The sequence below is a fragment of the Lipophrys pholis genome, assembly GCF_963383615.2.
Source record: "Lipophrys pholis genome assembly, chromosome: 21".
Lineage (NCBI taxonomy): Eukaryota > Metazoa > Chordata > Actinopteri > Blenniiformes > Blenniidae > Lipophrys > Lipophrys pholis.
Genome location: NC_137649.1, coordinates 11,041,016 through 11,185,194, shown reverse-complemented (window position 1 = coordinate 11,185,194; position 144,179 = coordinate 11,041,016). Strand labels below are relative to the sequence as shown.

At 40.6% G+C, this 144,179-nt stretch overlaps 2 protein-coding genes, 1 long non-coding RNA gene and 1 pseudogene across 4 annotated transcripts; 2 read left to right on the top strand and 2 right to left on the bottom strand.

Annotated features, from left to right (window-relative positions):
• Positions 1 to 35,525: 35,525 nt before the first annotated feature.
• esr2a (estrogen receptor 2a) lies at positions 35,526 to 45,174 on the top strand (the record flags this gene model as incomplete). The annotated part of the gene is made up of 8 exons (XM_080491398.1): positions 35,526 to 35,917; positions 36,544 to 36,710; positions 37,980 to 38,096; positions 38,988 to 39,296; positions 40,629 to 40,767; positions 41,826 to 41,959; positions 43,099 to 43,282; positions 43,524 to 45,174. The coding sequence occupies 8 exons, from the start codon at positions 35,526 to 35,528 to the stop codon at positions 43,774 to 43,776; spliced, it is 1,695 nt and encodes a 564-aa protein (XP_080347524.1). The 3' UTR covers positions 43,777 to 45,174.
• A 2,780-nt stretch (positions 45,175 to 47,954) lies between these two features.
• On the bottom strand, positions 47,955 to 53,428 carry LOC308126581 (cytochrome P450 2K1-like; annotated as a pseudogene). The gene is made up of 9 exons: positions 53,421 to 53,428; positions 51,024 to 51,192; positions 50,771 to 50,933; positions 50,468 to 50,617; positions 50,238 to 50,356; positions 49,446 to 49,580; positions 49,357 to 49,360; positions 48,204 to 48,623; positions 47,955 to 48,139 (listed from the first exon to the last, which is right to left on the bottom strand). The product of its transcript is annotated as a cytochrome P450 2K1-like (transcript).
• A 628-nt stretch (positions 53,429 to 54,056) lies between these two features.
• syne2a (spectrin repeat containing, nuclear envelope 2a) lies at positions 54,057 to 132,328 on the bottom strand (the record flags this gene model as incomplete). Its single annotated transcript, XM_080491082.1, has 112 exons — positions 54,057 to 55,338; positions 55,498 to 55,586; positions 55,707 to 55,898; positions 56,563 to 56,691; positions 56,836 to 57,012; positions 57,162 to 57,364; positions 57,596 to 57,722; positions 57,815 to 57,930; positions 58,935 to 58,997; positions 59,928 to 60,213; positions 61,322 to 61,513; positions 61,833 to 61,970; positions 62,158 to 62,340; positions 62,689 to 62,839; positions 63,066 to 63,256; positions 63,584 to 63,746; positions 66,898 to 67,064; positions 68,005 to 68,163; positions 70,352 to 70,507; positions 71,167 to 71,268; positions 73,031 to 73,225; positions 73,383 to 73,614; positions 74,757 to 74,851; positions 75,258 to 75,405; positions 75,878 to 76,032; positions 76,121 to 76,234; positions 76,354 to 76,536; positions 77,518 to 77,701; positions 77,824 to 77,957; positions 78,220 to 78,390; positions 79,176 to 79,331; positions 79,434 to 79,589; positions 80,019 to 80,195; positions 80,409 to 80,558; positions 81,104 to 81,286; positions 82,448 to 82,580; positions 83,583 to 83,782; positions 85,206 to 85,340; positions 85,495 to 85,665; positions 85,921 to 86,103; positions 86,648 to 86,740; positions 86,931 to 87,128; positions 87,239 to 87,394; positions 87,599 to 87,679; positions 88,366 to 88,513; positions 88,602 to 88,705; positions 89,224 to 89,655; positions 90,398 to 90,460; positions 90,939 to 91,037; positions 91,817 to 91,930; positions 92,186 to 92,368; positions 92,645 to 92,767; positions 92,899 to 93,084; positions 93,305 to 93,442; positions 93,534 to 93,716; positions 94,006 to 94,137; positions 94,223 to 94,366; positions 94,547 to 94,697; positions 94,784 to 95,043; positions 95,231 to 95,431; positions 95,703 to 95,847; positions 95,935 to 96,269; positions 96,370 to 98,398; positions 98,501 to 98,742; positions 98,947 to 99,102; positions 99,858 to 100,016; positions 101,516 to 103,417; positions 103,498 to 103,668; positions 104,461 to 104,590; positions 105,104 to 105,240; positions 105,331 to 105,660; positions 105,837 to 106,001; positions 107,139 to 107,454; positions 107,561 to 107,739; positions 108,680 to 108,971; positions 110,652 to 110,759; positions 111,013 to 111,218; positions 111,662 to 111,865; positions 112,263 to 112,364; positions 112,442 to 112,609; positions 113,114 to 113,272; positions 113,390 to 113,540; positions 113,641 to 113,799; positions 114,048 to 114,961; positions 115,046 to 115,196; positions 115,350 to 115,510; positions 115,607 to 115,727; positions 115,812 to 115,927; positions 116,779 to 117,088; positions 117,866 to 118,032; positions 118,147 to 118,305; positions 118,624 to 118,758; positions 119,115 to 119,564; positions 119,919 to 120,077; positions 120,232 to 120,399; positions 120,556 to 120,651; positions 121,070 to 121,180; positions 121,291 to 121,490; positions 121,590 to 121,686; positions 122,333 to 122,486; positions 122,611 to 122,723; positions 122,812 to 122,976; positions 123,086 to 123,223; positions 123,317 to 123,430; positions 124,075 to 124,175; positions 124,354 to 124,553; positions 124,846 to 125,042; positions 125,126 to 125,218; positions 125,308 to 125,385; positions 125,477 to 125,572; positions 128,331 to 128,392; positions 132,256 to 132,328. 112 exons carry the CDS (start codon positions 132,326 to 132,328, stop codon positions 55,131 to 55,133), a joined length of 22,680 nt encoding a protein of 7,559 aa, XP_080347208.1. The 3' UTR covers positions 54,057 to 55,130.
• Positions 132,329 to 135,099: 2,771 nt separating this feature from the next.
• LOC308126043 lies at positions 135,100 to 137,874 on the top strand. The gene is made up of 4 exons (XR_013936415.1): positions 135,100 to 135,178; positions 135,764 to 135,887; positions 136,087 to 136,107; positions 136,678 to 137,874. It is a non-coding gene; the product is annotated as an uncharacterized lncRNA (long non-coding RNA).
• The last annotated feature ends 6,305 nt before the right edge of the window (positions 137,875 to 144,179 follow it).

Genomic DNA, 144,179 nt, shown 5'->3' with positions numbered 1-144,179 from the left:
GTGCATAAGTGTGCAATTCAGCATGATTTTTACTGGATATTAGTAAACCATGTGTTAGTGGTGAGGCTTAAACCATTATAACAAGATGAGGGAAGAAAACCCACTTCATTTGCAGCTATGTAAGGTCACGCTAGGACTCTGTGTTGGCAATGAGCAATGAGGGCACAGCTGGGAAAAGCGAAGAGATGGTTGTGTTGTTTGGCAAGATGCCCAAAGTGACAGCTGACTTAATAAGGAAGTCCTTTTATCAACGCAGACGAACATGTGGCTGATGTCGCACCAGCCTCTCTCTACCCCCTCTTGTCTCTTCATTATGCTGGTTCTGCCTAATGATCATTTTCATTTGGAGGTACCCTCCTAATTAACCTTCGATTTGTTGAATTTGTCCAATTCTGTCGTACATTTGTACGGACTTGGCTGTCCAATCAAAATATATTCTTGAATCATAGTTGTAGCTTCTGTATACTTTTCTGCTCATTTAAACCAGAAGTCATTCAGTCAATCTAGTGACTTATCAAGAAGAACAACCATACTGTAAGTCCACCATAATATGAATCCTGTGTTGAGCTACCATCAATTCAAAACCACTAGATTTTACAATTTATCACAAAATTCAGCAAATAATAAGGTTTTGAAAGCTGGAACCAGATTGACAAATTAAAATAGAATTATACAAGGACAATTACCTACAAGAAATCCTTCATTATTTCTTTAACACGTGCAGATTTGTCCATTCACTTTGCTCCCAGCATTTACACTATATTGCCAAAAGTATTTAGCTATCCAAATCATTGCGTTCACCACCTGTGCCGCAACTCAGCCACAAAGATGTGGGCCATTAAATCACAGAGCGAGGTCAGCAGATGCTGAGGCGCAGAGGTCGCCAACTTAGCGGCAGACCTCCAAAACTTCATGTGTCTTCCGATTAGCTCAAGAACAGTGCATAGAGAGCTTCATGGAGGATTTCCATGGCCGAGCAGCTGCATCCAAGCGAATGCCAGGAGAACGGTACTGCATTGTACCAAGTGTAAAGTTTAGTGAAGGGGGGGGGGAGTTATGGTGTAGACTTGTTTTTCTGGAGTTGGGCTGGGCCCCCTGAGTTCTAGTGAAAGGAACTCTGAACGCTTTGGCATACCAAGACATTTTGGACAATTTCATGCTCCCAAATTTGTAGGACAGTTTGGAGATGGCCCCTTCCTCTTCCAAACATGGCTGTTGCGCCAGTGCACACAAAGCAAGGTTCATAAAGACCTGGGTGGCCCTGCACGGATTCCTGACCTCATCCCGATAGATCACCTATTGGGGTGAATTAGAGTGGAGAATGTGAGCCAGGCCTTCTCATCCCACATCGGTGTCTGACCTAACAAATGCCCTTGTGGAAGAACGTTAGAAAATTCGGATAAACACTCTCCTACACCTTGTGGAAAGCTGTCTTGTTAGAGTGTAAGCTGTTATAATATGCTTTAATATGAAGCAACATCATATTAAATTATTTAGGACTGAAGATTTTTATGTTATGACAGGTGAGTGAATACTTTTGTCAATATAATGTATGTACTTCTATCTTTAAGAGAAGATTTAACTTTCTCTTCATATATAGTCCGTTTCTGAGGATCAAAACGCATTTTAAATCTTTGAACGCTGTTTAAAACGTCAACTTCCTGTATATACATTCACATAGTGTATCTGAAGTGAGAAGTGAGGTTTTTGGATTGTGCTGCTTCCTGACATCATCTGGACCGAGACCTGCTTTTCACACTGACTCAGTCTGACATGTTTGTCGCATGTCAAGGTGTTCAGAGATTTCAGTGTCAGCACTACAACATTTTCATGTCCTATTTAGGGCATTTTGGGGTCATGCAACATTCACAACACACATCATCATGAAAGATGTCAGTATTTACAAATGAGGAAACAAAGTCCTGTCGATGCTCTTTTTAGGCTTTGTTGTGGTTTCACAAGCTTCTCAAGGAGTTAGTTGCTTCGCCAATACTTATGTCATCAAGATAGGGAGCGCTGTGGTTTTTGAAAGTATTGTGCTGTCAGAACACATGGAAAAAGATGGAAACTGTGATGAAACCAAAAGCACTTTAACATGATTCTGTAAAGATAAAACCATCATTGTTTTTGTTTCTGTCTGTGTCTTTGGGAAAGAAACTGACTCCCAAATGGCTTTCATTGATGTGAGAATCCTGCATATCGCTAGTCTGCTTTGGTGCCTGATTTTGCGTGAATGAATAAAATGCACCATAAAAGTAAAGTAAATAAAGCAATAAATAATTTAACACTCAAAAAAAAAAAAAATGAATAAATAAATTTTATTCAGTAGCTTCAAAAAGACTGAGATCTTTCCCCAATGGCAACATAGAAACTCAGTTACTTCTCGCTCAGTTACATATACGCCTTAAAGAAGTTAAACAACTGTGGAATAACAAAATGTTCTTTCCAAAGCTGATTTTTCTCATCTTTCTGTTGGAGAATGAACCAAACACCAGTCGAGTCCACTCACCCACCCCCCCTGATTCCCTCTCCCCCTGTCTGACTGAGTTCCGGTTCCCATCTAACAGAAATGCTCGGCCACTGGAGATACTCAGAGAGTCAAAAAAAAACCTGTGTTTTTGTTCCTTACAACATTAAAGGCAGACAGTCGTGTCACAGTGTTGCTGTGTGCTACCTTCTTTGATAGGGAAATTGGATCTCGACTTGAGAAGGAAGTGTAATGCGGTTAAAGGCGTCGTGAAAAGCCAGCTGTAACAGGATTTCATCCTCTCTGGAGCTTCAGCTGACTGCTGCCGTGAGGCAAGCCATTAGAGAAAATCTGTGCGTGCGTGCGTGCGTGCGTGTGTGTGTGTGTGTGTGTGTGTGTGTGTGTGTGTGTGTGTGTGTGTGTGTGTGTGTGTGTGTGTGTGTGTGTGTGTGTGTGTGTGTGTGTGTGTGTGTGTGTGTGTGTGTGTGTGTGTGTTTCTCACCCAATTGTGGCTCAGTAAGAAGAGCGAGTCATCTTTCGGCTGGAAAGTTGCAAGTTTGAATCCCACGATCTCCACATGCTGAAATGTCCTTGATGTCCTCTCCACTGATCCCCGACGTCTGAACTCACACTCTTGGTGCTCATGCTCTGCCTCACACCAAGTGCTGCATTAAAGTTTAATGGTGGACTTCCTATATTGTTACTTTACAAAAATATCAATGGCTGATAAGCAACAAAACGCTGTGAACTTCTTGATATCCTGTGTGCAACTTCTTCTACTGTTATTTGTGCTCATTGTCTGGCAACATGATCTACCTCATCAATTTGTCTAAATGCTTTGCAGTCATTTTTACTGATCAGAGTAGTTTTAAGTATTTGTGTAAATAGAATGCATTTTGATCATTATTTCCTCCCAAAAAATAACAAGACAGCAAGAAAAATTTTGATTAATAAGATGGACTTTTTCAATAATCTTAACGTTGGGAAAGTTATTGGGACAGTCAGGGCTTCCACCTCGTGCTACAATGAGTGGAAGCAATCTATCTAACCAGGTATACAGATATAGATGGAGACGAGGTTAAAAGCATGTTATTCATAATGATATAGTGCGTCTGGTCAGATACCTGACCGGACATGGTACTGATATTAACGTAGCAAAAAGTGAAATTAAATGAAAAGTATGTACAACAAAAAGTGCAGGGTTATCTCGTACAATGGATTGCATCACCTCTTGTTTTTAGCTCGCATGTCGTTACCTGAACATGTTGTGCAGAGCAGCGCATTCTCATGTGCGACGGCGATTGTACACATGCATGTTTAATAGGGAGCATTTTCTTTTAAAATCGCTCGCCAAGGTCAGCAGCTTCACTGCGCTATGTGTGGAATGAATGAAGGCCTTCGCTTGCAGTGCCTTCAGCAGACTCCAGAGAGTCGCGCTCATTGTGTGGCAGCCGAACGGGAACAAAGACATTTCCACTGGAGGAACTTTGGGTTCCTGTCGATAAGGAGGGCAGTGTTGTGAGCCCGGGCCGTGTTTATATGCGTGTGTACAGTGGGGATCTGTGCTGCAGCGCTGGCTTTCCAGACAACAAGTGGTGGCTGTATAAATAGTCACCCTTGGAGAAACATCAAAGGAAGGGGGGGGGGGGGGGGGGGGAATTCCACCCGACGATTAAGAGTTCCAGCCTGACACGACATTTGTCTGTAGAACACTGCCTAAGTTGATTTAGTGAAAAGGATTTAAAGACAACAACATTCAAAACATAGATGCTCAATTTCATCCATCAGTTTGTGAATAACTCCATTACCTGCACAAGTAACAGAAATAGATAAAAACAATGAAATATGATAGAGGCAGATGCTTTTTAAATTTTTTTTATTTGTGCAACCAAAATGTCAAATACAGGGGTAAAGCTCTGTTAGTCAGGGGGGATGCTTGTTCCCAGAATACATCTTTTGAAAACAAAACCATGATGAAAAGAAATAATTGGAGGGAAAAACAATTAAAGAATTTATTAAAAACCACATTTTCACAAAAACAGTTGGTCAGTGTAATGGAGACAGGGATGAAAGTCATGGAATAAACTACACTTAATGTGACAGTTTATGAAAAACTAAGAGCTCCCGCACAATATAAACTCTTTGCCTTCAGGGGACCGCCCCTGCTTATCTTAACCTGAGTGCACAACTTTCAAACTAATCAGCAATCTGTTTTTTTCAACAATCCTTCCAGAAATACATACATTTGAATTTCGATGAATTCTTGTTCGGTGTATTGCCACCTACTTTTTTTTTTTTTTGCAACTGTACACCACGTCAGCAGGAGGTTTCAGCTCTGATGCATCCTCAGGGACGTGATTCATGCATTAGAAGCTGTTATTTAGAGTCTACTGACAAAAGACCAATTTCTTTCCTTTTGTTCACATAACCTCACTCAATGAGTTGTCAGAGTGGAAAAGATATGTGTTTAAATCGGTATGTTGCCAACATGGGCTTTCTTACCCTCCAGTCAGCTCTAATTGTAGACTTTCAAAGCCACACGAGTCTGAGAAGTTCCTAAATGGTTACTCTATACTACAGTAGGTCGGTCAGTCTTCGCTCTCTGTCGGGTAATGTACTATATGATGAATTGTGTTTTATACTAAATAAAAACGCTCTTCTGGCCTTTCTCCTCTGTCGAAATCAGTTAATTTCAAGAATCGATTTTAACGTCAGACAACAGCTTTCTGTGTATGTTGCATGAAACTGATTATGTAGATTAAAGGTTTATGTTTGAATAAATGATTCCACCCTGTTTTACATCAGTAAAAAGCGGGAAATCGAGTTTTCAGAGACATCAGCAGTTCCTCACCCGCACCACTGTGTTGTATCTCCCTGAAAGACATTCACACACTGTCTGCTGCCTTTCCTCTTTGCTTATCAGCGGCTAATTGCCAATAATGTCGAGGAGACAGCGTTGCATCTGAAGCGTTCATTCACTTATCCCAGTGCCGAGCTGCCAGCTTTGATGTGCCGTATTCCCACGGTTGGTTTACGGGACTTTCCAAACTTTGCCCGAGTTTCAAGATGGGACATTTTCAATTACAATCAGTGGCTTCGAATGCAAAGAACCAGACTGTCTGAAGATTATTTAATTAAGAATATCTTCGATAAACCATAGAGAGACAGACATGTAGTTAGATAATGAAACAGCTGCATGAGGCCTAGAAAGTTGAACCTTTTGATTTTCCATGACAGATATTGCTCAAATGATGGATGGTTGTACTTAATTCTATTCCAACTTTCCGCTGCAACACGATATACATCCACCACCTCACCGGTATGAAGATTTAAAGAACAGAAGATACTTTTGACACTTTGTACAAACAATCATGAGTACTAGAGTAAATATTATCCAATTATCAATGGACAAGATTGATCGAGTCTGGCCTTGCATTGCCTCCTATGTTGCCTTGTTGTATCTTCTGGGTGGCCCAGAGAGCTTACAGAAATGAATTAATGAACTGAAGGTTTACTGGTTCAAATCCCATCACTGTCACACCACCACTGTGGCTCCACAAGCAAAGGCCCTTGAGCATCAACTGGTAGGGTTGCTTTGTGAAGAGCATGCAGTGAAAAACCAAATCATACATAATGTGCTTTATCTGTGTTGGACGGGACCATCCAAAATGCTCTCTCGCATCTTTATGGGTTATTCTGCAAGATTCGTTGCTTCATTGACTCTAGATACATGCCTTCTTTATAATTTTCCCAATATATTCTAGGTGTTAATATTGCTATTAAAAGGTGAAGCTGCCATGTATAACTGATCCTTCCAATTTGATTAAAAAGAATAAAACATGAGCGAATTGGTCCTCACACTGGCTCATAATTGGTTGTTTTAATAAAGCAGGAAGAAGCAGGGTGTGAAGTGAAATTGACAGGATTTCAGTGACACCAAACCCACATCTGACACCTGATAACGAGACCGAGTGCGGCGCAGACACCAGCAGGCACTGGGCCAAAGATACTCCGTGACAACACATTCGTGACGAGAGCCGAGAGGTGGGAGACATGTGTGGAAAGAGAAAAGCCTCTTGTCTTCACATTACGGCCTATCGGAGGTTTCCTGTGTGTCAAAATGTGTGTCAGCAAGTCTGTCTGAATCTATGCTATTGGAAGTGTATTTCCATGTGCCGCATAGTGCACAAGCACTATCGTGGTTCTCACTCGGCTCCAGTAGGCCAAGCTCAATTCAGATGAAGATGTACTACAGTTTCTCTATAAAGAGATACAAGCTGAATCACAAAAAGCACATTACTTGGTGCTTAGACCGTGGTAGCATCCTCAGTAAATCATGTGCGGATGGTTTTATAGTGTTACCAATACTCTTTCCTTCAGTGGCTGTTTTGACCTGCGCTTATTGATTTTCTCCACAGAGGGAGTCAATGCAGTGCAGAGATGAGCAACACTGCTGCAGCAACGGAGGTCAGGAAGTTTACCAGCACACACACACACACACACACACACACACACACACACACACACACACACACACACACACGAGGAAGGAGAAGTCAAGCCAAGAAGAAAAGCCTCTCTTTGAAGTCATGTAGTTTTATTTAGAAACTGTGTTCTTGGAAGACTTATTTGAGATAGTATCAACGTTTTCAGACATGAGTAAATGTATGGAATCAAGTTGGAACTGTATTGAAAATGTTTTTGTGCGATCATAGAAACGTTGGTTGGGATTGTCTCTTTCAAATAAGCAATTTATTCGCGGCAGATGCATTACCACCATTTCAAACTACCACATAACATATTTTCAATAAATGAGGAGATGCAATTACATCATTACAATCATTACAATTTTCATTCAAACGCCACCAAAATACCAAGATCAGTGGGGCCAAAAAGGAACACATACAAGCAAATCATTAGGAAAAGGACACTTCTAAATATATTCGTAGTTGTATTGTCAGGGAAGTGATCTGAAGATTTATTTTGCTTTGTCTTGCATATGGGTCCTACCATAGACTGAGTTTGGGATGTCTTTTACTCAAGGTCAGCTGGGACGGGCTCCAGCCCCTTGTGACCCTCTAAAGTGGATTTAGGTGATGAATTGATGTTTTAAATGGCCTCTAAATTGACAAAGCAAGGTAATATTTACAATTTCGGGCTGTGCAGTATTATATTGTCAAGTCCTCTTGCTTCACTGTAGGAAGGCTCCTTCTCAGCTGTGGGCTTGTAGAGATTTTTGTGTGCCGTTTGCATGCTCTCCCTGTCGGTGGATGTGTTTTCTCCAGCTTCCTCTCACGAATAAAAGAAATGCTTGTGGGGTTACTGTAGGATCCACCCAATGTATTTACCCTGTGAAGGACATGCTGGGACTGGTTACACTCAACCCGAAGTAGAATCAAGTGAGTATAGAATATTGATGAACAGATGGGTGGTTATTTAATTCATCTCCTGTGATTCATACTCGCTATCTCCATGCAGGCGAGACTTATAGTCAAGACAGCACCTGGAGCATTTGATGTAGTGTTTCTGTTACTCTAAATGGGCTTTCTATTGAAACTACATCATTATCAGAGTGCAAGAGCAGGTTTGTGCACATGTTCGCTAAATGTTTTATGATTGCCATCAATTTTTTTATGAATTGATAATGACTGTTGCTGCAGACAGAGGAGGAAACAACAGTGGAGGAGACAGAAACCACTATCAACCTGCAGCCATGACACTAAGGAAAGTGTAATCGACATCCAGTCCCACTGTGTTAAAAGAGATTTCTTTTGAGACGTACAAGTACTGCAACTACACGTTCCGGTACTGACCCCTACTGTTGGATTACAGGTTGTACAACATTCAAAAATAAAGCTCGAATATATCACGTAAAGGAGAGGCTCATTTCCACGTGTTTCCTTTTTATTGGTTGGAAAAATCCTCCTTTCCTTCAGGAGATAAATGTAGACAATATTTTAATATACAGTGGAATTGATGCTTGAACAGGTAATGTACTGGTTTGATTCATCTCAATCTCTGAGCTGTATTTCTCTGCGACGAGGTTGAGACGTCACACAGACATACATTTTGTGTCTTTTCATCGAATATGAAGAATCATATGAATTAAAAGTGCAAATAAATATTTTACTGAAAAAGTGTAATTGGTTTCCCTCGCTTCATTAGAAAGAAGTAAAGTTACTTAAGTGAAAAAGAAACACTAACCTGGCAAAGCAATTCTTGCATTACTTCTAAATGTCAATCATCTATCAATTTGCACGTCGCTGCATTATTGTAGTGTTATAGTATTATAATTGAGTTGTGGTATGAATCTGAACAACAAATCACATGTTTAGCTCAATCACTCAGGTGGAGGAAGATGCTCTATTATATGTTTTGACATAAACCTATTCTTAAACTAATCAGGAGAACAGCTGAGGTAAAGTAGCAACAAGCAGACAGCAGATAAGTTGACATTTAGTTAAGGACTCAGGTAATGATAATGTTGTTCATTTAGTTCATAATAAAAGTCAACCTTTATTTAGAAAGTGCATGTTCAAACAGAAAAGTAACACAAAGTGACAATAAAGGAAGTTATAGCTTTCTCAAGAAAAAGAAAACAATGGAAAAAGGATTTCTTAAAACAGAGTTGAACTCTCTGAAACTAACCTGGACTCTCTGAACTAGACTTAGACATCTTAAACCAGACCAAGACTCTCTAACATAGACACAGAATCAGAATGTTCATCTAACATAACTTTAACATGTAAACCATTCCTGAGCTCTTTAAAAACATACTGAGACGATAAATTAACTTGTATTCTTAAAACCAGATCTGGATTTTTAATAAAGACATACAGTTTTTATGCATTTCTTTAACACTTCAAAACCAAACCTGCATTCCCTGGATTCTCTCGACTCAATAACTGGGTTCACTGGACAAATAGACAGATTCTTCAGACATGATCCAGACTTGTAACTGTTTTAAACATCTGGATTCATCAAATCCTGTCTAACATTTTTATCCTCCAAACTCTTTGTACTTGATTTAACCTCTTTAAACTACACTGGTACAAATCCAGACTCTTTAAACAGGCAAGACTCTATAGTTTACATTTTAATTACTCTTTGGAGAAAACTCCAAACTATTTGCAGTAGGAAGCCTTTTAATTCTCAACAGTTTTAGTGAAAACAGCTACGCAATATTTGCTCTACCAAATGGTTGAAAGGCATGTTAAAGGGTTAATGAGTGACTAAAGTAAATATAGCTGTTGTTCACCTGACAGGAAAAAACCCCTCATATAATCTTAGATATCACAGTTGACTTGGTTAACAGGCACGAAGAGAGACAGCAGCTTCCCAACTGGTTTGACTTGCGTCAAAAGTAAAATGCTCATCAAACAAACTTAATTAACTCACTTTATATTGTTTTTTTATCAACACTGATGCACACAAACTCCAATAAACAACTCCAAATAAGTTTACACAACAATAGGAATTTCAATCACAAATTTTCGGGTTTGCACAGTTTTTATTCATGAAAAAGTTCTGACTCACATTTTTATAAGTTATAAATACCCATCAATCAGGTAAGTTTGTGTGTATTTGTTAGGAGTAACAGGATGGCTTAATCATTACTAGTCCCCCCCACCCCCCCATTCAAAAGCATGGCAAAAAGCCTAAATAATGGAGTGTCTAACATTCCAGGCTTTTATTCCAGCACACAAAGAAAGTCTTTCTTGTAGCACAGCAATAAATCAGTGACCATAGTGAGGCAGTGACACTTCAATACTGTGTAAAAATGATGTTGCTGTCGTGGTCGCAGAAAGGTTAGTGACTCCAGTATCACGCATCTCTGACCCCTCCAGTGAATAGCTTTGTGAGAATTAGCACTAATCATGAAATCAAGCGTGAAATGAGGTTAACTGTTAACCAGCCGCAATAGCAGCCTGTCGGCAAACAAGTGCACATTTTTCAGTCTTTGTTTTCGGTTAAGAGTCCAGCAGCATACCAGTGTCCCCTGTAACAAATGTCTCCTACCGACACAAAAAGATCCGTTCAGCTTGAAATGAGCTGCTTGTGTCTACTTGGGATAAAATGAAGAATCCTGAAATATTAAAACTGTGTGTCCTTTACTCAGTAGAAATCTTATTTCATTAAAGTTCTACTTATAAGTGCGCCTGCATTTTAGGCATCACACAGTTGTAAACTGCATTTAGGCACATGTCTAGCAATGTGGGATTGTATTGCAAAAGAAACACACAAAAAAAGGTATTTTGTGATCTTTTTCAGTTCTCACATTTAAAAGGTATTCTGATTTCCTCCCAAAGATGTAGTTTTACTCTACCTCAGCCTACAGAAACTACTTCTCTATAGAGCTTTTGCACACTGGAATAGTGTACCACCACAAATAACATTGGCAAGTAGGACAGCAGTTTCTCAAAAGGAAATTAAAGAAAGCTGTTATAAAGAAATTATGTTATTTATTTTGATCTGTTTCATAGCTACAGTGTGGACTTTATCTTGTTTGCGTTGTTGTTCTGGTTTTGGTTGTGAATGTCTCTATACTGGCACTTTTTTTTTGAATATGTGTTGTACATTGTCGGGCTTTTGAATCTATTGTGTAGTGGATGTACTGTAGGACATTTATGAACCCCCAAGATGAATCACCAATACTGTGGCAACTAAGGGGATCCTAAAACTGCAACCAATGGACAATATTTGTTTTTCCATTTACAGGATTTACATAGTTGCAGGCTGGTCTTCACATGAGCGTAAACTGCACTCACGCTCACAAAGTCTATCCATCTAGCACTTCATTGTAAAGAAAAGGTTGTCTATTTAATTAGAATAAACTGGAAACAAGGTATTCTGGATTGTTATAGTAAAACACCACCTTATGTTTTCAAGATATGATTCCTATTTAATCTGCACTTCCTCTTTTTCATAGGTGGAAAATCATTAATTATACAGTTATGAAACTAAACTACGAACCTCCTCATGTATGAATCTCAAGAGCAAGTATTAAAAAATCGACATGAAATTAAACTTCATCTGTTTAACCAAACATCAGGCAGGAGACTTTCATACTTAAAGTTGTCAGTCATTAAAGCAGTTTCTGAATTGGTAAAAATTATTTGTAAATCTAACATATAAGGGTGAGTTTTGTGAACTACGGCTTGAGTAGCAGCAGATGTGAGCATCCTGTGAAGGCAGATATGAAAGAAATCTGTCATTTCCATCGGCCTCATCAGTTAATTATAATGTCATTAGTGTTTTTACACTTCACTGACTTCCTTCAGATTGCATCAACGTCTTGTGCGTGCATGTTCTACACAATAATACAAACATTGGGCTCAAATAATACAATTCCAGTTTATTTATTTACATCTCATCTGGTTTAGTTTTAAAAGTTTATTTTGATTCCTTTTGTTTCTGTTAAGAGAGAATGAAGATTTGCAAGCACCAGCATTTTAGTGGTTTTCAGTTTAACGTAATTGAAGCAAATGACCGCTAGGGCGCAGTGTTAGTTCGTTTAATAACTGGTTCATTTGCTGCTCAAAACGAACACTTTACTATAATCCATCCCACTCATCCGAAGGGCATGTTTTATCATTTCAAGATTGAAGATGTTTTTAATTACATTTCCTTTTTGAATGTCATATTCACTGTAAGGTGAAGCAGCCTTGAGTCATAGGGTTTGGTTCTGAGTTTTTGATTTAATCAGAATTGGCCTTCGTTACTGTACTTAACTAGATTTTCCAAGTATCTGTATTTCACTTGATGAGTTATTTGTTGTACTTCCTTTTTTTGTTACCCACCGCATGTGAACACAGATATCTGTTCTGAACATTTCCCTGGTTCTCTTCTTAAAACCGGCTTGTTGCTTGTTTTAACCTGAGTGAAGCGCTTCATGGTAACGATTATCAATACTGATGTATCACAAAATAATGACTTTAATAGGCGTAATAACTTCAAGACTATATGTTTCTGTAGGAGGAATAGGATTCATTCCAAACTGAAAGTTTAAGAGGGAATTCATGGGAACCTATAAAAAGTTCAGTCAGATTAATAATTTTTTATGATATCATTTAGTTTCTGGAATAGAATTATTGTGCAAGCTGAATCATGAGCTATGATTAAGCTGCTTTTATACTAAAAAATGATTACAATGTGTGTGCATAATATACATACATATCTGTATGTGTATGTTCAGCAACACTGATAATTCATTTATGTAAATTCAGTTATTACAGATAAAATCAAACACTTTCATTACAATGGGGTTTATTGGAAAAAACCCACTCCGTTTTACTACATTATCTATATGATTATATTCTGTGTATCTGCATAATTGAATACTGTATTCATATTAAAAATAGATACTCATTCCTTCATTCCAAACATGAAGAAAAATAATTCCCTTACCAAGAGATCTGTGAGTAAGGATTGAACAATTCTAGCATAAAAATAGAGTTCAAATGAAAGAGCCTCTGTGTGTGAGCCTCTTGGAAAACCAAAGTCAATAGGTTAAAAAAAGAAATCTGTCTTTTTGTCACACATTTACTGAAAAAACCTTTCAGAAACCTTCGACTGTGACAGATTCATTCACTTTGGTTCACTCCTCTCTCCAGAGGCAGTGAAAAGTCTGGGTCAGTGGCGCACGGTCCTTTGGATAAGCTGCAGTTATTGCTGTGTGTTCTTTCATACCATTTTCAGATGTTGGTTGTTTGAAGGTTTTTAAGTCAGAAGGTTTTGACTTTGACGACCAAGCAGAAAATGGGTGCTGAGTGCGGTTTGAACAGAGTTAAGCACATTCTGTGGTCTCAGATCCAAAGTTGGTACAATAAAAACCTCATATTGCATTTTTTTATTTTTTTTTAAATAACCCACTGGCACAATCTTTTATGTTTATGAAGCAAACATTTGCTCCTGTACTTAAGAGTGACCTATTATTTTATTTGAGTCTTGTTTTTGGCCACCTGGTGAAAATAACTCTGCTTTTCTCTCTGCACTCTGAAAAACCACAGATATCTGGCTGTAAAATGCTGCTCTGCACTGTGAGGTGCCTGTCTGCCATTTCATGCTGGTCTGGTAATGAGAATTTTCCTTTTCCCTTTTAAAAATATCTCCTTTATTGCATGGTCGAGATGGGAACGGGAGTGATGCGAACGACCGCAATAAACTGTAAAAACAATCGGCGAAAAATAAAAGAGCCTAACGTGTGTTCATTTTTAAACTTGTCAGTTTTACTTGAGGTTGGCTTTTTTACACTCTACATCATCTTGAGAGGTTAGAAACAGAAAATGTTGTTTTCTCACTTAATGCATTCAATACCAATACAAATGGAAAGTGGATTTCTTTTACATTGATTATATATGCTAGGAATTATAATATGGAGTTTCTGTTATCTTAATAGGCCTTTATTGTGACTTTTATGTTGGGCTTAGTAGATCCTTGAATAGTATCATCCATGTATTGTGTTGTGATTCATTCTCACTGCCTTAATGGTGTTTCTTTTGGCCCAAACACAAAACCAAATCATTAAAACACAAAATGCAGTCAAATAGGATTCAAGTAATTAAACAAAGAACCACAGTGTTTTTCCCACTTACTCTGTCCTTTTAGGTTCGTTGAAGCACATTTTCCCTAAATGATTCACTGAAACAAGTTAATTTAACAATTGTTTTGGAGGTGTTGGAGGTGCTGATTTCCCGTTTTTGAGAAAAAGTCTTTTGGCTCTGAGCATGCCCAGAAACAAGGTAGAACAACGAGAGATAGAGGGACCCCTGGACATCCACAGAGACATGAGTCTCTCTGAGAAGAGAGAGTACTGTGAAAAATAAACAAAAAAATTACCAGACAGTCCCAGAATAAAGACAATAATCTATCCTTTTGTGATTCACATTCATCACATGTCGTGAGTAGAGACGGATGCAATTTATGTAATTTCATCTCAGAATAATAGAAACAATACTAACTTTAAACTGAATTAATCTGTGTCTGCTATTAACTGAACAATCGTGAATACAAGGGTAATCTTCCATAATCTATCAGGCAGCACCACATTTCTCTTTCCCAAGCGTAGTTATGTTTTTCAAAGCAGGGGAGCAGAAGGTCTAAACTTCTTGACTTCAAGCTTGAGATTTTCTAGGGCTGCATGCAGTGTGGCATGTAATTAGAAACGTTTTAAATCATGGTTCCATTGCACTTGGATTATTATAATAATAATAATAATAATAATAATAATAATAATAATAATAATAATAATAATAATAATAATAATACTACTACTACTAATAATAATAATAATAATAATAATAATTATTATTATTATTATTATTATTATTATTATTATTATTGTTATCATCAATTTTATTGAATGGTGACTTTCATCCCGCCCTGTGCGAATCACAAGATTTTAAAACTTGCATTATTCTGGGCTGATATAAAGTATAGTGAATATTTTTATCGTTTAGCTGAAGGTCAGTCTTCCCTCTTGCACAATGTTGTAGGAATGATGGTCAGCCTTCGTAGTACAAAGTGCACCACAGTATACTTTGTGTCTATTTGACCTTGTGAGAATAAAAGAGAATATCGCTGAATACAATGTATGAAAATATCCGTATCTGAAGCTGCTTGCCCGCCTCTGTGTTGGAGGGCAAACATCGAGCCGGCTGTGGCGTTTAATCTGTCGAGAAGCAACAAACTGTGGATCAAAACAACATGAAATAGTCTCCAGCCCGGGATTCATCCTCGGTAGTGAAGACTGTTTGACTGATTTCCAAAGGGAAATTTAATCATACCATTAAATCCCTTCTAACTTGTTCTTACGGGGAAGCACTATTGCTCAGTTTTATGCATTCAAACAACAAGTGGTGCAGAAAATACATCCTTTATTCTGCGTCTGATTAGAACCAAGCGGAGGTTGTTTTCAGAATGATGTGATATCATGAGACTCTTTCATTTGAAATGGAATGAAGAAGCTGCACCGATGCTTTCCTGCTGGAGAGGAAAATATGCATTTTCAACCGAAAGACTTCATGAAGGTAAAGTACGTTTATATTCCTTGTGCTTTGCTTAGCGAACGGAATCATCTTTTGCACCGAAACCTAAAAACACTCAAACCCCCAAAAACATGTTTCTAAATAATGGCGTGGGCTTGTGGGGTTGCAAGCTTTTTTTTTTTTTCTCTCTCTCCCTTTTTTCAAATCTCAATTCTCCGGATGGTTTTAATTGCTTTTTGGAAAAGCAGCATTACTCCCACATCACAACATGTACTGAGAGAGAATGCGAGGCACGGAGCTCTCCAGCAATAAATAACCTCTTCAGCCTGTTACAGGAAACTAGCAGCAACAAAAAAAAAAAAAGGCCATGAGTCTCTCTCTCTCTCTCTCTCTCTCTCTCTCTCTCTCTCTCTCTCTCTCTCTCTCTCTCTCACCTTTTTTCTTTTCCATCCGTCTCCTAGATTCTTGCTTTATTACTGTTTTCAGTCATTTTCCCCCTCCCAAGTACTACTCGGTGTTCTCACATAGCCTCCCTAAAGTTCTTTTTTTTAAAATTTGTACCGAGTAACATTGCTTCAGCGTTAAAACTCAACTTGAATGGATAAAAACTAATTTATGGCAGAAAGTTTGCATTATGGCATCAGAAGCTGGCAGGGTATGTTGAAAAAAAGTAGTAGTCGGTACCAACAGCAGGATAGAGAAATACCAGGTACTTGAAAATGAAATTGAGGTGTGAGAGTGGTCGTCTGTCTGTCTGTCTACATGTCTTTGCCCCGTGACAGGGTCTATCCAGGGTGAATCCTGCCCTCGCTCACAGTACGCTGGGATCAACTCCAGCGCCCCGCGGTATAAAAGATGGATGGATAACTTTAATTATCGAATTGAACTTATATGAACAGAAGTGTTATGTCTTTGCTGAATTGTAGATAAACACAGTGAACAACGGAACTGTGATGTTCATCTTATTTAATTTTCCTTCTTAAACTTACCTTTCCTGACTTCACTGGACTTGCAAGAAACCTTTATCACTTTTTTCCCGTTAATTTCAAATTTTTCTCTTTTTCGCTTCATTGCAATGTGAGAGTTTAAGAGCGATGTAAAGGCAACCCTGTCACAAGCTCTGAGGCTTGAGTACCCGTGTGTGTGTGTGTGTGTGTGTGTGTGTGTGTGTGTGTGTGTGTGTGTGTGTGTGTGTGTGTGTGTGTGTGTGTGTGTGTGTGTGTGTGTGTGTGTGTGTGTGTGTGTGCGCGCGCGCGCGCGCGCGCGCGTGCTCTCTGGGTTCTCCAGTGTCCTCCAACAATCTAAAAACATTATTTTGAGGTGACGTGGTGACTCTGTGTTAATGTGACTGTGACTGTCTTAAACTCATCTTAAATCGGATGTAGTTTCCACCTCCTAATTTTTTGTGATTGTGGAAATCCTGCCACTGTGATTGTGCTGTCATAGTGTTTAAGTGGGCATACAAGCTGTTGCAGAGGTGAAGGTGAGACGAGCTGAAAGCTTTCCTCTTATCTTTAATGCTTTCTCAGGAAGAATAACAATAACAAAACAAACCCCCAGACCACCAAAACATATCCAGTAAATGTTCTGTTCCTTTCACTGTGAGTAAATAAAGAGTTCCCACACTGGTCAGCAGTGCCCTCAGTGCCACCTCATGTGCCAGGTTGCAACAATAAGAGCAACAACTTCCCACTCTCACTTCTACAAAGCTGCCAGCATGTGATGCCTGCCCTGTGCCATGCCTCAGAGGTCAGCGTGAACCTCTGACCTTGACAGGACCCTGCCAGGCTGGGGCTCAGGCAGTTTTGATTCCTTGTTTCGGGGGCAGAACATGTTGCCCAGCGAATGATTGACATGTTTGCTTCTGATGGATTTTAGATACATTTTGTTTGTGCAAACTGAGACACTCAGTCGGAGTACCAGACCAAAGTGGATGTGGAGCCACTTATGTGTCTTTTTTTTTTTTTTTCAAACGCCACCACAGTTTATGTAACATCGCTGACCGTGAGCAGATGTCAGGGATCAGCAGTGAAGTGGAGGGCAGCCCCTTTGGAGCTGTGAATTCTGAAGGCAACGTAACCCTCTGTGTTCCTCTTACTGATGGATCCATCTCTCCTAGGGCACACTGGACTTCTCCTTTCTCTGTGCCAGCTGTTTCCGCACAAAAACACTTTTTTTTTCTTCTTCCCACCGTCATATTACATACACAATAACACCATATTTATATCATAGTCACTGTGCTCATCAATGCACACCAAATTTATACTGGACCGGCGATTCCATTTTGAGTCAGACAACAGCAGCACTGACGTGTTAATTGACCTTTGATGACCTGAGACGATATTTTTATGGACCGTTTGTTTTTTTTACCTTCTTTGACATTTATTTTTCTGTATTACAATGCATTTCTTCAGATGTGGGAGTTTGTAAAGGTGACTTGATCAAAAGAGATAAAGCGCAGTGGAGTCAAACATGAGGCTTGCGGGCCAAAAGGGCCTGGCTGATGGTCCCACCTGGCCTTTAAAATATACAAAGATTATAACTACAGTCTCCTTCTTTCATTGTGTGTAGACCTTTTAGCATTGGCAAGTCATGAGCAGTGAAAGAAACATTTTTAAGAATGTAATTCAGGTTGTCAACTTGGGGCCGACTTTAAAATTGTGACTGGACTGCAATGAAAGTTTGATGTTATCATTAATTTCCTTTTTTAGTAAGATTTTATTAATTATTTTCTTCATCTTTCAAGGATTCTAATCATTCTGTTTAATGAGTGATGTGGTTCAGTCATCGTCCAATCGCACGGTTGTAGGTCTGCACTCCTATCTCACGTAAATGTACCTAACAGTGTAAAAGGCTTTGCGACCGTTGAAGTGTATAAACGTTTTATGTAATTTTCTACTTTTCAAATACTTTTCTAATTTGTTTTGTTTGAATTTGAATGCATATTCTATTTCCTAAATATATGTTGTGCAAGTTAAAAAAAAAAACGTATTTATTACACTTTTTACCCTGATTTGTTTTATCTGTATTTTGATTTTCCACATTTTGAAGAAGAATATTACAGATTTTTACTGTTTGTTTGTTTGTTACAGGTTCGAACAGTTGAGAGTTTTAACTTTTGTCCTGAAAGACCTTTTCAGGACATTTTTTTCTGCTTTACCTGACTGACTACAATTTATAATTGAAAGAAACTGACTGTAATTTATTGAATTTGCTTTTCTTTTTCTTCCCTGTACTTGTCATTAGGTAGTTTATGTAATTCTTTAGGTTCAGAGTCATCTAGTGGTCAAGTAAAGTTAATGCGGTTTCACAATGTTTTAATAAGCAGCTTTCAGAAACATATTTGAAGGTGAAAAAGGAAAGCATTGTTAGTTATCTTGAAGTGTTTTAGTTAGTGTGCTCAGTTAGCAGTAAACTATGGGACATCATGCTGATATCAGTAAAAAAAATTATGTATATCATTTATAAGTACAAAAGCTGTTTTGGTGTATTGTTAACTGTCTTTTCATGGTGAAGTACAGTCCCTGAAAATGATCCTGCTTAGAGCCCCAACATATTTATTGCTGGCTGTGCAGGTTGAGGTCAAAATCCAAAGGTGCTGGCAAGAAAAACTTCGCAGACTGGTACGTTTGGAAAAAAAACTTATGAGGCAATGTGGCCCGCAGACAACTGTCGAAACGTTCAGATTTGGTTTTGATACGTGCTAAGTCATGCTGGTTGATCCTAACAGCTGCGTAAATTACACCTGAAGCCCAGAAATTGCTGGTATGATGGGTAAAATAAATCTAAATGTGCCATGTCAGTTTCTCAGAACAGCTGCAGCAAATTCACGAAAGTGAGTAATTCATTTTAAATAAACCCCGAAAAAAATAATTGCAACGTCGCAAGCTGACTCTCATCCCTCCAACATTAACCTTGGTGAACGACCCTCAACAAAATCACCAACGACCTCTTGACTGCAGCTGAATCGTGACTTTTATCGACGCTTATCTTCCTTGATCTGAGTGCAGACGTGAGCAGCATCATGGGCAGTGGTGGGCTGCCGGGTGGAGAAGCAGGATTGTGTTCAGATGTTCACAGGTTCACTGCAGTAATACAGTAATACACCATACATGCAGATGACACCCAACTCTACCTCCCTACCAAGCCTACCTCCGGCCTTCAACCCAGCTCTCGCTGTGACTGTTTATTGGACATCAAATCCTGTTTTTCTTTTGACTTTCTCAAACTGAAAAATGGTAAAAAGTTCTACTCTTTGGCTCCAAGCCCAACCTCACAAAAGGTCTCAATTGCAGCACGGACAGCTTCATCTGCAAAGATATTAAAAACCATACCATCATCCTCATAGTCCACAATGCTCATAAATCAGCACAATGTATTCAGATTTTCAGCAGAATATGTAATGAATTAGGAGGCTGAGAGGAAAGGCTATCTCTATAACGCTTGTCTTCCAGAAACTCCATTTCTTCTGATAGAACACTGCATCCAGTGTAAAACTCTACTTCTCACATTAAAGGCCATCCAAAACCTTGCTCCTCCAGACTTTACTGACCTCCCACGCATCAGCTCACCCAGCTGGACCTTCAGATCTTCCTGTTCTCACAGCTCACCGGACCACCCGCCTCTGGAATTCCCTCCCAACTGACAGCCGAAATAATTTGATTTTTAATGTCCTTGCTGTATTTTCCAAGTGTTTTTTTTTTTTTTATTGTTCATTTATATACACTTACCTTGAAATCATGAAAGCTGCTCTTATTTATCTATTCATTTATTTGATTTGATGATTGTTCCTGCTGCTCTTAAATAAAATAGGGATGGACACAGGTGGAAACTGTCGGGGGGGGGGGGGGGGGGGGTACTAGAGGAGAGGTGAGTGAACAAACCTAAAAAAAATGCAGTGTGGCGACAGGCCTTGACACTTCAATGTAGCTCTGGATTTTGCATGTGGTGACTGTCAAGATCAGGTTTTCAACAGAAATAAGCCAGCAGTTAAATGACCATTGTGAAAGGTCGCTCTTTTGCCTTGAAGAAATGACCATTAAATCTTGTGTAGGTGGGAAAACATTGCATTTAAAAGTAGCTTTTAATGTTTATGAGAGATTTGTAGAAAACTCCTCTCCTGTTTATTCAGGCCATTCTGCTGACACTGCAACACTGGTAACATTACCTTGTTGCTTGGGAGAGTTAATTTATGACAAAAGTCGGGACGTGACCATGAAACTGTAACAGTGTTTGTTCCGTTTGAGACCTTAACTTTTTCTCTCTTCGCGCACCAATTAAAAAGAACTCATAGCCAAAACCACCGGACAGTCCGGGGATTTATAACTCGGTGCAATCTGAATGCCCCCAAAAAATTGACTTGAGAATGACTATAACAAGTATATATGAGATATGATAAAAACTAACTGGGCGTAAAGGTAGGAAAAAAAAAATTGTGCTGACAGGTGTCTTTGTGGCAGAGCAGCGAGGGGGTGCGGTTATGAGACGTCTGGGCCCAAATCTCTCTCGGCGATGCTTATTAGTCAGGTGCCTTCATCACAACTGAGGGTTGAAAGCTCAATTTTGAGGCCAATTTGCTCCCTCGTGTCCCCATGAACCAAATGACTGAGAGAGATTGGAGAAGCCACATCTCCTGGCACAATTTGCACCTTGTAACCTGCGGTGTGCTGAAGCTGGATTTTGGCAGAATGTAAAGACTGTAGTCTATTACCCGAAATGTCAAATGACTTTCTGAAGCACTGGATAGACTGTGCAGACACAAAATGTAATCACCAAAATTGGATTGTGAGAGGTGACAAACGAGCGTGTGGTAATTCTGAATGATTATCTCTGCAGGTGAGGTGGTGGTCCTTGGAAGAGCTTTTTTTTTTTTTTTCCCCCCCTCTGAAAGTGGGGTGATAATGAATACTCCTTTAGTCACATACTTTGTCCGTCTGAGTTCTTGGTGAGCAGCCATACAGGATAAATATGAGGAAAAAGAAATTCAGGTACCAAATTTAAAAAAAAAAAAAAAGTGAAATTGCTGCTTTTTGAGTTTCTTTTCTTTTTTCTTTTTTTTGTGACAAAAAATGTCTGAGCAGTAGAGCTGATATGTTCGCAGTTGCTTGACTGTTTTCCATCCTCCAGTACTTTTAACACTTTGTTGTCCACATTGACATTGAGGCAAAGAGTCAGGCTGATAATAAGAGAGAGAATCCATGTAACTAAAATTACTTGATGTGTTTTAGTTTTCAATTCACTTTGTTTTTTGTTGAAATAGTTCTTTTCCCAGTAAGTGCCCCTCATGTTGTTTCATCTTGTCTCCCTGTTCATCCTCAGTTGTATTCTTTAATTTTCTCTCTTTGGCTGAAATGAAGTGTTTTGTCCGACCTTTCTCCCACATCAGTGTCACTGAGGTTGATGCTTTATCAGTTCACGTTGTGGCTGTCTTTGCCTTACTTGAAATGTTTCCACCTTCTGAAATTTGTGCCATTTCAGAGGAAAGACCGACAATCGTTGCACACGGAAGTGGCATATGTACAGGATGACATTGAAGTGGCCAATCATCTCCGACTCAGGAGTGTGCCATCCTGCACTCAAACCTACTGCCACACCTAAGTTTGTGATGTCCGTGTGGCATTCTGACAAACTTATTAGACTGTGAAAGTCTGTAGGAGCCCTAATCGCCCTCTTGCTCTCCATCTTGTCGTTCCCTCTGTGTGTCTGCTGTTCCCTGATCCCCTGGTTGTGGTCGCCTGTGTCTCTTCCTCCTTCTTCCCTCCCGGTCGGGTTTGTATTTCTGTTAGTCCGTTAGCCTCTTCCTCGATGTTCGTTTGTTGCCTCTCGTTCGTCCCTTTCCAGCCGTTTACTTCTTCTAGAAAATGTTTGTCTGTCCGGTTTTGACCTCGTTCACTCTCATCTGTACTTTGGTTTTAAGCTGGTGATGTGTAACAAACACTGCTTGTTTCTAACCACAGATATAGTTTCAACCCCAAACCTGCCCTGCAATCATATAGAATCAGAATCATATAGAATCAGAAAACTTGAAATGTTGATGCCACAATCAGAACTGCGTGGTTATTATAGATAGTTTAAAACATCGAGGCCCTTTTAGGAAAACAAGTTAGAGCCTTGCAGCTGAGTTTAAGACGTTTTGCAGTGTGTGTGCAGACCAGGGAGGTATTTCCTAGACTTTTGAAGAAAGAGCTGCATTTAAAATGATATTTCCAGCTCTGGCTGTGAAACCTGAATTTACTCTGGTCTTTTCAGATGGCTGATCTTTGAACTCGTTTAACAGATGAACACAAATCCGTCACAGAAATGTTCTTCACCATGTCTGTACTCTCCTTTAGTAGCTCAAACCTGTGTAGTCCTGTATGTCACTGTGACTTCACATGTTATGGGACCCTGGTACGTTAAAATGCACTCCACACTTAGCAGAGTGGATAAACAGAAAAGCTACTATGACATGATGATGTGAATCTGCGGCGCAGTAAAACTGCAGTGCTGCTTTTTATAATGACAGTTTTACCACAAACGTTGATCTCAGCTGGAAGGAGAGAATCAACACGAGAGTACATAGTGACTGTACACATTGTGTAAATGTCTCTGCTGAAAGTTCCTCTGGCTTTCTTGACAAGCGACATTACGATTCAACTCGGAAAGGTCAGATTAATGCACTGAAATAGTTAGCCGTTTACTGGAAGCGGTTTTGTGTGATTGATCACTCATACATGATAAAAAATAAATGTTCCTGTAGCGCTTTGGATTTTGCTTTCCTAAAAATGTGGACAAAAAATTGACGCAGTCGTTAATGTATAATGAAAAATGCTTGCCTCCTATACGTTCAACTTAAACTATGGTAAATTAACAAATACAGGCTCATGTGATTAAAAAGTTAACGCAACCATCTGAAGGAAAATAGATCATAAGTCAGTCAGGTTGTGCTGACTGTATATTGGACAGATTAAGTTAAAGCCAATAATTGAATTTATAACAGTTTTTTCTCCTTAGCTGCTTAACTCTGTTGAATGTTGGCAGATGGAAAGAAGTGAGGGTGTCAAGTTCATTTTCCCAATATCAACAACAAAGACTCTGCAATGGAGACAATGATTTTTCTGAGATTTACAATCCAGGAGCGCTCCCAATATGAAAGTGTTAACTGACTAAATGGACTTTGCCTCATTGCTTTTTTTTTTTTCAAATGATGAAACAGGTTGTATTGTTGATAGGTTTCAGCCTTGGCTTCGGATTCATAAGCAATTTCCCCTCCGGACTCTGTGCTAATGAGCTCAGAGGAAAATAGAGGTCACACTTCCTGTGCGTGCGTGCGTGCGTGTGTGTGCCTGCGTGCAGGCATTTTCACACAGAACTGGCCTCTATAAGGCCAAATATTCCCGAAATAAATAAATAAACAACCCCAGCAATGACACTGGTAACTGGTGCATAGAAGAATAACATAAATATATACACTTGGTCACTTCAAGTACAAACTATTAATCATTGTGAGAGTCCATATTGATGTTTATAACAGATTTATAGCAGACTTCAGCCTCTCGGATGCAATGATCTGACAGTACTGCGGTCCTGTTTAAAGTCATATGAATATATTTCATTCTCAGTGCAGCCGCAAGACGTGACGAGTCCATTTTATTTGCCCATTACACCTGGTTTAATGTGAGGAAGGGATGTTCCCTCCTGTTTGCAACTGTCACCAGCCAGTCTTGGTTTCCTGGAAACTGAACACAACAAAAGCGAAATTGCCACCTCTTAAGATATTTCTGGAAACTGCTAAATGCCCTCAAAGGAAAGACATTGAAAGCAGAGTCCCTTTCTGTTGTTGTGTTGTATTGTTTCTAAAGTGGCCCCGCGAAGAAACATACAAGATTCGCTGCCATCTTAAACTCTTCTCAGACACTGGTCCTGAACTCTGTATATTCATCAGCATTTAGCTGACAGTGAAGAAGGGATGCATTAGAATTTGATTCCAGATAGACCAGTGTAGAAAGAAGCTCAGCAGGCGTAGTAGAAGCTATAAGAGTTAACTGCATGATGTCCACAGTCGATTGACTTGATCTGAGCTGATGACAGTCCAAGAAGGACAGTGTGACTTATTTTCATTTTGCTGTGTCAATCAATGTCATATAATGAAGTTAAAACACGGAAATGCGTTGATATCCTTCACAATAAAACCATTATTCAATACCTCGGATACGTGCTAAGAAAAACTACTCGCTTGTGCGTAATAGATGAATTTTCTTTTTTAGAATTTGTATTATTGATTTTGTCTATTAAATGTCATAAACTACCGATAGGTGTATGTTGTATGTGAAACATTTTATATTGATGTTTGCATTATGAAATGTTTTTTGCATTTCCAAATGTGGAAATATTTATTAAAAAAACGAACTTTTTTGATTAGATGATCTGATGTTCAGTCTCTGGTGACATTTTAGGGCCTGGTGGGTAATCTTTTGTCTCTCCAGAAAGAATTTTAATACAAACACAAACGGATTTTAAATCTGTTAATTTGTTGATGATATCCGACAAAGTTATATTTTCATTTTTTACACTAACGTTAAGATGTTGAGATGACAAAGATAATGATGACATTCTTTAACATTATGTTTTAAAGTCAATCTTCATAGAGGCTTCTGAAGGACTTTTCAAATATATTAATTACAACAGTTTAAAATCAGTTCAACACATACATGAACATGCCTTTTGAGAAAATTGGCGTTTGAAATGTGGTGAGGGAGTTGACCTTACCTTACAATACCACACCTTACAAGTTTAAATTGCTGATATATGCTTGTATTTGAGGTTCTCCTGATTGATCTCATGTAGTATCACTTGTTATACATGATAAACGCATGATTGTTTTACATTGTTTGTTGGAGAACTTTCCATCTGCCTCCCATTTGTGAGAACCTTGTTTTTAAAGGGTTAAAGCAGAAAAGTATCCTTACTTCTCATTTGTGAACACAATTTGATGTTTTAGTGAAAAATGACTGAGGCAAATGGAATTGGATTGGTGACAACTTCTAATGCTGATCCATCAAACTTCTATATCAGATATATTTATATTTGAGCTTATTTATGTTTACACTTTTTTTATAAAGTCTATTTTTCATGTAATTTTTTAAATTTTTTACTGAAAACCAGGACCTCCGACTGCAGTTTCGTTATGGCTATTGAAGCATATGCACAACAACAAAGGAAGGACTCTGATTCTTTATCCAGACAATATTTGTTTGGTTATACGTAAAGGTGAGAAAAATGTCTGTTCCACACACAAACGTGCCCACCGCGGACACGAACCACCATCTAACCAATAATTTGTTGGAGAAAGCTGATGGGGGCACAGGAAAAAACATGCAAACTCTATAGAGAAATGGGTTTGAGTGCAACTCAAACAGTGCAACCCACTTCTGCACAAGTTTTCCTCCAAAATAATCATAAAGGAGAAACTGCAGATAATAGTGATTGAACATTGAGATGATTTATGTGTAAAACCAATGTAGTTCTAGAAATGTGGACGTATAGTCCGGACATTTACTTATTAAACTGCTTGGTTGAAACAAATCTTTTATTTTGAACGCAGCGGCCGGATGTTGCGCACCTCGCGGTTTGCCACTTAATCCCCTCAACGCAGCAGCTTGTTCGCCCTCCGGCAGAAACACGCGTCTTATACGAGCGGAGTCGAGCCGCAGCCTGAACTTGTCGGACTTTGTGCGCACGACGCGCACTTTATTCCTCCGCGGCCGGACGCAGTGCGCACGACGCGCACTTTGTGCGCAAGCTGGTGTTTGTGGAGCAGCAGGTAGGATTATTCCCATGTTTGGAAACACAGCGGGTTGGAGCGGTCACATCTGTCCGTCAGATTTGTTTAGCAGGGGAAACATCGAGGCAACAAGTAGAAGGCCGTTTCTCCTCTGCAACCGGTTGACAGGTGGCACAAAGATCCGTCCTGCAGGACGACTTTATTGGGCCATTTTCAAATCATTCGTAGATGCCAGCAGAATGTAATCAAACTTGCCTTTTTTTCTCAGGGATTCTTTTTTTCTTCTTCTACTAATACAAAAGTGCACGAAAAAAATGTTTTCATACTTCTTCTGACTACCTGTCTTTTATAATACAACTTATTGGAACTCGTTTTGCGCTCATCTCTATATTTCGCTTTGTAATTCAGTTTGAGAATTTCCACATGTCCTGTGTGAACACTGGGCCACTTCAAAAAGCACTTATAGCTGTGTAAACAAGCGGCTGCTATCAGCCAGCTGCTGTGATACAGACAAGCTCACAGGAACTGTCTCCTTAGATTCAGCTCTGCATCCCATGCACAATTATTTAAATCGACCGACTTCCTCTGCTGGAGTGATCTATATAAACATTGGCCACAAAAAAAAAAAAAAAACTAAAAGTCCTTGTAGTTTTCCCTGTCTGAGATTTTTTGTTGCTTCTCTAGTGTCATGAAGTGTTTCATTATTATCAAGATTTTAAATGACAACTTTAGTCAAAATGTAATCGCCATTTATTTTATTTGAAGATGTTTTTTTCTGCCTGAATATTGGCAGTTATGTTAGGAATAAAATAATCTCTTCTTGTCTATCTAGCATGCGGAAATATTATTAGTTTTGCATTTGGAAAGGTGGAAATTGTAATTTGGATTTGCACATTTGAAGAAATTATTGGACTAGTTTATTCTAACTTCTCTGTGCACTGATGCTATTTTGTGAGAAGTTTTGCTTCATGCAAGAAGAAGGAGTTTTTCAGTGTGATTAGGAGAAAAAACTAACAAATATCACGCTTTAAACATATCCCATCTCTATTTGCACCTGAAAGAAGTCATTTGTTTCTCCTGCCTTTGAAACTTTCTATGAATATCCTTCAATTTAATTATTGTCGACATCTCTATTGCTATTCAGTATTTCTTCATCACGATTTGTTGGGGTCTTTTTTTTTTCTTCTTTTTTTTAATTCCTTAAAGTAATCCCACCTGAAAAAAACAGAATTTTTTTTTAATCACACCATTGTTAAGATTGTGTTTTCATTTCTTGGCTCACCGTCTCCAAGTGTTGATTTTTTTTTTTTTTATGGTGGTGGATTTGATTAAGTTGAAAGTCTAAAACGAGTTGAATGGGTTCCTTACTGCTGAGGTGCAAATGTAAAACTGCAGAGCATTAAAATCTACATTAAGAATTAATAAGCAAGCCAGTCATTATCGAACCGAACGAGTCGTGCTTCAGTGATTCTTTTGGTAACTTGCAAGTTTTAACCGACCTTTCAGTATAATGTGTGGTAATATTTCTACGGCAGCACAGTTAGATTTATCTCCATCCCCTGGCTCTGTCCTGCACCTACGTCCTCGCTCACGCTCCTTCATTGTATATATCAGCGTACGGTTCTTTTAGAAAAAAAAGAGCTGCTTCATGTCGGTTCCCGTCTCACTTTAAGGAGGCTCTCCAGGATGGGAAAAAGGACACGGCCTTGAGCTTTTGTGTTTTCTGGCTACTGGCCGGGGACGTTGCTCGCCATGACACATTTTGCCTTCATTTGGCTTCAGCCTCTTACTGTATAATTCTGGGGGTCACGAGGGCTTCATAAACACAGGGTTGTGTGCAGACGTGCGAATTTGTAAATTTTTCCGAGCTTTCCTATGAGTATAACCTGGCCGATTTCTTTCCCATCTTCTCTTTTAATTACAGTCAAAGGAAATTTTCAATTCTAACCGAGTATATATGATGGAGGAACCAGTGAAGCAGCTACTTGAAGCGAACGCTGCCTTGAGGACAATTGAGGACAAAGTCTATTCATTTGATTTAACGTCGTGAAGATGCCCTTAAATCAGATGCGTTTCATTAAAGAGCCATTTTGTAAAGTGCCTTGTTGGTTTAAATGCCAAGAAAATCAATTTAACAAGTGTATTTCTTCTTTGTGAATGTGGACCACTTGAAGTTTGTCCTGAACCTGTAAAGGGGAGACATTTAGGTTTTTCATTTGAGAATAATCTTCAGATTTCACCCCCCCCCCCCCCCCCCCATATTTAATGCAACAACTTTCTATTTCTTGTTGCTCTCTGTCTAGTGCGGCAATAGAATCTTGGAAACTGGCTGTAAATAGTCTTGAGGGATATTTGACAAGTTATTTGGCGTTCTGGATCGGTCCGTTAACATAATGTTAACTGGACCTTGAAAACTGACACAAGACATTACTTAAACTAGCCAGGGAGTCTAAATGCCAGGACACAGACACAGAGCGTAATGTTTTAATAGGAGTTCAATCAAGCTGCTGAATTGTGTGGGTTTTGTTTCTTGCGTTCTGTCCCATGCAGTCACAGAAACTTGGAAAACTGATTGTAAATGTCCCCGTGGAACATTTCCTGACTACTTTAGTACTCTGAGGCAAAGTGGTAACACACAGCTGGACCTTGAAAAACTCAACGGACACGAGTGGCGGCAGGATGCGCGGCGTTGTGGAGGCACAGGGAGGTTTTCTCCCACAATGAGCTGCCAGCTCCTCCAGAGCCGAGGCTAAGGAAGTTTGAAAGCAAGGTCACGGCTTCAAAGGAAACAAAAAGTCCTGCACATCTGCTTTTAGCCCCAAATTGTAATTAGAGACGCAAAACCTCGCTGCAACCTCTTCTCGTATTCTCTTAAAGTAACTCATCTGTGAAGTAAACTCATCAGCAGCGGACACGAGGTCAGTGGGTACTTGGTGAAACAGAACAGGTTTGAAAAGACAAAGCTCTGCTCGCAAACATTTTCTGCCTCCAACCATTCATCCATCTTCCACGTCGGAGGTTTTTCAGAGTGTGGGAGGGCGACACCCATCTCACAAAGCTGGAGCCACATTGTGTCTCCACAACTCTGCTCTGTCTCACGCCAGGTAATAAGGCTTTGTTGTTTTTCACAGTGTGAAATATGATTGATGTCGGCTTCTGGGATCCACAGACAATGGAAGCGCTTAACTCTTCACATGCTCATTAGAGACTCTCAATATGAAATACCTGGCAAGTCTTGTATATACAGTCTGTAACTGTTGCAACAGTTCTATCTATAGATTCACATAAAGTTTATATGATAGTTAACTGTTTTGTTTTTATTACATCTCTACTAAAGGAATTGATTACAAACATATATTCATTGTCTGCTTATTTCTTTTCATCAGGATTTCCTGTCATGCCCCAAAATGAAGGAATCCTGCTGGTAAAACCCGTCTCCCAGAACACCAGGTTTTTCCTTTTGAAATGATGCGCGAGTGCCATGCTAATGCTAGCGTAACACAGTTATAGACTAGGCGTGGACAGACACAGCTCATTAGCATTTAAAGGCACAGACACAGAAACAGCCTGTTCTCAGCTGAACTCACTGGAGGGACTTTTGGACTGGATTTTGGGGAACTAAACTTTGAATAAAGTGTGTTGGACTTCTGAAAACTACGTGAAATAGATGAAAAATGCAGTGTTGCCACAGTTACCTTGAAAAAGCAATCTGATTACTGATTACTAGTTACTCCTTTAAAAAGTTACCTACTTCACTGATTAGTTGCTTTTAAAAGTAATGAAGTTAGTTTATAAGTAATTTTTTAGTTACTTTCAGTAGCTGCCGACAACACCTCCCACCATTTCAACATAAAAACGACAATCAGTTTTGCCCCCCAAAAAGGGGGCGGGGCTTCCTGCCAATATGTCTATTTACTCCCAAAAAAAGTGTAACATCTTTGCAGTTATGTTATTGTTGTAATATTAAGGTTTGTTGATGATGTTTGTTGGTTACCATTCTTTTGTGTTACCTAAACGCACCGTTAGAGCTAGTTGGTCTGTGATTGGCTGAGAGTGGAGAAGGGGGCGGGGCAGGTGGGCGTGTGGAAACTGCCTGTGCATGTGCTTGTGTGTGTCCTGTTGGAGCAGAATGAAGGAGCGGCTGCTACAATAGTAACGCCTTGGATAGTAACTTTAGTCAGATTACTGGTGTGGAAATAGTAACGGGTTAGATTACTCGTTACTGAAAAAAGAGGTCATGTGAGAGTTTGTTTGCTGTTTGAAGGATTTGGGATCGCTGCGCACGACTATTGCTATTTACTTTAGGTCAGCACCATGGCGTAGGGATATCAGAGTAACTTCAAAGCAGGAAGAACCTGGTATGGGTTGTTGTGTTGCATGTTCTCCCTGTGCCTGTGCGATTCTTCTCAGGGTATTCTAACTTATAGCAAACTCCAGGGACTTGTTTTGTACTCTGTAGGTGGTAGAGTGAGTGTGAGAGCCTCTGTGTGTTATTCCCGCAGTGTGTCTTTCACCTGGATAGGCTTCACACACTTCCAATCTACAGCAGGTTTAAGAAAATAGACGAATCTCCACATAAGATGTAATCAAAATAAAATTTCTGTTAGTTTTTTTTAATTATTATGTGAGTATTGGAAGCAGGCTCAAACTGCTGCTCATAAATCACTCTACACCTTGCAAGTGGAAACAGACGAGCTGGCAAGTGGTGCACTTAAATTTCAAACGGAGGAAAAGCTCAAACTCTTTTTATTCATTGACATTTTGAAAGTTCAGTTGTCAAAAAAGAAAGAATAAATGCTCAAAGGGCAAGAAGTAAAGTGGCCTTCCTTCTGCCAGCACACACTCACCACCAGGAGCCAAAAACAGATAATTTTGTTTCAACCACAAGTCTTAAAAAAGCTCAAATATTCAACACACCTGTTCTTTGGAATTTATCGTGCGTGAAGGACAATGTGTATAAAACATTAACGGCACAGCGTAGAAGTTAACAGCAGGCTCTATTACAAGGGATTTAAATATATTTGCCAGCATGTACTAAATACTTTTTCAGATATGAATTTATAGTTGAATTAGATTGACTACATTCTAGTGTGTTTAACCTTACTTTGGGGTCATGTTTTGGGAGTTCTGGTTGGTAGAGATTTGATGTCTAACGCCACCATATCCAGCAGCGACTCGAATTCATGTGTTTATAGTTTATTGGTTTTATGTCGTTGTTTTTTTTGTTTTTTTTTACTGGAAACTGTGGTGTGCACTTGGACGCAAAAAGGTGTCACCAAATCTAAGGATTCAATTTGCGGGCTGTGAAACCAAAACAATGAATTAAAGTGCTCAAACGCACTGCAGAGCCAGAGCATCATTCCTGGTGGTTCACCCCAGTTGCCTCTTGTTATTTGATCCATTACTGACAAAAAAATATTGTTTAGAGCAGCATTAAACTGAAGGGACACTCGCTTTGTAAACGCTACGTCTGATAGCCTAATGTATTTGTGTGTCAGACGATTCTAGGAAACCGAACTTTATTAAATGTACTTTACTGGATGTAGATTTTTGTTTTTTTAGGACTTTTTCATACACACACTATTCTCATTCATTATTGAATAAATGAGACAAAAACATTTTATATACAAATTTGAAGTTGCCATTATAATCAGCCTGTGTTTAAATAGAAAAATTGACAAGTGCATTTTTGTCTGTTCTATATAAACATTAGAGATGCAATGGTTAGTTTATTAAATAACTTATTAGCTGAAAAAACATTTTGGACATTTTGTTGTTTTCGTCTTTAATAATGCAAAAGCTTGATGAGAACTCACTAAGTTGGTGGTTCCTCAAACTGTTTTCAGTGTGTACCATTTGAGAAAATGTGCTACCAATTATACAATACATTATGACACTTAAACTCATTCTAACAAGGTGCAGCAACACTTTATCTCTCATAAATATAACCAGTGAGACCATGAAATATAATAGCTGTTTTTATTCATTCTAAACTCTGTGGAGCAAAAAAAATTAAAATATATATCTTCATTATAAGAGTTCCTCTTTTCCAGGTCCCATATAATCCACATTTTAAAATTGTTTTTCAGCTATGACTATATTCATGTGCTAAAGTGCATGAACAGAATCTAGCAGGCCAATATTATAACATCAAGAATGTATGAATTTTAAATATTTCAATATACTGTTCATTATTTTTTTGTAACATATTTTGGTATTAGATTTCAAATAGATTTATTTAAAGAAAATTACTTTATTTTCTTTACCTACCCCTGTTTTTGAATTACTGCACTGAAGAACAGCACTTCTGTGTTATAAACACACGTTTCTTTTATTTATTAAACCTTTGATCTCAGTTCTTGCGAAATTTTCCTGATAATAGAAACGGTCTCCTGCACACTCTGTTTTCTGCTTCTGTGTGCACTTTACATATTAGCAAGGCAAGTGAGGACAACTAGGACAAGTAATGATTAAAAAAAAAAAAGTGATTTAATTGCTTTAAATCACAAAGAAATCCCCACAAACTTTAGAATCATGTGTAAACTCAATGTAAAGATTAAACAAACACAATAAAACACGAGGTCGTTTGAAAGCAACATATAATGACTTGATATATAAGATTAGAAATGAGCTTATATTCATGTTGCGTTTCTTTAATTTTGGATTTGTGTAGGCAAATAAAGCAGCAGGAACTTAAAGAGGCAATATGTAAGATTTAGGTAATTTCTTTGTTGTACTTTAGATGGCAGTGTTGAGTCAATTCAATGCCAATCTAACTGGCTTGTAATGGTCCTTCAGTTTTAAGCAATTCATATTCATAGTGGGAAAAATCCTTGTCTAATTATTCTTACCTTAGTTTTGAAGACTAAAAAAAAAGACTAAAACTTTGTTAGGTAGACGAGCAGCACATCACAAAATCATTTGAGTTGACATGAAGAGTTTGGTCTTATTTTTATTATCGCTTATTATTGTAAGTAATATAGTTTTACATGAAACATAATGAACCTTCAAGCAACCGTAGATTTTTTTTAAGGAATAAATTTTTTTTTTTCTTCATTGTGCAAACGGCTCCAGAGCAGAACAGCGCAATATTATATTTTCCAAGCTTGACTTTTTGCGCGGAGGCTTAAAAATGGCTGACAGTCCCTGTAATGATTAGTGTACTCACAAAAGCCTGGGTTCTCGGTGTGTTTTCACAGCTGTAAAAGTAATTATTTTTCTTGCGTGGTGTAACTTGATCTGGTACAAACTCGAAATTAACTTTGGCCCTCTTCACAGTATGCAGAATAATTAATAACCTGCTCTTAACAGTCACAGAGTGGAGTGAGTTTAATTACTGCCAGTTTTCTGCAGTGCTCATTTTACACTTAAAGCACAGGACTCCAGCTACTGCTGTGAATTATCAAGTTGGGATTGCCTGCCAAAACCACAAATTTTTTCTGCTATTTGGCAAGGAAAGTGGTCTCTTTTCTGTTTTGGAAAGTGACTTTTAGAGGAGGGATTCGTGCCAGAAAGGTAGAGACATTGTGTCCAACCTTTTGACTGAAGACACCCAGGAATGATTAACTTCACTGGATTTGCTGTATCTGATGTTGTAAGAGTGAACCAGCGTGTCCTGAGACAGCACCGGGGGTTTGTGTGTCTTGCGTGTGCGTGCCGTATGTATTGCTCTACCAGCTGCTTCAGTCTGCAGGACACCAGGATATCATAAATCCTAATCCCTACTTCCTCTCATCAGGACTGCTGCTCTCTAAAACAAAGAAATAAAATTTTACCTTCCAATGATAATATTTTATCACAGCTCAGAGGCTGAAGTTTAACTTTTAGTGGCTTACCTTTCCGTGTGGGATTGCGCATCTGTGTCAAGTTTTCTAAGAGGTTCTGACAGTTTTGGCTGCGTGGATGAGATAACATTTCTTTAATGAAATATTGTTCATTCTTAGTCAGCTTTAATAAGAGTGAAAAGACTAATCTCTGTAGTTTGAGCCCTGCTCATTCGAGCCTGTTGAGTTGTCGTTGGGCACGATACTGAAACCCGGCCTGCTCCCAATAGTGTGCGAACACCTTGCATGGACGACTGCCATCCCCACCGGACTACTCTGAGGAACATTGTGAAAGCGTGCTACATAACCCAAGTGAGGTCCATTACTCCAGCAACTGCACAAAGTGCAAATATAAATGCAAAACTGTGTGCACATATTTGTGCTGTTCTACTTCAGCGTATCATGATGAGGGAAGGTACTGGGACAGCCCATCGTCCTGAAGGTTTGAGGACACGCACATGAAAAAACTAAACAGCTGCAAAGTCGAGCAGGAAGCTCACAAACAAAGAGCTCAGTCCATCATGATCCACCCAGCTGTCCTACGAGGCCCCAAATAATCCATCAGTTGGATCGATCCTACAGTTTGTCGGGCCAATTATTATAATTTCTTTAAAGAATTATATGATTGTATGATATTGCAAGCCCATACCCAGTGTAGAGTGTAAATAAACTGCTTTATGTGTCATATATTTATGATACATTCTCACAGAACCCAAACATGTTTCACTATCTGTACAGATAAAAGTCTCTTAGTTTATGAAGTTTATCACTCCTGTAAATGATTATCTGTACGTTATTAGTGCCACTGTCGGCCCATAAATGTATGATTTGCTGTAGATAGGACTTATTAGACACAAGCGGTGTATGCAGATTCAACTTTATAACTAGTTGTTTGGGGGGAAAAGGAAAAAATGCAGAACTTATTAAATATAATCTCTTTCCTGATAAAGAAAATGCCATGGATGCACCAAATTAATTGACCCAGATTTACTTTTTTTTAATTAAGTATGATTATTACAGAATATCTTATATAATAACTCTGTTCATGTATGGGAGGATGAGAATTGTGTTGTTCCTGCTTTTTTTTTTTTTTTCTTTTTTTTTTGGAAAGTTGCAGAGCTGCTGTCTCTCATTGCCCACCTGAGCTGACTGTTAGCATTAGCTCCAGTTGGAGCTGTTATGCATCAGCAACCTTAAATAGCCCACATCTGCTACAGCAGTCTCTCAGAGGAGATTCGAAACAAGTGAAAATATCTTTAGTTTGACTCGTCCAGTTTGGGGAGTTCACCATGTGACCTCATAAATAGCACTCGATACCTCTGGACTGTGGAGATACATCTGCTAGTGTTATTTTTGTGCAACTCCTTTTTTCAGGGCAAAACTACAGTACTTGAAGTTGACACCAGGGAACAAAATATGAGCAGGCTCCTTCACTCTTTGTCGATGATGTCGTTTTTTTAATGACTTTAAGAGCATCTGCTGTGGTGATGGCCGCTGCCTCCGCTTCAGAGAAGCATCAGCCTCTCCTGCAGCTCCAAGAGGTGGACTCGAGTCGAGTTATCAATCGCGTCATCTCCCCGGGGGCCAGCGCCTCCTCCCCGAGCCTGTCCCTCGAAACCAGCCAGCCCATCTGCATCCCGTCCCCGTACACTGACCTCGGTCACGACTTCACCCCCATCCCTTTTTACAGTCCAGCTATCTTCAGCTATGCTGGTCAGAGCATTTCAGACTGTCCCTCCGTCCATCAGTCACTGAGCGCCTCATTGTTCTGGCCCAGTCACGGCCACGTGGGGCCGCCCATACCGCTGCACCGCGCTCAGGCCCGTCCACTGCACGACCAGCCCATCCACAGTCCGTGGGACACTGTCCTAACCTCCAGGTAACGTTGTGCACCACTCACTCACTCAGATATGTTGATTTCAATGCAATAGCAGGGAAGCAGCTAACCAGTTTTCTGATTAGTTTACCTATTTATTAGTTATTTATTGCATCCGACACTCTAGTCTTGTTACAAAATGTAGGATAACAATGAATTACCTTTTTTTTATTTGCCATTATAGTAACAAAAAAATAAAATAAGTAATTCATTGAAAACTAAGTTATGATGCAGTTTTGGCCCAAAAAGAAACAACAAAAAAAAGATTTTTATCTTTTTACTTTACAGTACTCATACCCGTCATTATTATATATATATATATATATATATTAATATAGTACAAAGCAAAATAACTGTTTTCCTTTGCCTCCCCTTGATGCACCCCAACATAACATTATATTTTATGATAAATCAAGATCCTTTCTTTTGTTTTATTCAAAATAAATACCCAATTGCAAATGTATAGGTCAATATTTAATAACATTTTCCTTTCACTGTCTCTCCAAATGATCTGGTCATCTTACCTCTGATTGAGTACCATCGCTGTTCTGCTCATACAGAGACCATATTGCATATCCTAAAATACTTTTTGCATTGGGATGAAATAGTGATCCAAGCGTATCTGTTAGCAAGAGTGTGAGGAAACGTTCCCAGGACAACGAGGAGGCCGTGGTGTCATCGGGTGGGAAAACGGACCTTCATTACTGTGCTGTTTGTCACGACTACGCTTCAGGATACCACTACGGGGTCTGGTCATGTGAGGGCTGCAAGGCCTTCTTCAAGAGGAGCATCCAGGGTGAGACACAAAGTGTGCAGTAGACTGTGTTTGGATGGAACACGTGTTTGTGTCAATAGAGAACGGGGAGTGTCTTTGAAAACTTAAATATACAATGAAAAAGCCTGACTAATGAAGCTTTTTGTGTTTGGTGATGGTGACACTCTGATTCAGCCTTTATTTAAGGCTGAAATGTTTAAACAACTGCACTGAGATCAAATCCTGCAGGGACTCTTCTATGTGGCGTATTCATGTTTCATCCAGTTTCCTCTCATAATCCTAAAATGTGTGTGTGTGCGGTGGTCAGTCTCTGTGTTTGCCCTGTGGTGGTGTACCTTTTGCCTTTACCCTTCATTTGCTGCACCATGCAACCCTAAGCAGGACAGACCGGTTTAGAAGACGGATGGATGGATGAATTGGATTTAAAATGAGTCTCCAGAGAAATCATTCCTCCATTTTTGGTATTTGTATGTTGCCACTGTACATCACAGTGAAGAAGCTGCATCTTCTAATCGCATCACCGCACATTTTACAAACTTCCATGATTAATGACTGAGCCCTCTTGTGGTGTTCCACAGTTGTTTTTAACTATTCAACAAGTCCTACCACATAGATTAGAATTCTAATTTTGCGAAGACTTTCATGGTCCCCTGATCATCAGTCTATACTGACACTTTGATTATTCCTTGATTTGTCATCCGGTGCCGTCCGTGAATCCAAATCATCACGTCTTGTTTAATATCTCAAGATTTACCAGATGGAAACTTCCGCAGACTTGTAATCCCCTCCGAGGATTAATCCACCTGACTTTAATTATTCTGTTTTCATGTCCCGCATCATCTTCACTTTGGATTTTATTTAATAAAATAGTTCAATTATTCTATTCAACTGCATAAAACTATCTACTAGAATGATAATCAAGCGTCAGTCATATTCCCCAGAAGATTAATTTATCACAACTCAACGGGGAAATCTCCCAGCGTCTATTAGAACATTGATACAAATTTATGCCGATAAAACCCGACTTGTTTTTAAAGACATTCACCGAATAGGTATCCATAAAAGACATGGATCTCTTATAAGGCAAACATTAGTATTTTTATTTGTTTACTTTCATGTGGTTTCACGCGATAGTCTCAGCAACAAGCATCTTTTAATCCATACATCTGTTGAGGATGTTGTAGTTTTATTCGAATACCAAAAAAAAGGCTCTTGTTTATGTTGTTGGGTTTTCTTCGAATTACCTCCCCTCTTTTTGTTTTTCATATGTCCTTTTCTACCTTCTTCCAGGACACAATGACTACATCTGTCCAGCAACAAATCAATGCACAATCGACAAAAACCGCCGTAAGAGCTGCCAGGCATGCCGCCTTCGCAAATGCTACGAAGTTGGCATGACCAAATGTGGTTAGTTTGTTTTTGTCATCTTTGTTGTGTTGCTGTGACACTTCTGATCCCATCAAAGACGGTTGATGTTTCTTCCTCCAACAAAATAGAAACTCAAACCAAATGCAACTGAGCCAAGCTGAAGTGATTGAAAGTAAACATTGGGGAACTGATCCAAGTTTTCTGTATGAGCCGGTCAGCGGAATGAGATGTGATCTGCCTTTTGGTCTCACATCCAGATGAACTGAATGTACTCGGAATGTTTAGAATATTTCAAAGCCATTGAATATCCACATAACAGCTGGAAAATGTGAGCAAAAACTTAAAAACACTAATAAATCCCAAATGATTTTTTATTGTCACTGCATATTTGACTCATAATGACGGAGACAATTATTTGAAAGCACTTTTATCTCATGAAAATTTACTAAATTGAGTGCATTTTTATTTTCGGTGTAGTCTGTGAACTGTAAGAGTAATTTAATTTGAATGGAATCCAAATGATTTTTTTGGCTTTATTGAAAGAGGAAAGATTTGCAGTCCTCATTCTTTCAGCGAACATTACCAGGATTTATACTGTTTTAGCTTGATGTGGCTCCAGCATTTGTTCCTTGGTCTTACTCGCATAGAGAAATACCACCTCACTCTGAAAGCCTTGAATGGCCTTGGCTAATCGCTTCCATGTAAAATCCTTTTGTTTGACAGCAACTTGATTGCTGTGAGCTGCGGGGGAATGCAACTGATTCATTTTTTTGGGAAACCGTAGTGACGCTGAGCCGGACCTCCCCAAGCATTTGACACATAGGGTTAGCAGTTGTGAATCAATCAGGAGAAGAAACAACCACATTTTACAAACACTGTCCTGAAATGTGGATGTATCTTCTTCTTTTTTAAAAAAAAATTTCTTCTCAGGTATCCGTAAGGAGCGTGGAAGCTTCAGGAGCACACAGTCGAGGCGAGCGGCTCGGTTCTCCTCGCCCAGCAGAACCAACGGACCAAAGCCGATACCCGCACCAGCCGAGGGGCCGACTATTGAGCCCGCCCCACCAGCATTGAGCCCGGAGCAGCTGATCGAGCGGATAATGGAAGCGGAGCCGCCTGAGATCTACCTCATGAAGGACATGAAGAGGCCACTGACGGAGGCGAACGTCATGATGTCACTCACAAACCTGGCCGACAAGGAGCTGGTTCACATGATCAGCTGGGCCAAGAAGATCCCGGGTGTGTATTTAAATGTGACTGTTTTTAGCTCTCGGTTTTAGGATGGATTTAGGTAGGAGACGTGGGAAGTTGTAAAGATATGTACGGCAGGTAAACCAACCAAAAAGCACATAGAGCTGCAGGAAGCTCTGTAGATAGGCAAGTTAGTAAATCGACTGAGAGATGAATAGAGAATGTAAGTATAAAAGAGGTGGAGAGATCAGTCGGTTGGTAGACAAAAAGAGATGGCGGAATTAATAAAAGGTATGTAAAAGAGAGTTAAGAGGTGAATATGGATTCAAAACTGCAGAGACCTTGACACAGTTCTTACTTAAAAAAATAGTGCAGTTCCATAATCATTGATACGTCATTAGATGGATAAACATTAACATCTATGTCACAAGGGAAGAAGACTATCTTCTTTGGTGTTCACAGAGAAAAACACACATCTGACAAAATCACTGTGTACATTGATGTAGTTCTGGAAGGATAGAAGGACAGGAAATAAAGTGGTTACATGTTACATGAATATATTTTAGAATTGAGAGTGAAAATATGATCCCATCAAGACTGAACTTCAAAAGCTACAGTATATTGGAAAGATGCTTTTCAGTGTGAATTGAATGGTGATGAACATTTAGTTGAGTTTTCACTTGGATTATGCAAAACATTACTGCAAAACATCAGAGGGAAGCAGCGCTAATAAAACCCAGACTGACACATGTCTCTTTAACTGTCTTCTCTCTGAACGTTCCAGCTGAGCAGTTCCGTTTCCCAAGAAACTGACTTAATAACTTTATCTCGGCGAGACACACTAATTGTCTCAGCTTTATTTAGCATGCAAGCCTCGGCCTTGTAAAGCTGAGCGCTGTGGTGGAGCTGGACTCTTGCAATGAGCTGTGACAAAACAATTATCAGCAAGTGTTTTGGGGTAGGGTGTGTGTGTGTGTGTGTGTGGGGTGGGGAACGACTGCTTATTTGCCCATTATAAATGTTTTTAAGAAACGTTAGGATGTTTGTGGACATTTTATTAAAGGATGAAAATGTGATCTGACCTCTCATGATTCTTACGGGATATTGTTCATCCAGATATACATAAGACATCTGTCTACCCTGCTTAAATGAGTAAATTTCCACAAAAAGTACATGTCCTTCAGCCCTTATAGAAGCCTTAACGAAAAGTTTTGTCCTCATTGGTAGCGCTCTAAAAAGCCAGTGTGACGAGAAATGCAGAGGAAAGCATGTGGTCACACTGGTAAACTATTCCCCAAGCTTTTTGGACCACCTCCCTTTCCCACAGGGGAATACAGAGTCTGTTCAGTGTTGGACTGTTTGATCTTGTGCTGGTTTCAGGGTTTGTGGAGCTCAGCCTCCTGGACCAGGTGCACCTGTTGGAGTGCTGCTGGCTGGAGGTGCTGATGATCGGACTGATGTGGAGGTCAGTGGACCACCCAGGGAAACTCATCTTCTCCCCTGACCTCAGCCTGAGCAGGTACCTCCTCCAAAACCTCTCTCCTCTGTTTCACTGGACTGATGAAAGGGGCTTTCAGCTAAACAGTGAGAAATAAAAGTTCAGTTTCACTCAGGACAGGGTTCAGGATGATGAGGATGAGCAAACGGCTAATGATGTGTTTCTTCACCGAGAAACCTACAAAGTTACAAGCTGGGAAAGTCTAAAGGGTCCGGCTCATCAAAATCTTCGAAACATATGAATCAAACGACCCTTGTAAAGTCAACATTATCTCATCGACATTGCAGCTACACATGGGAAAATACTGCTGCTGCCAGCTAACCAAACCAAGTAGACTTTTACTTTAACTGTGATTAATTCATCGTAGAGTGCATCGTAAAATAAAGCTATTTCTCGATGCGAAAATGCTTTTCTTGTTGAGTGATGCAGCATCGTCTGCTCTGAGTTTGAAGTTTCCATATTTACAATTTCTAGACGTGTTTTTCTCATTTGAAGAGGGACTGTACTCATTGCTCATAAATGCACCAAGAGACAAGGGAACTAAAGTTGTGTAAACTTAAGTGCATATTGCACCATTGCATTCATTTGCAAGTGACACAATCAATAAATAACCGAAAATTGGATTATAGCTTCTCCCTTTTCTTTTTTTTTTCGCAGTGTGCTCTATTATTGATCTTCGTATGTAATAAAACATTTGAAGTTATGGACTATAATATAATACAGCCATCTGATTGTTCTCATACTACTGATGAATAACATGTGCAACCTCTTTGTTTCCGATTTATTGCCGTTGTTCCATTTACCTTTAGCGAGAAGCCATGCAGGTTATATCAATCACAAGGACTTTAGGTCACACAAGCTTACAAGTGCTACAGGGTCCCGTTCAGCTGCTCCACAACCTGACGTGTGTGCTCTGAATTTATCTTTAAAGTTTAAAACACATGCATAGAACGCACAATCCAGCATCAGATGTCATCTCAACCTTTGCTGATAGTTATTGTCCACCATTAATATGCTGGAGATAGTGTTTGAACACCATGCCTGGTAAAGGCCTGCTCTTATTTGTCTTTCTATGGTAGAGAAGAGGGGAGCTGTGTCCAGGGCTTCATGGAGATCTTCGACATGCTGGTGGCTGCCACATCCAGAGTGAGAGAGCTCAAGCTGCAGAGAGAGGAGTACGTCTGCCTCAAGGCCATGATCCTCCTTAACTCCAGTGAGTGGTGTGTCTGCGTGTGCGTGTGCGTGTGCGTGTGTGTGTGTTCAGACTACACTTGTGGGGTATGACCCACCTTGTGGGGTCCAAAGTCCTCACGCTGTTTTACATCCATTTAAGGTTGTCGGCATGTTTTTACTCTGAGTTGGAGAACAAGAGTCAGTTTTGACAAAACAAGGAAAAACTGCTTGGAAGTTTTTCACATCAGAAGGAAAACTTCTAAAATAGTTCCACAAAGTACACATGTGTCCTCTGTGAGAGAAACCATGGTGGAGTGTGTGTGATTGGTATCAGCAGCTGAGTAGTTCCCTTGTATAACACTCTGGCTAAACACGGTATTCCCATCAGAGTTTCACAGCAGCCACAGACAGTAACTGAGGATGAAGACGGTCAGGGTGCCTCTGCTGAGAAGATTGATGTTTCTGTTTACCTTTTTGATTGACTCTGCAAATGCAGACAGACACGGGTCGCGTTGTTGCACAGTCTTGTTGTTGTTGAGAAACCAGAAGTGGAGAGAGATGCTCTTCAATACTCAGAGGTTTCTTCAGACAAGGACGACACTTGATTCTGACTCCATAACACCAGCAATGAAGCTTACTTTATTCATTTATTTATTTCAGCATTTGGCTCTTTCATATACTTATTTGAAAGCCACATCCTACCTATGATACGAAAGTTATGTTCTTGGTGTGGCGTATTTAGTTATGCTGTCGACTTTTTCCAAGATATTTTGTTTATTTACAGGGTTAACTATATTGGTTTGATCAGGATGAAAAAATGACCAACAGATTCATTGTGATGAAATGTGTATCGGTAATTGTTTTTCATACCTTTTAAAAACTGCCTTTCAAATCTATTTCTACAGTGTCAAATACAAGTCAGTTATTTCAAAGCATTTTTACATATTAAAACCCAACAATTCCTCACAAGCGAGCATAAGCAACGGTTTAAAGGAGAAATCCTTTACAGAACCATCTTTTATATAGGAATATAGGAATACATTTGTACTTCATTACTTTTCAGTATGTCTCATATACAGTATGTCATAATGATATAATGCACAAATACCTCAAATTTTACATGAACTGATATATATTCTACTATGGGATTTAAAAATCTTAAAATGTGTGTGTACCCAGACATGTGCCTCAGCTCCTCCGAAGGCAGCGAGGAGCTGCAGAGTCGCTCCAAGCTGCTGCGTCTCCTGGATGCTGTGACGGACGCCCTGGTGTGGGCCATCGCCAAAACCGGCCTCACCTTTCGCCAACAGTACACCCGCCTCGCCCACCTGCTCATGCTGCTCTCACACATCCGCCATGTCAGGTAATACTTGATGCTCGGCTTTCCTGAAAAGACGAGGTGAAATTTGATTATCAGAGTTCATCTGGGAAGTATTCAGTGTTTCACTTTTTCCACATCTTGTTGTGTTCTAATGTTACAGGCCTTTTCCAAAATAATTAACCCACAACAGGAGTTTTTTTTTTTATATTTTTAAAGTTTTGCATGTTGCCGACATGCGGCACCCATAATAATCCGCTCACTGATCTGTTCCACACATTTGCAGTAACAAAGGCATGGATCATCTCCACTGCATGAAAATGAAGAACATGGTGCCTTTGTACGACCTGCTGCTGGAGATGTTGGACGCCCACATCATGCACAGCTCCCGCCTGCCCCGGCGCTCCCCTCCTCAGGAGTCTGCAGACCCGAATGGAGCTCCTGCTCCACCCGGCTCTGCTGGGGACGGCGCCTCCAACACCTGGACTCCCAGCAGCGACAGGGCCGGAGGTGAACCCCAGCGGCCCGATCAGAATTAGAATGCAATGAAGTTTACTCTGCTTTTGCACAAATCTGAGATCTCAGAACTGATTAGCCTCACAGAGACAATCTGCAGAGATTGAGAGCTGGATTCTCTGCTCTGTCACTGGTTAAACACACACTGTGCATTATTTCTGGTGAACTTTTTCAACCTTAAGAGTAAAAAGCAGCACAGGTTCAGTCAGACTTGTCAGATTCATTGCCTTGCTGCCATTTATAATTATCACATATTGGGGGCGGCACAAGAACTCACAGCAAGTGTTGTCATGCTAATAGTTTTGCTAAATATACATGTATTATGTTACTGTCAGTCTTTAAGTCAGTTTTTTTTATTTTTTTTATAGTTTGGATCCAGCTTGACCAAACCACAGAAATATTAACAGGCAGTAAACAAAGACTGTGGGATGTTTAAAGGGGTATGAGTTTTCATGAGTCTCTCATCATCCTGTGCTGGTACAATCCTGGAGTTGTGTGATAAAGAGAACTGAGGAGCAGGCCGTCTCTCTGACGTCTGCTTCAGAAAGGATGTTTGTTTAAAAATAAATAAATAAAAATGCATGTTTAAGTTGACTTGACAAACTTAAACTGTGAATTTATCCTGCTCACTATATATATTTTTTTTCCCCTCAACAAACACTGCCTTTATGATTTTGATTTTACCAGTTTGTTGGTATTTCGTCTTGTTCTCAGGTCATCTATGATGGCTTTTTACACTCAATTCTTTGACAACGATGAAGGTGACATGCATTTTCATGCAGATCCACGTGATCTGCTTGTTCCATTTGGCACAACTTTTACACCAGAGGCCCTTTCTGATGCAGCCTGAGCAGTTAAAGGGGTTTATGGCCTCGCTCAGGGACCCACGGTGGTAAACCTTCAGCAGTAGGATTCAAAGCAGCCATACCAACACTGCCCAACCCTTTACTGGCATCAATGTTTCCCTCACATCACTGTATTTGATGGAAGAAAACAAATTTACTGAGCATGCAGTATTTGCGTAATTAATATTAAAAACAAACAAACAACAAAACATGATCATCTCGATGGTTAACGGTATGCAATCACAGGAAATTCTGTTACCATTCTTTGACCTATTTTAGTTTTTTTTTACAAGCCAGAGTGCTCTGATAATAAGGCTGGATCAGGAGTCTGCAGCCTGTGGCGCTTTAATTCCTCTGTGTTGGCTTCATGAATATTATACTGTATGTACAACAATCCTATTATCTTTAAAAAAAAATATTATAATAATTGTATACCTGGCTTATCTTTAAAAAGAATATCTGCTAAAATGGATAAAAAGACTAAAACTGAAAAAAAAAGATCAAAAAAAAAAAAATGGGAAGAGGTGTTCGACTTAAAAAAATGTATGTAAGAAAAGTAACCAAAATCTGCTAAAATGTCTAACATGAGCAGAAGAAAAATTGTAAAATAGAATCAAACTAGCTGAATCAGTTAAAGTAAGCTAAAAAGGTTCAAACAACTAAAAATGGCTACAAAAGATAAAACGGCTAAATTGATTTTAAATTATAGTCGGGAAACATCCTGAATTTACCTGAGTGATTTTTTTTTTTTTTTTTTTTTTTTTAAGAATAAACATGTTTTGCGGCTCCAGAACAATTCAATTTGGTGAAAAGTGACAAAAAAACGGCTCCTTTTGATGGGAAAGTTTTCAAACCCCTGGGCTAAATCAATCCTTCCATCCATTATCGGAGAGTTACAGGAGACTGGAGTCAAACTCGGCTGACAAGTACTAAAGTTCAGGAAACACCCTGGACGTGTCTCCAGTCAATCACAGATCAAACACCGAGATAAAGACATTCACTGTCTCTGCCTTCGCTCTGTGACAAAGTGACGATCGGTCCAGTTTGCCCAATGCTTGCTGGGATTATCGTTAACTCCTTGTCCCAACTGTTTGCCCCATGCACAAAGTTTCAAACCATGATCTGAATGTTTGATTTCTATCACTTTGGGAAAATCATATAAGACTCTAAGAAGACGATGTAGTGATTTGTACAATTAGCAGTCGTGCTTTTCCTACAAGTCTCTGGTTGACCACTAAAGGGTACTTTCAATCATCTCATGCTTACACCTGCCTGCCTTTAATAGTAAAACACCTGTAATATGTTGGCTGTGAAATATATCTTCTGTTGCTCTTAAACAAACCAAGTACTCTTAACTGGCAAGTTTAGCCGAATTAAAAAAAAAAAAAAAGGACTATTTTTGTATCTTGCTACACAAAGTGAAACGATGCAGCGTTGACAGTCAGGACCAGGACAGGATCACTGGTCGCTCACCATCTGCAGGCCTGTGGACTTCTGTACCCCTTCAACCTTTCTGTTTGCCTTGTGCTTTTCCCTTCCGTCACTCAATGTCACCATGCAGCAAACTATATTATCACTGTGTACTTTGCGTGTACTCCCTGTTCCTGAAAGGAATGTAGATCTTTGCTTATTTCTGGTGAAAAGCCTTTTGAATATTGAATGTGTAAACTTGTGAAACTCAAAGTAAGAAAAAAAAAGAAGAAAAAAGCCTGTTAGTTTTCCTGTTAGTCATCAAACGCCATGTTGATCCAGGTTGTAAATGATCAAGGCCAGGGGGACGTTTAATGTCTGAACACTTAAGTTTTTGTTTGTTTACACACTCTTTGGTTTACACATTGAAATAAAGGAAAAATATTGTACAGAAACAACTGCTTGTGAATGACGTCTGAATAACTGAAGTTCAAGCAGGAACTATTGTCACATTTTGTTTTTCCAGATAGGAGTGTATTATGAAGAACAACGTAAGATGAAGTCACAGTTATCTTTCTTTAAAGTAAGAACACTTGAAGTAGCTGAGTCAGAAGATATACTCAATTCAATTTTCTTTTTATAGCACACAATACAACACAGTCGTCACGGCACTTTCACAGAGCAAGCAGAGGTGAGGGTGGAAAAGAAAAACTTTCTGCTGTTCCAGTTTGGCTCAGAGTATAGAAAGAGAGGAAAGGATAGGACATACATACCCTGGATCGAATAGAAGGTGACACAAAACAATTGCCATTAGATGGACTTGCTGCAGGTGTGATGGAGGCAGGAGCCTCAGACTACAAACTTTCAGTTTCACTGTCGAAGATCCTGCAGAGAATCAAGAGAAGCTGATGGTGTGATGTGATCTCTCCTGCTGACTCCTGTCGGTCCTCTCACTGCAGCATTTTGAATCAAATGAAGACTCAGATTAAACAGTTATTAGTACACCCTGATATTAGGAAATTACAGTAGTCTACTCTGAAGTAACACTTAAGAAATCCTGAGTATTAAAAAAAAAAAAAGCTTCAGAAGTGCAGTTCATCTAAACGTAGTTAAATGTAAACTAATTGGAAAAAAAAAAAAACAGTCCTGATGTAATACCAAAGATGATTTTGTGAGTCATTACTGAAAGTCAGCATGTCTTCCACATTGCCTCTGCCAGTCTCGTCTTGCAGTACAGGTTTGCTCCACAGGATGGTATCGAGTCGTTTGTTGTCTTAACTCCTGTTTCCTTCCAGCTGCTTCTTCAAAGGCTGAAGCTCCTGGCTATTCACCCGAAGGACACAATCTTTTTTTTTTAGGGGCCCGGAAGGGAGGAACTCTCTTTACCTTTGATTTCTTTTTGGCGTTCATATTTTGTTTCATTTGATATGGTGAAAGGTGAATGGACTTCACTTATTTCAACTGCGTGAGCAGTCCCAAAGCGTTTTACATCATCATATTAATACCGCTACTCCTCCTCTTGTATTGGTGTGGGCTGTAAAAATACTTTTAAACCCAAATTCTTCCATGATTATGGTCACATTGTAGCACTTTCTCCCACAAGCTATAAAAATAAAGAAATGTAACATACATAGAAAAGATTTCAGCATGGTTTAATAATTTTTCTCATAACAAATAGAGGTTAAACAAGCTAAATAATCATAGATATTGATTAAGTGATAAGTGTGTCTGATGCAGTTCCCAGGTCTGCTCGATATTCTTCAGTGTCTTGCTATAATTTCATTGTCTTACAATAGACGTGCCTGTAATCATATAAAACCAAGTAAGACACTGATTAAACATGATTTAGAAACTTTTCTTACGATCATTTTCGATGATCAACTCTTATCTGACACATATACTATCATGCATGCATGCATTTAATCACCACGCTGTTGCTCGATTCCTCACTGGCGAATCACCGCACAAACTTGAGCTGAAGGGTCGAGGGTGAAACCAGCAGCGGACGGTAGATCCAGTTTGCTGTGGAGAAGCCCAGGTGGAGGAGTGAAACTGAAACGCTGTAGGAGGGCGGTAAAGAAGAGGGAGAGCTCCATCTTAGCCAGACTCTCTCCGAGACACACTCTGCGACCTTGAATTAAACGGTTGATGCAGAAATGACTAATGTCATGGGAAAAGGCGAAATGTTGGCATACCTGCATAAAAGGGCAGGAAAGCATGCGGCATGATGAATTTACCCTCTGCATCCAGGAAATGAGAGGGGTTAAACATGTGTGGGCTCTCCCATTCACTCTCATCATACAGGACAGAGGTAAGAAGAGGAAAGACAGTTGTGGCCTGGTGGCAGAAGAAGACAGGCCCATGAGGAACATTTAGAATTTTCAGCCGAATCAGGTGAGTCCGAACTGAAACTCGAGGAAGCAGCTGACTTTTTTTGATGAAGAATCCCTGGAAGGTGACGTCTCAGCTGGTTTTGTGAGGAAGAGCCACGGGGAGGATGTTGGCCAGTCTCTGTATCTCATGGATGACGGCATTGGTATACGGCAGGTTTTTCCGATCATCAACGGACACCCGACGGTCTCCTACCACCCTGCTCAGTTCCTCCTGAAGCTTGGCTGCACAACACAGGAAATAGCAGTTCACGTTAACAGGATGAAAAATATGAACACAATTCATTTCACAACAAAATTGGGCACAACGTCTTACATTATACATGATGAAAATGGACAGAAAACAGTGGATGATGTTCAATGGTGTCAGATATGAATGAATGAATGAATGAATATTTCAAACATACAAACAGAAAAACAACAAAAGAACATTTAGTTAACTGGGACCTTTATTTTCTATTTCTGTAGCCGACATGTCATATGTACTAAAACAATTCTAGTTTGGACATGTATGCAGATGACACAGCTGTTTTTGCTTCTGCTCGGTGCACTAAACAACTGGAGTTAATCCAGATGTCTGAATGGCTCAAATCAAATTAGCTGAAACTGAATCTTTCTAATATGATATTATAACACCGAACATTCTTCAAGATGCAGTTTCACCCTATCTCAGCCTACCGATGCACCAAAGAACCGGTTCTCTAAAGAGCAGCTGCAGACTGGAATAGCCTTCCACCACAAATAACTCTAGAAAGTAGGAAAGTTGTTCTCAAAAGAAAGTTGAACAAAGCACTTGTGAATAAGGAAATAATTTTGCGTCTATTTTGATTGTGTTCAAAGCTACAGGGTGTTTTTGTTTATGTTGTTTGTTTTGTTTAGGTTGTGAACGTCTCTGTATTGGAACATTTTTATGTATGCTGTATATGTTTCTGGATCTAATGAGTGATCTATGGGTGACTTTTCTGGACAACATGGTCAACTTGTCGGTCAGTTGATTCTCACAATCTGATGTCAATTCAACCGAGTTTCATGTTTGAGTCCCTGTACATGTGGATATTTGGCCATGGGAAGTAAACTCCATCTCAATGTAGTTGATGTCGTATCGCTACCAGCAACAAACAAGCTGTTCACTGTGGAAACCAAGTTCTCCTCGGTGAAGTGAGAGGTCACAACACAAGAGTCCTAACATGAAAAAACAAAACAAAAAAAAAAACCACATATAGAAAAGTGGTTTAATCAACACTACATTTCATAATAAGAAAAAACAAAAAACTACTGGGTTAGTTGTTTTTTTTTCTTTTACTTCTTCTTTCTGCTGCCGGATCAGAAAACAGTCCACCAGACCTCTGCATGAGTGAGGGATCACAGTCTCTTTCAGATGTTTGATTAAATCCTTCACGTCCCCGTTAGTCAGCTTCACATTTCTTAATATCTGGTGTCGATTTTTTACCCGACTGAACAGACTTGGAAACACGTTGTAAAGCTGTGAAATATAAAACACACAAAGATGCGTTCAGTCGAACAATACCACATTCATACATTCCATTCAAATTCGTTCTCTCAATCTTAACAGTCTTGCATTGTTACTTTGTATGACAGGATCAAAGGAAATTTGTGAGCTCGAGAAATATGGTGAATCAATGTTGAAAATATTTCTCTACCTCACAAATTTCATTGAACAGGAATACAAGTGGGCCGTGGAGCAGGCGCAATCTAGAATCTCAGCACTAGTTGTCGTGAAACCCCACACACTGGAGAGTTTATCTATCTGAAAACAGATTTGAGGCAAAAAGCAAAGATCCAACCTAGCAGGACTGATGGAGAATTAATGAGACGTACTGTCTGACTGGCTCGAGTAAACAGGTTTTTTGAATCTTCAAATCTGCTCCCATACACAATGGAAGACACAATATTAGCTGTTGCAGAAGTCAGAGGAGATCCTGTGTCGAATGGTTTTCCTGTAAATTGACGACAGTAAGTAAGACGAGTGGCTTGTGACAAGTAACTCAATAGTGTGCACAGACTCTTTACCTCCAGTCCCCTCCAACCAGACATGTCTTACGTCTTACCTTGGTGGTTTTCAATCACCTGAATCAGGTGGTCACACTCCTCTAGAATTTTAGACTCCACAATTCTTTTACCCATCCCAAAGTCTCTCAGGATAGAAAGGGCAAAACGTCTCACCTCTTTCCACGAGTCTCCATTTGCAAACAGTATTCCTGCGTCATTGAATAAGTTTGGATTATTTTGTATTGTCATCTGTGCCACTTCAAAGTTTTTCCAACCCTGATTCAGGGTCGTTTTCACCCGGCAGGCTTGAGAAAACCTGTATCAAATGTTCATTCTTGTAATGCATTGTATTTCACACTGACCATGACCTCGACAGGAATCCTCATACATCGGGGAGATATCTCGGTCTCCAAACTCCTGCGCGTGATTCATCAGAGCATCTTGGACCGTCTTATACCCAGCCAGGACCACCACTTTCTTGATTCATAAGTAAACAGTGAATACAGACCCATATCTCTTTGATAGCTGAAAGAAGAAAAAACTCAAACTCAAATCAAACAAAATTTATATGGCATTGAAATGTTTCTGTCGATCAATCTGAAGCAATAAATTCACCTCATACAAGCTCTGGTGAGGTTTCTTGAAATCAATTTGCAACAAGTTTCCAAAAAGTGGCAGAGGCCTTGGTCCCGGAGGCTCCTGTCCCTTCTGAGTATTTGTCAAGTAAATAAAGACAATATACGAAGCAAGCAGGAGAACAGCAGCTCCCAACACAGTGGTGGGACTGGAGAAGAGAAAGAAAACAAAATCCTCGACAAGACCCATTTCTTCACCGTGAAGCGAACTGCTGATGGCCAACAACCGAAGATATGTCTGTGAAATCTCAGTTCATCCTCCAATTTTAATCCACAAGCAGCCACCTCTGGGACATGGCAATAATTACAATTACACCCACCCCTGGAGCCATGTGTTGTGTGTTTTTTTTTTGTTTTTTTTATATCTGCAGCATAAGGTTTCCTTGTAGCATTTTTGCGCAGCTCCAAAAAGCTTTTTTTTTATTTATTATTTTTAACTTGATCACTGCATTCTGGCATTCAAGCACACTTCTTAAAACTCAAACGGATGAGTCACATAACCAATTATTGACAGTTAAAAAACACACATTCTTCTAAAACAACACAGAAAAAGAAATACAGTTGCCTTCGACAACTACTCTGCAACTAAAGTTACTTAGATGTTGACGAGGCCAACCAAGCTTTCCAATTATCCACAAACTCATAATCAAACTTCACAAACAACTACAAATTCACCTCGTTCTATATATTGAACATTCAATGTGTTTTCTCTCTATCCCTGATAGTATGTGACCCACAGTTTAAGGCTGTTGGGAACACTGGTCTCTCATTGGGATACCATTATGTTGGGAAGGCAGTTTGGCTATTGATAATGAATAATACGTAACTATCAAAGATAGTTATTAACTAATAACAAAAAAATATATAAATCTGATATCTGGGGTCGTCACCAGCCTGATGGCCTGTGAACATTAATGATATTAAAGCCTCAAGAATTTCAGAGTTCCTGACACAGAAGAGGTCAACATTTCTTCCATCTTTGTTCACATTAATAAGACAGCAAGTATGATTCCAAATATTATATTTATTCACCATGAAAGAAAAGTAAAAAAAAAAAAAGATTCTAACTAAATTTATACAGCTTGGTGTGTGTGTGTGTGTGTGTGCGTGTGTGTGCATGTGCGTGTGTGTGTGTGTGTGTGTGCGTGTGTGTGTGCGTTCTGAAGTGAGAACACATTGAAACAGAGCAGGATGTGTCCCTCGAGTCGAGGACCAGGAGTGCCCACCCCGTCACTCATTTCATGAGTCCATAAAACCTTAGAAAACTCAAGTCTTCAAGTATTCCTTGGCTCAGTTCTGGTGTTTCAACGTAGGTGTCAACGTTCAATGGTGGTGGGATTTCAGTCTTCCTTTCCTTGGCCATGTCACTGAGCACTGAGCACCTCGTGCGTTTGGGTACTCCAGGGAGGTCACGGTTCTGGAATATGGCAGAACTGGAGGACAATGAGTTCCTTTTAGTTTCACGCTTGATTTTTCACAAATCTTGTTACTTTGTGTGTTTGTTTGTTATTTTTTTATTATTTTCTGTCAACACATTTTTCCAATCTTAAGCATGCTGCATCCTTCTGAAAGATTTTTTTTCTCTCACAATTTTTTGATCTCACAATCCCTCCTCCTATCACTCGGGAATAAGACGCCGAGATACCTTAACTCACCCTCCCTACCTGGTGAGGGCATGCGATCTTTTTCCGCTAGAGGACCATGGACTCAGATTTGGAGAGCAATCTGGTAGAATCCGATGATGCGTGGTTGTTGCTGGCCCTGGTGCGGGGGTCTGCACGCCGTCTGGCTGCGTCTGGGGGTGTGTTTGGACCGGCGCTCTGAGGCTCACATCCTGGGGCCGCAGAGGGTCCACTGCACACGTGCCTCAATGTGCTTTTGGTTCTCTTGGAGGATTCATTGTTGTTTTGTTGTGGTTCTTTTGGTTGGCATATTATCTGTTTTGCTTTTCATCTTTTGTCCTCCTGCTTCATGCGCCGGAACCTGACTGTGTTTTGGTCCAGTACAGAAGATCTCTGCTTGGACCTTCTCCGTTTCAGACTCACAGGCTGTGCTGGGGCCTGCAGGATTCCCCCACGCCGAGTGACTCCGGTACAATGCTTTAACATTTCATATGTCCTTTTGACTATGTTAATTAGTATTTAATTAATAACTTTTCCTTTTGTGTGTCTCCTTCATTGTTTATGATATCTGACTCCCGGCGGTCCACAGTGCGAGATCCAAACCAAGGCTGCTTGCAACTTAAAGTTTTAATGTGGTTTTTAATGTCTGCTGCAGTGCCTCCTTCTGGTTGGTTATCAAAAGGCAGGTGAAGAACCCAGATCTGATCTTATTTGGCAATGACAGTAGAAATCAGTTTAAGTGGGTTAACGCTCACCTCCACATCTTGAGGTATTGTGTAAGTCATATTGGCAGTACACAGTTTGATCATTTGTTGTCCTTTAGCTATGTTGGCCGGCGAGCAACGCCAGTTTGGAATAATCTGTGTTCAATCCCAGTCTTGTGGCTGTTGTTCAGTGATTTATTCTATTTTGAGTGAAAATGGTTGTAAGATATGTTTGCTATTTTACAATTAGGAATTTGTGGGATTGTAAATTCCACCCATTCACCGAGCTTCTGTACCAATGTATCAAATTAAGAGCCATGGGGTGCTGGAGACCCCAACTGACTCAGATAAGACAGATTAAACCCTGAACAAACACTCACATTCACACCTGATTATCCTCAACTGCCTTCTTTGTGGGATACACAGCGAAAGCCCATGTATGCACAGGGAGAAGATGCAAACCCCACACAGAAAGTCCTCTAAACGGACTGAACCCAGGTTATTGCAAATCGTTGCTTTTGATTCAGGCTGTCTTCCATGAAGTCTCACTTCAGGAATTTACTTGTAATTATTTGAACTAAAGCTGGAAATCTGAGCTGCAGTTACTTCAGTGTGTTCTGCTCCTAATGTTTTAAAAAGCTACTTGCCAGGGAACATAAACATAAAAAAGTCACAAGCAGTGAAGTAGAGACAATTATTATTTACTACCAGAAACTCTTGATCATAAATCCACCCTTTGAAGTTATAAATAAAGCATTATATTAAAACAATCTGTACATAAACATTCGCCTAAATCTAATGTTTAAACAGTGCATCAGGAGATTTGGACTTTTCGGCACACAATCTACTCAAAACTACAAAAATATGAATATGCAAGTACAAAAATTACTTTTTCTTCTGTTGGCCTTTTACATAATACATTCAAATTCATCCAGTGTCTTTTGTTATAAAAATAGTGAGTTCAGCCTAACGGGCAAAAGGAAAATGCTCATATAAAGTAAATAAATACAGGTGCATCTCAAAAAAACTCGAATTGAAAACTTAATTATTCATGTACTTCAGTTAAAACTGTGAAACTTGGACATATTTTTCCATTTATTCAACCTAATTTGAACTAATTGAGACATTTTTCATTTTATATATATAAACTTTTTTGAATTTTAGCTCATAAGTGTTGAAAATATTAAATATTATGAGTGTAATGATATTCAATTCTTTTTTTAACATGCACCTGTATGACTATGCCAATCTAAAAAGTACAGAACTCAGTGACTGTGGTAAGATGCATTAAAAACCAAAAAATCTGAAGCAAAGCAGTGACTTTGTTAGTAGAAATCCAGTAATGTAGCAGTAAAAACTAAATAGTGAGCGGCATGATAACTCAACACAGCTTTTATAATCCACTGCACTCAGCTGGAATACATTAGCTGGTTCTCTTGTCATTCAATGACATAAAGATACTGTCTGATCTTACCTGTTGCTGTATATCTCTCTATTGAAAACTAGAAGAATTCATTTTTCAAACTTGTCAAGATCGTGTCAAGTGTTTGCTGGCTGGTTAATATAATGTGTTATTTCTAATGAGAGACTGAATGAACTTAGCTGTGAGATCAACTCTTCAGAAACAAAGACTTTCATAAAGTTTGTGGACTTTGGGAGATAAAATCTGTGATATTTGTCCAAAGATTTTAGTGCAAAGAAAAATCTGGCCCATGTCTGTCCGTGTTTTCTGTACATTAAGCCTCGTGGTCGATGGTGCATTCAGGTAGGCGGCGGCCCGTTGGTGTAGTGCAACATGGGGTAGAAGGAGCGGGCGAAGTTGTTGGTGACGGTGCAGCTGGCGTCGCTCTCCGACATGGGAATCAGACAGGGGATGAGCAGCAGGAGCAGCAGGAGGAGGTGAAGGGGGAAGGCGGCGCGCAGCACCCGGTAGAAGAAGGATCGAGGTGGGGACGATTCCCTCCTTTCTCTGCGCGGCACATCGAGAACAGACATGAAATTCAGATGGCGACAATCTGTGGGAGGGTCTGCAAAATACGCAGCCTTCACTGTGAGTAGCCATCAGAAAATTATCATTTAAAAACGCCAGCTGCATCCATAAAGGTCAAAATGTGTACTTTGTACGTACCTCTGAGGGGAAGAAGCCGTCTTTGAATGTTCAGCCTCCTCAGAAGGATCTGCAGAGGTGTTTTGGATGGCTGATGCCGATTCACAATCCTGAACCAAGAGGAATTCATTCAGCTTGATCTTTTTCAATATAACATATTCTGGTAAACTAAATGTTGTGCAGTTAGAAAAGGACATATTGTTTTTTTGAATAAAGTTCTGATGTTTCACCAGGCGCTGTTGCAGGGTGCTGAGGTCCTGGTCCACCTGTCTCAGCAGGAGCTTCAGTTTGCCGCCCGTCACGTGGAGCTTCTCCTGGGCCTCGCCGCCCTCCTCCCCTCCGTCCTCGGGCTGGAGCTGAGACCACAGGGCCTGGAGCGAAGCCTGCTGGGTCTGCCGGCTCTGCAGCTCGTCCTGCAGCTCCTGGAGGTCCCAAACATCATGTTGTTTTTTACATTTTTCACATCTGAACAGCATTGACCCCGGATAAATTCCACATATTTTATTCATTGTGTATTTATGAATCATATCTTAAACCTTTTTTTCAACTTTCTAGCTTTCCTTCTTTTGGAACACAGCCAATCAGGAAAATCTTGGGGTCATTAAAAAAAAAAAAAAAGAAAAAAAAAAAAAATTATAATAATAATAATTGTAATTGTAATGAGTAATAACATTTTATTAAAATGTTTTGAAAATGTACACAATTTAACCATTTCTCTAAACTGTAGGATAAATATAACATTATTTTTAATAAAGTATCATCTGTTTACTTTCATATAATGTCCAGAGTTATGGTTTTAATATTCATCCACTATCGTTTTGAAATGCAATTACTTTTGTCTTTTGTCTTGTTTTTGCCTTTGTTTCTAATGACGTTTCATTTCATTTTAATTTGAAGTTTTTCAAACAGAAACATAAATCTAAATTTAAATCAAACTTTTTGATAAAGTTTATGACTCATTTTAATTAAAAGTTGCTCAGTTTGTCAATGTAAACTATTCCATCAGGCTTCAGTTCTGTATTTCTAACCTCTCGCATCAAATGACATTTAACAGCCATTAAAGATATGAAACAATCCTTTTCTTACGGTGAGTGTGCTCCTGTGCTGCTGCAGAGCGCTGACAGTTGTGTCTGGGTGGCTGATGTCCACGGCGTAGCGTCTGCTCTCTGCATGAGCTAACCACAGCAGCAGAGAGTGGAGCGTTTCATGAAACTCCTGCATGGAGAAAGTCGACATCCATTAGTTAGAACGTGGACAATGTTTCCCTATTGCTGAAATCGGACCAATACTTTTTTTCCTGACTGAATACAGAAAGCCCCCACGAGAAGCAGAATGAGTATAACGAATAGTCTTCGTCACCTGGCAGCGCACAAGCGTCTTCCTCAGACTGGTGTCCCACTGCTGGAGGCTGGTGCACGCTCTGCTCCAGTCTCTGTTCACACTTGTCAGCCTGTCCTGCAGCTCCGGAGCCTCCTCAGCCCGCAGGTTGACTGACAGCATGATGGATTTGTAGCGTGAAAAACTCTTCTGCAGCTCCTGCAAAAAGTAACACACCAGTTTTTTTCAGTGAAATACAGTTTGGCTAAATTTGTTCAACTTTAATGTTGTGGTTTCTTCTCAGTTGATTCACGTTAGTTTAAGAGGTTGTAACAAACCTCCCACGCTGGATCGGCGTTAAATCTTACCTTCAGCTCTTTGGCTCTGGCCTCCATGTCCTGGATACTGGCTGCTGGGTCGGACTGCTGCAGGCGGTTCAGCGCCGGCATCACGGTCTCTAACCAGGAAGTGATGTCGTGGAGCTGAGCCTGCAGCTGTGGAGGCTCCTGAGGGCTGTCTGGCTGGATGTGGCCGGACTGAGCCTGGAGGAGCTCCCAGCGTTCAATCACACCTGAAAGAAAAACACAACCTCCAGATATGAACTGCTGCTGTATAATACGGCGCGTCTGCACGTTAGATAATGGTAAACGACTACAGCTGTATTTACATGAACATACTCTAGTTTCCAGCTCATCAGATACTGCTGCTATGATAACTGCATTCGTGGGAATAAAGATCTTCTAACAACACGAGTGAAGCAGAGTAACAGTCTGTGCAGACCTAACGTCCGAGGGGCTCTCACCTGATTGTTTGTCTGATGCCGTCAGTCCCGTCAAACCGAACTCCTCCTGCTGCTCCTCGTCATCCAGCATCAGTGAGAGTCTCTTAATGTTCTCGATGCTGCCGCTGCACTGCGACATGAGGCGCAGCTGCAGACACAACAAAGAGAGTTGAAAAATGTGTTTAGCACTTTTATTGCCACAGGAATTCACAGCGCTGGTGAGAGATAATTGAGGCGTACATAGCCCGGCTTCAGAGGAGTGCTGGTGAGTGTCGGCGAAGCTTCGGTCAGGCCGTCAGTTTCTCCAGATGGACGCCATCTTGGAGACTCGCGCACGACCATCGACCTGCTTGGGACTGGAACACAAACCCCAAAATGCTCCTCACAAATCAATCTAAAACGTTGGATGTCGGTGTAAAATCTTCTAAACTTATGCACCGATGACGAAGCACTGATAGAAAAATCCAGAGCATTTATTCTTCTTCATGGGAGTTTTCATCTTCGCTTACCGCCGCATGAGGCACGTCAGGAGAATCAGTTCAGTCTCATTTGTGGTAATCAGTAATGGAAACTCCCAAGATGCAGCATTTGGACTTTTATGCAGATTTAATTTAATCTTAAACAGCTCATAAATCAAACCAAGTAATAATACCACCCAAGCACAAATCATCTGAACTAGAAAATTACGTTTTTAAGTTTCTGGGAAGCAAGAAAGAAATGACAGCAAGACCCAAGCTACCCCCCTCTCCTTCCAAATGAACGAAGAATAAATATCTTGTTGAAATTACAGTAAAGAGCCTTTTTGAAAACTCCAACTTGAAGTTACAGAAAAGCTCCGACTGGTCTGATAAAAGTGCTGCATTTTATCAGTGTCACTACAAAAACTACACTGCAGGTTTCAATACTGTGGCAAATCCTGCAAAAGAATAGACGCTACTCCAAAAGTCAGCGGAGGAGTGGAGAGCAATGCCAAGCAAAGGCAGAGGAGGTGAAAATCCTTAAATAAATAAAACTGAGGAAGAACATCAATAAACCATAAGTAAATAACAACAAAAACAAAGGATAAAATGGGACTCAATTATCATAAAGAAGGTTTGATAAAAATATAAAAAAACGAGTGACAAAACAAAGTTTGCTTTTCACCAGTGATTGTGCTAAAAATAAACTCAATAGAAATGAAAGGGAGGATCTTTCCAAACCGCGTGTGCAGAAGTGCAGCAACAGCTCAACGGGCAGTTAGACGAGGGTTATGCATGAGCACGGTTATTTACTTTAGCTGAAAGGTCGCAGAGAGCCGAGCACTGAGTGGCGCTTTAAGTGGATTTAATAAAGCAGACGGCGAAGATGTTCATGAGCCTACCCAGTGAGGAGGCTTGGAGGGCGTCTGGAGCATCGACAAACTCCTCCTGCCTCTCAGTTAACTCTGGGAGGAGAGAGTGGTCACACTGGAGATAGATGCATTTTTACAAGTGTGTGTGTGTGTGTGTGTGTGTGTGTGTGTGTGTGTGTGTCACTTTGTTAAGTCTATGTTCTAATTATCGCCCATGAGAGAGAAATGATTGGATTTGATTTGCTTGTCTCTCTAGAAATATTCATTAAGTATCATCGGTTTAACTAAACATCAGTAAATTGAGAGATGATGACCAACTGGTTGTTATAAACGAAAAAAGTTTTTAAATTTTTGAATTGTGGTTAGTGGGTGGACATTACACGACATGATTCATGGATTTTGGTAGAAGGTAACTCATTTACTTTGTGTTGGCAGTGTGTTAGGAACATTTAAAAATCATATATTGATGCATGTTTTATGTCACTAAATTGTAATATGGTTCCGGGGATTGTTTAACGCATGTTTGTGGAGTACCATTTATTTAAGATACTATGACAACTAATCTACTCTTTATTAACTGTTTTCCCATGAGCAGTGGTTGTTTTAATGTCTCACAGCAAAAAATAAATAAAATTGCTCATGCAAACCCGCTGACTGGCAGGACTGTATTTCTGATGAGTTTGCATGTTCTTCCGGAGCCAGTTTGGGTTTTCTCTTGGTTTTTCCTACACTATGAAACTGTTCCTCATGAAGAGTTTACGACGGCTGGTTGTGATGAAAACACGGTACTTTACATGTTGTAGGTTCACTTTGTAAAAGACATTATGAATTAAACTTTAAGTGACCAAAATATTATTTAACTTTCATCCTCTTTCGTCTTCAATAGTTAAATTGTTATTACTGTTTGTTTGAAAGGAAGTCAAAAAGTGATATCCTGCCTCTCTTTCTCATTAAATAAATCCTATGTGGATTTTTTGGGGGGAACAGCCAAACTTATGGAGGAATCAGACCTAATAAATGTACCTGAGAGTGCACTGAAATAAGGTCCTTCGTCTTCGGGGTCTTCCTCCTCATCATCCTCATGTGACGATGACCCTCCAACGTCTCCGGTGTGATCCCACTCCAGAGGCAGGGACTCCACGCTCATCGGCGTCTCGCGTCCTGAACGCTCCAGGGCGGAGGCCAGCAGGTGAGTGGGCGTGGCTGGAAGGCTTCCTAAGCCCCGCCCCAGCAGCGGCCGGCCAATCAGCTCCAAGCTTGACTCCAGCGAGAAGGTGGCGCTTGAGAGCTCTGGATCTTCTTTAATTGTCTTTTGAAAAGAAATGGAAAGCGCTCAGTCTGAGTAAAGCATTATAGCAGTCTTATTTGTACATTCAGTGGCTTCCCATAAAAGCATTTCAAAGAGGTTTTCTTTACATATGAAGTTCTGAACAAGCTCCACATCCAAGATAATACCATATCATCCCAGCACAACATTTTGTTTGCTTATTTAAGGTATAATATGTAACAGGTTTAAAGGTTTAACACAATCTATAGTTCCCGGATGAGGGTTTTAATTCGGTTTATAAAGCCCGTCGTCGAGGCTTTTTAAGGTCAGTACTTTCTTAGTTTGCTAATTGTTTTAAATTGCTAATGGGACTATAAATAATGCAACCTCTCTTTTCTCTCTTCATAATATCATATGTAAACATTTCATGGCTTTGACTTGTTTGCTCTATTTACTTCAGTATGTGTTCCCTCTCCTCTGTCCTCTGTCTTCCAAGCGTCCTGAAGTTTTCTTCCCTCACAGTGAAGCTTCAGGCTCCTTATCTGTGGTTGTTGGTTCCATTAGCAGGCATTCTGTTGATCATTGATTTTCTTTTCACACTGTGTTTCTCTCTTTTTAAATGTGAGCCACACCAGACTGGTGTTTGGTCCTGCTGGAGGCTTCATGCTGTTAACATAGTTCTTTTTTTTTTTTTGTTGTCCCTCTACAAAGAGAGACAGTTTCTGTTGTTCAATCTCTATTTGCCAGTGCTTGCCTATGCAGACGCTGTTGCCATCTGTTCTAAGTTATTTTAGCATAAGGTGCCATGTATTTTGTTGTAATCAATGCTGTAGAAATAAAAGCTATTGCAAAGTTGATATTTTCAGGTGCGAGTCTTGAAATAATATTTTCTACATGGTGGTCTTAACTTCTAATTTCCTTTCCTAACTACCTTGGATCAGAATGAAACACAAGAAAGTACTTCAAATATGTTATTACTTTTTTTTTTTTTTTAATCATTCTCTTCATTCTAAAAAGTCATTTGTTGTATTTTGGACATTGTATTTTTTGGGTTCCTGACCAGTTACACAGTACAAGCAGGTGTATGAATTCAGTTGAACACGGAATGTAAAGTCTTCCATGAAGTGAAAACGTGAGTGATTCAGCTCACTGTGGGTTGACTGAGGCGTTGGTGGAAGCGGACCAGTCTGCTGAAAACCTCCTGGCAGTAGGAGTGCAGCTCCTCCAGCTCGTCCTCTATCAGCGCTGCGTCCTGCGGCGAGCTCTTCTGGATCAGACCCTCTCCAAACACTATCAGTCCGTCAATGCGTTCCGTGTTCAGGGTGATCTCCTTCTGGAAACTCTGCAGGAAGAGGGTTGGATGGTTGAATAAACAGAGACCGAGTGAGGGAAACCCAAAAGCAACAACATGGGCCTGCTAATGGTATCGCAACAAGGATCCAATAAGTGAACTGGAAGAGAAACCTTCACAGAAACTCACGATGTTAAGAAGTGAGCACTGTTATTCTACCAGCTGAAATAGGTTTTTCCACAAGATATTTTAAGCTTAATAGGAAAATGATTATATTACCACATTAAACCTTTCATAAACTGTTTGTGCAGTTAAATGAGACTGTGGATGGTTTCTATAAAAAAGTGTCTGCGTGGGAGCTGTGCCTCACATTGAGCTGCTGGATCTTCTGATGGACGTCACTCTCAGAAAAGTGCTCCACGTTGGTGAGCTGCAGGTCGAGCTGGGTCAGCCACACCAGCATGCTTTCCCTGAGGCCTTCAAACTCCTCCCTCTGGCCGGTGAAATGCTGTGAGGAAAAGAGATGACAGATTGATATTCAAAGCAGTTTCTTTCTTTGCTTTAACTGACAATTTAGAATAAAAAGCAATAAAGTCATGAATAGCGAATCTCCTCATACTGAATTTGTAACAAGCATTTTAAAAGACAAAGCGAAGGCAGGATATCAGAATAAATCTGTCTGTCTCTTGCCATACCTTGAGCCTGCGGAGGATGGCAGCCACTCTGCGATGCAGGGCGTCCCACCTTCTGTTGCCTTCATGGACCATGGCTCTGAGCTGGCTGGCCCGGTCAGTTCGGTTCTCTCGGGCCAGGCGACGGTACTGATTGTTCACCAGCTCCAGCTGAGTCAGTCGCTCGTGAACCTGCCTTTGGAAACCCTGAAGAGGAGAGAGAGGAAGAACGACCGGTCAGTGAAAATCTAACACACTCACGCCTTGCAGCAAAGCCACCAATTATCCATACAAAAGTGCCTTTAGAGAGGGGAGGAATCTAAAACTAATAACTGATAACACAATTACTTATTTGACACAGTAATTACTCTGTACCAATTATTTGAAAAAATGTGAATAAAAAACACATTTAAATAATAATTACATTGTCACACAATATTTAATTCCCATTCAATGAGGATTTTTGTGAGCTCTTTAAGTGATCACTTCCCCACTGTTTTGGCTGTGCATGAAAGAAACAAACAAGATAAAGCTTCTGTCAAACTCACGACTGACCTCAAACTTCTTGAGCTCCTCTTTGGCGGCAGTGAAAAGGACGTCTGCAGAGTTGGGGTTGGCAGCGGTTCGCTCGGCCATCTTGAGCCAATCCTCGAAGCGGGAGTAGTCATTGAGGAATTTGCACCACAGTGTCCATGTTTCTTCGATCCTGCAAGTAGAGACAAAGTTGAAGTTGCACCGAACAGTGAAAAAAAACCTAAAGATTTATTTAGATCTGAAAGAATATATAAAACAGATAGAAAACCATTTTTAATGTGATGAGGATGATCCCCCCCAAAATATTGGCAGACAATATTCCTATTTGTGAGAGCTTGCTTAACAGGTCATCCAATAGAATAACAAATACCACCAGAAGAAGTTCCTATCGCTCCTACCTGAGCCTCCGGTCCAGAGCCATGGCACAGATGGTCCTCCAGCGCTGGTCTAGGCTGCTGCTTGTTTCCTGCAGGGAGTCGCTCTCCGCCTCGGTGCCACCGGCAGCATCTTCATCCCGCAGCAGAACATCGCACAGGTTGAGCACTGATGCGACGCCCTCCGTGTGCTGCTCAATGTCCCTCTGAAGATCCTTGACACACAGAAAGGCAGGCATTGCAGTCATTCGGGAAATAACACGCACTTCATGTCATGAACATCAGCACACAGGCACAGGACAGTGACGCACGGTACGAGTCCTCCTCTCCCAAAATTAAACAAAGGACAGATGTGAATAATTAATGATAAACAGAAAGCGTGAGAGGGAGTGACAGAGAAGCGAAAAACAACAGTAACTAAATAGAGTTACATTAAAGAAGAGCCTACTGAAAAAACCTTCAAATACGAGGGATTAAAAAAACAACAACCCTGTCTTTGTTTACTAGTATTTAGGAGTAGTGAAGCTGAGCGTGGCGTCTACCTGCTGCTCAGCCAGCCTCTTCTGGATCTCCTGCTCGTGACAGACGCTGTAGGTGATGGGTCTGGAGAGCTCAGCCTCGATGCGAGAAAGCCATGAGCGGAGGTTACTCATGTTCTTATCCAGCTGCTGCACCGTCACCAGAGTCTCCTTCAGCTTCTTCACCCTGAAGGCACACAGACACTCGCACTGCTTAAAAAAACTTTATGCAACTAACTGAACGTGGAGCAAACCACATTCAGGGGATGTGTTATGTATGTTAATATGATGTGCGTTCATTTACTGTCGGTATCAACAACAAAAAAACACGCTAAATTTGCAAACAAAATGGGAGAATTTTGTAATAAATACATAAGAAAGTTGAGTTATGAATAAAAAATGACAAAAAGAGAGAGAGCAAGAAAGAAAGGAAGAAAGAAAGAAAGAAAGAATGAAAGTTTAGGTATCTGCTAACCCAAAGCCCTCTCAGGTATCTCTTACAGGACCCTCCAAAGTCACCATAGCAACTGATCCCCACTTGAACACACACACACACACACACACACACACACACACACACACACACACACACACACACACACACACACACACACACACACACACACACACACACACACACACACACACACACACACACACACACACACACACACACACACACACGCGCGCTGCGCCACATTGACTGGCGTCATAGCAACGCACAGGACAATAAAAGCTCTTTTCGGAGGCTTAAAAGCCTGAAGTGTGCCCCATTTGGAAGTTTGAGTTAATTTTCCCATTTGCTCCTTCCTTTGCTGTCGAGGTCCAGCGGAGCCTGTCAGGGCTGAGAGGGAGACGCTCTCCACTAAAATAATAAGCACTAAAAGAACGGCCGTGAGTGGAAGCGCCGGGCCGCAGACTGCATGAAAAGGTCCCAACAGATGTCGGACATTCAGGCGGCTTTAGATGAGAGGGTGTGTGAACGGGCGAGGTGTTTTAGATCTCTTCAAATGAAACCTGCTTTAATCTCTAGTCCTCCTTTGTAAAGTCCACAGTATTCAGGACAAACCTTTATAGCGGCGTCCTCATAACACTTGAAGATGAATATATATTTTAGAGACTAAATATTTCTAATCTTAGTTAATGTTTTTCAGCCTAAGGTCATTCCGTGATACATTAGCTGAGCTGTGTGGGTCAGTCTGACGATGCTTTGTAATCTGGATACCTGATACGGTTTTATACAGGATTTCAAGAAAAATCTTCTACAATCTTGTTTCTCTCTATATACCCTTATGAGTACTACAAAGAACTTGGCAAATTTAATGAAAGAAGCTGCAAATCTACATATACTTTATACCAGCCGCTGTAAACCTTGAGATGAATCCTAATCATACTATGACTATAATACCATGCATCCACTAACTATGTTTGGTTTTCCTTGGACTTTAGGTTTGGTTTTATCAAAGATTGCTCTACACTACAAAAAACAATCACACAACACTCCTACTCAATCAAAATTCACAATTATTTTGTGTCATTTGTATGAATGTCGCATATTGTTTTTTGAAAAGCTGGATTAAAAAACTAACAACCGAAAAATAGTGTTGTGGGATTGTTGTTCATTCTTTGTGGTATTTGCATCACAAAGTTGGTGCCTCAAGCCAAGAAACCATAAATACTTGCAAGCCACAGAGCGGGGGATAATGGATAGAGTGGTGCAGTGTAATGTACGGTACAGTGGGAGCCTGTATGGGCCGTTGATGTGGCTTCATGTTTATGGCCGTGTAATCCAGACATAATACTCTCAGTATAAATCCTGTCCAGAAAATACTCCACTGCTCTGCACACACAAACTATCTCAGTCAACTAATGAGTCTCCTTTCTCCCTTTCACTCCCTCCCCACCTCTGACAGGCTAACAAAGGCCAGCAGCTTCATGCGGAGGCCAAACAAAGGCACAAAACCCGGTCAGGGGTGCCTGCTCAGGAAGAGGACAAGCGGAGAGTGGACGGGGAAAAACCAAGCAGAAAAGAGCTGGAGGATGATGGAGGATATACGGTCACTGGACGGAGATAAAGTACAGCTGACCACAGGAGGGCTCCGCATTACATAGGAGCTTAACTCCACCTGACATTTACTGTTTTCACTCTCATTACGCAGCTATTCACTCTGTGAATTCCATTACTTTTTACATCTAATTCAGTTTGCATTGTAAACTTAAAAGATAAAGTCGTGATCGATGTGACTGCATCTTAAAACTAACATTGTATAGACATACATGATTTTCCTTCAGAGGTCTCACAGGCATTTTGCTTTTAAACAGCTCCACTATTTTTCTTTTAAATAAGATTTCAGTAAAACTGTGCTTAATTGAGATTCCAACCCAATTTATGTCACTGTTTTTGGTGAGAACGGAACCTTACTGCCACCATTAATATGTTATCAAAAGCAAGCAGAGATTTGGTAGCCCACTCACAGTGATGCTAATCATCAAGAATTGGTTGATCTTATGTGGACTCAAGCATTTTCAAGGGCGCACACCAACTTCCCGAGAGACAAATGAAGCAGTGAGAGGACCCCACATTAAGAAGTGAGGGTAATACATAGCGGCATAACACTCCCATTGAATACTCAACCCACCCAGCCATCCCTCCTTCATAAGTCATCCTTCTGACAGACCACATCGGGAGGGGTAGTCAATGTAGAGTTGGGGGCATATGGTGTTGTCTGAGACTTAAGCACAGTTTTTTTCCTCTCATTTTGGTGGGGGTAGGTTGGGTGACTGAAGTCTGTATGTTCTGCTCTTTAACATGACCGCCCATCTGTCATAGGAGGGTTTGGGGGGGGGGGGGGGAGGGGGGGGGGGGTATGTAGCCATGGCTTAACCTCTACAGTCTGTACATTAGAGGCTGTGTATTCCTGACAGCTGCGGAGCATAGCGAACGCAACAGCAGGTGGATGGATACAAAGCTACTGTTTAATTACAGGGGTCCAGTTAAAGCCTTTTAGTCTTCAATTATGCTTTTTACAGTCCAGTAGTTAGTGCTGTGAAAGGTGCATGAGCAGGGCGATAATGATGTGAAATTGGTGTGTGTGGTACTCAGCAAATCTTAATTATGTACACACACACACACACACACACACACACACACACACACACACACACACACACACACACGCACACATTCATATAAACCATCATAACGCCACCTAACAAGCTGGTCTTTGAAAATAATTAACCAAAACGCATAAAGACATAATTAGTCATTTGCTCCAGAGATTGAAGCGTGTCGTCTTTTTCCAACGTGCAGCTTCTGCGAAGGCTGTGGAGGCGCTCACCTGGCTTCGATGTGGCAGAAGAGGCTGTGCCAGTGCTGGTTGACTTCTTGCAAGGAGCCGCGAACCTGCGTCTGCTTTGCCTCGTCGCTGGCTAACAGCAGCTGCTCCCCCAGGTGCTTCAGGTGGCTCTTGTTCTCGCTGAACAAGTTGATTTCCTCCATGCAGTCCTGTCAACGTGTTACAAAAGACTATGCTGCAGTTAATCCATTTTCTCCAGAGAATTAGATGTTATATGTTTTCATTTCTGTGCCTTGTACATTTCTGGAGATGCAGTAAATGTTACAGTCCACTCATCTCCCATTTTGGGCAACATCTCATCAAAGACATGAATTAGATGAGACGTGAGCAAGCTGGTGGGGAATATTCTTGTTTACTGTAGCTTGAAATTAATGGTGAAACACATGACATTGGGATTTCAGATGAGTTCATCATAACCTCCTGGGATCAGATGGAAAAATTATTTATTCAACTTTCATTTTTGATGATTTTCTTTCAGTTTTGGTCCAGTATTTCAGAGTAACACACAGTACGTATCTGAGTGACAAGCACCGGACACTCTCTTTAAAATACAGTAAAAAGAACTACTGTAGGTCACAGGAGTGAAGAGAGATTCGCCACCAACTATCTCCAATGTGCCATGAACCTATTTCTATACCTTGAAGCAGTCAGTAATTATCAGACGAGGCTCCTCTTCAACAATGTCTCTAGTCAACAGGGACAAACTGCCATTTCCTAAAGTCACCTCACAGCCCAATCCATTGATCCTAAAACATCTAAACATATGTTGCCTGTCATATATAATGTAGAAGGTTTGCCAGGTTGTTGTGTATGAACAAAAGACATGCAGCCCGTCTTTTCCAGGCCACCATCTGTTATTAACAGCATAATGCATGTTGCTCATGTATGGATTCCAATCACGCCGACATAAGGGCTCTCAGTGCGCTGACTGATGGAGGAATACGCCGTTATTCAAAATAAAATATTTTTCAAGAGCAATTCTCATTAGAGGTACAGTATGTCGAGGCATAGGGACGAACAATTTCACTGCAATTTTTTTTTTTTGTGATCACACCTTGATTCAAAAGCTGGAAGACCACAACCTCGCACCTTTTTCAGTTTCTCCACCATTTCCTCGATGCTCAGATCTCCGCTGTGGCACACCTTGTTCTCCATCTGAGTCAACCAATCGCAAAACTCTTTGTTCTTGTCGTTGAAGATAGTCCAGGCATTCAGGCGGTCTGCGATTTCTTGCCTGCGTAATGAAACCTGGGAGGGGGTAATAAGAGTAAAAGGACATTTAGCGTCTTTGAATATTGTTGTATACATTGATGGCTGTGAAACTTTCCTAAAACAATTATAGAAATACATGAACAGTTGCCGGGCAAATAATTATTAATGAAAGGCAAAAGGAATCACAAGTCTGGAATTCAGGACCAGGTATTATAATTTTCAAATAAAGCACATTCAGGACCTATAAATATGTCCTATTTTCAAAGGATAGTTAAATTTATTTGGCCAATTTTTTAACCGAGCTGCTACCAGTGTTTGCAGATAAAAGTTCTGTTCTGTGTGAAAACAAACACCATAAAAAAAACTGGATGACAATGATTTCAATGAATAGCAGTTTAGTTTGAAACATGATTGCTGGTAATGTGGTAATGTGGTATGCATCCAGAAAAGACTGTGACCTACATACAGTATATAACACAATAAAGTATGTGCAGGCTCTCAGCGTATTTAGGCAAGGGGTTAAATAACTAGGTAAGTTATGGATAATAAAAAAGAAGGTTTTTTTTTAAATATCCTAAAGAACAAGAAATGTGCAAGTTCCATGGAATGGCAGAAGTCCTGATACAACAAAGTATTGTGTGTTTTCTCTTGTTAAAGTGAATCATTGTGGGTTTTTAATCGCTATCAAAATCATTCATCCACTGAATTGAGAGAAATCCCGATGAGACTCAAGCTATTTGACAAAATTAACAAGGTCCATTTTACTAATGACAGCTTACAGCCATGAAAACACCCCATGAAACAGCTGAGGGGGCGGCCGATGATCTTTTTGAGGTTAAAGGGTTTAGCATGCCCACAGGGCATGTTAAAACCAACTATGTTTTACTGCACAGTGCCATTTATTTCTTTTAAATGAGCCCTGCCTTGGTTTTAATGTACTAAAACTGCTGGGCCTTGTGGACTGTGGAGAATTTAGGGTGCATTGTGAGCTGCAGTCACCCCGAGAGGACTTTGTGATGTGCCGGGAACAATAGAGCCCGTCCCCTGGATCCCCTCAGCCCAGCCAAGCCATCTGCTCATCGAAACCATTCCAGTGGCTTCCCCCACCTACAACCTGTTAACCATGCAGCAGGAACTCTAGTGGCTCAGATCCACAGCCCCCGGCCATGTCAGGCATGAATAAACATCTAAACTCTTAGTTGTGATCTAAAAGGTCTGGGAAAAAACATTGGTTTTTTTTTTTTGTTAAAGTTGGCGTGTCAATTTTGTTATTCAAAGAGACCGAAGTGAAATCCTATAGATACATTGCAAACACTGATGTATTGGATTGATAAATTCAGGTATAAACTGTTTCAGTTGTTTGGGACAAATTGAAGAGGAAGCAGTTTTTCATGCCGATCATACAAATGATGTGGAAACAGCACATCCTGGCCGCTGTTGCTAAACTTGTGAATCCCAGTAAGTCCTGCCAAGACAGGAGCAGGTGGAAGCAGCTCCTCTGACTCACTAGAGACCCAATTACAGACCAATGTACCCCACAACCCTAATAACGGACAAAACCATCCATAGAAAATTACAACCGTTGTTCTCTCAAGAACAAGAGCACATTTGTGTGTAAGCTTAACTGACTTAACTGTAGGAATTTGAGCCTATGGAGTGGAGCGACTTTCACTAATAACAAAGAAACAGATTGAATTGTGCTGGACCAGTTTTCATGTGAGAGCTCGTTTAGCACAGGGTAGTCTGAGGATTCCAGTGACCAGTTCAAAGCATTAACATGAACTGCAAACAAGGAAAATGTTGAATGATGTGAAAAAATAAGTTGATTTGACTTGTACAAACACATTGCTCCCGATTTAATGAACAACATTTAGTTTTCCCTCCATAATGTGCACATGCTGGCTCTTTTCTCAAACTAATGTGCGTGTGTGTGTGTGTGTGTGTGTGTGTGTGTGTGTGTGTGTGTGTGTGTGTGTGTGTGTGTGTGTGTGTGTGTGTGTGTGTGTGTGTGTGTGTGTGTGTGTGTGTGGTTGTAAAGGCTTTGTCCTGCTGGTCAGCGCCAAGATACCACCAGTAGCAACTTTTCCCTCCTTCTTTCCCTCTCCCTCCCCCAAGCCTCTGTCTCCACCTGTCCCATCTGCAACTCCCCACTCCATGATATTCATATTTTAAGACTCGACTCAGAGGCATTTCGATGTATTAAAAGAGGGATTTCTGTGCTCACCTTCATGCAGAGTTCTTCCCATTGACCGTGGAGTTGCTCCAGCTGCTGCTCCAGCAGAGCCGAGTCACTGGCCGCGACATACTGTGACAGGTCCGTCTTCATGGTGGCCAATTCCCTCAACCCACCGGACAGACGCTGCAGGGAGAGCTCCGTCTCCTGCATAACACACACATACATGCACAGCTCAGCACGCGGTCAAAACGCCGGCCACAAGTTGCGTGTTCACACTTCTCTGCCTGCTTTCTCGCTTGTGTTCAGAGTGACCATCCAGATTAAAGGGCTGTGGACGGGACAGGGGGAGGGTAGAAGGGGTAAAAAAAAGGGGGAGGGGAGTGAAAGCATCGGGGTATTAAATAAGGGAAAGGGGGGGGGGGGGGGGGGGGGGGGGCAAACTCGGAGGCTTTCGAATGGGATGGTGGAAGTTAAAAATGCAGTGGAGGAGAGGGGAAACTTTGGACATTTCTCACACCAGCCGACTCCACACAGACATGTTGTGTCCCCGTCACACATTTTAACATATTAACTTTCAATATTCTATTAACAATGCATTATTTTAGAAGAGGTTATTCTCTGGAGGGTAATCTTATATATATATATTTCTTTACTACAATCTGCAGCTTTTATTCAATCGTGGTTTGTAAAATCTCACCAAGTCATCACAACCTGTGTTGAAGACTTGGTGGGATTTTACACTGAATACTCCTCCGGCCACAATCACTTTCAAACCCGGGTCGCCCACTGTCAAGGTCCCGAGACAAACTGACGTGGCCATCAGGGTAAATTGAAAACTGCACCTTGGAGTATCTTTGAATCACCTGTATATACGCCTCTTCCTGAGGGTCGTCTGGTTTCTTCAACATCAGCTCACTCAGCTCAGACGCAATGTTGTTTATTCCATCCTGGCATGTGGACCACATCTAAAGAGACAGTCGGACACAAGAAGAGGAGGTCGCAGGGGTTTGTTTCAAACTCACATGTGTATGCAACTCTCGACTCAAGCTTGGGAAATATCTCAATTCAACACATAAATGCTAAGAATCTTAATATCTTGTATTATATAAGGTTTATCATACTGATCTGTTTCATTTATAGTGTTGATTTATATGCTTGTGACAGATTGTATTTACATTATATGTGCAATGTTTTTTTTTTAAATCTTGATACACTTGATAAACTGTAATGGTTTGTGTTGGTCTGTTCTCCAGTCTGCTCGTGAACTATTTGTAAGGTGCTATAATACTTCAAAATACCAAATATCTATATTCCAGATTACAGGGGAAACTAAAGCCAGCAATAAGTTAAAATGCATGAGAACCAATGCAACACATCCATTCCTGCTTTATAGTAGATGTTGATAGAAACAGTCTCCTGCTGGTTGTTTGTTCAACTGGTGTTTATGCAATCCTGTGTGATCTTTGACGTGTTGCTCAGAGGGATTTCCCTTTCCCCGCGTGGTTCCTGTTAAGCTTAAAAGGGTTAACACAACTTTCTCTGACCTCCGTGCTCATCAAAACAATCATGTATGTATGTCATAATCAACCACAGCTCACAAGGCAGCAAAGGCCAACCTAAAATTCAGACCGCAGCAACGGGATGCACAGCTTGGATCAAAAACAAGTCAGGAGGATTCAATCCAAATGTCATCCACATCATTTGTATGAACTCTTTAATCAGTATTAGTCCGAAACGATGCAGATGTGTGTTTCCTTCACTCCAAACAGGATATTAAATAGAGATTAAACATATTTTCATGTGTGTAGAAATGATATTAGTGCCACTTTTTTATAGTTGCTATTTGGTCAGCTGGGGTTGAACAGCACAGCAGTGAAGGAATGAAAGGGGCAGACGTTGGTAACCAGCTGTCTCTGGATGTAGATCATGAAGAGATTTGAGCCGCGCTTTGATCCCCCTTGGCAGGAGCTCAATGCTGGGTCCGCACACCGATGCTCGTGTGTGTGTGTGTGTGTGTGTGTGTGTGTGTGTGTGTGTGTGTGTGTGTGTGTGTGTGTGTGTGTGTGTGTGTGTGTGTGTGTATGGGTGTGTATGGGATCAGATCCTGGATATGGGTCATGCAAAGCAGACACTTCATACTGTTACTGTAATTCATGCTCTTATTTCAGGCTTTTCTATTTCAAAGTGGTGGTCCTCTATAGGTTAAAATAAGGTTAAATTATTTAAATATAGTGCTTATTTAGATGTTCATAGACGCCCTTTCCATCTAAGCCAACATCATAGTACCTGATCAGAGACAAAAGCTTCTTTTGATTCAGCTGCATGTTAAGTACATAACTTGCCTCTGTACAAAGACAGAAAAGAAAACTACACTAAGACACTTTTAGAATTAAAACAAGAACTGCAAACTATTGCTTTTACATTGAAAACGAATGCTTTTATGTTTGTGTAAATGGGTATGTCCCAAAGCATGACCTTTCCCTGTATGCAGATATGACTGATATTAAGATTAAATCATTGCAATTTGACGTGGTTCTTCTTTGACATTAAATTGGCAGAGTTGTATTAAGTTTAGTGACTTTTTATTGTCCAGTGGTGAAATGAATGCGTCAGTACTTAGACAGAGAAATGTACAGTAAAGCATGCGAGATTATTATAATGATGTGTGAATACAGCTGATGTAACAGTTACCATCCAACATGAAAACAGGGAGAAAAGGAGTGTTACCTGTACAGTTGCGTTAACATGGTCTCTTCTTCTCCTCAGCTGGGAGGTTCGCTCCCAGGCCTCCTCTATGGCCTGAAGCTCTGACTGCAGTCGACTCTGACAATCCGACTCTGTCATGGCTTCACACAGGTGTTTACCAGCCTCCAGTGTTTGAGTGTACACAGGATAGTGCAGATCGAGAAACTCATTCACATGCTGGAAAACAAATGTAGGAAACACGGGGCTTGTGTTGAGCATCCTCACTTAATTCCAGTATAGTTCACACACACTTCCAAGTCATTATTGAAAGAAATAAAAGCTAATAAATAATTTTTTGGGGGGTTACTGAAGTTTCTCATGCAGACACACTGACCTGGTAATCATTCGAGGAACCCAAAAGTTGATGCAGTGTAAATAGGGAGGTTCCAGGAGGGGGCAACACAGAGTCAATGTCCAAGAGCAGCTTCCATAGACGTTTTGAGCCCCGACGGTAGATCCTCCATTGACACAGCTGTTCCTTTATCGACGCCCAGTTGTGGTCAGTCAAAGCAATGCAGTTGCACCAGCTCTCCTTCACACGAGCCACTTGCTTCAGGAGGTTAAATCTACAACACAAATAAATTAAATGTAGGAGTTTTGGTAGAGGACGCATGTGTGCGAATAGTCGGCTTTTAAGAAAAAACATTTTTAACTAATTACATTTTCTCTGTGTGCTCCGGTTTACGTCACACAATCCAGACCAGTTTGTAAGTTACTTCTGACTTTAGGCCTCTATCAGGCAAGTCACCATGTTTGGCTTCCTGTGAATCTTGTTTTTTTTCTTCTTCTAAACCAACAACATTAAATAGAAAGTAATACTAACATTTAGGGAAAAATGTTTGTATTAATTATTGGGATAGGTGTTATATATATGCAGTACTTCTCTTAATCAGAAAACACCTGTCATAATTGTTCCCTTTGCCAAGAGCTCTGAATGTCTGCATGCTGTGTGTGAACTGTGATGCATCCATCCACTACACTCCTTGAAACTGACCACTGTCAGCCACGGTCGGTTACAGCTAACCTCTGACCGTAACTCAGATGAAGCTATTAGAAGTTGTACCAATGGACAATAAATAAAAAAAAAAACTCTTGACACATAACAATGGATAACGTAGGGATCCAGGGTTGCCACAGCTGGGCTTCATCAGATATACTTTCCATGAAAAACTGGGCACGTAAATTTGTACAAGCAATAAAACAAAAGGCCAAAGTTCCAAACAACCTCTTTTATGGCTGATTCAAAGGCAAGTCTTAATTCTCCCCGCAGGATTTTAGGACTGTTTCACAGCCGTGAGAAGCCCTGTTGTGTCACTGTGGTTGTTTTACATGTGCAAGTGTATCATAGCAGAAAGGGAAGCAACTGGGAAACCTCAAATCGAATTAATGTCTTTATGACAGCGAGGGTGAAGCAGCTAAAGACCTCAAACCAACTCCTCATGGTTAGTCAGACTGTGGCCACAAGCTCTGCCAGAGCTGAACATTTTCTTATAAAAATTTATGAGTAAAACAGTTATATCAGTCGGCAAATGATAAGATCAAGGTTACACAATATCATCTTTTTTCCAGGAGCAAACATAAACCATATAAAAGCGTAAGGACGTCACTTTTGATGCCAGTATTCAGCAGTATATCAGCAGTTTCCTGTCAAAGCACCACATATTGAATCTCTGAAACATTTGAAGATTTCTTTTCCACCATGGATTACCTTTCCACTCCTGTTTCCTTTTCCAAGGACTTGACTGCGTCACATTGAAGTCCCTGCAGAAGCTGATGTCCGACAATGACTTCAGCCTGAAGCCTCTGAAACAGGAAGAAAAAGATGATTTGTACATAACCCAGTTTTTTTTGTTTATAAATTGTGTTGCATAACATTAGTACATACTTTAATGTGAGTGAGTTTGACATTTTGTGTTCTACAAGGTGTATCACTTCACAATTAAGTGTACAATTATGGAATTAGATTATTATTAGATTCGTCAAAATCTTAGATTTTGGAGACAAGCTAGATTCTCTCAGTCAGCTTTGGATATGCATAAACAGTTGCACCGTTGTGATTCTGGGAAATTATTGTATTTTCTTAAACAATAAAAAATAGGTGATAACTTCACTGGGAAAAACAAAGGATCGAGTTCTTGGAAGTTTCTGGTCATTTGTTTGAGCTTTTCAGATGAATCTCACTCTCAGGAGTCCTCGCAAAGTACCGTACCTGATGCGCGGCCATCTTCTCCTGGAGGCTTGAATAACTTGTAGATTTACCGCACACTGACTCTCGCTCCAGCTTCTCCTGGATGGATTTCAAGTTTTCCCTCTTCTCCTGGAAGTCCTGGGAATGTTGACGTTCAGCTTGCAACTCTCTGACAAAACAACGCAACATGTCAACATTTAGGAAGCAAAACGTACTATATCAGAAAACTGCATTACTCTGAATTATTGCGTCAGATTGTGATACACATTTTCATGATGTTGAATTTAATTCCTGTCCTCTGATTTTGCACTTGCATGCACGTTGCATGTAGCGATGTGATTCCTTATCCAATCAGCCTGCACAATGTTAAATACCTCGCTACTGACCTCACACCCATTCCTGAGCCTGTTCTTTTTATGACATTATTTTTCTATTTTTTCCTTCACTGTTCCAGACTTGAGAAGTGTTGTGTTGTGAGACTTCCCTCATTTGTAATGAAAACTATGCAAATGAACCTGAACTGAAACAGTGGCAGGTCTTTAGGACAATTTCCATCAGTAACGGTCCAAAGTCAGTCTAACTTTTTTTGCACACATTCATATTCAAAATTACAGTTTGCTCTTTCCCATGAACTTCCTCACCTGATCACATTGGACGTGCCAGTCACGCTTTTGACCCACTCCCTCCTCAGCGTGTGCAGTCTGTCTGTTTCCTTCTCATTAAGGGTCATGCAGGTACTCATCTCTCGTATGTCAACCAGTGATGGAAACAGACTGCTGAGCTCCGAGAAAACCTGCTGCAAGTCCACGAAATATTAAAGGTTAAAAAAAAAAATTCTTAAGTACTTAGAAGCTTATTTTGGAACGTTACAGGATTAGACCCACCTTAACAGAGTGAGGGTCATGCATGCTCACTGTTGGTGTCTGCAGGAGGTTCTGCGTCTCCTTTTCAAGGACCTCCAATTGAGTGAGAAATATTTTATGTTGCTCTGAATCTTCCTGCACAGAATGAAAATGTGAAAAAAGTTCACATCAGTTCAACTCTGTAGGATTTCAACATGAGGGAGCAGTTTTGTGTAAAACCTGAACGTTTTCTGTCCGGACACACGATCCCTCACCTGAAGATGTTTCGTTCTCGCCGACATCGCCTTGTTCAGAAGCAAGACGTCACGTGACAGCAGTCTGGTTTCTGATACGACTAGATTCACAGCCGGTGGTTCCAGGCGTCCAATCAGATGCTTGGACACCTCCAGCACATCTCCCATGCCGCTCTGCAACTCTTCTGCAGCATCCTGCAACTTCTGGTGCAAGAAAACAAACAAGCAGTTAAAAACAAACAAAAAACAATGCCATTAACAAACGAGTGTTGTTTACATTGTGAGCTGAATTTATTTGGCATTTCTTGATTTCCCCTGATTTACTTGATGTATCTTCGCAAGATCACGAGGATACAGTTGTTTTTGTTCATCTTGGAAAATCTTGAATCCCACTCTGATTCACATTTTCCAACAAAATACACTTTTCTGTCTGTGCGGAAGGAGGTAGAATTGAAGGAAAAAATAACCACATTTTTTAAATTTTTTTTTTTTTGTGAGAATGGGCAAAACAACACATAATGAAGCCTCCGGACTACACAGCAGAGGAGATCAGGTGTACAGCGCAGAACAGCCCATCGCTGATATTTCTGCCCATAAGTGCATGCAGCCTGTTCCCTTCCACAAATAAGAGACCAGTCTTTGAGAAAAACATTTAATCCAATTGTGAATGTAATGCGTAGACCCGCTGAACCAGCAACAAGCACAAGATGAATCATATGGGAAGTATTAAAAACATGTTCTGAAAAGTCCTGTTATCAAACTGTTTACTTCTGTAACCTTGAACAATTCCACTAATGGTTTCAGTGTTATTCAGCTGCACCAGAGTTTCAGAATGTTTTTCCTCTCTAATTTAAGAACTCTGTGCTGACGGCATAAAGATTTCAAATTCATCCTTAGTCGAGCCAGATAAGAATAAACAAATATAGAATTTTGGATAAAATTTGTTTTAATAAATAATTTCTAATGCTGGTTTCTTGTTTTAAAGAACTGAATAAGTAAACTTAGTTTTCATGGAACATACATTTCTGTTGCACTACTTGTTGGGTTCACTGGCAGCATCATTTCACATCGGAATATCGCAGTTTTGCATAAAGTCCAAGGCAGGCTAGTTAAAAACTACATGATTGCACCATGAAATCAACAAGCTTTCACTCACTGGAGCATTGCTGAAAGCCCCAAACTCACCTTGAATGAGGAAATCTCTTGTTCAGGCGCGGGTGGAGAATGCGACAGCTCCTCCCACTGATGCCACAGCTGTTCCCGGTGCAATACGCAGCTCTCAGAGAGGCCAACATATTTCTGCCAGAGGGGAAGTAACTTCCCAGCGTTCATGCATTCATCTTTTAGCTCCTGCATCAGGTCCTTCCATCTGACAGAACCACAACACATCAGTGAGGCCATGACTGTTTGATTCAGCGAGCACGATCTGATGTGTAACGTACTTTAACGCGCTTTCAGAAAGAATGTGCATTGCACTTTGAGGATACTCACCGTTTTTGCTCGACTTCCACTTGATCACTCAGCCGCTGCGCTGATGTGTGATGGAGACGCTTTCCGAGACACTGACAGGATTTATCCACGGCCTGCAAAGCCTCTTTTCCCTTTTCAATCTTCACCTGGAGTTGCTTTGTGAAGAAAAAGATGCTTTATTTTTAACGTCTTTAATTTACCCATATTTAATATACAAAACATAAAGTGGCATGTGTCTCCTTTCTGAAGTGTTAAATTTGACATTGTAAACTTTACGCTGTGGAATTTTAACCAGCACAATCTCTCTTTAGTGATAAATATTATCCTAAAAACATTCATCTTATAGCAGCTTTTATTATTTTACAGTATAATGATGAGGATGATGATGATGATGATGATAATATAGTCTTTGCTGACCTGGAGGAAGTCCGAGTATCCCTCAGCCTGCTTCAGTGAGAGAAGAGGCACTCGCTGATGCTGCAGGGCACAGCGCGCCCTAGTGGTGTCCAGGGACACATCCCTTAGTTTTTCATGGAAGTGGCTCCAATTCTCCAATGTTTCCTGGAGAGTCGGTCTGAGAGCTGCCATCTGCAAAGTGGCAAAATAAATAAATAAATAAATAACAATAACAACAACAACAATATTAAGAATATTATTATTATTATTATTATTATTATTAATAATAATAATAATAATAATAATAATAATAATAATAATAATAATAATAATAATAACATCGGGGTAAAGGAAGTCAAAATATTTTATGTAAACAATTTATTTACAGATTGTAACTTTTTTAAAAATTCAAGCCTGTTCTTTTGTGTATTGATTTATTGGTTTGTGCGGGAAATGGTCAAGTAAGTTTAAAATGTTACTTAAACTACTAAATATATTGAACTGTATTGGTAACAACACTAGACAAAATTAGACAAAATAGATTTTGTGTCAGTTTTACAAAAAAATGACAATATCAGCTCTATTAAAGTTTAAGTGTGTTTATCTGTGTTTTTTTTTTCTTATCAGAGTGTTTGAATGCTGCATCAGAAACAAGCATCTGAAGCTCGGCCTTAAAAGCCAGACAACTAGTTTGAAAACATTACTTTCATGGAGCAGGAGAAAATGTCATTTCAGCTGCTTTTATTTCATCACTACAAATGATCCACACAAAAGTGCTGCACAAACCTGGAACAACTTGAAAACAGATCAGTTGTTTTGTCACAGTTTGAAATGTCTAAAGCTGCAGTATATCAGACCATCACCTCAGAGCAATGGATTTATAGAAACTAATAACCACTGCCATCACACAGTTACGTAATTCACTTTCACCTGCTGCTGCCGACTTTTCCATTTTTGTGATTCTGATTTACTTTTACCTGTTGAGTCAGATCTCCACAAGCTTGGCGAACACGCTCTGCCTGCTCAGAAAAGGCCACATCACACGGATGCTCCTTGTTCTGTTCAGCATGTACTCGTCGGCTCTCCAGCTCCAGCAGAGCTGCAGCCTCCTCCTTGACTCTGCCCTCAACGTCCTGGAAGACAAAGAGCCGAACATCAGAGGGGAGCAGAAAGAGACGGCGGTGTTAAAAAAAACAACAACCACCAGCTCATCAGTTTGTTTCCTGCAACTTTACCTCCCACTCCTGCAGACTCTCCCGAGCCAAAGTTTGACTGGTGGGCCGTTTCAACTCCTTCAGCTGCTTCCTCTGCTGCTTTAACTGGCGATGAAGACGAGGCAAACATCTCTCTCTTTCAACACAGTTTTGATGCATTTCTTCAGTTTCTTGAATCTGTAAAGTCAAATGGAGGCATGTTAGGCACAAACAAAATGTTTTAAATGAAAACTGCAGTTAAAGTGTTATTGCAAGATACTGTATTATGGTTATGTTTTTTTTTTGTTTTTTTAATCAAATTTCACTTTAACGGCAGACCTCAGTTTCAAAGCACAAAGGAAGGATTATATTTCTTCTCCCACTTCCCCTGGTGCACAAATTGTTTTTTTCACTATGTTGGACAAAATCATCACCAATGCAAGAGTGAGATGCGAGTTTTGTACTCGCTGACTGAATGAAAACTTCTGCAGGGCAGTGAACAACAGTAGTGCACGCATTATAATGGCGTTTTGACAGCGTTTAACATGTTCACACTAATCACGCCTGCACCATATTAGCAGGTTGTGGTGTCAATGTGAAAATGACTTTAGTTTCTGAGGTAAGAACCTGGTTCTGCAGCTCCCTCTGCAGGTTCAGCCATTGTAGTTTGCAGGTGCCGAGTTTCTCTGCAAACATTGTGCGTTCAGCGCGGCGGGCCTGGACGTCTTTTCCCATCATCTGAGGCTCGGGCTGACTCAGGAAATCCAGGAGGAGCTGCCCATTCGCCATTGCTGCCTTTAACACCTGAGGAACAACAATCAATATAAGCTGAATACATTTCCTCCTCTATATTTATACAATGAAAAATTGACTTTGTGCCACTGACGTTGTTTCAATTTTTTTTTAAGTTCACTATTTGATTCAATCTAAAATAAAAGGTCCTGATATTTACATTACTTTTCAAATACAAGTCATACAAGGGTCAACAAGCAGTCGAGGCGACAGAGCTGCCAGTACCTGATAGTGTTGCAGGATTTCATTGACCTGAGCTGCGTTCTCTGCCTTCAGGACTCTTTCCTTCTCCTGGTTCAGGCGACTCTTGGCTTTTTCCAGCCATTCCTCCATATCAGAGAGCAGCTCCACTGGAAGCGGCTCTGCCAGAAGATGCTAATTCACACAGCACAGGATAAAAGAATTGACGATTGACTTTACAAGAGGTTATTGTTAACGTCATGTCATTGAATAACTTCATGTCATTTATATATCTGTAATAGTAAAGATTACACATGTATTCTTTTCATGGATGACATTTACACAAATTCAAATGATTAAATTTGTCTAAACAGTTCTTATCATGAAATAAAATCTCAATCCATATAAACCTTCAGTACGACAAAAAAAAGAAAACCTTCCAAATAATTGCAAAGGCAAATATCTGGTTCCATTCATCAGTGATAAATGGCGAATGCAAATTAAAAATTGATTCATAGTCCTCCCTATCCTCAATCACGCCAAAGCAGATTTCTACAGGGTTTAAGTTTCACTCCCTTCGCCGGAAGAGATTTCTCACTGTTGAATGTTTCATGCTGGTAGTTCTCAGAAATAATTAGAGTTGAGACGGAGCCACGAACCAAATACTTTCATCCAATAATTTGCCACTAGAATAGATGTAACTTCCTCCTGCAGGAGATCAAAACCATAAAACACGTCACCTGCTGCAGCTGCTCCTGTGTCTTCAGCAGGCCGGAGGTGAGCTGGTTCCAGCTGATCTCCTGCTGGCTGAGCTGAGTCCTCAGTTCAGGGCAGTCCGCTTCCCTCAGGTGGAGGAGCTGAGTGGCATTTTTAGATGCAGACGCCCTCAGTACTGACATGGCCTCTACGTCCATGGAGAAGTCCTGGGAGATAGTGTCACGTTAGCTGGAGGCTTCACTCTCATGATCCCACCTCCCAGAGGAGCTTCATCCTCGAGCTGGGATTTTTCCTTCATCATAGTATCTCATCGCAGTCACATGCATATGCACTTGTGTTAGAGTTTTTACTTTTGTGATACATGCCGTGGGATTATGTACTTGTTTACCATTGGTTTTGTTTTCTATTCAGCACCTTAGTACAACTGTGCTAAAAGCAGGGTCCACTTTCAGGCCATCAATCTACATCATACTGGATTACTTTTGCCTGCATTTGTTTTAATGGGTGTAGATTTGTCAAATGTGACATAACTTTCAATATGTGGTTGTTTCCTAATATTACTCTGTGCATTTGATGGAATTGAGAAGCTTATGTTTCCTGGGGGTCACATATCAGCAGTCTAGGATTTAGGATTAAGATTAAATTAAGCAATCTATTATGAGTTGTGTTTAAGTACTGTGACATTTTTGCTTTCAATTTTCAGTCATCACACTCGTAAGATATGAAGTTGCTAAAAACAAAACCCATGCATAATATATTTCCATCAAACGACATGCAGATATTCTAAAAACTTTTATACAGCGCAGTATTGGATGAAAAGTATGAATTCAACATGACAGGGCAAGATAAATATTAGGAGCTGATGGTGATTATATCAATACATCCATTGCAGTCGTTCCCCACTCAGCCGACGTGAGGACAGTATGAGGAGCAAAGAAGCTCTGATATCCCCGTACCACCACTCCATCTCTTCTAGGGGGCTGTTCCAGGAAAAACTGAGAGATGTAATCCCTTTAACGGATCCTGGGTCAACTCCAGGGCCTTGTCTGATTTTATGTGTCTGGTTTTATAATATAAAAAAAGCCAATGAATGTACTTGGTAGCATATCATATCTATTTTAGATCATATTTCACTGTTTCTAGTAATTACATGTAGCTAAATGAGGCAGAAAAGCACACACACACACACACACACACACACACACACACACACACACACACACACACACACACACACACACACACACACACACACACACACACACACACACGCAGGTCAAATTAATATAATTCCATTCCAATTAAAAACTCAAACCCGGCTTCTTTGATCAGGTCAGAAGTCATTTGACGGGAGAGGAGAGCCTCACCAGCAGCTGGATCAAGTTTCTTCCAACACACTCCCGACTTGGTTGAGAGCGTCCCGCCGGCCCAGACAAAGTCTTCAGGTGCTTGTTGGCAGCAGGCAGCCATTCACTGACTGAGCTGAAGTCAGTCTGGAATCTGTGGGGAGGATGAGAGGAACGGATCACTCAACCAGTGGGGCAGAACATGAAGGGGGTGACACGAGGACTCGGGAACCACCCCAACTGTGATTAAATCAAGTCTGCAGATGAGTGGTACATGCGTGGTGATTGTTTATATCATTATTATTTAACTACACTCATAATAAATAATTGTATTAGCAACAATTAACTTAATATAGAGCGAGTACCATCCTTAGAATAAGTGCAGCTCAAAGTGCTTCACAAAGAAGCATAATAATAATAATACTACTACTACTACTACTACTAATAATAATAATAATAATGATAATAATAACAATAAGATATGAGTATTTAGAGTGCCTCAACTCAAAATTTCGAGCAGGGGTATTTAGTAATATTCATTATTTTTTAAACGACCCTTGATTGGTTTCATGATTAATTGTCATAATGAAATATAACAAAATAATCTCATATCATGATATTCCAAGGATCATTGGTGTCATATAACCTCCTCCTTTAGGATAATGGAAGGTCATTATATTGTCATGTTTTGGAAAGAAAAAGAAAAAAAACCCACATCAGATCAACAGTTAGTTCAAGTACTTTTCATTAATTTTCTCAGCAATGCTTCTTCTGTCTGATGGCCTCAAACCTGAGTTCTCAAGAAGTGAGAGGAGGAGGCAACAAAGAGACCAATGGATCGACAAATGAGAGCACAGACAGATTGAAATGGTGAGGAAAGATTTTCTTTTTCCCCCTCATACCTGCGTAATCTGAACACATGTAGTTTTGACATATTTGATGCATGCAGACAAATACAACATGTCCCATGACAAACTGAGACAACAATCCTGCATCTGGCATTATTTCAGTAAAAGCAACAAACACCAGACAGAGATATTTTAGGACAGGAGGAAATTAAAGTAGTTCCGTTCCGGCTGAATGATGATGAATATCACAACGATCTGTTGTTGTTTTTTTTTAAAGTTATAAATATGAGGTTTTGGGTCTGTCCCACCTGGCTCGGCTCTCTTGGATGTCTCTACAGCGTTGAATTTCTTGCTCCGTCCTCTTGTAGGCACTCCTCCATCGCAGCTCCAGAGCGCCTCCTGTCTGACTGACCGGGGCTGCAAATCCCGGCTCGGCCTGCAGCAGCTTCCCCTGATCCAGGAGGAGTCCTAAAGCAGCTCTGCTCTCGTCCAGCTGGACCAGTGTTTGCTAAGAAAAGAGCAACGTAAAAACAAAAGTCTAAAAGGTACAAAAAAAATGTTGTTTAAGGAACTTTAGCAGTTATTGTGTCTCAAACACAATCTGAACCTTGTAAAGGATTAAACTGAGCCACAACTTATTTGTGAACTTCTGAGAGCAGATAGTACTCAGTTTCACCTTCGCTGCTAACGCATACGTTTATTTCTATAGCACCATTTATACCATAATAATATAGCAGAATTGCTTTAAACACCCCCCGTCATTATCAGCAAGACCATGAGTTTGATAAAGCAGTGGAGAAAGTGGATCGATTTTTCCACAAATATTTGAACTACTTACTTTCACATCTGTTAAAAAAAAAAAAAAAAAGTTACTTGTCTTTCTGAAGGATTATGGACATGTGGCATCAATGTGTGCCTCTCTAACATGAAGACTGATTTAAACATGTGTGACTGGATGATACCTCGGTCCAACCATTAGTACTGGAGGGGTTTACCACAAAAAGAAAAAGACCGAGGTCTTGCAAACTTCTGAGGAAACTGAGAAACTTTGTACATCCGTACATTAAAATGCAACGTATGAAAACAGTATGATAGTCGTAAACAGACAGAAAATAAAAGCATTTTGTGATGTGATATCTGTGACACTGATGACAAAGTGAATAAAAAGACATTTCTAATCAATTTCCCAAAGGTAAATTTTTTACTTCATACATAATTGAAAAACTTGTGGTTTTATTTAAAAACAAAAAAACTAAAGTTAAATCAGCATCTGTGCAACAAGCTTTTTTCAAGCAATTTGATGTATGCACTTGTTCAATAAGAAAATACACATTTTAATGATTGAGGCACATGTTTCCACTGATTTTTCTTTCTCCAAAATAAAGCTCCTCACTGCTACCATTCGATTAAATTTATGTCTAATTTTCTTTTTCTTTTTTTTACATAATATTCAACAATTCCAAGAATCATAATACAATAGATCAATTAAATAAAACTAAGCCGATGCAAGTTTTGACATAGTTCTATAGCCAGCTGGGATTGGCTCCCTCACGGCAAGAAGAAAGGATTTCCTTCCAGCTCCCACATGGTGAAAGCTCCCAACATTACTCCCAGACTGAACTGTGATACTGCTGAAACTCAACACAACATGTTGGCATGATCTTTGTAGTTTGCTTTGTGGCATTCTGGGAAATGCTGAAAACCAGGAAAGAAATCGAATGTAGATAAGGTGCTTTTTTCTTTTTTCCTTCGTGGGGAAAATAATGTAAAAGAAGGGCACATTTCATTGTGACCTGATCCCCGTATGGAATAAATTAATAAATCACAAAACTCCTGCCACAATGCACGGAACCGAGGAGAAGGTTGCTGAGTAACAATTCAAACTGAGAGGTGAAGTTGGTGCAAATTGTGTGAAGTATGACAGGATGTACCTGGCAGGCATCTAGTCTGTGCAGCACCGACTCTTCATCATCGTCTCCCTCCGGTTCCCCGCTGCTGATGAAGGCTTCAGACTCATCCAGCACCCGACCCAGTTGACCACAATTATCCTCCCAACGGGTCCACTCCTGCCGCAGAGCCAAACATAAACCCGTACATCTATGTCCGCTTTTGATCCAAAAACCTCAGTACAGATATTTATTCCCAGAGTATCACAAGACAGAAATTCACATTTGTGTATGTATGAATTCATATGGCCTTCAGCAAATGTGCACTACAAACCTGGAGCGTCCTTTGAGAAGCCACATCCTGTTCCAGAGCCTGCTGCTGCAGAGCTTCAGCCCCGACTTCCAGCTGTACCCGCTGATCCTCCTGACGCCCCAGTGCTTCTGGCTCGTGTTGGAAAAGATGCCGGACAAAAGCCAACTGGGACCTGACGACCTGCAGGAGTTTCTGCATCAACAAGAGCAGATTTAAGATAAAAGTGAAGCTGAACAATCACAAAGAGGAAAAAAAATGAAGCAGCACACCGAAGACAGTTCATGTTTAAATATGTTTGTGTCTAATCATGAGCTTGTTTCAGCGCCGGTTGTTACTTTGAAAATCAGGAGTTTTCTTTGCGCACTCAGTTACAGAACAAGGGGCCTCAACTTAAATCTGGGTTTTGGTCTGTGTGTTGAAGAACTTGCTGAAAGCACAGTGAGACACCTTATCTCTGCAGAGGACGACTTGAAGTTTACTGTAGTTGTGAACTCGGCTTGTCTGCCTTTCTCTTATGCATTCTTCACCCAATGCCAGGAGGCGAGCGATCCCCTGAAGCAAGGACTGAGATGCATGTTGGAGCTGGGCTTTTTCCCCTGGACTCTCCCTCAGATGTCTGCCCAGCACACACTGGAGAGACAGGCAGGGGCACAGAGGCACACAGTTTGAGAATATCATCAGGCTTTTGAAACACAGACATGAAGATCAGTGCCAACTACAAGGGTTTACTGTGGACGAGGTCAATGTTAAGAATATTTTCTTCAGGGAAATGAACTGGTATTAATTAATTATGGTACCTGTGTTAGACCTGTTTGATTTTACAATAATAGTATTTCAACAATGTCATTTTTTGTAGGGTGATATGTCAGAAGCTTTATGAAATAAAAAACCATGATCGTTACAGTGGAAGGCTGAATATTAAGATCACGTCTTCTGAAACAAAAGCATTTAATTAGCAAAAATCATGCTATCTATAATTATCCATGATGATTCTAATGTCAAAAATAAAGAAAAGTCAACCAAAAACTACTCCCTGGCTAAAACAAAGTATATGTGGACTTGCGAAGTAGCGTCGATCACTACGAGAGGAGGGACGACTAAGAGACCAGAAAGGGGAAAAATCACCTGAATGAATACGGTTATACTAACAAAGTCTTACAACAGAAGTAGTCACCTCCAAACTAAGAGCGTCCTTGAGACTTGGAACGATCTCGTTCTGCTCCTGTTCAAACTCTTCTAAGAGACACGTCTGCCTCGATGAGAGCTCCTAACATGAGAAACAAAACGGGTTGCGTTAGTGTCGACAAGTCAACTCAAATTACTGCATCACGTATAAAAGACTTGCATGTGGAGTGTCATCGTCCAAAAGTCACTCATTGACTTGAGAGCAGTTGATTTAATTTAATCAATAATCTCTGCACGAGTGGAAGAGTGGGACTGAGATCCTCGTTTCAAACCTGATTGCTCTTGACCTCTGGGTGTTGACTGAGCAGACCACGGGATGAAGTGAGGACAAGCTGGACAGTATGAAGACAGTGCTGCAGGCCGGTTAAACAGCTGCACGCCTCTGCTTCTTCCTGTGAAAGTGCAGGCCTGGTCTGTGACTCCACTTTACTCATGAGCTCTGCCAGAGTCGCCACTTCAGCCGAAACACACTGAGGAGAAAAGCAGATGGAAGTCAGATGTGATTTTATGAAGACGAAATCCATTTCAAACACTTTCAACACATTAACGTGTCGAGTTCAGTTACAACGTAATCGATCACCTCCTGCTGAAGCAGCTTCATTTGAGGTTCGTCTCCGTCAGCATCCGCAGGAGTCAAACCAACGTTGGTCAGAGAGTCCAGACTGAGCAGAACGCTCTGCACAGCTTTATACAACTCCTCCTTCAAACCGGGACGAGAACCGGCTGCATCCTTCACCTGGGAAACATTTAGTATTAGAAAACAACAAGCAAAACACATTTCCAACCATGAGCAGGTAACAAGGAATGTTATCTCCGCACGGCAACTCAAAACATTGACTTACTTCACGTCAGGCATTTGTTCAGAATAAACCTGACTCTCATTATTGATCATCAAAGTTAATTGTAAACACACAGGTAAACTTTGCACTACACCACGTACTATTTTTCTGAGGATGCTGATGGATTCATGAGTCTGCTGGAGGACTGAGGAGGCCGATTCCGGGGCCGTCTCTTCTGCAGCCTGTAAAGAACACAAAACCACAGGGCTGGGTTGTGAGAGTAGGAAAATACATTGAGGGTGTAAGATAAAAATAAAAATCATGACGCACTCTTTAGGGTAAATATTGAATCGTTAGCACTTAATTATACATTGTGTAATTCCTTTACATTTCTTTGAAACGATCAGTAGTGTATTAACCGCCAAATGCATAGCTGTAAAATTGATCAAAATGATGGCTACTTATGGCACTTTTGCATTAAACTTCTCATCACACAAAAGCAGTGGTGTTCTGCCCTTTTGGTTTGATTAAGTGGAAGTAAAATATAAGACAGTGGTATTGGGAGGAAAAGGTGCATTACACCCACAATACTTGGAGAATATCCTCACAAGCACAACGACAACATGCAAACGCCCAAACCGCACTCTAACCGGGGATGTTTTTGCTTTTTCAGGCGAGGCTCATATAGAGAAGGACGCGTACAATTGTAACTCATCATAAATGAAGTAAAAAACAATTTTTCATTGTGTAAAACTGACAACTTTAGAGACACGGAAGAGAAAGAGGATTGAGCCACCAGTTTCCCTGGCAACAGATGAGGTCTCCTAGCATCCACATCTCAAAAATAATGTTGGTTCTATTATTGAGCTCCAATCCCCCCCTCTTCAGCTCTCCTTCACGACTCATCCTGGGTTTTTTTTTCTCTTACTTTTACCCGATCCCCGCCATCCTCTGCAGCGTTCACAGTTTGGTCCTCTGCGTTCACTTTTTTCAAAGTGTTCAATTTCTGGGTGATCTGGGAATGAAGCTGACTCCATCTTTGCAGCTCCTCCTCATCATGCGGGTGTGAAGCAAACCTGGGCAACACCACATGTTGTGAGCATTCAGTATAGACATGAATCACATTCACTGGAAACGTTCTTCTCTCTTTCTTTTCTGTGTTACCTGGATGACGCCTCAGAAAACACTCGGGGTTGGTGGGGCTCGTCCATCAAACTGCTGGGATTACCGTTAACCTCGCTCTGCTGTCTCAAAGAAATATCCTGACCCTTAAAGAGTAAAAAAAAGTGCACAAGTTAAAACATTCTGACATTTTTTTTACATTATACAAGAGCTTTAAGAATATAAAATCAATGCCAAACATGCAAATATGACTGGAGTTTTTCCCCCCAAAGTTCGATAGCTTCATTGTGCAAGTTACTGAAAAATTAGTTGCTCCATTTAAAGCTGCAGAATCACTTTATTTGTTACTGAATCTGAAAAAATAACAAGGGGGTTCATTTTGTGTTACTTTGGTTGGAGGACTGAGTTATTTTAGAAATGATGAAGCTCTCCTCCTGCAGTAAATGAGATAGCACTTTATTTCATGTGCAAGTCATGTGTGTGTATCTCTTAGGAATCTGATTGTACATTAATTTGCAATAGCGTTATTAATGTCACAAACGTAATCAGTTACAAGCATGTTATTACCAAAAGTATAGGAGTTTAATACATTAATCCCAGTGCCGCAAATAAGGATTTATTTTTAAGGACAAACTTGAACAATTCTGCACTTTCAGCTACTCACTGGAGCTGGGTGTGGAGGTGTGGACAGAGAAAGATCTTCATCCTCCTCCGCCTTAATGAACTCATCTGATGCTCCTTTGGCACTGATTGGGTTAACAGGTCGTGAGGGAATCAGCCGGGTGTCTTCCACCACCGCTGCAGCTCGAGGGGTCTCTGTCCGAGCTTCATGTTGTGGTGATTCAAGCCGGTCCACCACTGCAACTTTCAACTGCTCATAAACTGCTTGACCGGCCGTGGTGTTTACTGACGCTGCTGCCACAGTTTCAGGGAAAAATGCTTCGCCTGCATCAGGTTGAACTTCTTTTTCTGCACTTTCAGACACAAAGGTGGTATTGAATTCAGGCTTTAGAGGTGAAACTTTTGTCTCGACATCTTTTGGGCTCTTTTCCACTAAAGAAGAAAAGTTATTGGTTCTCTCTGGACACTCCAGCTCCTAAAAGGAAAAAAAGAAAAGAAAATTTTACTGGTGGTAAGTTAAACTCGTGTAATTTATAAATCAAAAAACAAACAGTTGGACCCAACCGGAAACGGTCACAATGTGTGTCTTCCTGCTGTTTCTTTTGAGTTTAAAAACATACCTTTATGTTAATATTATTATATTAAATTCACAGGACAAAGGTATCATGTATTTACATACTAATCATATCAATGAAAATAGGACTGCAGAAACAAATTGGTGAAATTGCTAAATGTTAATTATTAAAAATGTTGACAGGAAATCCATTATCCATTGTGCCTGGCAAATAATTGTTTTGATAGGATTTTGAAAAGAAACTTCAGTCCTGGCCAGACTTTATACATCACCAAACAAGAAAATGTGTGATATGCATGCTTTATATACTGACACAATACAGGAGTCATCAGTGACGAGAATAGTTTGTTTATTTTCAAATCCAAATGATCAATCAATAAGCTGTATTCATTCCAAACTGCTGACCAGGGGTACTTACTCTTGTCTTGCTCTTTCTAAAGCAGTGAAGTTTAATACTATTGTGATTCTGATGTTATATTTAGTTATACTACAACGTTATAAAAGTTTCGTGCTTTGACTAAAAAGCAGCAGCAACTATTGGACAGCAGCAAAAAACAAAAAACAGCACAATTGAAGGCGAGGCTGCGGAAAGACGGGAATCAAATGGGTTTAAATCAAAATATTGAAGTTGAACGTAATTTACCTGAATATCTGACACAGCTTCAATTTCAGCCATATCCTCACTGTTGAATGTCTCCTGCAGGTCCTAACATGTCGTTGGATAAATACACAAAATGCAGAGTGAGTCCATGCAGGCACATGCCTCGTCTCTGACAGTGTTTGTGTGACAGCAAAGCTCTCCGAGCAGCAGCGTATTTCAAGCAGCTGCTGCTGACAAAGTGGATTCAACCTGAGAGACACGGCGGCCGCGTCACACGGCTTCACGTCATGCAAAGATGTGCTTATTTACCTCCTGGAAAATAAGGCAGTGTTAAAGCTCGGAATTATTAAGTGAATCTAAAAAGAGATAAAGGCAGAAAAAGACACAATAAGGAATGCCAAGCAACATTCCGTTTCATTCCAAAATACGTTTAGCAGTTGTAATTAAAAATGTTGTGCGTTTCTGAGAGTTTGTGACGTTTTGTTTCGTCAATCGCAGCATTTTGGAATGAAAGCAAAGTGACAGACAGAGATTCCCATAAAAAAACATGCTTCCTTGCAGTGCAATTAGTTATCTGATTTACCTCTGGGATACTGCATGTTAGTGTGTCTGAGGATGACGAGTGATTCTCGTCTTCCTCATCCTCCTCTTCCTCTGAATTTGACAGCTCAAAAGCCTCCTGCTTTTCGTGATAAGGGCAAATGTGTGATCAAAACTTTGTTTCAAGGGAAATAAAGCAGGTGAATATATATTTAATGACTCGGCATTCTGCTGTTTTACTGGTACTTTAATGCAGAGTTAAAGTAATATAATCAATTACCACTGAAGCTCAATTGTAGTCATCCATTCATTATTATACTTGCTAATATACAAGTTCATTGTTTGGGTTGTACAGCTTGAAAGTGCATATATGACAGGAAAAATGTTGAAGTAATATACCCTTTAAGGAGATCTTAATATTGATCTAAGAAATAGGACTGAAAGGATTTATAATGTTTTGATAGAAAATGAGTTTCTCTTCAACAAAAAACATTTTTAATGATTTTGTACGCACATTAAACGTCCGTACTGATCCATTTCATATTAATGCAGATGCTTGTTAAAGTGTTACTGCAGTGCAAGCAAGTCAATTATTATGCACAAACAGAAAATGATCCAAAAAAATAGACTTTGGGATTTCCTTGAGCCTTCCCAGCCTCCTGGATCAGTTTTTAAAATCTACAATTCTAGGATTATATTTCCGATGGCACTGTAACCGGCAGGCTCAACTAATCCCAAATCAATATTTAGTGGGTTACATTTGAATTCTCTGTTAGGTGTTATTTCCCAAATCATAAGTACAAGCTGCTGAATAATGTGATTTAGGCAAAAATTTGGTTGATTTAATAAAATAAAAAAAAGTCTCAATTAATCAGGTCTTGCAATGAGACATTAAATAGGAGTATTTGTTGGGATTGCTACCTGCACTAAGCGTCTGTGCAGAGATCCACCCAGCTGCTGCATCTGCCGCGCAGCATTAGAGACGGTCGTGACGTCAGGATCCACGTTTGTCTCTCCTTCTTCCCTAATCTGGGTCTAGTTCAGTCAAGAAGATGAAAAAATTAAAAATAAATTATTTGATGAAGGTTGGTGAGAAACATGTTAAAGTTTGTGTTGAGACACAGAGGCAATCATCAAAGGGATTTTAGCTGAAAACACAAACAATGGAATAATGGAATTATTTTCATTGATAAAGTAAATTTAAAAAAAAAACTATACACCAAATGTTTAAACCCTGAACTCTTTAGTGAGGAAAGTACATGTGCAGTATTTTCAGACTTCACGTTTTACCTCCAGCTGAGAGGCTTGTTGCTGGGCAAGTTGTTCCAGCTCCCCCAGGGGCTGCAGGAGCTGTCTGGGTCTGGAAAAGACCAGCAAGCTCTGCTCTGCTCCTCTCAGCATAAGAAACTCCGATCTGGATCCTTCTATTGCCTCCAATGTCTTCCGCATGGACTGAACGTTGGCCAGGATCACCTAAACAGGTAAATTGTTAGCTCCAGTTACTGGTGTGAAGCAGGAACCAACAGGAAATTAACATTTGATACAGAAATCCAGTGGAAAATATATCCCATTATGCAACATCATCTTTTAGAAGAATGGCAACTAAAAGTTTAATTATACACAACTTGTAATGTATTTAAGTCTAAAATAACGTTAATGTATTTAATCTAATGTGCACAAATTTCTCCAAAATAAGAGTTTATATACTTTCCATGGTTCCGGATGGGAGTAATATCTGCATTGCTTTACCTGTCGATTCTGAAGATGCTCAGTCAGAGGGATGTCAGAAATGTCCATGGAGGATAAAATCGTCCTGATTTTAGGGATATTTTTCTCAATGGTCTTTATTTCAGCCTCCATTGCCTCCACCATCTGAAAACCAAAAATTCCACAAAGCTTTGATGTGACTGATTATTTGAAAACAGTTTGGGTGCACTGACATTTTTTTGTTTTGTTTTGTTTTCTAATAACCTCACAATCTTAGAAGGAATTTGATTACTTACGCCAACAGCATGACAAAGTTGCTCCAGTGGCTCCTGGATGCTGCTCTGCATGTTCTGGACTTGCTGGTGGTTGTGGTCCAGTTGTTCCTTCTGGGAACTCATGTCACACACACAAGAGATTTCCTCCAGTTCCGAGCCGAAGTCCTGCAGGTTGTGCCCGAGCCTCTCAGAGTCGTCCATGACCAGCTGCAGGTCAGATATTTGCATTAAATGAATCTTTAATCCGAACAATCTTTTCAGGGTATTTATTTCAGGTACAAAACAGCAACAGCATAAAAAAGTGGGGAAATACATTAGGAGAGTAGGAATGAATGAAATCATTGTATAAATCAATGAACATACACTTATGCAAATAAAGGCCGATAAAAGTAATTAACTTGTTATTGTTTAGTTGTTTCTCACTAACCTGCAGAGACTTTGCGTGATTCTGCATGCTTCTGGCTGTTGTGAATGAGCAGGGACTGCTGAGCCACGTCTGTGCCTCTTCCAACCAGCAGGTGGCGCGAAACAGGAGGTCTTCATACTCCTGAAGAGAGGCCGGTATCTAACATTTCAAAAAGGACAAACAAAAAATGTCGGATTGCGGTTTTGTGTCCCTGTCCCTGTCTTCTCAATCTAGTGAAAGTAAGCCTGACTCGGTTGAGGAAGCTGGTGCGTTGCTCGGCCATCTGTGATGCATTCTGGTAGAGCTGCAGTGGCTGAGTGAGCTGGTCGATGAGAAGTTGGGTTTGATTTGGTTGTTCCTCTGCAAGGTCTTGCACCTCGCTCTCCAGAAGCATCAAGCTGCTGTGCCATGTGTCCAGCTCATCCCACGCATGCTAAAGAACAAGCAGTGTAACAAAAACAGCCAAAATACAGCCAATCAATATTTGTTATTTCTCGGGAGCAAGGGCAGAAATTGTGCATGAGCTATAGTTTGACGTCTTACAAAAAAGCATAGTGTAAAATTTCACAAAAAACTAATGATGGATTTGGATGAAAACTGTATTTGAATGTGGAATTTAAAGTGACAGAAGGTCTGAGAGAAAAAAAATCACTATGGCGACACTGTGAATAAACACATCTTGAAACTAATTTACTGTAATTTAAGCGCCACTGCTCACAAACCTTAAGAACATTTTGAGCTTCAATTAGTGTTGGACTTCTCTTCTCCAGTAAGGCTTTCACTTTCTCCAGGCCAGAATCCAGCTCCTTCACTCTGATAGACAGCTTCCTAACCGTGCTGCTACTCTCCATAAGCTGTTGAACACACACAAACATTTGCAAAAGGCATTATAGGTTTGGTTGGGAGACGATTTATGTGTTCAGGTCTGTTTCATGTCACCTTCGCCTCAGTTTGTTGCAGCGACAGATGAACATCTTGGATGGTTCTTCCAATATCGGCAGGAATCTCTGCATATCGGCTCTGTACACTGTCTGTGATGCACTTAAGTCTGGTCCTCTGGGAGAACAAGTCTCTGTGGAGCGCCTGTCAGTGTGGAAACACAGGAGCAGCGTGAGAAGGAAAGAAATACAAGAAAGATGAATAAAGCATACATTACTGATCCCCTGAGGGAAGTGAAAATGAATGCTCAATGAAATTTTATCTTTCCCTTTAACAAATTTCAAAGATTCTAAACTTGAGACATAAAAAAGAAAATATTCCAACCTGTCTTTTACTTGGACTTGAATATGCATCCAGCGACTGAAGAATAGTGAGGACGTCTTTGTCCACATTTTCAATCTCTTCCTGGACTTGCTGTCTCTCCCTCTCTTCTGCCTGGGCTGCAGCCACAACCAGCAGGTTTCTCTCTTTCAAGCTGTTGGGGGGGGGGAAGTATTGTTTTTATCACCCAGGATATAAATGAGTAATTCACTCTTCACAAATCTAATAAACAAATCTCACCTCCTGACATTCTCCTGGATCTTTACCAGTGTTTTCCCGACAGGCCCGGGGCTGGTAGGCTCATGGGAGGTGGATAAGCTCAGGGCGTGCTCCAGACGATGCTCCAGGGATGCTAAGGCCTGCTGCTCCTGCTCCAAACCTGCCTGGTGCATCTCAGCCTGAGCGAGAAGTTCCTGGGGTTCATCTTGAGTGAAGCTCACCGCAGACGAGTCGGGAACATCAGCTTGAAGACTTGCCAAAAAGCTGCAACACTGCTCCATCTGATTAAAAACAAAGGGATTGAAACTTCATATACTGTCATTTGTACGTGCATAACACACATTAGCTACAGAATACAATAGAATCCACTTGATAAAGACAATATTTTAACAAGGGTTGTATCTTACTGTATTCATCATTAATTAATCAACACAACAAAGTCTACAGTACATGCACAGTGAAACTCACACTTGCAGCGATGTCCTTCCACTCCTCCCCTCTCTGTTCAGTGTGAGCCATCAAGAGGCCGACACCCCGCCGTAAGGAGACCCGACGCCTCCAAAGGGCACCGAGCTCTCCATCTTTTCCAACCCCACAACCCTGCATCGGGCATCCAGCTCTCAAATCTTCTATCTTTACGGCAAGGCCGCGAAGATCTTCCATCAGAAGCTTGATGAAGGAATGAACAGAAGTCATATATGAACCTGAATACTGTGGTATACGTGACAGTGAGGGGTTGCTACAGCAACTGAGTGTATAATGTTAGGTTGCATTATATACAAATAGTAGACACAACAGTTGTCAGTAACATTGTAAATAAATCCTAAAAAACTATATATATATGTTATATGTTCGGAGCCATTTGAAAACAAAATGAATCCTCTCAAGCAGATATACATGAATGTGACTCAACAGCAATACAGCATTGCCTGTCATCTACCTTAGCTCTTCTTTGTTGGGCAATGCATTTTTCGTATGAAGTCACTTGCTGTGCAGCGCAGTCCGTAAGCTGAGCTTCGATTCCTGAAAGATGTTGACGTACGTCCTCGTGACATTTCCTGTGGGTTTGTGCCCCCATTTCACACCTGTGTCACAACAAAAATGAGTGACACCATGATTGAAAAGAAGAAAGTACATAGAGCAGCATTTAAGAACTGATTACTTTACATTACCTCTTTAAAGTCTCCAGCCTGAGTTGAGCCTGAGCCTCCAGTACAGCTCTTCCTACCAGCAGCTGGCCGAGGATGTCGATGTGCAGCTGCTCGGTTTCTGGGCCGGAGAGGCAGCGTTGGTGAGGCACCCGCTCCATGAGGTGGCAAATGTGAGCTTGAAATCCATCTTCAAGAGCTTCCAGGGCCTGTTGGGTCTGCCGCTGTTCTTCAGTACAATCCAAAAAGCCTCCAGGGGCTGACAGGAAGGTTGCCTCTGCATTATGGAGGAAGCCGATCGCTCCCTGAGCGGCCCATTGATAATCCTTCAAGGATTCTCGAGCCTGAGATAAATGATCCTGTTGGATACATGTGGCACGTAATCAAGCAAATATCAGAAAAATAATGCCACAATGCAAATTTGGTAGAAAAAATAAAAAGTCAGGAAGCTGAACTTACCATTTGCGAGTGACACTCATGCATCACTGCATCTCTCAGAGAGAAGAGTTGTTTGTGTTCTTTCATGTTGATGTTTTCTTTCCGTCCCAGGCCTTCCAACACACGCATCCCTGACTCCATGCTTCTCCACATCACCCAGTGTTGTTGTAATGCAATATCGATCGCTTTTTCATTTGGGCTCACTGGTTTAGCCTTCTCCAGCTCCGCTCTGGTATTTTCTAAGACTTCTTTAAAGGCAGGAAGCTCAGAGTTGAACCTCAAATCCAGCAGAAACTCAGTCTCCAGATTTTTGATATCCTCTCGAGCAGACTGCTCCCAGGAGACCAACGTTTCCACCGTGGCGTGAATCTTCTCTTTCTCTGCCTCGAGATCAGATGGTTGGAACTCCTGTGCTATGGCCTCCAGTTGGTCTGCTGCTTCCTGGCACTGCGTCTTGATCAAGGGAAGTTCGACCAGGAGTGCTTGGCAGACTTTAAACCTCTCTCCAACACTTACTGTCTTGTTTTTGACGTGCTGGACGTGCTTATCTGCAATGTCCCTAGATTCAGTCATTTGTTTCCACAGGTGTAGATATTTCTGTTGTTCCAGGGTGTTTGTGCTGAGAGACTTGCACCTGTCCTGTAACTCTCCAATAGAGCACAGCACCGAGTTTCTCTTGGTCTCCTGGCAATGCTTAAGTTCCTGTACTTCACACTGATGCTCCATCAGCATGTGCTTCAAATGTGCGATCACTGAATGGGTTGCTTGAGTCAAAGGGAACCGTTGCTGCTCCAGACTAGCAGAAATTTGCTTCAAGCTCGCTTGGATAGAAGACAGCTCCTGATCAGAAGACATCCGCTCATGGAAAAGCTCTTTTAATTCCCAGCAGGTGGCCTTCTCATGAGCAAGCAACCCATCCAATTCTGTCCAAAGGCCCGAAATTCTGTTGACAAGATAGCGGCTCTCTCCCGGACTCAACTCTGTGGCTATTTTCTCGCAGGCATCTGACAACGATTCCAGCAGTTTAAGGGAGCTCTCGAGCTTCGCCGTGGCTATTTTGTGACTTTTCAGCTCACTTTCCAGCTCCCTGACGTCAGTGTTTGAGACATTCTCGACATGGTTGCAAGGGTCTCTTTGAGCATGAGTTTCTGCCAGCCAGGCATCCATGCCGGCAAGCTGACACAACAGCTTCTCTCTCTCATTCAGATTTTTCTTCATGGTGTCCAGAATATGACCCAAACTCGCAGAAATAGCGTCGTACAGGTCCACTACGGTTTTGAAGATTTCGTCACTTTCCTCTTTTTCCATGTCAGAAGCAATCTGCTCAAATTGCACTTGCATTTTGGACCTCCTCGACAAAATATCTGTTTGGAATTTCTTAATTTCTGCAATCTGGATACGGGCCTCCTCTGGGAAGAGGGCCAACTTTTCCCCGACAGAGATGTGGTTCTCTGCTTGTTTGGCGAATATGATCAGATCTCGCAGTTGTCTGTTGAGCTTAGTGGAAAGATTGATCCCACAGCCATATGTGAGAGAGTCCACTTTGTTCTTGGTGACACTGAGGAGGGACTCCAAATCCTGAAGACTACGTCTGATCTCTTCTTTTTCTTTTTGACCCAGAGAAAAACTGATGAGAGAGTCTGACTGGGATTGTAAATGCTGATAAAGCTGGTTGTACAGTTTTAAGTCTGTGGTGAGACAAACCATTTCTAAGGCACCTTTGCTGTCAAGGTTTTCACAGTTGGATATCTGAAGAGCTTCAAGTTTGGCTTTAAGCAGTTGGGACTCTTTCAAAAGGAGCGAGGACTGACAGGTGGAGTTTGAGGCGTGCCGCAGAGCTCTTTTGATACTTCCTTCAAGAAGCCTCCATTCCTCCTGGACGTCTCCGAGCTGAGCAAGAAGAGCCCCCGAACTTTCAGCGTCACTCAAGTGGACTGACAATTGGCTACTTAGGAGAAGCAACTCCTCCATGATGTGTTTCTTCTGCTCCATGGTTTGCAGCAGAGCGCTGAGCTGTTCGGCCTGTAGGCCACTGCTTCCCAAAGCATTCCTGGCGAAATTCAGAGCAAAAAATTTAAGTGCACCACGAGAAACATACACAGGTATGAAATAAATTATAGCGAGTGAATGCGTTAGCATTTCGTGAACTCACAGGTTTGCCTTTTCTTTCTCTGTAGCCAAAACCTCCAGGAAAATTTTAGCGATCTTCATTAATCTGTGATACTGCTTGACCTGATCCAGCTGTGCTACTTTGACCTGCACAGTAGCAGAAGCATCGAGCAGCGCAGCACTCCACTGTCCTTCAGCAGCTTTTGAGTCGCTTGGATCACGAGCCTCCGTAGCGCTGATGCTTTTCATCACAGCTACCTGTTCCTGCACCAAGCGCCTGTATTCCTGAAGAAAAAGACACAACGATCAGTATTATTGTTTACTTGTGCAATAAGGAGGAAACTGAGCTGATTTTTCAAACAAAATGTGCATGAAGATCAACTTTTTAATTGTGTCTATTTCGTCCATCTTTTTCCTGGTGACAATCGTGTACTTATGAACATCAGTGATAAAAGACAGGGGAAACGTCTCGGGGAGGACTGTACATACCTCTGCCTCCTCCAGCTGCGTGGCCATAGCTTTGACACTGAGCTGAGCTGGTTGGTATCGACATGCCAGAACTTGCTGAACCGTTCGTATCAATCGAATCTCTGGTTCACCGGGAGAAAACTTCAGGTACCAGTTTAAATCGAGGTGTGGTGTTCTCTGTGGGGTGATAGGAGCAAACAGTAAGAAATGAAAGTGAATTCGACAATGTGTTAAACAAAGGTCAAAGCTTGAGTTCACATAGTTATGGAGAGAAAGGAGAAAAACAAGAGGAAAGAGGGAAAATGAAAATCAACAACAGAAAGACACCGAGCTTTGAAAGCAAGAAAACCAAGAAAATCCAAAAGGTGTCCAAAAATTCTGCAAACAATAGGGTACCAGACATTAATGAATCATTCATCATGTTCAGGGCAACAAGAGGCACGACAAAGAGCTGTGATTTATAAAATGGTTACAAAGGACATCAGAAATCAACAAGGCTCACACTTTTATTCTTTCTAGTCAGGTACTTGGTATTCAAAGGAACAGTATGACATTGCATGCCACTGACTGTATACAGTGTGTAATTAGAGCCACTAATGACAGGAAATCACTGTATCACTCAAATCCTTCCTGTTGACGCTCTGATCAGCAGCCTTGAGGGAATATACAAACATCAATCAAAACACTTATCTGTTCACTGTCCCGTGAAGTCAGAAGTAACTTCTTGACCTTTTTGGACACATGACAACCTTCTGGATTGACTTACTTAAAAAAAAAAAAAACTTAATGCCAACTTACTGTATTACATGTATTGCATAAAAAGATTACAGGTTTTGGACAGAAACCTTTGCTGCGTTTTCTCTTTCATTTATCCAGTCACTTCAGCTTGGTGCAGAAAACATTACTCATGTTAAAATCCAACAAATACTCACGTTGATTACGTTACTCCTTCCCACCAAGCTCTGAACCTCAGCCAAAATATCCTGCATGGTGGAGCTCTGTTTGCAGGATTCAAATGATCCACCTGTTGTCTCCTCCGCAGCCATATCAGCTGCTCCACACTCAGAGTCTGTGCCTCCTTGGCACTGCAGCTGAAACACAAAACACAGGGGTGGCGTCACACTTTAGCCGTCTTCTTCGCCTGTGTTTGCCCTGGGATAATGACAGCTTCCTGTTCGCCCTCTCTGCGGCGGTAAATGTTAGAAGATTGACGGTGGCCCAGCGAGTCAGTACAGTTAACAGAAGAATGTGCCTGAGTCAGGCGCAGTCTGCCCTGAGGGAGGAGGACTCTTTTATCCATGTACAAAGTGCTGTATCTCCTGCCTCCTTTATAAAATGATCTGTTGGATCTTGGCTACACGGGACAAACAGCAAAACATAGCATGAACTGAACTGTTGTGAATAAAATGTGATCCTGGGAGATCTATTTTAAAACCTATTGGGCATGAGGAAGGTGTGTCGGTGGAGCAGTAGGAAGATAAGCCCATTTCAAACTGTGCATACATGACTTTTATTGAATTACAAACAGTTGAGTGGTCAGAAGAGACCTTTTGTAAAAAAGACCAGCTGTTTACGGTGGAGGCATGTTGTTATTACTCAGGATGATGACAGGTTGTTTTACTGAGAAAAATGGCCCAAAAAGGAATGCAGAAAATGCAAGAAACTATTGGTTTGTTATGCAGGCGCAAAATAATAGGCATCAATATATCAAACCTGGTACCAAGTGTGTGATGGCAGAGAGGGGTACTTTCTTAAGTTTCCAGCCGTCAGTGCAGGAAACACCCATTTTTGCATCATTTACTTAAATTTCTGAATGTTTATGCATTTTTATTTCATTTCTTAAACACATGAGCGATGCTGAGTCTTGTGGGTGTTCAGGATAGGAAACAAAGTTTTAGCGAAGAAATCACTTTCCAAGAAAACGTGGATGGCTGGTGGTATGTAAGTGGTTTGCTCGCTTGCCTCGCAGGGAGATAGTCCCCGGTTTGATTCCAGGCATGGGAGGCTTTTTGTGTGAAGTTTGCTCGCGTGACTTTTTGCGGAGCAAAAATATAAATTTGGTGACTCACTGTGAGGCAAGAGAGCAAAAACCACTTGCATACCGCCATTGTCTTGATTTGTGTGTGACTGTCTGTCTTAGAAAAGCTTGTAAAGTAGATTCAACTGAGACGACAGCACCCCCTGTCAGTAAAAGATTCCGATTGTTAGAAAACAGTGTTGTATTTTTTAAAGCTCTTGAAAAGATGCAACGCAACCAAACATTTTGATACATTTGATTGAATTTTTAATGATAAAGAGCATTCCTTAGGACTTTTCTGCCATAAAATAACTAAAAGCTAAAAATAGTAATGCTGTAATTCCATTCATGTATTTCTACACTGAGGTGAACTAAATATCACACTCAAGGTGTGTATGGTGAGAATAATAAGCAACTGCTGCACTAACAACATTTTCACAGATGGCTTATTTAATTCAAACAGAACGTGATTCCTGTGCACCATAACAGAAAATGTCCTGATTCCAATGTTTTCAGTTTCACATTTACCAAATGTTTGAATGAAACAACAAAAAAACTCAAATGTAAACTTACCTCTGCCTGTGTGACGGTAGAGTCCTTTACTGCTGTGGATGACTCCGATTCACATTCTGCTTTTGCCGTTGGCGGACTGTCTTGGCTTTTTGGCACTTTTGAGCATTTTATTTTGGATTTATTTGTCTCTCCTGTATCTTCTCCTTCTGCCGCCCGCTCACATGCTGAACCTGCCGACTGTGCCAGGTCAGCAACTGTCACCTGGTTAACGACAGCTGCAGGTATTTGTATTTTAGCCAGGTCGTCTCCTGTTTGCAGAGAATCCTCCACAGTGCAAAGCAACAATGAGCTCTCTGTTTGCTCCTTGGAGTGACAGAGCCCTGAACTCTCCTCTTGTTTGACATGTGGGAGTGTTGTTTCTACCTCATGTGGGGCAATGAGCACACATTCAGCAGCAGTGACACACGACTGGTGGGAAGACGACACGTCATTATGCTCCGGTTCACGTGTGATTTGATTGCCCTCATTGGCACCACTGGTTTCTTCCTTCTCATGTTCTGAATTCATTATCATCGAGGGGTTTGATCCTGGACACAAACTGTGGCCTTTCAGCTTGGTTTTATCCTGTTCAGGATTGATTGATGAAGTAAGGAAGTGCGATTTCTTTTCAGGAGAGCTTGTATTTGAAACATCTGCAGGCTTTGTATCACAAAGCTGTTCTCTCTGAGGAAATGGGAAAACATCTGAGCTGCCCAGTGGAATATTTGAACTTTCCTCAATTACTTTCTGCTGCAGCTTCGTGTCCAACCCAATATTCAATGCTTGAGCTGAGTTTCCACTTATATCCTGACAGTGCACCTCTTCCTCTTGAGCATCAATACATTTAAGTTTTTCTTCTAATGATAAAGGGCAATTTCTCATTTCCTCCATAATGGATTCAGGACTGGCTGATGTAAAAGGTCTTGATTTCTTCTCACAAGTTTCTTTGTTTGAAAGCTTTATATCGCAATGATCTCCTCCCTGTGGACATTTAAGCAGGTCTGGATGGCTGGCATTATTTTCCTGCATGTCTTGTGCCTCCAGGTCCAACACCACAGTAAATCCCTTCTTTGGGCTCCCGATGTCACCCTCGCAGTGCTTTTCTTGTTTTATGGCAGCAGGATCTGCCTCTGATTTGTCTGATTCTAATCCTCCATCAAAGCTTTTCAAGCTTTCCTTCTCTGGTGCTGTAAAACCTGCAGGTTTCTTCTCCCGGGATCCTTTATTTGACATTTCTAGGAGCTTGGTCTCACTAAACTCTACTTCCTGGCTGCTATCATCATTTTCCTTCTTCACCATGTCTCCTGGCTCCATGTCCAACACAATCGTAAACATTTTCTTTGCGCAGGTTGAGGTGTCGTCTCTGTTCTGTGCTTGAGAATTTGCTTGTTGATCTAAACACTTATTGGCAGTCAGAAGCCATTCAGGCATTAATAGCTCATGTTCACTTCTTTGCTTGCTCCTTAGAGGAGTGGTATCAGTGCACAATGTGCCACTGTCATCTTCGGACCCATCAGAAGTCTTCCACTCTATTTTTGGTGGCTCTGATGTGACTTGTTGTGATGCTTGTTGGATTTTGGACTTTGAAACAGGCACTGTGGTATCTTCTTTAGCTTTTTCCGTGAGAGTACTAGTCGTACACAGAACAGAAACGTCTGGATTTTTCATTAAAATACATGTTTGATCCTGTTTTGTTGGATCAGCTGCTGCATTTCTTCCAGTTGATGTATCTGCGACAGGCTCGGTAGACGGATGAAGTTGTTCTGAAATGGAGAGACTGCTCTGAGTTTCAATTCGGTTGCTTGTTGCAGGAGATGAGGAGGAAACGGGAGGCATTTGGGTGTAAGTTTTCTCAGATGAAGGTGAATGTTGTGTCCCGTCTTCACTGCTTTCCAGTTGTGCTCTCCTTGAGCTGTAATCCAACTGTGACACAATAATTATTCACATTATTAGAATTAGGTTTGCAGTTGATTGTGTAATTATGGGTGTGCAGGTGAACTCACCAGGCATTTGGACAGCATTTGAAACGCAGGTTTGCTGTCTTTGAGAGCCCGTGAAGCCTTATTCCGCAGTTTCTTTGTCGCTTTTGCGCCCAGACAATTTAGAAGAAAGATTTTTTCCGACAACACCTCATCCAGCACTCGCTGATGCCCCAAACCTTCATCCATGGCTGCCTGCAGGCACACACATAGATTCAAGCCTATTCAGTTTCATGTTTTTCTGCACATAAAACACTCTTTCAAGGCAGAGAGACTCTCCAGTATCATGGCGGTATTTCTTTTCTGAATTACTTTTGTGTTAGTAAGCAGCGGGTAAAGCCTGGGTTTAAATATGTCACTTCCTCCTTGTTAATGCGTCGTGTGACTTTTCGGAAGGTTTATCTGTGGTATTTTATGAAAAAACCACACAAAATACACAATTTCCCTGTTGGGGACTAAAATAAAGGGTTTTCCTCCCAAAAAATAAATGGCAAAAGATAATCAGCTTGGCATTAAAGCAAAGAGAAAATGCAACTTTAGTTGAAAGCTTTACCTTTTAGCTTTTGAGAGAACTACTCCACTGTTTTTAACTCTACAAGTGTGAGGGAAGAAACTGTTGCACCAAGGCCTTGATGAAACTTAGTACGCTTAATTCTATCTTTAACTTTTTTTAATCATAATTTGTCTCACAGTGTTTTCAAAAGAGTGTTTACTACATTATTATGTTGTATAAGAAATGATGTTGAGAGTTAGCCTCAGCTGAACATTTGCATTATGCATGTGATCATATGTTTATAGCTCTGTAATTTAATCATGAGCAGGGCTGGATAACTTTCACTTTCGTACACTGAATTTGTAAAGAGATCTATCATCATTAATAGAAAGTAAAACTGCAAACTAAAGTACTGTATGTTTATATAAGTACATTTGTTTTAATAATGATGATGAATGTGTTACAGATCATATAAAAACATTGGTGAGTTTGACCTGGTTGAGTGATGATGGCTCAGATTTCACCGTTTTGCTCCATCGCTGCAGCTGACCAGTGACCTCTCTTATTCTGTTTGCAGTTTTTTCTGCACACTCCTGCTTTCTTTGTAGTATAATGGACTTGAGGCTGCAGGGAAACAGTATTCAAAAAGGTATGGTGAAGATAACCCTCGAAAAACAAGAATAACAACAAAACAGCAACCACATTTTGAAATGTAACAACGCTGAGAGTAATGCTATGTAGGAGCAAACTTGTCCTTTATCCTTGTTAGTATTTGTTTCTGATGGAGCTCTTTCTCACCCATCGGCACAAGGATGGAAATGAAAATCTACTAAAAAGAGAGCAATTTTTGGTTTTGTGTTCACAATGAAATCACTAGGAAGGCGAGGTTTTTTGTGAAGTGAGCCTCAAATATTCTTGTTTTTTCCACTTGTTCTCTACAAATTCTGCTATGAGCACCTAATCCCTGAATTTAATTTGGCAGATTAAATCACATGTAGATATTAAAGTCTGTGTAAAAAATCTGAATGAAATCTAAAATTCTGTTCAGTGTTCACTGATATAAAATACAACTATATGGAGGTATCAAGTTGCGTGGATGTTGTAGGACGACATCTTCCATGTCTTGGAAACAAGTACCTGTCAGTGTCTCTTAAAACTGCATTAACAGTTGAAAGAGCATCTGAAGGAGGCACTTGCTGTGTGACGCTCGAGTCGCTTGTCCTCTGCAGATCGTTAACTCTGGCTTCCAGCTCTGTCAGCTGAGCATCCAAGTCCTTGGAAAAGGGAGACAAATACTTCTTTAAATTATTATCTGTTGTCATTTTTATTTCTGTCATCCACGGAAGAAGCATTCTCAAGAGTACCTGTATTGTGCACCAGTGTTGTTTCAGCTGGCTGATCTCAGGCAACACCTCACGGACTCCAGACAGATTGTCCACATTTTCAGCCACAGCTTTCACTGCTATCTGGAGGCGGGAGGCCTCTGCTTCAATTTGCTGAACAGTTTGATTCCCGTTCACTCCAAGAACAGCCAGATGTTCTCGGATGCTGCTCTCTAGCGCGCCCTTGTGGGATTTGAGATCACTGAATTCCTGGGAGAGACGTGTTGATATGGAGCTGACGGCCATAGGGTCTTTCAGTGTTTCAAGTTGTATAATGTCTTTTTCCATGTCTGTTACTCCTTTAAGCAAGGCCTAAAGAGTCGAATGAGTAAAAGGTACATTCGAGGGATTAATGCAGAACGATACCATTCAAAAAAACTCATCTACTTTAACAGATGTATTGTGGTTTATCGTAACGGCGAAGTGAAATGAAAATGTCAGTCCGCCTGTGCAAAATTCAGCAGGTCAGTTTACTGAATGAAACTCACCTCGAGAGATGACACATCAGTGTTTGGTGCAGCTGAGATTTCCTGTTGTGTTTGACAGAGCGACATCCTCTCCTGCAGGGATGACAATTTATGCCAGCAGTCCTGCAGCGACCGGCCAAACTGATCCTCGTTACTCACACCTTCCTCGAGGTGCGAGCACTCACCCTGAGGACGCCCCAGGTACACCAGGACACACAGTCAGACTGATAGTTTTCACATTAACAATACCAGCAGTGATAATACTAGGGCACGTACCAATTCAGTGACCTCCCTGCTGTGTCAGCAAGTGGATTTTTTATATATATATATGTGGATTTAATGTGTGAATTTTGACATGTTATCATATCAAGTATCTGAAATATTTCCAAATATGAGGTCATCATAAGAGGATTCCACTTTTACAAGGTTCAATTGTGGAAAAAAGGTTTTGCTGATCTAAATTTCTTGTTATGAAGAGAGCGGGTTTTTTTTTAAATAAGGAATAAACATATTGATTTCATAAGCTGTTAACATTTTTAAATTGCACTCTGGGAGTGGCCGGGTGGTGGTCACAATCATTATCCAACTTTCAAATAATTCTGTCTGCAAGAATAAAACTGCATCAATAGTTGACACTGTGTCTGCTCTGTCTCGTAGTATAAAAGCACAAAGAAATAAATAGGACAAGGAAGCAGGACAAACAGACAAGCTCTCCTAATGGTGCAGCTTCACCCAGCTTCTCATATTTCTTCTGGTTGCATCCAGTTCCATACCAAGTCTGGACTCTACAGACTCCAATGTCCAGAATCTATTCCTTACACAGTATCACAGCTCTTGATCTCCAGTCCCACATGTTCCTGCTATAATGTATCATGCTGCCATCCAAAGCATTCAAGATGTAGCATTTTACAGCCCTTGAATAGCTTCAGAATGTCAACATCCAGCGCCTACCAGCTGGCCTGTCATCGACCGAGTTACTGTTGATTGAGCACACGTCTCACTGGCTCAAATGTTTGGTGATCGCATCCAAAACCAACATGTTTGTCATTTATCAAAGGCCCCCAAGCTGTTGTTATGCAAAACTTGGAGCGTAGGAACCGATTACAAGATGTTCCAATTATTTTTTTAGTCGTAATTTATATTTGGAAATAAACCAAAACAAAGCTTTCGTATATATTTGGACCAATACTGAAAGACCAATTTACAACACAGCATTTCCACACAACTGCTGGCAACTTCAGGAGAATGCCCCTCGGTATAAAATACTTTCGGGAGTCCTCGCAAGTCTCAGCAATCTCTTACATAATGAAGCTCATCTTTTACCTTCAGCTTGGCCATCAGCGCTGACCCGTGGACGTCGAGCTCAGCCCAGGAGGAGTCCTGCCAGATGCTGTTACCGGTTCGCTCTGCCAGTTCCCTCCTCCGTTCAGCCAGCCCCGCTAGAGTTAATTGCAAGGAATTACATTCCTCCAACAGTTTTTTGGGAAGCCGGCAGGGTTGTGTACGCTCAGCGGTGGCAGGCCAGGGGAAGAGGGCAGCAAGCGTCTCGGTTTGGTGCTGCAGCTCTTCCACTCTTCTGCAAGCCGCCTGTCTTTGGGCCAGGTAGAGAGACACAAGCTCTGGCTCAGCTTTAAGCGCCCTGCAAGGAGAGAGATTATATTCGTTTAAAAATTACTTATTTGAACACTTTTTCTCTAGTAATCTTTTTTTTTTTTTTGGGAGTACTATTTACTTTCTCCACTCACGTGTAATAAGGCTCAGTTGACTTCAACAGGTCCCTCCACTGCTCCTCTGTTTTCTGAATGGTTGCCTCCACTTCTTGTTTCAGCTCATCTCCGTTCAACACTCTGTGGCTCAGACCTGCTCCGGTGACTCGGAGCTCCTCCAGGCGAGTCTCCCCCTCGGCCGTGGCATCAAACACAACCTAAAAAAAAAAAACCCGTATATTCTCTGATGTTGCAGACGGGTACAAAAACGATTCAGATTGCAGGAGCATGGACGTGACGAACCGTCAGCCTGAGCCTGCTTTTTGAACAGAACCAACTACGGCGCAAGTAAATGGACACTCCTTAGTTTGGAACAAGTTTGAACAAATGTAGACAAAAAGAAGCAACCAGCACCGCACCCTCATGTGATATGACACACTACTCTGGCCACTCCCATCTTATAATTACATAAAAATGAAAGGATAAGTATCCAGGATTTAGACACATTCACTTGTAAAGTGGCAGACGGCCTTCCGCTCAGTGCTTCTTCTCCAGTCTCCAAAGGGAACCAATAATGGTTCTTAGACAATACAAAAATTAAAAAGAGGTCCATACTGACCTTTGTCTTTTCTGTGCTTCCTTACAAACATCTACGTGCTCATCCATGTCTAAGTGGAGCGGCTCCCCAAGCAGTTATACAAGGTTCACTCCTCATTTAATAGCTTATTGTAGACTAAAGACCACAATGATTGATCCAGCCTCTTTCAAATAATTCAAATGAATTCCTGCAAAAGTGTTTTTTAATAATATTGAAATGCATTTTCTTATTGTGGACTGCCAAAACACAAACGTTGAGCAAACCTCCCTGCATCTCACGACATCGTATCTATTAGTTAGATCCTTTTTTTTTATGAGGTTGTTAATTTATAGTGTAATTATTTTATCCTAGGTATGTCATTTAATTGTTACCTGATCTGCTAAAGCACTTCCAACAACACATGTTCTTTAAGGGTGGACTATATAGTACATGAAAAATATTTGACTCAACCTCAATCTCATAAAAAAACAAAACAAACAAAAGAAAACTGCACTGGTTGGCACTACAAATTACTAAATAGGTAGATTCATTTGTGCAGTTTTTAAGTAACATTTTCTTACTTGTGCAGAGTGAAGTTTCTGCTCCACGGCAGCCAGGAATCTTCCAGCAGGTAAAGAGTCAGTGATCTGCCTCAGGTGTCTGACCCATGACTGAGTCGACTTCGACAAAGTTGAGAAGACGTCAAGGTCCCTGCTGACAGACCGCCGCGTCTCTTTTGAGTTGACAAGTATGCGAGAGCGGAAGTGGTGATATTGTTTCAGTACTTTGTCGCTCTCTTCTAGCAGTGCCACTTGCTGAAGGTTGCTGCTTTGTAAAGACGCCTTGTACCGATGAAGAAGCTCGGTCCTCGCGCTGCAAAGCATAGAATTCAAAGAGAAGTGGCCATCAGATATTTGGGAGAGAAAGTATGTTATAGCATGCTAAAGATTACACCACCGAGTAGCTCCATGTTAATATAGAAATCAATCCGGCTCCATATCCCCCTCCGCTACACCAACCACCTCCATATCCTCCGTCGCTCCATCCATGAATCATCTCTGAGGTCTTCCTCTTGTCCTGCCTGGCAACTCCAGCTCCAACATCCTCCATCCTATGTGTCCAATATCACTAGTCTCCCTTCAACTTCAAAAGGCTTCACAATTGTATTGCTTTTTTTTTATGTAATAAATATATTGTAAAATAAAAATGTGTTTAAAAGTACCAGCATGTTTGATTAAAGAGAGATTTCAGTGTCTTTACATTTCTATTCAAACTGCAGACTTTATGTGTACCAATATAGAACAATATATAAACCTGCAAACCTGCAGATCTCAGACCGTTTCCTGACATCACCCAAACCACAAATACATTCTACCATAGCAAAAGAGATGTCTCCTTTTCATCTACAACTACACCGATTTGTGTGAGGATTCCGGATTTATGTATAAAGATATATATTAATTAATCTCAAACTATCAAATCTATACTTGTAAATTCCTCTGTCAGCATGTATTCATTCTGAATGAAATTGGACTCCATAAAAACGAGGCTTCGCAATTGTAAAAAAAAATGCCTCCTTCTAAACTCGAGGACAACCTTGTAGCTCATTTAATATGTATTCAGATAAACTTCACAAAATTCACCTGCACAACGTTTTATATTGAAATATAACCCGACATACAAGAGTAAAATGCATGAAACCGTCTGAGCATATGATATACATTATAATAGCTGCACACACCTGCAGTTATCAATCATGGGAACAACCAAAAGCGTTGAAGTGAAGTATACGTTGATCTTTTGTGCGGCTGATGCACTCACGTGTAAGCGTGAGTCAGTCGCCCGGGCACATTATTCAACCTGCAACATTCCTGCCTGCTGGTGATCAGTCAAAATCACAACACCCACAACCTGCATGCTGTTTACACGAGCTTGACATTCATTGTTAAGTATTTTCTCACCATCTGATCTCTCATATGTTCCTCCCAGGAAACCCATAGGAAACCCTCAAACACACAGGGAAAACGTGCAAACTCTACACAGAAACACCTGGTTCGTAAATGAAGCCATCATTTCTTCGTTGTGATGTGGAGGTATTGTTTCATGTGTCGCACCTAATTTAAAAAGCAACTTCAAGAAAAAAACCGGGTCGCACAAATTAAGAATGACACTGATTTTATTCACTCTGCATTATCAGATTTGATAATTGTTTGATAACAATATGTGTATGTGTATATCTTTGTGAAAATATCAAACTGGATCAATACCGAAAACATTTGATGAACTTTGTGGAAATTACTTCCCATGGCCCACTTGCAATACCGCTACAAACCACGAGAGGGCCAAAGCCGGCATATAATAATAAAATTACATCTTTGTATCACTACTATTACTAATTCTAGCACTATCAAGATTGCTGCTCCAGCCTTTCTCCCTTTCTCCCATTTTTTGAGCAAAATAGAATTATTTGAAATTCTTGCATGACCAATTCCTACTACTTATACTACTACAACTTCCATAAAGAATTACAAATCAAACACTACATGCCTTTACCTTTGCTGCAGCGTTTCCTCTTTTAGGAGGTGAAGATCGTCACCCTTCTCTGCTCTTTCCTCCGCAGCACACAACCATTGTTCCAGATCCTCTTTCTCCACTTGCAGTCTGTGAATATGATGTTCGTATCACAAACGTGCATCATAAAGTGGCATTACTATAACTATATATGACTGATAGTACTAGATAGGCGTAAACAAGGTGCAATTTGTTATGACAGATGAAAGGGATAAACACCACACAAAAATCTCACTCAAAAAAGTAGGATTGAAACACTTTCTCAACAACATCCTATTGTTAAAGTTTTATCGATCTCTACATGTTATTGAGCTCCCTATAAATTGTTAGATGACGGGCGTACCTGTCGAGATCCTGGATGTTCCTCTCAGTCTGGTCCTCCACTTCAGAGAAGAGCTGCTGGGACTTTCCGACTTCCTCCCGCAGCAGGGCGCCGCTCTCAGACAGACCGTGAAGGCTCTCTGCTCCGGCTATGGAGGCCATAACTTGCACATCCTCCAACAGACTCTCCGCCTGCTCGTCCTGGCCGTGGAGCTGCCAGCAAAGCTCCTGAAGAGAAGTGTTGTGCAAAGTACTGAACATTACTGCTCATTTACATCTCCACAAATAGATAGGTACTTTGGAAATCATTGACAACGAAAATAAACTATAACGTGCGATTGTTATTGCTTCTTGATGGAAATTAATAACCAAGAACATACAGACAGCTCCAGTAAAGATGAGCTAATATTTATAAACTAATCATAAAAGTATTGTGAATACTTCCTTTAGTTTTGGTAATGAAAAGGAGTTTAGTAGAATCGTAAGTGATGGGAGAACAGCTTTAATGAGCGCTGTACAACAGTAGAATGAATGATGGTGCAACCTTTTGAAACCCAAACATCATAAATCTCTTTGTGCTTAAAAAAAAGACACTGAAATAAAAGCAATCAAAGAAAACAAAGTAAGTAGTTTTATTTAAGATGAGAAACGTATCTTATTTAGGTACTTACCTTAAGTTTTGCTAGTATTGTGGAAACATCTGGGCCTTTAAGATTGAGGAGGGAGTCCTGGATCTGCTGGAGGCTCCTGAGACACTCTTCCATCCTCCCGTTCATTTGTTCTTTGGTGGCCACCATCTGCTTGTAAACGTCCTCTGCTTCAGAAACCAGCTCCTTCAGCTGCTCCATCTTCTTCCTGATCTGTGTCTCCACCACCTTGACAGAACAACACCAAGCACCTTGGCTGACAATGACACCCTGTATGTGTCTTTCAGACGTGTTTGTAGAATACTAGCTCGCATTCTATCAAATAAATGTAATGCTCAGGGTGAAAACCTTCACATCAATTCAGAGTTATAGTCTTCTCTCCTGATTGAAGCCACAATTAAAAACAGCCCATAAGAGACTTAAAAACAAATCAAGAAATTAAACCATAATGTTTATCATTTATTCCTCCTTATTCAGATAAAATAGATTATATGACAGAGAATCTAACATAGGCTGGAATCCAAAATGAAAAAATTACTATACATGTTTGCACATCAGTGCATCTTTTTAGTATTTCAACCTAAAATATGTTCATCCTGAACAGGAAAGTTTACGAGAGATGTACCTGCAGCTCCAGCGGGAACTCCGAGCTCTGAAGCAGCAACTGAATCTCAGTGGATCTTTGGTGGAAACGCTGGATATTCTCCTCCTGGGTCTCAACCTCGCTCTGAAGACAGCGTGAGGAGGGTTAATGTTATCCCAAGCAACTGCAGACATGTGGAGGCCTGAGATCAGGAGTTTTACCTGTAAAGCCTTGATTGCATCCTCATCCTGAAAGGAAGGACACTGAGTGAAAATTGCGAGGTTCTCATCTGTCCAGCTCTCCACTTCTGCACCCAGCTGAAGGACCCCGTCCCACGAAGTCAAAGCCAGATGTAGATTCTCAAGGTGGGAATCTGTTCTTTCTGATAGCTGTAGAACAAAAAAAAACAGGCATTACAAAGTCAACGTTATTGAATTCTACATAATTTACTGAAGTATCAATAACGGTTGTAAGCACTTAGAGAAGTGGAGCTAAATCTTACTAGTTGCCACTTTAAACGGTTACTTTACGAGTTAATGTCGGTAATTCAAGGAAGTTACATTTATAGCTTCTTTTTTTTTTTTTTTTGAGTGGTGGAGTGACTCCATGAGTAACTCGGGAAAGATGTTAGGAACATGTGAGAGAACAAAGATGATAAACAACTTAAAGTGTAGGAAATTCTCGCTGGATGTAGAATACACCTGATGCCAGTGAGATGATTCAGCGACAGTTTTGCTGTAGCCAATGTTTTTACCAACTTACTCAGAAATGTAAAAACTAGACATTAAATACATTATGACAGGAGTAAGGAATGACCTCACAGTCAAACCACATTAGTCCCTTAAAAGACTACAAAAGAACAAAATAAAATGATGTGCAGTTACTAAACTTACATCCAGCCAGCGATCCATCAGAGTATCTGCTTCATTCTCAAACGGGACCGAGGTGCAATCAGGTATTTGACGCAAGTGAGAGTGAAGCTGCCTGCAGACACTTCGCACGGCCTCTATGGCGTCCCCGAGGCCATTTAGCTCGCCTTTTGTTTCCTGGACCTGGAAAATAACACTCCTTCTATTAACAATGACAGTAAATCTAAAAATGCACTCAGCCCACGAATCGGTACGCGCATCAATGTGTCTTTGTCGCTAATGCTCAGCAGAGTGATGTACCTTGGCGTGAAGTCTCTGCAGGTTGTTTTTGCCCACGTAGGAGGCTTGTTCACCGATGGTGCTCTCAGCTCTCTGCAGGGTCCCACTCAGCTCAGCACGAAGGCTCTGAAAGCTCCTGAGCAGCTCTCTGAGGACACGACACTGATCCAGCCTGGATGTGATCAATGAAATAAACACATGTATCAAAGCTCATTAAGTACAACAATTGCTGCAAAACTACAACCAATGATAAACACACTGCCTGCCTTTACCGTTCAGCCACAGCTTTTGTTGTCTCTTCCCACACGTCCTCCACTTCCCCCGCTTCACTCTCATCAGGTAGTTCTGACTGTGAAGAGGCACCTCGTATGTCCTGGACCTCAGACAGGAGGCCAGCGAGAGCTCTCTCCAGCTCTGTCAAGGCACGGGTCCTGCAGATCATTCAAGAAATAGACAATGCAGCTATTTAAACTGGGTATAAAGAAGTAGTAATCCTGGATGGTACAGCGGTACAGTGCTGTTTGTTCAATGAAAGCACTTTAGGTTCTGGTCATGGGAATTTTTTTTAAAAATGAATATTTTTCTTATGCATATTTGTCTATCTCGAATTGATATGTATATATTATATTAAGATCGAAATCTCTATCAGTTTACATCCTTCACTTCAGTGCTTTTTTACCTCTGTTGCAGTGCAGGTAAAGTTGGTTCATGCAGCCGCAGCTGCTCTGCTGCTCCCTTGGTCTCCCTCAGCGCTGCTAACAAGGCGGCTTTCTTCTTTACCAAAGTGTCCCTCTCATCCTCCTTCTTGACCTGGCTGATCCTCCTTTGTCCCTGGTCTTTGGTTTTTAAGACATCCCCTTCAGCCAGCCACATTTGAGCTTCGTCCTCTTCCTCTGCTTGAGATTTCACATCATGCTCTCCTTCCAACCTGCTTCTCTTGGCCTCCAACCTCAACTCCTCATCTGATGTACTTGATGTGAGAAGCCTCTGTGTCACAATTTGCTCTGGTGAGCTACGCAGAGTCCTTGTCTTGTGTAACTCCGCGGGAATAGACTCTTCTTTTTTATGTATTTTATCCAATTTCTGAAGAAATATCACCGCTTCGCTCCGTTTCTTCTTGGCACTCATCAGCTTTTTGTCCATCTCCCCAATGTGATTGGACACACACTTCAACACATCCCGGCATGTCACAGTCTCACCGTCCACAGTCACAGTCATCCCCACTGCCTTCAAACTGCTGTCAACACCATCAGCTTGCTCTGCAGCAGCCTGCAACCTCTGCAGAGCCGCCTGCCAGGAATGTCTTTCCTGTTCCCGGTCTGCCTCATTTTTCTGCCAGCCCGAGTCCTCCTCTGCCAGCGGGGTTGGGATCTCAGCCTCAGCCTCTCGCACTGTGGCCAGGAAGCAATCCAAAGCGTGAGCAGCCGACTGAACTTTCTCCAGCCGCTGTCTGAGCTGTTCAAGATGATGGACACTATTGTGGAGTGCCTGGCGGAGGGATGAAGGGGAGGTGGCCTCCGACACTTGTCTCTCCTCTGCAGCACTTTGTTGTGGTAGCTTTTTCACCTCAGCCTGCAGTCGGTCATTCATCTCCTGAGGAAGAAATAAAGCATTAATCAGAAAAATGTGCACAATTTAGGCTCCAATTAATTGTATCAACAAGTAGGCATACAGCACCTTTAAGTCGGACAACATTGTCGGATCAACAAAGGTTAAAGAGGAGACGTTCACAGGCTCACTGATAATCTGGTTCAGTTTCTCTGAGATCAGCAGCCTCAGATCATCACCAGACTTCAGCAGGTGAGCGACACTTTCCAACGACACCATCCTGCTCGAAACACCAATGTTTTTGTTTTTCATGAAATTAGTTTTAAATTTGAACAATAAATATCTGACTACTAAATGACTTGCATGTGTTATGTTCTGTTTTAGGGTTGGTTCTAAACGTGCACTTCGATAAATGATCAAAAGGTTGTTGTACCTGGTCTGTAGAAACTTCTGTTGCTCTCTCCACTGCTGAATCAGCTGTTGTTTGACTTCACCTTGATCTTGTTCCCTGGTCATCAGCTCTGAGACCTTGGTGAGCTGCGCATACTGAAGCTCAACATCAAACCAAAGCGCCTCGGTCTCCTCTTTTAAAGTCTGTGTAGAAGTCACACTAATGATTTCTTTTCTCATGCTGACCCTGTCGGCATTTCAACTGTCAGAGCTGTGCTTATTAATCAAGTTTCAACTTGCCTGTAGCTGCTTTATGTGATTCTTCAAGGAAAGGTTGGTGACTGGGTCTGAGACGAGCTGCTCCAAATGTAAGTTGTTGTTCTTGAGTTGACGATGAAATAGTAAGCAGGACTCTCTGTACCTAGAACACACATTCCCATATTGTGTTAATGTGACATTCAATGTTTGTACATGTAGTGTGTGGTAGAATCTGACATAATGATACCTCTTCAGTGGATCCTGCTCAGACAGGTGCTCCTCCTGCGATGGGGCAGCCGTCTCTGGGATGAGGGTCCTCTCCACTTCCTGTTTGGTCTCCACAGTGTTGCTCCTGACAACTGCCTGCAGATGAGAGAGATGCATAGTAACGGTCCACTGAGGAAAGGAGGAAAAGACAGAGCGGCGCTCTTATCCAATTATGGAGGATTAGTGTCCTACAGCTGGTGCTGTGGCTTGTGCAGGTCATCCAGAGTCACTAACACTCCCCATCAGGACGGCTGCTTTAAATGCAACGTACAGAGTAAATAAGATCTATTCAAAGTGATTAACACGTGCAAGTGTCACGGTTTGATTAATTGTCTTTCTCCCAATAGTAATGTCACATGTAGCTTGTGTGGAGTAATAACAGATAAAACAATCAAAGTGTAGGAGTGCACAGCTAAAGTTTTTAAGTGAATAAAATATAAATTAATACAAAACTGAAGAGAAACACTTTTGTGAGTTTTTTGGGTGACAAATAGCCTTTTAAAAAGGCAGAAATTAGCACACTGATAAATGCAATTCTGCTTTGTTTCTTTTTTGACGGGATATTAATCACAAAGAAGGACAATGTGTGGCATAATAAAGCCTTTGGTTTTAAACTAAATTTAAAAAGAGCAAACAAAGAATAGGCTACGTGTGCCCAGTAGTTCAGCTGCAGTTAAATATCTACCGGGTCCAACTTCTGATCTGAACTCATCTAAACCAAAATTAAATTAAATAAATTAATTGTATTTTAAAGTGGAAAATTAAAATGCATGCTTTTTGTTTCGATAAACCTAATTCATAACCATCCAGTGCAGAATTATGCTGAATTAGTGGCTCCAATTCTATACATTAAGTAGTGACATTGTCAAAGTAAAGCTGCCATTCGTCTCATAATGCATTAAAATACATAACAGTGAATAATCTCAGCAACTGTCATCTCTTCATACCTGCACATGACTTTGGGTTTGCTGATTGTTTTCTGCGTCCAGCAGACGAGCTTTCAGCAGCTGCTCTCTCGCTCGCAGTGAAGACTTCAGACTTCGCTCTGGCCCACCGCCTGGGTTATGTGCGAGGTGGTCCTCCCTCTGATCTTGGATGTCCCGAACCCGCGATCGAATAACATCACCATGAAGTCGCACGGGGGATACCACAGACGTGATGTCAAGGCTTTGTTTCAGGGGTGCGTTGTTGTCGAGCTGCGAGTCCGCCGACATGTCGGTCGCTCCCAGCAGGGTGTTTCCTCTGAGCTGCTCACCCCTGCTGAGATAAGAAATGTTCATTAGAGACAGTCAGTTCCAATCAGTCCGTCCAAAAGGGCATTTCTTTAAGAATAATAGACGAGAAAGATTTCAGAGGGACAATTGCTAAAAGAAAATCTGTATGCTTCACTTAAGTCAAGAGAATTCTGATGCAATAAACTATCTGTAATGATAGTTGAAATGGGAGGTTTTCAAATAAATCTGACAATCTTATTTTTCTTTTTTCTTTCAATTAACAAGCATGACCATACGTCCATCCTCTACACCATTTTGTTCTACTCAGGGTCGCAGGGATCAAAACACATTTACAACCTGGAGAGGTCACCAAGTCCATCAAAGGGCAAACAAACCTCACACATCCTGTTCTGATCCACGAATTCTAATAATATGCACACCAGAGAACATGTAAACTCTACTCAGAAATCATAATATGGAGTTTGGAAATTAGCTGTAAAATATACCAGAAATCCTGTACATATGTACAAAACCACTCTCCAGACAGGGTAAAGAGTTTCAAAGTAAAGCCACGACATTAAAAAAAAGGGCCTCCATTGATCAGTGCTGTGGAATCACATGTCTGACAAAACGTTAACTTTAAAATCATCTATAGCAAACCCATATCACAAAAAATAGGATGTTGGGTCAGATAACAGTAAATATAAATGAAAATGAAAAGCTGCTGGACCCATAAACACAGATCCAAGATCAAGCTTGAGGAAAAAACCACACATGAGGACGGGAGTTTGTTTCCTTCCCAGTATTGGTGGTATCTTACCCTTCAGCTGGCAGCGCGGTGAAACTGGCTCCTGTTTCTCTGACTTCATCAGACTCTCTCAGCTGGTGTGACGCAAAGCGGGAGGAATTACTCGGGGTCAGTGTTCCACACAGCTCGCTGAGTGACTCCTCGTGTTCCTCAACAGATGCGGCTCCTTCACTGACAGCCTGAGAGAAACATGAACTATTAAGACGCTGAAAGCAAAACGGCTTCAGTCTGCGAGTTTGTCGCGTAGCAGAGTTAGACGTTAATGTCATGTTGTGCAGTCTGTATGCAAGTACCTGTTGCAAAGGCTGCAGAGAGCCGTGGTCAGTCTGGTCAGTAGCTTTACCGAGAGCGTTAGTATGCGTTTCACACCACACAACAGAAACTGACTGCTTCCTTTCTCTAATCTTTGACCACACCTGAGGAATAAAGTCAGCCATTTCCCTCCGTACACCCTGGGAGTGACAAACAAGCACAAACTTACCACTTAAACATGTTAGTTAAGAGAGGAAGTGATACATTAATTTGAAGACTTCAAAGGGTTTGTGAGTAAAACAGTCAAATAAAATAATTCACCCCAGATGTTATACAGTTCTTCAGTGTGTAGAGTTACAGTATTTCCCTTATTTGTATTATTGGGCACGATGCTAATGTTCATCTCACTAACAAACTTATGTTAATTGTTGAGTTAAATCTTTTAAAACACAATAAAAACGTTGTTTTGAGCTTCTTCTTTTTCTCATCATGTCTGTGCCCTCTTCCTCCCGTCGTACCTCCCACTGTTTTCTGACTGAGTCAGAGAGAAACATCAAGTCTTGAAGCTGAGGCCCGGAGCAGAAGGCCCCAAAACCTTCCACTGCACCCAGGAACTCTTCAAGTATGGCAGGCTGCAGAATTTTTAATGCTTTCTGTACAGAAAAAAAAACAAAAAACAACAACATACAAAGCTGGACAAATAAGCAGACAAGCCTTGCAGCAACACAAAACCCCAACACCACAGACCTTCAGGGAGTTTTTCTAAATTCAGAGGATGAATTTCCACTGTTCGAGGTCTGCATGTTGCAGCATGTCAAAGCAAAACCCTCATATCAACATGCTTCTGTTTAAGGCATTCAATGAGCAACGCAAAGTTTGAAATGACCTTCTTGTAAAAACTTTAGGATGAGAAGATTTATTTAGTTCTTATTCATTTACAAAGATTCTGATTGTGTTCTTCATTTTATCACCAAAAAAAACAACCAAAACAACAACAAAAATACTGTACCTGCTTCTTCTTCGCTTGTGACTCTGATACTTCCTTTCCACCAAATAACTTCATTGCTTGCTGGATGCGTCCCTGCAGACGATATCTGGCCTTCTCCAGCCTGCTCTTCGCCATTGACTGGGCTTTTGAATGAACTTCACTGCGAATCATCACCGGTGGCTGTGAAGACGTGTCACTCGGCTGCCCTCCTGTTCGCTGGGTGTGCTTGAGCTTGTCGGTTGATGTGGGTTTCTTTTGCTTTGTGACAAGACCTGCTTCGTCCTGAGGGAGAACTGGAGCTGATGGATTCTTTAGGCCAGCAGGAGTCTGGTGTGGCGCGGGCAGAAGTTGATTCTGTTGACTGACGCTCGAAACTTGCTCAGAGGATTGAGAAAATAACCGAGGCTGCATCAAAAGCTCTGACTCAGCCTCTTTGACATGCGGTCGTACAGGTTCCTTCCAAAGCTGGGACTTCGTTTGGATTACCGCATGAGTTATAACTATGTCTTTGTCATGCTGTGTGCTCCTCTGTTGTTTTTTAGACCAACTCTGGGGACCTCTTGTCCTTTGTTGAGGGGAAAGTTGAACCGGAGCCAGAGTTTGCTGCATAACGTTCCCGATCCGCTCTACATGTTTGGTTTTGGCCACAACAAGTGATCCTTTCTCGAGCTGTTTTGGTGTCTTGCAGAATGACTCACCAACTTTCTGCTGTTTTAACCCAACGGAACGAAACATTTCAAGAATTTCCTAGACAAATTAAGAAATATACAATAAGTATACATATGATTAAAAGTGAAAAATGTACATTAGATGGATTTACTTCACCTGGGAGTGGGAAACTGCCAGCGAGAGCCTCTTCTGTATGTCCGATGTACTGAGGTACTGCAGAGGAGACGTCTTCTGCACTTGTGTCACAAACTCCTGCAGATCTTGTCCATCGGCTGCAGCCTGGTGCATGAGCTGCAATCCTCGAGAGACCAGCACCTAGAAAGTGGAATGGCCAGTATAGGTCATTCTGAAATCTGCAATATGTGATGTCAAGCATTCAAATCAAACCGTATTGCTGCACAGTTTTAAACAGTCAAATCATGCTTTCTATTTCCCCTGAACTCTATTTACAACCATGTTTTATGCTGACTTTAGCTGAAGGCTCCAGTGGGGAGTGTCCTCTGTGTATTTTCTCCTTCAGGTGGTTGTAAAAGTCCAGGGCGTCTGTGCTCCAATGATCCAGCTCAGCCAGACGGCCTTCAAGCTTTGACGCAGCCCGCTGCAGCTCCCCACACGTCCTCTCTGCTTCAGAAAGCGTCTGCAATAGAAGTACAGCACATACATTAAGGCTAAATACTGTTCTTTGTTTGTCTCAGCAAATAAGGCCAATGTTCACCTCAGCACTGATTAAATACTTGGAATTGCATTTGGTTAAAAATGAAATAATAAAGTAGTTTTGCATCACTGTGAGTACCGATGGAAGAGTTTGCAGCAGTTTTTCTGTGTGACTTGACTCTGAGGAAGGGCTGGAAGAGGACACGTCAACCTCCGCCATCTTTTTACTCAGCAACTGATAGAGTGGAAAAGACAAAAGTAAAATAAGCAACTAGACATGTTTCTCTCCATCAGTTCAAGCATTTAAAATTTGGATTACCTGGAGTTTCTGTCTGGTCGCCTTCAGTAGGACTGAGGAAACCTCCATTGGCTGCCTGAGAAGACAGCTGGCTTCCTGGGTCAGTGAATGCACCATCTGAAGACATGAATCTCCTGCGCTGTGATCTGATGAGACAGCCTAAGAAAGAAAATCCTACATCTCAAACTGTCCTAATTGAATTGTTAGTATATTGTATTTCATATTGAAAATAAAATAAATAACCAAAGAATTAGAATAACACGGTGGGAAATCAAACATCAGTGTGGTTATAATTTAGGACAATGATACTTACAAATTTGGTCGTCTTCATGCATTCTGCCCACTGCATGTTTACTTTGCTGAGTTGTTCAGTCAGAGTGAGACTTGTGGAGGTTTCGGTCACTTCGATGAGAAAGTTTCCCACCTGATTTAACTGAGCTTGACACGACGTCCACTCACTCATATCCTGGGGTGTTCGAAAGAAAGAAAAAAGAAATGAGGTTCAATCTGAGACCAACTTTCTCCAGCTTCGTGATATAAAGCAACACATATCCAGATGAAACGTGTAGAGGTTACCTGACATGCCCCAGCTGCAGACTGGGTTTGTAGACTGTGTGCCAGCCACTCTTGCAGAGAAGTAAGGCACTTGTTGTAAGTCCTCCATGCAGATGTCGCCCTCTCCAACGTCCTCCTGCTGGCTGTCACAGCCTGTGTGACCAGTTCAGCTTCTTTTTCTGCTTCTTTCACTTGACGGGTAACAAGGTGGTAATCGTCACCTGGGGAGTAAAGATCAAAGTCCTCTCAAATGCACTGATAAAGATCAGCCACTGGCCGAGGACTTTGCATTTGACACAGAACTGGTAGAAAGCCCATACCAAGCGCTGCTTTGCTGGTGTAAGTCACCGCCTTGTCTTTCAGGTTCTGCAGAGCGTCCATCAGAATCATCACCAGGTTTTCATGTTCAACAATATCCTGGGAAAGCAAATAAAAAAAAATTAAAGCACCTCAGACTTTTTTTTTTTTTCAGAAGAAATAATTACAAGGTACTAATCAAAGGATTGGATATTTCAATTTTGATAACTTACCATTGTTTTCTAGATTCTTGTTAGGTTAGTGAGACACATTACATCTTAATGTCAGATATTTCTGTCAATGTTAATTAGTTGTTATATTTTAACCTGTCATGTGACACTTATTCAGGTACATTAAAATAAAATAAAAAATCACCATTTTGGTGGTATTTTAGGATATTTCATTATTTCCATCATCTTTTTTAATAATTTGTAACAATTCTAAATTGATAGATATCAACATATATAATCCCATAATATGATTTATTAGCATATATGAACCCTAAATTGAACTAACTAGAGTTTAAAAGTTTAAATAGATCATGCAAGTATATGTGTACTATGTAAATAATGAAACATGGATTTGCAATTTGACTAATTCACATTTTAATTTATTCCTAATTTGCACTTTTATTTTAATTTTGAATCCCGCGACTGTTCATAATTTCCCATTGTTAGTTTAAAAGGAGTTTGACAGAACGTGAAATGCCCACTGTAGTCACTTGCTTGATAAAGGTTCAGTGTTCCTCTTTCAGATTTGCACTCACCAGCCAGTCCTGCAGAAGAAGATCTGTGGCCTCCTGGGACTGATAGGGAGCTTTCCAAGACTGGACCTTAGCTTGGATGCGTCTCAGGAGATCCAGCATCGTATGGCGGAACTCTACGTACTCCAGCTGGATTCCTTGATATTTGGCTGTCACTCTGAAGGTGGTCAAACTGTTTTCCCAATAAAGGTGTTTGTTTTTTTTAATTACTTCAACCACAATGCTGCCAACCAACATTTGGCTCACAAATGTAGTTAATGAGCTTGAACAATTGAACCTACCGTCTTTTTATCTCATCAAACTTTTCAATTGGCACAACCTCATTTCCAGAGTCATTTATGTTCTGGTAAGTGTCAAGGATGTTTTCATAATGGCCCATCTCCTTATTTAAAGTCTGTTGAAAAGAGCAGTCACTTTAGTGTCGTGTCAGTGTTTCAGGACATAAGATCAAGTCTGTTTTGGAGCTTGAAAAGAGAAATAACCTTCAGGGTGTCTTGTTGAGCTCTTGCTGCTTTTGCAGCATCTGCGTGATCCGTCACACCTTCACTTTTATCTGTTAACCCCGCCTCTGCTCGCTGCAGCCACACAACTACCGAGTCCAGGGGATGAGGAAGACTCAGGTCCAGGTCAGATTTACACTTTTGCAACTGAAGGATTGAACATACACACGTACAAAAATCAACAGAGATTTGCTACACAGAGTAATTCAATATGGATTAAAACATAGTGACCCAGTTACAAGTGTGAATTCCTCACCTCTTCCTCCAGACAACCCAGCGCTGCCCTGAGAGTGCGTTCCTCTTGACGCAGCTCAGGGTGCCGACTGAGGGAAGCAAGAAGGGTCATCACCGGTCTCCTCTGTTCAGCAAAGGAACCGCCAAGGCTCTGAAACACCTTTTGAATCCAACGCAATGCTCACCTTCAATCATTCAATAACAAAATAAAGGAAAACAATACTGAATTTTTTGTTTTGTTTTGTTGATTTACCTGATATTTTTCTGCGTAACTTGATGTCTCTGCAGCTGCCCGTGCCTCCGACAGTTCCTGATGTGCCTGCTGCAGCCAGCATGTCACCTGCTGGGCTCGCTCACTTGAAGAAACCTAAATATCAACAGTCCATACCATCATTAATTGCCATTCGGTCACGAATGTGAGAGTCCAGAACAACCATGGCCAGACACAGACAACTCTAACAGCTATCTTTAACTATGTTGCAGAGAGAAATATGAAATCTACATGTTACAAACATCAGTCCCATATATGGAAAAATAGGTATTGTTAACGACTCATTGTGTACCTGCTGTAAAGATGAAATAGCGATTGCTGGAGTGAAGTGAGTAGGCAAATTCACAGGAGAGAAACTGGAGGGTTGAACCGAAGGAAACAGCTACACCACCACCAGATCATGAGACGAGAAACAGAGTTGAAGGAGAAGGAAATGAAGATCATTGATGAGCGTTGATTTCATGCAGGAAATGATTGAGGAAAAGGTTTCTACAGTTCATACACTTTGAATTATTTCAACCTCAAAACTCTTAAGCAATTGTTCTGAATGATTGGTTCATGAAGCAGCTTTGTGGACTTCTGTGTTTAAGTCACTGGAATCAGCATCATTCAAAATTCACTTTTATAAAAACAAACAAAAAAACAATACTGTATCTGTTTAAAAAACAACCACTGTTGTGCACAGTAGAAAAAAAGCAGAAAATGAATATATGATAATATCAACTGATTTATTTGCTAACCTGCAGATGATCATCAGGTGCCGGCATGTCATTGGAGTACTGCAGAAACTGGGCCACATAGGTCATAATGGACTTCTCATCAGGGTCATTGACATCAACATCTAAAGTCAAAATAAATTAAATATTGTTATTACTTTTCAGTATGTCCGAATCACTAAACATTTTTTCAGTTGCAAAAGAGTACAGTACGTTATCTCGTACGCACAGTACCGAAGGCAGTTTTTTGGTTTAAGATGACTATAAAACAAACTCTGAAACAAAATTTAAAGTCGTGGTCACCCTGGGGCTCCAGCAGGCGTGGTATGTGGAGCTCTTGCTCAGCCAGGTGAAAGGCTTCCTCCAGGTTCTCCTGGTTACTTCTGCTCTGCACCAGCAAGAGATCAACCAGCTGTGGTCGAAGAGAACACAGGATAGCGAGGAAGGCCTCGCCACTTCTCCAGCTCGACTTAAAGTTTTTCACACTGATTGAACAGTGGACTCTGGAAGGAGAAAGGCAGGCACAACAAATACAACAAAATGTTATTTGGTTCCAGTTTGATTCCAGAATTGAGGCCTGATACTGTGCTTCTTCCCATAGTCCCAAGACAGGCATGGGGAATTCTTGTAATGATTCGCAGCACATGACCTTGAAGAATTTTATTTTCTATATGTTAAAAACACCTGCAGCAGACACAGAGAACTGGAGGTCCACAGGTCACATGTAGCGCAGTCCCCTAAACATTAGTAACATGCCTTTGTTATGAATGCTGAGATGTTGACACAGGAACTCACTTTTGGCATTGGTCCCTGACCCACATGAGCAGGGCCTTCTTGGCAGATATACGGAAGCGTCTGTGCAGAGGAGAGGTCCGACCTGCAGGGACTGGACTGGAGGGGACGGAGCCTCCGGACCAGGAATCCAGGCTGGACAGGGAGTCCAGGGAGGAATGACGAGAGCTAAAGGAGAGGGCGTTGGCGAGCTCCTCAATCTAAAACAGACAGAGACTCAGTCTCTGATTTATTTTCCCTGGCAGCACAAACAAAACGAAGTTCTCACTACACTGGTACTCACATGGCAGTGAAGGATGATGGACCATATGAGACCTAGGATGATGGACGGTCGGCCATCGATGATGTCTGGGATGTTTATGTTCACCAATTTGATCTTCAAAAAAGCATAGCAACAATGTTCAACACTGTACCGATCCATACGCTGGAGTTATGGTGTCTACGTTTGCTTATGTGTAAACATACAGACTTTTTCTTGAGAAAGTTCAGTGCTGTTTCAATATTAGCCCTCTGTTGGAAAACTCCACGGCCTCTTTGTCTTTTCTGTAAAGAAACAGGTGTTAGAATGAGCTGGACAAACAAAAATTTTATATTTTTTAACATGTCCTCAGCAGGACGCCGTGGTCAAACTCACCATCGACTGGCCGCTCATCACTTCCAACAGGTCGAGCAGCTGTGACCCATCTCTCAGATCGGAGAAAAGGTTTGATATAAATGAGGGAGGGCATCTCTGCAAGAATGTAAAAACAAAAAGAAATGATTTTACTGCAAAAATACACCCTGAACTGATCAGGCCATCATTGAGCAAACACAGAGACCATCACACACACTCGCATTTACTGCTGTGGGGAATTTAAATTCATCAGTGCATGTTTATTACTGTGTGATGGACAAAGAGTACCTGGAGAGAACCCATAAATCATGTAACATCCACAAGTATAGGTTCAATTTCACTTGAACCATTGGTTCCCTTTGAAACTAAAGCTGAAGCGCTAAGCACTACACGAGGATATTGTCCTTAAGTGTATTCATCATTGAAATTAGTAGTTGCATCCATCATTACAGCGTGCAAGAGGAAAGGACTCAACTCTGACAAAGACATAATGTGCAAATTTACAACAGGATGTTGTTTTTTTATTTAATAAATGGCAAAACTGTTTGGTAAGTTGAGTAATATCTATTCTATGACTCTATTCCATCACAGGGTAAACACTGAGAACACATTCACATTCACACCTATTTTAGCAAATAACTTTAAACAAATGCTTTTGGACTGTGGGAGGCACGACCTGAAGATAAATCCATGCAAACTCGGAGAGAACAAGCAATCTGCACAGAGAAATGCTCTCAAGCCCAAACGATACATGAATCAGCTACAGTCTCACTATGGGGTGAAACTGATAAGCACTACACGACTGTGTGGCTCACTACAGTAAAAAAAACCAACATATTTTGATAAAGGAGGAAATCCATGCATGCAAATGTAGAACATGCAAACTCCACACAGAAAGTCAGCAAAACCAGATTCGAACACCAGGTATAAAATAGAACATCCAGTGTAATAACACCGAGTCACAAAGGATTTCAAACTTGATGTATTTAAAACAACAACAACAACAACAACAAGAAAACGGAGAAAAACAGTGGCAAAGTCATTTTGTGAATACCAAAGAGCGCAATGAGTGGGAGCTCTGTTCTTTAATCAAGAATAATATAATGTCTGTGTATGTGTATCAATACAAAAGGGCAGATTCCAGTAATTCTGTAATGGCCCTATTTTACTGTCATTACATAGTGATGTATTCATTCAAAAACCTATTTTGATTAAGGCTTTATTCTAAATTAAAAAAAACTGCAGACAGCATCAAGGATGTGTCTCTGGCGAGGGGTGGTCAGTTGGCCCCGACCAGTGTGACAGATGGCACGTTATGAACGAATGACTTGGGCGTCAGAGCAGTCATATGGACGTGAATGAGGTTATGAAGCGGCTGCTGGGGTCGGATTACGGGCTGCTCCGCTCCACTGAAGCACTATTTATACTTTAGGCCTCTGTTAGCTGAAGTCCCCCCCCCCACTAAGTTTCAGTGTGAGCTGCTTCACTGCTCTCTGACCTGTGAGTCAACATATTTCACTCTACACATTAGATCAACTTCACTAATCTCCAACTCAAACACAGCCGCACATGATGCATGTCTGCTGTGTTCACGTTTTTAGATATGATTTAAAGGTTTACACTCACTCCTGTGAATGTTACAGTATTTGCTAAAACACATGGGCAACACATGCATCCTGCCTGACCGAGAGACTTTTAGATTAAGTTTGTAAAGACAATCAATAAACAATGTTTTTCTTATAAACAATGATCCTCTTGTGATCTCAATGTATTTGAATCGGGTCAAGTGGACTTGGTCATGTGTCTTTTAGAAAATGTTTCTTGGTCAAGGGAACAGCATGAACAGATTAATCCACTGGGGCAAAACATCTTCCACAACATGAGACCAAGTCTACTTGACCTGATGATATTGCTCCGAGATGCCTCCTACCTGGACAAATAAAAACGTGCTTCAACAACCTCTTCCATTGAGGGAGAGTTTGAAACAGCAACAGGCCCACTGGTTTAGTTGATCAAGTAGATCAAGTGTAGAAAACAACATAATTAATGGTGCTTTACATGTTATTTATGTTTCATTTATCTTGATGTCTAATATGCTTCGTTTTTACTATCATCTTACATATTCTCATCCAAGTGTCACATTAATAAATTATTTAAAAATAATAATAATTTGCATATGTCATGTAACAAATATAGTAATAAGGAAACTTGAAAATAAATTGAATGGTGAGGAATGATTAGATTTTCTTTACATGTTTTAATATGTGATCCTGCAGACATCATTTTGTCACTTTTTCTTGGTAGATTTTGTTTTGCTTTATTTCTCTTGCCTTCTTAATGTGCATGAATGCATCACCTATTTAAAATCAGCGGCACTTCATCAAAATATATATTTTAAACATAAAATCAATGCTCTATTTGTGGGGGATGGTTAACGAACCACAAAACATTTTTAAAGATATCACCTATGACAGTATTCCCTTTTAAATTGCAGTTTTGTAAAGCGTGGAAGAAGTTAAACGCTCATGAAACTTGTTTTTTATGACAATGATTGTAATGATTAAACTTATATAGAATTTTCCACTGCTTCAGCGACTCGCAGTGATAAGAGGCACCGTCCACAAATTCACACACACAACAATGGTGTCAGCTGCTGTGCATTTTGCTCGGTTTGGAGTTCAGTGTCTTACATTTCAACATATAGGTGTAGATGGGGGGGAGAAACTGTAATCTTCAAATTGAGATGACAACTGAGAGGCAAACTACCAACTTAGCCACAGTCCAACCTAACAGGTTAAAAATCAAGCTCTCCCAAACATAAATACATGGAAGTTATCCGGCAAACACTGCATTTACTTATAGTATTCTGACATACCTTGGCAAGTTGAGCATTTATCCAGTTGGTAAATGTCCTTTTTTGAATCTGTTCCTGTTCCACTGTCAGAGAAATGAAAAAAAAAAACAGAAATAGTTTACTCACAAGCAAGCTGCATCTTAGTGTTGGTAGGCTTCTTATAAGAGAAATAAAGTAATTAAACAGAGACAGAGGACCTCAATGCACGACCAGGTTTAAACCCAAAGTGATGTTTATGCAGGATAAGGAGTAAATACACTTACAAAACTAGACGGCTTAAAACACATTTAACCAAGGATCTCTACAGCGATTATAAACAGTCGCAACAACAGGAAAACTGCAGGGATCAAATGTCCGGGTAACAATGTAATATAGTCAGAGAAGAATCACAGAGCAGCAAGACACAAGAGACAAGAGGAAAGAGAAAATGCACATGAAAAAACATCCCATACATGTAATACAAAAGCAGGCGTGACCGTGATATGAATACATGAATGTGTACAAACAAAACCATGGACATAAAACCATAGTACATAGACATGACATGCGACAAGAACATGGCTAACAAAACCAGCACCATAAACAACTAATATAACACAGGAACCAGAAACACAAGGAACCATGAGGGGGTGACAAATGAGGGAAGCACATGAAAAACATAGGAGACAGGAATATAAAACTAGGGCCATTATAAAAGTGGTTAAAAAAAACAAAAAACAGATTTGCAGAGATAAGCTGTGCACACAAGTTGAAGTAAATAGCTTTATTTTTAACTCAAGCTTGACTGAATACTCTCGATCATTTCACCAAATGGAAAACACTTGATTAAATACATTAGATTAGTTACAACAAAAGTGAGTTACCAATAAATACATCAAGTTTTGATAGAAGTAACAGAAACCTTGATGTGTGCTGTCGGTGCAGGCAGGCCTGACTACTTACCAACATTTGAAAACCGCACAACTTTTTCACCCTCCATTATTAAAAGCAGCAGTCAATAAACCCGTGTATAATGATGAAGGACACACAGACAACCAGAGACATCTTTCGTCTTTCCCCACGAGACACTTGCCGACTGAAAGGCTTCTTCCTGGAGCTAAAGTGAGTGGTGGGATCTGGCTACAGGATGGGACGGCGTCCAGGACAGCGAAAGACATAGATACTCAGACACACATACACACTCACTGTAAATATACACAGAGACATGCTCACAGTTATAATGAACACACACACACACACACACACACACACACACACACACACACACACACACACACACACACACACACACACACACACACACACACACACACACACACACTTTGGGTGTATGACTCTTAAAGGGTAGTAGACCACATCTCAAGCTCCTGTTGCCAAAGCAGGGATTTCTTTTCTTTTTTTCTTTTTTTTTTACTATAAATAGCATTTGTGATACAGTAACATGAACATGATGAAAGACTTTAAACTATATTGAATTAACTTTGTCAGCTCTTGCTTAAAATTGTTGATACTGAGAGCATACATATATGGTATAGAGTCACTGCAAGCAGTCATCATTGGCTTAAAGCGGTTCACTACTTACAAAGAAAATCAATACCTGAATCCATCCTAAATAAGGAACCATTCTTTGCCTCTCAGTTCTGAGAGTTTGAGTTCATGCAGTTAATAAATCACCCATCCAGATGTGTTTTTTTTTTTCATGTACACTAAACAGGGTTGACAAACTAGCACCTGAGACAATCAATGTGTAATATAAAAATGATCTGTCAAAGAGCATCCAAAAGGCTTAATATGTTGTCTTTTTTTTCATGGACTTGCTCACTGATATCAACCCTGGCCACGAATCTGAGTCAGTGACTCTGCTGTTTGTTCAAGAGCCTGCCAAGGCAGGCAGTGTCTGAGCATTTTAATCACTGAACTCCACCCAAGTTACCTGGCGACCTTAATACAAACATCACTATGTTTAAGCTCTCATTGTAAAACGCCATCAATCAAAAGGGCTTTCTTAGGTCAAAAAAAGGTTACAATTGTTTTTAAGAAAAAAGGATCATTTCAAGTCCTCCCCTATTAAAATGTAGTTGTTACTCTCCCGTGGTGTGGTACATGAACAGGGCAGAATATTGCAAGCTCAGCATCTGAAGCTAGAGGACTACTCATTGGGTGAAATATCTATGTGCATAGCCGAAATCTAAGTTTAAGGCGACGGGATGCCGGAAAAGGATATAACACGTCAAATTTAGTTTGATCTCGTCCTCATCCAAAAGTAAACTCATGTCGGTGTGGTGTAGAAACTTGAAGCCGGCATTACATCAACATTAAAGGAGACATATCATGCTTTTAAATCCTTCCTTTTTACATATAAATCATACAGTTGTGGTCTATACAACGCGAAACTGCAATGCTTGGGTCTGAATTCCTCATTATTAGAGCTCCACAGGCCCCTTTTCAACCCCTTTTCTGATGCGCTTCTGAGAGCAACTCGTTTTGGGGCGGTCTCTTCAAATGCAAATGAGACACTTCATACCCCGCCTCCTCTCCAGGTTGCAGAGGTCACACTCGGTTCAACGTCACCCTGTTCGGCCATCTTTGTAGTTTGATAGAACAGATACAATTATCTAGCGGCGCAGAAACTTTATATTCACACATTATTTACAAAATGTCAACAACGGAAGATTTGTCCATCCAGCCATACATGTTGGAGCCAGAGTCGGACCCGGCGGAGCGAGATGAAAATGACGATGATGCACCTTCAGAACAACGTCTTCATATGGATGTAACGCAATGGTGTGTTACTATATTTACACTAACTTCTCCATCCATGCCCACTACTACAATACTGCCTGTATTACAACGACTATTTAACACAGAAGTTACATTATAATCTAAAACGAGCACACAGCGCTAACATATGAAGACGGTGCAACTGCTAATGCTAACAAAACAATGACAGGGACGTCTTATCATCACACTTTTTAGCGTTATATACAGCTTACCGAAGTGCTCTGTTCGTCGTCTCCATAGATAGAAGGAACTGACCGCTCAATCAGACCAAGTCTTTCGGCAAATCCTTCTTTATACTGGCGGAGGTTGCTGAAGTAGTCGTCCTTAAAGTGCTTCGCGCACACAAAAATGACCTTACCCACAGATGTGGGTACATTTCTGTGAAAAATAAAACTCAACCAGGCACTTGGAAAAGGTTCTGATGCTGGGAGACGGTGTAACGAAGCTTGTGGGTTACTACATCCAACAACCGAACATTTCGACTTATCCTCTCGTAACTTCGGTTGGACTACAAAATCGCAGCGAGAAACAAAAATGGCGGATTGCTCGAAACGTCGATGTCCTAATTTGGCAGTTCCGCTGAGAATACTGTGACGTCATTGTTCAAAAAACGTAATAGAGAATAGAAAAATCGAAACCGATCGCAAAATATGACCAAAACAGAATATAAAGATATCAACGGAGCACCTGAAGAGACTACTTTGAACTTTTCTGTACTTCTAAACACTCTAAATATACACCAAAATGCATTTAAGGGCTAAAAAAGTGGATTTAGCATGATATGTCCCCTTTAAGAAAGGCCTCTGAGTGAAACGAGAAATGAAAGCATAAGAAATAAATCAAAATAATTACGGCAGCGAGTCAAAAATAAAATGCCAAATAAATCTCGGCTTAACACTGACAAGACAGGCATGATGAACCAAACAATTAATCTTTAACCGTATTTCTTTTTTTTACAATTCAGCAGTTTATGTAGTTTAAACATTTAAACGCATTCATAAGGATAAGAAGCAGTGTTAAATACAAACAGCCTATCCTAATATGTATTTATTTCCCCTCAGAAGAAGCTGTTTTTGATTCCAAGATGATCCCAGGGAGAATGTTGGCACCCACGTTTCCCCACTCATCACACATCGCATCTATAAAAGTCCAGAAATAGTCTGACCTTGGAGGAGCATGTGCACGTTGTCGATATCCAATGGAATTCCTCCGTCTTCTTCTGCTCCACCTGAAGCCATCTCGACTCCAAGTACTGCGCAAAATCAACCTCAGGAAGCTCCAGGAGACAGATTAGTAAATCATTCACTCAACAGAAAACCACAGCATACCTAAAAAGAATTTAAAAACACACACACACACTGAATACTGCAGGGATTGTCCAAAACATCAAACTGCCTGCACAGCCTGATTAATCATATCAGGCTCACACCCACACACACCCTCTCATTACTGTGAAGACACAGGCACACACATGCAGACGCTCCAATAAAGAGCTCAGAGAGGTGGAATAATAGCAGTTCAGAAAGAGCCACAGTGCCGTAATGCAGATATATAAAAATAGATGGCCTTTGTCATGAATCTTCCACATACCTGTAGCAGGGCTGAGGTCAGTGCAGACAGCTTCTGCTAGGACATTTTACACTAACTAACCCGGCCGGCAGAGTGTGAACAGTGTACTGTAAATCTCCTAAGCGCTGTCCTTTGAAATTGGCCAAACGCTGTGTTGTTTTCTAACTGTTTCGCGGCTTCAAATAGGACTTGGCCTTTAGGTGCTCATAAATGAAACAAGGTGCCTCCTGCCAATGGGAGCCCGAGGACAGACAAGGCTGGAGAGTCCCGCCCACATCAGCCTCAATTTACTGCTGCATTCTCTCAAGTTAACTTGGTACCCTTTGGCTCAAAAGGAATCATGTTTTGGCAGCTTGTTCTGTTTTCCAGTTTTGTGTTTCAAAGCTCATCCCTTTTCTTCAAGTGTCTTTTTTCCCTGATATTTTATATTTGCTTGCGCATGGATGTAACAAGGACACTTGGAAAGACCTTCCCTTGGCTGCACTGATGTGAAATACTTTAAGGTTATTTTTCAGAGTGATTCTAGTTTAAAACAGTCCAATGTTCACTGACTTTGGCTTAGAGTTTACTGATCCAATGTTTTTTTCATATCAGTTTAGATTAAGTAAGGATTTGTAGCAGTTTTTTTTCCTGACCGAAAAGGATATAGAGTCCTTCAGGTTAGCCTGAAGACCTGCCATGTCATTTATTTGTTTCACCTGAAGGAGGAAGCGAGTGTTTGCCAGTAACCTGCATTACACTGTGTCGTTTTTACCCTTGAGAGCAGTGCCAGCGGTTTATTTGTTGTTTCACTATGGTGAACAGACAGAGGCGGTGGACTGTCCGTGTGCCATGTGGCAGCTGCACCCTCACCTCATATTCCTACCTCTGCCATGGGAGCAGCAGAACAAGATCCTCAATAAAAACACACAAAGCTCCATTCAAAAGGGTTGATTAGTTCAAGTGGAAAATACAGGACCTTGTCTGGTTAAACTAGAGGAAATAAAAACAATAATAAAATGCTGAAATGTTACAACAGTCTATGTATACTGATATAAGAGAATTCATATATCCATCCATTGTCTGTGATATCACATCTGAGTGACATTTAAAATCATTTGTATAAGTAGATCGGGAATGTTTGATTTGATTGACTTTTTCCACAACCAATTGTAGTGTATATGTGTTACATCCCCCTGTCCGTCCAAGCCAGTCACAGAATCTGGGGTTGATGCTGATGCAGTGAATCTGCATATTAGGTTCCATCCATCCATCCATCCATCCATCCATCCATCCATCGGTTGTGTTGCAGCTGAACCTCACCAAACTCTGGCTCGGTAATGGTTGTTAAGATTTAAGTTTTGGGTCTGTGGATATTGGCCAGTCTGTCCTGGAATCAGGCAAATGCAGCAATATTCAGATCCACTGAGGCCCGAGAGGATGAGCAGAATGTAGACCTGATTGAGTTTCAGCCCGATTTGGGGATTTTGGTCATTCATACCAAAGCCAGGCCAGGTTTGTCAATGTGACGTCAAACCATTAACTCTTTCACTTATTATAACACGTTTGGTAAATTATTCTAGGATAACTCTTTTTTTCTCACGAGTGTGACTTTTTAAAACAGCCACAACAGCCAGGTACGAAGTGCAATAGAATAAAATACAAATACAATACAATAGATAGCGTATTAAAACAAAATATATAGATGTAATCAAAATATAATAAAATACATTTTGAAACATGTATCTGACCAAAAGCACGCCTATTTCAGTATTTGTTAATAGAAAATAAAATGTCATCTGATGAATTTTTGTTTTTGCTAAATTATTGTAGACGGTAAAGCGACTGTATTGTTCACAGCAGTATGCCATTCACACAAAAAATCAACTCTATTATGACCTATATCCATTTTATTAGTTGCCTGTCACAATCACAGTATGTGTGAATAAACATTTCGTAATAGTAATTTCTAACATTTAAAAAAAAAAAGAGGTAGTCAAAACAAAGAGACAGCACAATAGTGTGAGAATTTGAGGTTAAAAGTGTAAGTTATTGTGAACTAAAGCTCTCTTAATGTATAGATTTTTATTAATGTCTTCTGTGATTGTCACAGACTATTATTAGTTATTAGTTTGGTATGAATGTGGTGGAAAGGACCAGATATGATCACTTGCCTGGTGAAGGGTTATGGCTGACTAGTGACTAGGTTACAAAATGTGGGGATCCTGTGGCATCTTTTTCTGCGCCTAAGAGCCTGATCTTTCATAATCAGCTCATGCCTGTGCATTTGAAATTGGCGCTGAGCAAACTATCATCACTTATTCAAAACAAGTCAAAACATAGACGTTTACCATCAAGTCCTCCAGGTGAAGCCAACAGACAGCCAGGCGGTGTTGTGTCAATCCAACAGGGGGCGCTTCGTGGTAAATTATCAGTGAGGCAGGACACAGCCGAGAGCAGAAGAAGAAGCTGTTTACATGACAGTGAGGTGGGATGTTGAAGCTGTCTGACCTTCCTCCTGCTGCGTGACAAACTGAAAAGTAAGGAAAATGCCTCTTCGCTCAGCTGAATCACTTATATTTTGGCAGCGTTTCACTCGCCGCACACACAGAGCAGCTTGTAATGAAGCAGCTCTCTCTCTGGGGCTTTATTTGCTGCTTTTGAATACGTGATATGCGAGTTAGCTTCATGCTAATGGAGCACAGATAAAGAACGCTAAGCCACCATTCAACGCCCGACTCATTTAAAGGACCAATGAAGTCATATCAAAGCAGTATAGCTTTACTTCTTTTTGCATGGACGTATGTTAAAGTGTCTTCATCATTTTGTTGGGCTCCCACCGATTCAATACTAGCGAGCTAGCTTAGCTAGCCAACGGCAGTACTGAAACATTAGTTATCCAACCATTTCCAACAAGATCACAACAGATCTGTCAAAGTTTAAAACTCTTAACGCCTCAGATCGTCATCGTCTGTGTCAGAGGTGACCTAAAGTCGTCAACTTGACCTGGCTCAGCCGAGGTTCATTGTTGTTTCCTTCACTTAGACTGATTTTCAGTGTTGATTAAGAATGTATTTATTTATTTAAACTGAAATGGCATTAAAGACGTTTCTCTGTTTCACCAGATGACTGGATCCTCCTCCAAAAAGTTTTGGGCCGTCATGGGCCCCCGCTACCTCAGACTATTCCCGGACATGTGTGTGGGTCTTGGATTCATAGCACTCGTCTACTACAAAGTCTACCATGGGGGTAGGTATAATGAAAACTGATGATTTACACATGATGTGATTATTTGTAGGTGTAAATTAGATGTGCACTGATGAAGTTTCTAGAAATGAGAACTGGCGCAAATTGTCATAAAATATGGCTGACTGTATTAAGTTGTGTGCAAATCAGTGCAATTAATGTTGTCTTTTTTTCTTTCTTTTTTTTTAACCTCCAATTCTAGACAAAAAGGCCGTGAAGGACAGTAAGTATCCCTGAATGTTTTATTCATATTAACAATAATGAATCTTGGGATGTATTTCTGTACTGTGGGACATTTTTTGTTTATATAAGATTGGGTTGAGTGATAGTGTTGTGCCACGTATGGGTGCATTTTTATTTTAAGTGTTTATTCAATTCCTGAATCGGATCAACAGAAATATTTGTTTTGTATATTGTATTCACTTTCCAAAACTCAAATGTTTTGTCATTTAACTTAACATGTGACCTTTACTAATCTGTGCATTATTTTATATCCACTAAAACCTGACTTTGATCAATTTTTGATCATCTGTCAAATTTTGGAGAAACAATATTGGACATGAGTTCTGCATGTGGAGAAAAAGTCAAAAGGTCATGTCAGATGTGCAGTTACACACATCCTCCTCTGGATGTCACTGACAGCTCGCGTGCAGAATATGGTCATATCTAATGCGGAAGTGTTTTTTATATTTCCATAAACTGGCTTGATACAACTTACATTTCCTGTTGGAATGAATAAAGTGTCATCATGCAATATTCTCAATGTCTTTATTTTCCTTGTCTCCTTTTGCAGAGCCAGCCCCCACTGAGTTTTCCACTATTCTGTCTCCCCCTCGACCTGCTGTTAAATAAATGTTCCAGATCCAGAAGTCCATTCTTCATAATTCCATCTTTTGTTAATATGGAAGTTTTATCTGAGACTCGAGTATTTTGACTCTGTCTACTTATTTAGTCAAATTTACAATAAATTGATTCTACTCAGACTTTTTAATGCAGTGGAGACTTTCAGACTACAAGCAACAGAGAAGTGGAATGAACCTTTTTGCTAATCATTCCTAATTTTTTTTCTTTTTGAATGTTGCTTCCATTTAATTTGCTCTATACATATTTGCTACTGGTGCACAGTTAATACTGCTTTTTCATACCATCCCTATAATCATAACCTCAATCCATTTGTTTAATGACGTGCATTACATGTTTCACTTGACCAAAAGAAAAGAATAGGGATTTAACAATTACACTGTAGAAAAACGTAATGTTTTAGAGGCAGAATGAGCATTCTGAAACCAATATGAATTTGTTCCATGATTACTTGAGGCCCTGTGGTCAGTTCAGGCCACTTTCCTTGTGGCGACTCATATGCTTTCTCATTTCACTTTGCTGTATAGTCTCGGGGGGGGGGGGGGAACCCTTGGAATAAGTGAGCTATTTATAGCCAATGAATCACAGTTTGGGTTTGCATTTTAGCTTATTGAATAGGGAAAAAGTGCTGTAGTTGCAGCTGAGTGGGTGTCAGTACTGTTAGTCATTGTAGGACAAAAATCGAATGTTTTTGATGGGACGGCGCCACATGATACTCCACAGCCACACACTTAACCCTGTTGCATTAAACATTTTGAATGGTGCTCTAATTCACGCTGGTAGAAGTCAACACGGGTTATATAATCCGCTGAAGTGCTGCAGCATCACAACTGATCAGTGGACACAAATCAATGGCAAATGGATCGGTTTCTGCGTACAGTTTGGTTCAGTGAGCTGAATGTTGAGTACAGTCCTGCCTGAGGCCACAAGTTTAATGCTGGGTGAGGAGGTGTATGAATGTGCTCCTGATTAACGAATGCTTAAAAGTGTTAAAAAAAAAAAAAAAAGAGGTTTTGTGCATCACAGGCACAAAAACAAGAGACTTGACACAACAACCGAACTATACTGAACCGAATGGGTTTGTTCCATCATCATTGGCCGATTTTCAAGATAAACTTAAAATTCACACAAAAAACCGATGGTGACGTCATGGAGGCAGTCGTCTGTTTGTGGAGTTACTCTCTTGGGGTTTGAGATGAAACGGTTGCTTTTGGTCGGACGGATGAAATACTGGTCTGGTTTGTGGGCTGTCAGGACTTTTTGGTGCTGTCATGCTGCACCATGTATGCCACAGTGTCTGGTCTGGATTTCAAAGGAAACAGACACTGTCGGTTCCTGCTCAGTTACTCAGGCCTCAGGTTTCTAAATTATTTTCAAGATAACATTTTTAATTATAGTGACAATACCAAGGCTAGCTCATTATGCAGAAAATACTTGCTTTTTGTTGTGCATAATAGTACTGATATGTTTTTAGTAATTGATGTTATGATGGATTTAGTATTTTATTATTATTATTATTATTATTCAGTATTATTTACAAGTGAAGTTGGAGTAAGATTTGACTTTTACATACTATTAGTAGCTTTACCAGGTGATAAATACGTGTTGTCCTCTTTCATTTTAATATCTAAGGTCTGAGGAGGGGAATCACCTGCAACAAATAAAGTTCAGACACAAAAAGAAAACAGATGGCTTCATGTAGGTGTAGTAGGCAGCACTCTAACCTCACAGCAAGCGAATCCCCAGTTCTCAGTCTTTGCGTGTGGAGTTTGCATGTTTTTTTTTTCATGACTGCATGGTTTTCTCTTCACAACCCTAAGATGGAAGAGGCAGTACAGTAGATGCATAAAGAGATGTTATAAATATAAGGTACAGTATCTTTCTATATCTGGCCAAAACGCAGTATCATGTCACTGGTTTTGTGTGTACAAATTTCAGTCTGAAAACTGTTAAAACAAATAAGCATAAATATCACTCGGTCCTCATGCAGAAAAGCATATGATTACAACATGTAGGTCTTTAAAAGTCATATTTAAGCACACTAAGCTTGCAGTTTAAAGCTGAAGATTGTGGTGTAGTATATTCAGGTGTGAATCAAAATCAGAAAACAATCATTTCCCTTATAGCCTCTGAGAAGACAGTTAACCTTCTACAAATGTTAATTCTATGCATCACTCATGAACAAAGTTGCTCTTGGAGTACATGAGTGCAGCTATGGAGCTGCCGTCTGAGTGCATACCACACAGTAAATACACCGAGCCCAAGAAAAGGCGTTTTTACAATCATGTGAGAAGGTTTATACACCCCCGCCACATCAATTTTTCCAATGTAAGGAAAATCATTTACAAGTGGCAGGCGTAGATTTCAAACAGATGTAATTTTGCCTGAGACTGACTGCCCAAGTGAATTCAGCCTAAGAGCGGAGCAACTGATACAATGGGAGGTCTCAGAGAGCTCAGAAATGTCCTCACACAATCTGCAGGAGCTCTGATCGACGGTATCACAGCACAGATGTTCACAATCAGTAACTTGACCTGCATGGGACACAAGCGAGGAAAATGTCTGTCAAAAACATCCAAACCAAATTGCCAATGAGACTTTTCGTTAAGACTTTTGGGGAAAGAAGCGACCGTGGACGTGTCAGACCAGAGGGCAGCAGTCCTGCATGTTTTCAACATGTGTCTGCTTCAACACACCTGATTGGAAGGAACAGCTCTCAATCAGGAGGCTGCTGGTTGGAAGGTGGAGTGAATGTGCCTGTTGTGCCTGCCTGGGTTTTCTCTCCATTTTCCTCTCCCAATCCGTGAGCATGTTTGTGCTACTGTCTGTCTGTGTTGTGATGGATTAATGGTGCGTCTCACGTTGCCCAGAGTTGTCTGGGATTAGTGTGATGATAAAACAGCCATTCAATTCAAGTGCGTGCTGCAAGAAGACATCAAAACATGCAGGACTGTGGTCCTCCTGTGCTGCCACTCTGCGAGATGCATACAAGAGACTTCAGAAGAAAGTGCTTACTGTAAAGCATAGTGATGGAAAATGTTGTATTTTGTCTGCTGCTTTGCTGTCTCACCTTCAGGTAAAACACACAAAGCTCCATTCAAAAGGGTTGATTAGTTCAAGTGGAAAATACCTTGTCTGGTTGAACTAGAGGAAATGAAAACAATAATAAAATGCTGAAATGTTACAACAGTCTATGTATACTGATATAAGAGAATTCATATATCCATCCATTGTCTGTGATATCACATCTGAGTGACGTTTAAAATCATTTGTATAAGTAGATTGGGAATGTTTGATTTGATTGACTTTTTCCACAACCAATCGTAGTGTATATGTGTTACATCCCCCTGTCCGTCCAAGCCAGTCACAGAATCTGGGGTTGATGCTGATGCAGTGAATCTGCATATTAGGTTCCATCCATCCATCCATCCATCCATCCATCCATCCATCGGTTGTGTTGCAGCTGAACCTCACCAAACTCTGGCTCGGTAATGGTTGTTAAGATTTAAGTTTTGGGTCTGTGGATATTGGCCAGTCTGTCCGGGAATCAGGCAAATGCAGCAATATTCAGATCCACTGAGGCCCGAGAGGATGAGCAGAATGTAGACCTGATTGAGTTTCAGCCCGATTTGGGGATTTTGGTCATTCATACCAAAGCCAGGCCAGGTTTGTCAATGTGACGTCAAACCATTAACTCTTTCACTTATTAAAACACTTTTGGTAAATTATTCTAGGATAACTCTTTTGGCGCAAACTATCATTTCTTATTCAAAACAAGTCAAAACATAGGCGTTTACCATCAAGTCCTCCAGATGGAGCCAACAGACAGCCAGGCGGTGCTGTGTCAATCCAACAGGGGGCGCTTCGTGGTAAATTATCAGTGAGGCAGGACACAGCCGAGAGCAGAAGAAGAAGAAGCTGTTCCACGACTTTGACGTGCGGTGCTGAAGCTGTCTGACCTTCCTCCTGCAGCGTGACAAACTGAAAAGTAAGGAAAATGCCTCTTCGCTCAGCTGAATCACTTATATTTTGGCAGCGTTTCACTCGCCGCACACACAGAGCAGCTTGTAATGAAGCAGCTCTCTCTCTGGGGCTTTATTTGCTGCTTTTGAATACGTGATATGCGAGTTAGCTTCATGCTAATGGAGCACAGATAAAGAACGCTAAGCCACCATTCAACGCCCGACTCATTTAAAGGACCAATGAAGTCCTATCAAAGCAGTATAGCTTTACTTCTTTTTACATGGACGTATGTTAAAGTGTCTTCATCATTTTGTTGGGCTCCCACCGATTCAATACTAGCGAGCTAGCTTAGCTAGCCAACGGCAGTACTGAAACATTAGTTATCCAACCATTTCCAACAAGATCACAACAGATCTGTCAAAGTTTAAAACTCTTAACGCCTCAGATCGTCATCGTCTGTGTCAGAGGTGACCTAAAGTCGTCAACTTGACCTGGCTCAGCCGAGGTTCATTGTTGTTTCCTTCATTTAGACTGATTTTCAGTGTTGATTAAGAATGTATTTATTTCTTTAAACTGAAATGGCATTAAAGACGTTTCTCTGTTTCACCAGATGGCTGGATCCGCCTTCAGAAAGTGGTGGTCCGTCATGGGCCCCTACTACACCAAAGCATACCCCGAGCTGTGGGTGGGTATTGGAATCATGGCAGTCGTCTACTACAAAATCTCCTATGGGGGTAGGTATAATGAAAACTGATGATTTACACATGATGTGATTATTTGTAGGTGTAAATTAGATGTGCACTGATGAAGTTTCTAGAAATGAGAACTGGCGCAAATTGTCATAAAATATGGCTGACTGTATTAAGTTGTGTGCAAATCAGTGCAATTAATGTTGCCTTTTTTTCTTTCTTTTTTTTAACCTCCAATTATAGGCAATAAGGCCGTGAAGGACAGTAAGTATCCCTGAATGTTTTATTCACATTAGCAATGAATTTTGGGATGTCTTTCTGTACTGTGGGACATTTTTTGTTTATATAAAATTGGGTTGAGTGATAGTGTTGTGCCACATATGGGTGCATTTTTATTTTAAGTGTTTATTCAATTCCTGAATTGGATCAAAAGAAATATTTGTTTTGTATATTGTATTCACTTCCCAAAACTCAAATGTTTTGTCATTTAACTTAACATGTGACCTCTACTAATCCGTGCATTATTTTATATCCACTAAAACCTGACTTTTTGATCATCTGTCATATTTTGGAGAAACAATATTGGACATGAGTTCTGCATGTGGAGAAAAAGTCAAAAGGTCATGTCAGATGTGCAGTTACACACATCCTCCTCTGGATGTCACTGACAGCTCACGTGCAGAATATGGTCATATCTAATGCGGAGGTGTTTTTTATATTTCCATAAACTGGCTTGATACAACTTACTTTATTCATTCCAACAGGAAATGTATCATCATGCAATATTCTCAATGTCTTTATTTTCCTTGTCTCCTTTTGCAGAGCCAGCCCACTGAATGTTCCTCTATTCTGACTCCCCCTCGACCTGCTGTTAAATAAATGCTCCCAGTTCTCAATCCAGAAGTCCAATCTTCATAATTCCATCTTTTGTTAATATGGAAGAAATAAAGTTGTTATCTGAGACTCGAGTATTTTGACTCTGTCTACTTATTTAGTCAAATTTACAATAAATTGATACCACTCAGACTTTTTAATGCAGTGGAGACTTTCAGACTACAAGCAACAGAGAAGTAGAATGAACCTTTTTGCTAATCATTCCTGATTAATTTTTTTTTGAATGTTGCTTCCATTTAATTTGCTCTATACATATTTGCTACTGGTGCACAGTTAATACTGCTTTTTCATACCATCCCTATAATCATAACCTCAATCCATTTGTTTAATGACGTGCATTACATGTTTCACTTGACCAAAAGAAAAGAATAGGGATTCAACAATTACACTGTAGAAAAACGTAATGTTTTAGAGGCAGAATGAGCATTCTGAAACCAATATGAATTTGTTCCATGATTACTTGAGGCCCTGTGGTCAGTTCAGGCCACTTTCCTTGTGGCGAATCATATGCTTTCTCATTTCACTTTGCTGTATAGTCTTGGGGGGGGGGGGGGGGGGGGAACCCTTGGAATAAGTGAGCTATTTATAGCCAATGAATCACAGTTTGGGTTTGCATTTTAGCTTATTGAATAGGGAAAAAGTGCTGTAGTTGCAGCTGAGTGGGTGTCAGTACTGTTAGTCATTGTAGGACAAAAATCGAATGTTTTTGATGGGACGGCGCCACATGATACTCCACAGCCACACACTTAACCCTGTTGTATTAAACATTTTGAACGGTGCTCTAATTCACGCTGGTAGAAGTCAACACGGGTTATATAATCCGCTGAAGTGCTGCAGCATCACAACTGATCAGTGGACACAAATCAATGGCAAATGGATCGGTTTCTGCGTACAGTTTGGTTCAGTGAGCTGAATGTTGAGTACAGTCCTGCCTGAGGCCACAAGTTTAATGCTGGGTGAGGAGGTGTATGAATGTGCTCCTGATTAACGAATGCTTAAAAGTGTTTAAAAAAAAAAAAAAAAAAAAGGTTTTGTGCATCACAGGCACAAAAACAAGAGACTTGACACAACAACCGAACTATACTGAACCGAATGGGTTTGTTCCATCGTGATTGGACGATTTTCAAGATAAACTTAAAATTCACACAAAAAACCGATGGTGACGTCATGGAGGCAGTCGTCTATTTGTGGAGTTACTCTCTTGGGGTTTGAGATGAAACAGTTGCTTTTGGTCGGACGGATGAAATACTGGTCTGGTTTGTGGGCTGTCAGGACTTTTTGGTGCTGTCATGCTGCACCATGTACGCCACAGTGTCTGGTCTGGATTTCAAAGGAAACAGACACTGTCGGTTCCTGCTCAGTTACTCAGGCCTCAGGTTTCTAAATTATTTTCAAGATAACATTTTTAATTATAGTGACAATACCAAGGCTAGCTCATTATGCAGAAAATACTTGCTTTTTGTTGTGCATAATAGTACTGATATGTTTTTAGTAATTGATGTTATGATGGATTTAGTATTTTATTATTATTATTCAGTATTATTTACAAGTGAAGTTGGAGTAAGATTTGACTTTTACATACTATTAGTAGCTTTACCAGGTGATAAATACGTGTTGTCCTCTTTCATTTTAATATCTAAGGTCTGAGTAGGGGAATCACCTGCAACAAATAAAGTTCAGACACAAAAAGAAAACAGATGGCTTCATGTAGGTGTAGTAGGCAGCACTCTAACCTCACAGCAAGCGAATCCCCAGTTCTCAGTCTTTCCGTGTGGAGTTTGCATGTTTTTTTTTTCATGACTGCATGGTTTTCTCTTCACAACCCTAAGATGGAAGAGGCAGTACAGTAGATGCATAAAGAGATGTTATAAATATAAGGTACAGTATC